This window comes from Urocampus carinirostris, chromosome 5 (genome assembly GCF_059441175.1).
Source record: "Urocampus carinirostris isolate Australia breed hairy pipefish chromosome 5, RoL_Ucar_1.0, whole genome shotgun sequence".
Lineage (NCBI taxonomy): Eukaryota > Metazoa > Chordata > Actinopteri > Syngnathiformes > Syngnathidae > Urocampus > Urocampus carinirostris.
Window position 1 is genome coordinate 522,114 of NC_142353.1, and position 127,887 is coordinate 650,000.

A 127,887-nucleotide genomic window follows, 5' to 3' on the forward strand; every position below is an offset into this window, starting at 1 on the left:
GTGCATCTATAGTTTCAGCCCTTTAGTATGTGTTGTATTAATACTGTCTTTCGCAATTTCTTCCTGTATGCATTGAATCTTCTTATTAAAGAAGGCCATTAAGTCATGGGCTGAATGATTGGAACTATCTGCGATAATCTGTTCCCTTGTGAGCGATGCTAAATGGTCGAAAAGGATTTTGGGATTGTTCTTTTGTGACGCAATCACCTTCGAAAGGTAGGCTGATTTTGCAGAGGCAAGGGCCGCTTTATACTTTAACAAGCTGTCTCACCAGGTTTGATGGAAAACCTCAAGCTTGGTAGCGCGCCATTTTCTTTCAGATTTCCTGCATTCTTATTTAAGGGATCTAGTTTCATCAGTAAACCAAGGGGTGCGTCTTTTAGGTCGTAAATTAAGCCGTATGGGCGCTACTGAATCCAGGACACTAGCCAGGGTAGCATTAAACTCATTCATGAGTGAGTCAATAGAGCCTTTGTATGAAGGAAAGGACGCAACTGCTCCTGAAAGAAGATCGGAGAGCTCAGAAATTGTGCCAGTCCTCCATGCTGCTCACCTCCTTTCCCACCCCCCTCTTCAACACACAGCCCACAGTCACCCCCCACTACTCCCCTGATCCTCCCAACCCTCTCACCCACACCCTCAAGCACCCAACCCCTCAGCTCCAACCTGTCTCTCACAGCAACCTAGTTAAAAAACTGGGTTCCTGTGAGAGTAAGCTCCGGTAAGCTCTAGACTCAGGATCAAGGCAAGGAAGGCAACAGGTCCAGACGGTATCAGCTCCAGACTCCTCAGGTCCTGGGCGGATCAGCTGTTTGGGATTGTTGAGCACATTTTCAACCTGAGCCTGTAGCCGAGGAGACAACTGTGAAATGACAATGAAATGAAATGATCTGCATTTATATAGCGCTTTTCAAGTCAATGACTTCCCAAAGCGCTTTACATTGTGCTTCACATTTCCCAATAGCGGCCGTGATCTGTGCAGCCATGTAAGGCGCTTACCTGCTTATTGGGGGTATTGGGGATTCAGTGTCTTACCCAAGGAAACTTCGGCATGTAACACGGACAAGCCGGGATTCGAACTGGGATCCCTTAATCCTAAAACGATCGCTCTACCTCCTGAGCTACTGCCGCCCCGTGGAAGACATCCTGCGTGGTACCTGTGCCCAAGACTCCGCACCCCAAAGATTTAACACCAACAGGCCAGTGGTGCTAAGATCCCATCTGATGAAGACCATGGAAGGGATGGTCCTTTTCCATCTCCGCCCCCTGGTGGGACCATTACTGGGTCCACCCCAATTGGCCTACCAGCCTGGGTTTTGGTGGATGATGCCATTATATTCCTCCAACACTGAGCTCTCTCTTACCTGGCGAAACCTGGGAGCACTGTGAAAGTCATGTTCTTCGACTTCTCCAGCAGTGCTTTCATTCAGCATTCATTCAAAGTGTTTATCGTCATATGCACAGTAAAGAACAATGACTCCCTGCACAACGAAATTCTTACTTTGCTGTCCACACAGTTACCAGTGTAATAAATCCAAGAAACTAATATACATGTATACACAAAAGAATATTTTGTATATCAAATAGATAAAAATACAAGATTAACTCAAGTTGAGTTAAAGCAGTAAGATAAAAATAAGATAAAACACAGTTGAAAGTGACTGTAGTGCAAGAATAGTCTAAGTACGGTCTCGTCTACAGAGTCTGGTAGTGTAATAAAGTGTCTGTAGTGTGCTGAACGTGTCTGTAGTGTAATGTTTGATCAGCCGTCACCGTTTAAGAGTCTGATAGCAGAGGGGTTAAAAGAGTTCTTTAGACGGGTTGTCCTGAATTTCACACTCCCGTACCTCAGCCCTGAGGGTAGGAGTATAAACAGTCCGTGTTGTGGGTGGGCGGAGCCTTAATAATGGGCGGGGCCCTAATAATGGTGGCAGCCCTTCTGTGGACTCTGCGGTAGTTTATGCTCTGCAGAAAAGGGCAGTAGAGTCCTGGTGATCCTCCAAGCGTTCTTAGCCACTCTCTGTCGGCGTTTGCCGTCCATTGCTGTGATACTGCCATACAAAACAGTGCAGCTGTAGAAGTTGCTGACGATTTTGCTTGACATTCCAAACGTCCTCAGTCTCCTCAGGAAGTACAGTCGCTGTTGAGTTTTCCTTAACCAGCTGTGTGGTATTGAAGGTCCATGTGAGGTCCTCAGTGATGTGCACGCCGAGGTACTTAAAGCTGCTCACCCACTCTACTTCAAGGTCCCGGATAAACAGTGGCTGATGAGGTCTCCTCTTCCTCATGTCCACTATTATCTCCTTTGTCTTGTCCGTATTGAGGGTGAGGTTGTTGTCCTCGCACCATGTCACCAGACTTCGTCCCCCGCGATGTCTTCGGCGAACTTCAGGATGATGTTTTCCTTGTCGCAGGCAGTCGTGCGTGAAGAGGGTGCAGAGGATTGGGCTGAGGACACATCCCTGTGGGGTTCCTATGTGCGTGGTCATGCTGGCTGATGTCCCATTTCAATTCTGACAGACTGAGGTCTGTCAATTAGAAAGTCTAGGAGCTAGTTGCAGAGGGTGAGGTGCAAACTGATTGTGGATAGTTTGTGGGTGAGTTTATGGGGGATGACCGTGTTGAAGGCGAAGCTGTAATGTACAAAAAGCATCCTGATGTAGAAGTCTTTGTTTTCCAGGTGGGATAGGGAATTATGAAGACCAGCTGTGATGGCATCTGAGGTGGCTCGGTTGGTCTTATAGGCATACTGTAGTTGTATGGGATGCTGCTCTGCATGCGGGGTAGAACTACTTTATCAAAGCACTTCAGAATGATTGGAGTGAGTGTTACTGGTCTGTATTCGTTCAGGGAGGTGGGTGGGGTCTTTTTAGGGAGGGGAACAATGGTTGGGAACGGTGCTTTGGCTGAGGGAAAGGTTGAAGATGGAGGTAAAAAAAAAATGCCAGCTCATTGGCACATAGTCTGAGACCACGACTATGGATGTTGTCTGGTCCTGCTGCTTTGTGGGGGTTGATTTTCTTCAGGACTCTGAGTACTTGACCTGAGGAAACTTGGTGGCGGTGATAAGGGTCCGGTGGTCCAGGTGTGTGTGTGTGTGTCTCTGTGTGTGGCCTTAAAGCGGGTGTAAAATGCATTAAGGTCGTCTTGCAGGCTGTTGCAGAGCTGATTGTGCTGGTGGTGGTCTTGTTGTCTGTGATGTGCTGCAAGCTTCTCCACATCCACTCCAGTTTCCTCGCACATTTCAAAAACATGAACCTGATGTCCAAATTGTCTATAGGTGTAGCGAGCGAGTGTGTTGTCTGTTTCTGTGTGCCCTGTGACTGGCTGGCAATCAGTTTAGGGTGTCCCCTGCCCAAAGATAGCTTGGATGAGTTTCTGCATCCACACGACCCTTCTGAGGATAAGCGGTGCAGATAATGGATGGGTAGACTGAGTCAATTAGAACTTACCCAATAATAAACTTGTCAGAGTTCATTTTTCAGCTTCCTCCACTTGCAAACCTTTGATTCATAATTTTCAATTCCCTCACGGCTGCTCAGTTCCCTGTGTATTTCTGCAAAGCAAAGAAATCAACACATGGCGGGCAACGAAAATAAGAAAGCATTTAATGTAGCGAAAATGAGGTTTTTTATTGAATTAATATTTGGTAGGACAACTTTGTTCAGCGTCCAATAGCGCAATAACTTTGAAATTGTTTGATACGTTACGGTGAGTACTTACGCTAAAAATAAATTGCGTGTGACATCACACGTTCTCTTCTGCGCAAACAGGATATTGTGGCGTTAAAACAGGATACGCCTAAAAGTCACATGAAATTGTAGACCAAACTCTCATTTTCGGACCACAAATTCTGCCTGCCGAACATTTGGACTTTAATCAACAAATATTTTCAGGATCATCTACACCTTGCCTTTCCCTGTACCTCGACAACTGCCACTAGTGATCAAGATATGGTTGCCTCGAGTTCTATCCAACCTGTGTACCGAACCTGGACCAAACAAACAACGCGTTGTTGCCTTACTGCTGACCTCTGCATTGTGCTTCCACGCCACCCCAAGCAGGTCATAGACAGAACAAACCTGCCCCTATGTAGTCCCTGAACTCATAGGTCAGGTGATCTATTGCGTTCTCTCAAGGTGACTTGACATCTAAACTGCTGCTAATCTGTACATCTGTTGGTTTTGTTTGACTTTTTGCACTACTGGCAGTTCTTTATAGCTAGCCACTCCTTGCACATCTGTTTCTCTGCACTATTGTACTTACAGTGTTATTGTTACAGTGTTATTGTTACTGTTTACCTGACTTGTTTACCTGACTGCCCATTTTGCACATCTGGTTAGCTGCTCCTCTTGCACTATTTGCACTACTGTAAAATACTATACATAGCCATAATTATTTAGTATATTATTAGTACTCAATACTCCAACTCAATACAACATTTTATTTATATCTGTACATTCAAGGAAACTGTGCGGGTCAGATGTATCGACATTTCGTTCTGTATACACGTGTACTAGAATGACAATAAAGTAGATCTGAAATCTGAATCTGAAAAATCTGAAAATCCCGGCGTCAAAAGGACTGCCAGGGTCATGCGTCAAAGGCCAAACCTGAAGGGAGACGTAGCTGAATAGGTTCAGGCCTGTGAGGTGTGCGCCAGGAATAAGAGCTCCCAAGGCAATGCCATGGTCACATATTTTTGTTGACTTTGTTTCGGTCTTTTTAACTGTGATGGACCAGTTCTCTAATATTGTTCACTACATTCGTCGAGCCAAACTCCCCTCAGCTAAGGTTACTGTGGAGACCCTTCTCAATTCGGTCTACCGCATTTATGGTTTCCCTGACGACATAGTATATGACCGGGGCCCACAGTTTATATTAAGGTTCTGGAGGCAGTTTTGTAAACTTAAAGGGACCACGGTAAGCTTGTCATATGGGTTTCACCCCAATCCAATGGTCAGACCTAACAACTCAACCAAGAGCTTGAGGATTTTAGCTGCAAAAACCTTGAATCATGGTCCTCACATCTAATGCGGGTAGAAATGGCGCACAACACTCTCCGCTTGGCCTCTTCAGGTATGTCACAATATTGCCAATTTTCTCTCTTTCTACAATATTCTGATCAGGTTCTTGTCCCTTCTGCTTATAGGCTGGTTCAGAGGTGCAGGATAATCTGGCAGCGAAGAAGGAGGTGTCTTCTGCGGAAGGCTTCCATTTACAAAAGGATAGCCGAAAGGAAAAAGTGTGGCTGTCCACACAAAACTTGCCGCTCAGAGTGGCATCCCAGAAGCTCACCCTCAGCTTTGTTGGCCCTTTCCCAGTTTCCATGTTGATCAGTCCTTCAGCACCCCGCCTATGTCTCCCTAAAAGATGCGCGTCCATCCCACGTTCATCCTTTCAGTGAGGTCAAGCCAGTTAGGACTAGTAATTTGTGCCCTCCGGTTAAACCCCCCGTACCTCCCAGTTCCTCGATGGCGACCCTGTTTACACTATTAAGAGGTTGCTTTCTGTTCGCCGTCAGGGTCGTGGGTTGCAGTATTTGGTGGATTGGGAGGGTTACGGCCCTGAGGAGCAGTCGTGGGTTCCATCTTGTTTTGTTTTGGGCCCTGACCTCATCCAAAGGTTCCATTTCATTAGTATTCATGCTTAAATTGTTTCTCTGTTTCAACTTGTTTTGAAATTTGATTTACCTTTTTAACCATTCATTGGTGATGAATATCTGCATTGCACCTGCTACGGCAGCACTGTCTTTTATGCCCCTGACTGACAATCTCTGAAAATCTTTTCTTTTGCATTCCTCAATGTAGATATACATTTATTATTATTATTGCACATCGTGGAAGCATAATACATTTTGACGGTAGAAATGTAATATTTTGTGTGCTGAATGCCTTCTCCCATCCTCCTAGCAAACTATTGCTAATGAAAACAAAGATATATTTCCCTGGGTCTACAAGCCACCCATGCACAGCATGGCAAGTGCAAACATGTATTTATGCTAACTAGGAAAAAAGCGTGATCCTCCTTGCAATCCTCAACGTAGGGTTGCCTTCCACTGAATCCGTTTATATGCAAACAAACCGGGGGGAAACAAGCATCTGAGGCCCGTGGAGACCTTCAGTCAGCCCCTATGGGAGGGGTTGGAAACCTATGGCTCACAAGCCATATATGGATCTTTTCATAAGTCCTTATGGTTCCATGCAATGTTTCTTCATGTTGTTGCAAATTTGCATAAGCAAAGCCTATCGTTGAGCAGGCCAAACCAACGCTGAGATAAATGGTGGTACAGTCCAGGGCAAATTTAAACTACAGTTTACAATCAAGGTGTCACCACCCAAAAAAACTCGATTTTGGCTCTACATCCCTAAGGAATCCTTTATATGGATGCCAAAAAGCCATGAAAACTTTTATCCAGAAAATATAGCAAAGCAACAAGAATCCTAGATCAATTTAATTGGGTAAGCGGTAGGGACGGTTGGAGCTATGCAAAGAGCGCAAGCAGTCCCTCCTGTCTTTCGCCCAAGGTGAATATGTCGGGATCCTTTGCTTGCACCTTAAAACTTAAAACAAACATCTCCTGGATGCAACTGTGACGCATCATCTGTGATGTATCCTGGGTTCATTGAATGTTTCAGGTCTCGCAACATCAGGCACTCTTGCCCAGGTGACTTGGCCGAGGTTGATCACGCCTCGAACTTGCATAGCAGTCAGCCAACGGATCTGCCCTTTTGAGCCATAACCACCTAGTGGCTTTTTCTGCAGCTTTGCGAGCAGATTGAATGGCTTTCTTTTTGGGCGCCCCTGTCACACCCAACCGCCCTAGGACTTTGTAGTAGGATTGCCCGGCAAAACCTCTCCAGCCGACCTCTATTGACTCAAGGAAAATCTTCCAGCACCTGCCCCTGGACTGCTCCACCAGCTCCGGGTACTTTGCGTGTTTCCTCTCATTGGCTTCCTCAATGCGCTCCTCTCAATGGACTGAGAGTTCCAGCATGATCAGGTGTTTTGAAGTCTGAAGGTGATGAGCATGTCTGGTCGATGTGATATTGTTGACGTCCTTGGTGGAATCTGAGTTGTTACCTAAGAGCGACGTGAAACTGCCAATCGGAGGTAATGTGGAGGAGTCCTGTTGTTGTCTGTGCACATGCCTGGGGTTTCTCTCCTCCCTTGATGAAAGGGACTGCCTTGCTTAGGGATTGATAGTATTTGCTAGTTGATTTCTAGTTGATGCTCTCAGAACCTGATTATGGTGCCAGCGATAGCGACCATCAGCCAGGGACTTTGGGCAGCTGCTGAGAAGGTGTTCCAAAGAGTATCCTCCAGAGCAAAAGTGCCTCGCAGATGTGAAGTTTTTAATGCTAAAGCTAACAAGCGCTATGCTAGATTCATGCAATTCACACTATTATTGTAGTTTAGAGCATTCCATTGCCTGCACCACAAATCATGATCTGTTCTCTTCTGTAGCATCTACGTCTGTGCTTCTAACCTCTGATTTCCCTTTTTAGGTTATGAGGAAGAAGAAATAACACTATTTTCTACTGTTGTTCATCCTGTTACTCCACCCGTCTACAAGATTCCTGTGGTGTGGAATCCGGGCCGCACCTGCAGCCATTCAAGGAACAAGATTCTGGACAGGCAGCAAAATCTTGTGGAGGTTACCACTAATGGTTCAGCTCGGTCCAAAGTGCTGAGGCTTGGTCTGTGAAAATTAGATCACGTCCCTCCAAAACTTTACTTGTCAATGATTGTATTAGTTATCACAATCTTAACCTAATTGGCCTTTGTGAGACCTGTTTGAAACCAAATTGGTTTGTACCGCTAATGAGGCTTCTCCCCCAAACTTTGTCCGTTCCCGTTTGGCACAGCCATGGAAGAAAGGTGGCGGTGTTGCTCTTATATTGAAAAGTATGCTGGAATTCACTCTTGGTACCCCTTCTGTTTTTAAAACGTTTGAAGCACTTGTTATGAGGTCATCTAGGTCAGTGTTTTTCAATATTTTTTGAGCCAGAGCACGTTTTTTAAATTGGAAAGATTTTGTGGCACACCACTAACCAAAAATGTTAGAAAATGACACTGAAAAGTATGTTTAAATACAATATTATTTATAACACCCCCAGTTTTTACAGCACAGACACTTGACAATGAAATAATATTTGCAGAAAATGATTCATAAATGTTTTGTAAAATGTTAAATTTTAAAAAGTGACATTGGATAATTTCTCACGGCACACCCGACGATCTCTCACGGCACACTAGGGAAATCAGAGGTTAGAAGCACAGACGTAGATGCTACAGAAGAGAACAGATCATGATTTGTGGTGCAGGCAATGGAATGCTCTAAACTACATGCCGTTTAAAATCACTGCTCTGTGTTACCACCAATTTATGGAGTAGTTGTGCATCACCTCCACAGTAACCGTAGCTTCATAGTCTACCAAAATTGTCTTTTTTCGGTATTTGAAAAAACATCTCCATGCCCGATTACAGATCAAATCTTAAAGGGCAGAGCATTCCACAGCGCCAGGGCGCGAATGGAGAACACTTTTGAAGCTGCGGATCTCTTCTTGGCTCTTGGGATCTGGAACAGACCCACATTTTCCCTGCAGGAACATAGGCAGATATAACATCTGAAAGATATGAGGGGGCAAGTTCATGCATACTATTTGTTTCATACCAACAGAACCTTCATATCACATCTGAAGCTGACAGCGTGCCTATGCAGGTTAGCAAAAATATAATACGATCAAAATTTCTTGTGTTAAGCACATTGTAAAGCGCTGTGGGAGGTCTTCATTGACTTGAAAAGCGCTATATAAATGCAGATCATTTACTATTTACCTATGCACCCAAGTTGGTCATGCTTTTGTCCCTCCACAAAGACAGCGGCCATGTCACTCGGGTCAGGGTGACACAACACACTCTTCTGTTCAACAGCAGGGCCCGACAGCTTTCAATGGTTTACCCCTGCCGCATCATACAGGTGCCCTGCCCATCCCTTAGAACACGTCCAAAACATCCCACTATCCTTTCACAACACCTCTCCACTCCATCCTATCACCAACAAGGGCTCTATCTTCCACTACATTTAGACATTTTTCATGAAGTGCACACCATCCATTCACGTCAATCACGGCCTTTCTCTTAATTTCCTTCCATTTACTTCTGCTCTGTAGATCCTCTTCAACATTCGCTCCTCATCCATCCTCTCCATGTGTCCAAACCAACCATGTACTCTCTCATCAACACGCTTGCTCAGTTCCGCTACGACTCCAGTTCTGTCTCTCACAATTGTGTCATTCTCTTTAAACAAATTAACCTGTCCATACATATAACATTGCAGTGCAACATTTGTCAACAGTCTATCTATCTATCTATCTATCTATCTATCTATCTATCTATCTATCTATCTATCTATCTATCTATCTATCTATCTATCTATCTATCTATCTATCTATCTATCTATCTATCTATCTATCTATCTATCTATCTATCTATCTATCTATCTATCTATCTATCTATCTTTGTTAACTGTAACAGACCTATATTATTATTATTATTATTATTATCATCATCATCATCATCATCATCATCATCATCATCATCATCATCATTATTATTATTATTATTACAACAAACAGTAAATCCTGCAACTCCTCATTTTACCAACCCTCCACCATTTATGAGGCAAAAAAAAGATGTTGTGTAAAGTACTGTAACTACAAGCCAAATTGAGTGACTGCAATGTTCACTGGATTTAACAAGTTTTTTAGAAAAAGCTTTCACTTTCTGAATGCATCACTGTTAGAAACGGCGCAGTTTTCCACCATGAATAAAGTGGACATGTTTCAATTGTATTATTTGACCAATCTGCTGCCCTTTGAGACTTCTTGTGATTAAGGGCTGTACAAATAAATATGACTTGACTTGGCCCAAAAGCTTGGGAAGATTGGTAAGTCAAGTCGCCTTAATCACAAAATGTCTCAAAGGACTGCACAGGTTACAATTACACCATCCCCTGATCTTAAACCAACATGTGGGCAAGGAATAACTCAAAACCCCAGCACGAGGAAAATGAAAAACTTTGAGAAGGGGCCTCACAAGACATCACCCCCTTCCAGGATGACCATGGTGCAATAGATTTAAAAAAAAAGGGCAATAAAGACGCTGCCCTACTTACGAACGCAAGAGCTTCCGGACGACCGATCGTAACTAGAATTTGTTCGTAAGTCTCTCCAGTGCTATATTTTGTATGGAATATATGTTTAAGGTTTATATAAGTATATTTAAGGTTTGTATAAGTAACCGACCAGCTCGGTGGCCTTGGGGGTAGGGCGCCCGCCCCAAGACTGGGAGGTTGCTGGTTCAAGCCTCGGCCAAGTCATACCTAAGACTTACAACATTGGTACTCATTGCCTCATTGGTGCTCAGCATTAGGCGTTGGAATTGGGGGATTTGGTCACCTAATGACTCCCAACACATGTATCAATCTCCGAGAAAGAGTCAGAAATATGGACATGTTCCTGACTCTAGCCACCTCCCACTAGGGGGATATGGCTCCGGTATATATATATAAATATACACATAAAGTAACCTGTATTGTTTTGAAACTGAAAAATAAATGTTTAATAAAATAATATGCTCCATAACATTACGAAGCAGGCAAAATGATGAAGCATAGTACAGGCGTTGACATTCTGTGTTCTGTGAAGCACTTTGAGACTCAATACTCCAACTCAATACTACATATTTATATCTGTACATTCAAGGAAACTGTGCGGGTCAGATGTTTCGACATTTCGTTCTGTATACATGTGTACAAGAATGACAATAAAGTATATATGAATCTAAATCTTAATCTGAAAAAAGGTAAATTAGCATGCCTGCCAGTCCCACTGGAAATGCTTGACACCCCAGGTGTAGCCACAACTGTCTCTGTGGTTTTCAGGAAGTTGAGCTCATCACCAGACTTTTCATACCTACAATTTACAACACAGTCCATGTCACCACATTTAAAACACATTCTCTCTCACACAGGCACAAACAATTGTTATACAAAAGGCAAAAGGGAACTAGATTATGGCAATGTAATCATGTCACACAAAAACAATGTTACTCCGAGTTAAGAGAACACAGGTGAGGCTAAAGCTAATCATAGTAATATATGTATGTATAGTATAGCTTCGCGAATAACAACTAAGATGAAAATATTATTACTCCGATTTTTTTTTTTAAATCACACATGGCTAACACAATGGCTAGCAGTTGGAAAACAATGCTAAAAACATGAGTTGAATAAAAGAAGTCACAATGTGGGATAATCTTTTCTACAAAACACAAACACAAATCCTCTTACCGGTCAAGTAAATAGCTGGCAAAGGCAGCGTCAATTTTCATCAGTAGTTTTCTCCTAATATCTCTCCATCTTGGAAACGCAGCTCCAAGATAAATACTTGAACTGTTGCGCTGTTTTTGATCGAGACGCTTTAGTTTGAGACCCGTGGGAATATGTGTGATCGTCCAATTGAGATTTGTTTTTGGACTTTCAGATTGAAATTCTAAATCTAAAACCAAGGGATTTTTCAAAGTCGCGTGAAATTGCGCAAAGTCTCAGAAGAATGGCGAGCTTTGCGTAAAATTCAAGACACCGTGCATTTTTTGTTGCTCTGGGCACCCGTAGCAGTGCGACATCCAGGACTCTCGTGTGAAGCACACAATAATGCTGATGAAACTAATCCTTCTATTAGCATTCTTGCATGTTAGACATTCTTGTCATGATTTGCCAATCATGTGCCCACTCGTTCAGCGCTAGCTGCTGCTCATTTTCCTGATTGGTTCCCCTCCTATCTAAGCACATCACTCTCATTCACTCCTTGTCAGTCCGTTAGCGAACCTCCGCACATGCAAGGCAAGCACTTTTTGACTCTGGCTCCCGTCTGTTCCGTCCGGTCCTGATTCCTGCTCATCCGTCCCTGGCTTCCCGGTCGTCTCCGGTTACCTGACTTGATTCCATCCTCAGACCACGCTCCAACCTCCCGTTCCGGCTGCCCAAATTGTTTCCGTCCTCAGACCGTGCTCCGATCTCCCGTCCAGGCTGCCCGACTTGTTTCTGTCCTCGGACCACGCTCCGATCTCCCACCATCAGCATTAGCAAATGGCTAAACTCACAGAACTCCTGTCGCGTCAGCTGCCGTCATCGGCACCGCCCCCCGGGGATTATCCCCTTGACGACCCGCTGCACTCCCCGTCCATCCTGCCATGAACTCGCCTGCCATGGGATTTGCCGAGACTCTAGTGGGCTCTCCAGAGAAATTCAGCGGCGATCCTGCTTAGATTCGGGCGTTCCTCATCAACTGCCGGCTGGTTTTAGACCTGCAACCCAGGAACTTCGCCAAGGTGTCGTTCACCATCAACCACCTGTCCAGAAGGGTGGAGTTTGAACAGGGGTCTTTAGCCTGCTCCTCTTTCAATCTAGTTGGCCAGGAGATTATCAAGGTTTTTGATACATCATCGACCGACGCATCGAGAACCCTCATGAGCATCCAGCGGGGACAGTGCACCATCGCCGATTACTCTATTGACTTTTGGACACTAGCCAGCTGTAGCCACTGGAAATCGGAGGCATTGGTTGTCGCCTACCTCCACAGCCTGGCCGATTACATTAACGACGAACTGGTGTCCCACTCTCCACCTGCCAATCTCAACGATGCTATCGCGCTGATGGCTCGCATTGATCGTTGGGTCCAAGCATCTGTCTGAGGGCCTTTGTCTATACTGCGGCGGGTCTCATCGTGTCCGGTAAAAGGAAGAGCTCCAGAACCGAGAGACTAGTACTCGAAGCTCACCTCCTAATTCCCGTTTCCACGCAGTCTGTCTGCCCTTTTTGACTCTGGCGCTGAGGCCAATACCCTGGATACGGCCTTCGCCCGGAGGATGGGGTTAAACCTCTTCCCCCTTCCAACCCTGGTTACTCCTCGAGCTCTGGATGGTCACCTGCACTGTGACACATGTAGAGGGGGGCCAATCGTGGATGCAGAACCGGAGCTAGCTAAGCGGCTAGCGGCGTTATAAGTCTTCGGTACTGTCCGTAATCCTGGTTTATGTGAACTCTCTACCAAATAAGACCGACGAACTGGCTGTGCTGATGAAAAACATCAAAGCGCACAGGGAGTGCAGTTTGCTGTGTTTTACTGAAACGTTGCTAACGTCTAGCATCCGGGAAGCTAACGTGGACCCACTCGGAGCAACACGGAGCTACCCGGAGCTATTAGACAGAGACACGAAAGCCTGCGGGAAGCGGAGAAGAGGTGGACTCGCTCTCTGTGAACACGAAGTGGTGCAACCCTGGACACAAAGATTTCCATCTGCGGCAGGGACGTCAAACTTTTGGACTAGCGTGTGACATCCACTCCGCTGTGGCTAACCACAACAAAGCACCCCGAGGACATCCTCTTAATCTGTTAAACAACAAAGGAGTCTTCTGGAAGTGTGAATTTCCCTACGGGGATGAATAAAGTATCTATCTATCTATCTCATGTTACGGGGCCAGTAGAGATGAGGCTGTCCGGAAATCATTACAAGAAGATCCAGTACCGTCTGCTTCCCTCTCCCAGCCAGCCTCTCGTTTTGGGCCATCCCTGGTTGGTTCATCCCGTCCGGTCCGGTTCCACGTCTACACTGCCCGATCTGTCCAATGTTCCCGCCTGCTACCACCAGCTTCAGGAGGTCTTCAGTAAGGCCAAGGCCACCTCTCTGCCACCCCGTTGACCCTATGACTGTGCCATTGACCTCCTCCCGGGCTCTACTCCTCCCCGAGGCCGCCTCTACTCCTTTTCAGCTCCTAAGAGACGGTCCATGGAGGAGTACATCTCCGACACACTGTCTACTGGCATCATCCGCCCTTCCTCCTTGCCGGCAGGGGCGGGTTTTTTCTTTATGGGGAAGAATGACGGGTCACTCCGCCCCTGCATCCATTACCGGGGGCGGAACAACATCACGGTGAAGAACTGCTACCCTCTCCCACTGCTTTCCTCTGTCTTCGAGCCTCTGCAGGGGGCCACGGTCTTCACCAAGCTGGATCTCCGCAACGCCTACCATCTGGTGCGAATCCGGGAAGGCGACGAGTGAAAGATGCCGTTTAATACCCCTAAAAGGCACTATGAGTCCTAATAACGCACCCACCATCTTCCAAGGACTAATTAATGATGTGCAGCGTGATATGTTGAACCGCTTTGTTTTTGTATACCTTGACGACATCCCGATCTTTTCTGCAGCACGTTGAACTCGTTCTTCGCCGTCTCCGGGAGAACTCACTCTTTGTTAAGGCCGAGAAGTGTGAATTTCATGCCAAGATCGTGTCCTTCCTGGGGTATATTGTGACTGAGGGTAGCATCCAGATGGACCCAGCCAAGGTGTCGGCAATCACCTCCTGGCCCGTTCCTGATTGTCGAAAGAAGCTCCAGCAGTTCCTCAGGTTAGCCAATTTTTACTGCCGGTTCATCCGGAACTACAGCTCAGTGGCGGCTCCTCGCACGGCCCTCACCAAGCCCAAGGAGACATTCCGGTGGTCTCCGGCAGCCAACGACGCCTTTGCCACCCTCAAGGCCCACTTTTTCTTGGCACCCAATCTCCAGGTACCTGACCCCGACCGCCAGCTCATCGTAGAGGTGGATGCCACGGATGTGGGTGTTGGAGTTGTTCTGTCCCAGAGGTCGACTGAGGACAACCGGATCTATCCCTGCGCCTTCTTCTTGGGCCGTCTCTATAACGTTGGGGGCCGGGAGATTTTGGCCGTAAAGCTCACCCTGGAGGAATGGCGACACTGGCTGGAGAGGGTGACAATACCATTCCTGGTTTGAACAGACCATAAGAATCTCCAATACATCCGCTCGGCTAAGCGCCTGAACCCCAGACAGTCACGCTGGTCCCTATTTTTTGCCTGGTTCGACTTTACCCTCTCCTACCGCCCAAGTTCCCGCAACATCAAGCCTGATGCTCTCTCCCGCCAAACTCAGAATGGGGGCAGTCTTCCCCAGGGCCCAGCATTCATCCTTCACGCTTCCCGTGTGGATGCTGCGCATACATGGGACACCGAGGAACAGGTAAGGAGGGCGCTTCAGGACAACCGGGACCCAGCACCTGCATCAACGGTCACCTATTTGTACCGGAGGGTCTCAGATTGGAGGTCCTTCAATGGGGGCATGGACTCCCACCTGGCCTGCCACCCAGGGGCTGCCCACACTCGCAGCCTCCTCTCTTGATGCTTCTGGTGGCCCTTCTTGACCATCCAGGCATGCCAAACCTGCTCCCGGAATAAATCTTCCAACCAGCCACCGGCCGGCCTTCTTCAGCCCCTGCCTGTTCCCATCTGCCCCTGGTCCCACATTTCCATGGACTTTGTGACTGGACTGCCCGCTTCTGATGGAATGACGACCATCCTCACTGTGGTGGATCGCTTCAGTAAGATGGTCCCGAAGCTGCCTTTCGCCAAGGAAACCGCGCAGGCCGTCCAGCTCCACATCTTCAGGCTCCATGGCATTCAGAGGGAGATAGTTTCTGACAGGGGTCCCCAGCTCCCCTCCAGGTTCTGGAAGGAGTTCTGTCGTCTTCCGGGGGCCTTGGTGAGTCCCTCCTCGGGGTTTCACCCCAAGTCAAACGGGCGCATCAACCAGGAGTTGGAAGCGGCCCTACGCTGTGGTCTCCCGGGCATCCCTTTCGTTGGCTCGACAGCTGGTGTGGGTGTAGTATGCCCACAACTTGCTGGTCAGTTCATCCACCAGAGGCCACCAGAGGCCACCTGTCCTTCGGCCTGGGCACGGGCTCTTGCCGCCCTGCTTCGGGCTGTCGCCACGTACTCCGTTGGAGCCAACCACCGGAGGACCCCCGCTCCGGTCTACCGGGTGGGCCAGAAGGTTTGGCTGTCCACCGAGGATCTCTCCGGGTGGAATCTCGAAAGCTGCCTCCCCGGTTCCTGGGACCATTCAACGTGGAGCGGGTTCTCAGTTCATCGAAAGAGATCAAAGATTTAACACTTTTAAAATATCTAAAGAATGGCCATAATAAAATACACTATTGCAAAACTTTTAGTGCTGTAAACTGGTCATCTCCAAATGGCCACTTTTGGAAACGCCTAGACTTACCATTAGAACAATGTATATACAGTAATACAATGTTTAGTTTTTCAGCTTGTGATCAAATTTGACAAGGTAAGGCTTCATGCTATTATCTCATTTGTTTTCCAGCTAGGATGCCCATGCTACACTCTGCAGAATTTGATAGTAAAAAAATTTAAAAAATCAGGCGAGAATAAGACCCTTCTATTTCTGTGTGTTCCAACTCAGATTACTCAATGTTAGTAGCACTTGTAGTGATTATTTTAGTTTGGGAACGCACATACCTGTCAACCTGTACATTTTTGCTGTACAAATTACGTTTATTATGCATTTTAAGACGTGTACGACGTACAAGAAAATCTGTACGGAAAAATGCAAATTTGTCAATTTTGCGTACACCGACTATGACGAAACGGCAAACCAATCAAGTCAAACGATTTCGCCGCGGTAGCCTCTCTCTGTATCGTTTTTTTTTTGTTGCAAACGAAGCAAGCGGTTTGATGCTACTGTGCGCATGCATCTGCCGCCTTGGATTTCATGTGGTAGTTATGTAGTGAAACTTGCTTTGATGCATTATATAACAAATCATTATTGTTGTATTAAGAAGTTAAGAAAAAAAGGAAGTATAAAAGGAGAAAATGAAAAAGACAGGTTTGTGGTTATCCCTTTAATCAGTATATTACCAACAATAATTTAATGCAGAAAATGAATGAATAATTTAAATAAGAAAATGTATTATTCTACCTAATTATATTTGCATGTATTTTTTCATTTAAAGTGAACGTCCAAGCTACGTAATTTTTGAACTTTTTTTTATACTAAACCTCAATTATGTCGAGCAACTCAGTATCTCACAACCAAATGTTAATTAACAATATATGTGATAAAACGAAACACATGTACAATATCATTTCTTAAACTACATAAATAAACACGTTTGAAAAAAAAAATGGTGTAATATTATTTTGTATTTTGTAAGGGAAAAATACAACATTTTGTAAGGGCATCGAGCCATGGAGGTTGACAGGTATGGGCAGCACTTCGGAGTGTTGCCTTTTAAGAGTCCCAAACCGTCCATATTCTCTAAAAGTTTCCAGAACAGCTATCAGTTAACTTTGGGAACGTCTTGGATTGGGATTTTAGGCGAATTTTTCAATCAAATTAAGGGATTACAAAAATACGTTTTTTTCTTTTATTCTTTTTTAAAAATGTTGCCTAGCCTGATTCTGTGAGGGGGACTTGCAGCGTACGTGTCCCTGGTTCAGTGACCTGCGTGTAGGACGCGTAAACCACAAACAAGGAAGAGAAACAAAGTTGAGCGTTCTTCCTTGTGCGTCGGTATTTTAAGGGTTAAGAATAGCAGCTTTGCAGGACGCATAAGTGTCGGTTTTCAGCCTTAACTCCTCCCAAAACACGCTCCGTCTGCGCTCTTCCACTTCAGCTAACTTGTAATCAGGGCACATTCACGGGCTGCGTTGTTAGAGGGAAAGAGAGAACGCATCCACGTCGACGTCTTATACTTTATTCACTTTCGTTCGTGTTAGGTTATTTTTTGTAAAACTCTATCTGACTTTTACCCCCCAAGAAAACAAACGCGCTGAAACTTTAGAACGCAGGCCAAACATTCTCTCGTGTTCCCCCCGTTTTTCTGGGTTGCAAATCCATTGTTTCCTCACAGATGGATCCTTAGTGCCTTGAGTAACTTTTTCCCTGGCTCGGTTTGCATTAATTTTGGTGCCTCCTGGGGACATCCCAAAGTAAGGAAGCGCGCTGAGCGACGCACCCGCTTTAAAGGAAATCACTTTTTGACAAGTTATCGCAAAAATCGTGGACTATCCTCTCCGTGGACGTCGGGACCGCGTCCAGAAGATGAAAATGGACAATATCTTTTAGTTGCATTTTCTCCACGGACAAGTTTTAGCGGTTGCATTTAAGGCTTTTTTTCCCTTCCTCCACTCGTCGATCAATTTTACTGGTGTGCATAATGCCTCAACTGAACGGAGGCGGCGGGGATGATTTGGGAGCCAATGATGAAATGATCGCTTTTAAAGACGAGGGGGAGCAGGAGGAAAAGATTTCCGAAAATGTGTCGGCAGAAAGAGATTTGGATGACGTGAAATCGTCACTCGTAAACGAGTCGGAAAACAACAGCAGCTCGTCAGACTCAGAGGTAAGAAACACAACTCATCATTTTAAGTTTTCCAGTATTGTTTTTGAGCTCTTTTCAAAATTTAATTACTGGCAAGTTTAACCCGTTTATTTGTGTGCATGTGCCCCTGCTAGCAGACAGAGAGGCGCCCCCAAACCAGAGTTAACTCTGAAAGTTATGAGAAAGCGAGAGACTACTTTACTGAAGGTAAGAAAATTTAAAAAAAAAAAAATCAATCATTTCGTTTGTAATGCTTAATTTGTACATTTGCAGCACTGAGAAGACAGCACGATGGGGGTCTTTTTAAGAGCCCCCACTATCCTGGCTACCCCTTTCTCATGTTCCCAGACCTGACTAATCCTTATTTATCCAACGGCTCTCTTTCTCCCAGCGCCAGAACAGTAAGTTTCCCTGTCCTTTTTGGATCTAATCTGTAACTCGATTTCCTGCAGCCTCTCACACACTGCACAAACTTGGGCCAGGCCTAAAAGTTTTCTTGTGCACTGACAGACCGCCATATTTATACAGAATAACCTCCCCAAAGAAACTCTTTTATCCTATTCTGAGTGTGAACTCTATTAACTGCTGCCCTGTAGAGATATATTTGATCATGCTAATGGGGGGGGGGGGGGGGGGGGGGTTAAGGGTTATTGTTCTGTCTTCCTTATTCATTATCCATTATCGGTCAGTTCATAATTCGCTGCAAAGCCTAGGAGCCGGCACTCTTACTCTCAGCCAAAAGGCCAAGCTAAGGTCCTAGCCTTAAAGCCTTGCTGCGATCCTTGCGAATGCACCGTTCCCGGAGGTACTGCAATACCGGGCCGATGCGTGGAGTGGACAGAGCAAGCTCTTATTCCATCTCCGGATTGCAAAAATCAATGATCAAAAACAAAAATTCAGAACCATGCCGACACTTTTGGAATCTTACGGTCCCGACCGACACATCACGGCGCATTTGGACTTTCAGGGCTTATTCAACATCAGTATAATATTTAATAATTTGTTGAAATTGTGTGTATTGCTGGTGTTTTTGATCCATGATGCCACCCATCAGTGCAATGGGTAGACATTGTGCAACCTATAAAAGGAGTTGGTAAAGTCACACCCGGTTGTCACAACTATGTAATAAGTTGTTTTGACATAAATAAGAGGAATCGCACTCCCATGTTAGTGGCAGTTGTCAGCGATAGATATTTTTTGTGTGGTTTTGAGGAGACAACTTGAGAGTGTTGAGGGAGGACCTTGTTTAGGATGTCATAGTGGGTGGTGTGTGGAGCTTTAATGCTAAAAATACTTTGCCTTTGTTTTTATAGTTTACAACTTTGGGTTATTTGGGATTATTTTCAATTAGACTTGACTAGTGTTCAATTTGTGGTAGGGCATGTTTTATTCTAAAAATTGAATGTTGTGAGCTGTGTTTCTCAGATTAATCAACCCCCCAACCCTTGTCACTCTTGTCTACCCAAAATAAGTACTTTCGTTTAAGCCCGCGGGGATCTGACCGAAAAGACCTCCCTCCCGTTTTTTTTTTTCGTCGTCTTGTCACCGATGGGGGCCCTCTCCCCTTCACCTCTCTGTACCTTCCATACAATTAGTAAGGCGTTAGTTGACCATTGTTATTCTGAGCAGTCCTGATGGCTTCATTGGGGGTCCCCATCGGGGCTCATTAACTAAATGGCCACTGGGCACTCAGTGGGCCATGCACGACAACTCGTATATTGTTTCTCACGGCCACCATCAATGATGCCTTTGCACGTTTTTTTTTTGCCTACATGTTTATCATCTTGCTGTTAAGTTTATCGATTTTTTTTGTCTGGTTGTTTTTACTGAATTAAATCTTTTTGCTTGTAGGAAAAAAAAGCTCGACCCTCCTCTCTCCCTCTCTCTCTCTCTCTCTCTCTCTCTCTCTCTCTCTCTCTCTCTCTCTCTCTAGAAAAAAAGAGGTCAATAGGGCAGAACTCGTTGACTGTGTTTTTCAACAGTAAAGAAAAAAAAAGCAAGCAGACAAAAGCTGGCATACTTGGGAGCCATCTTGGGGTATCCATATTGGGCAGTCTTTCAACGCAGAGTTGAAAATTGGGGTAAAGCGCAGTAAAATCATTTTCCAACGGCTCTGTTGTGCACAAGTTTATCTTATGGTCTTTACAGTAACATTCATCACACTAATGCTTAAAGTAAAGGCAGAATGTCTGGCGAGATAAGATTTGCCACTTGGGTACCCTGAAATGTGCTGTCATCCCTTGAGCCTTAAGAGACACAGTCCTCTGGCCTGGGCATGGTTTATTTTTTTATGCCTTGTTGCTTTGGGCCTGAGCAGTTTGTTTTACGTGCACTTTTTTGTGTATGTTTGTTGAGACATGAGACATGCTCACGTTGCAAAGAGATCATGTGATTAATGAGGTAACGTGATCTTCTCATTTTGTTTTCATGTCAAAAGCTGCCATTTAATTGGGTTAAAACGTAATCAAAATATTTTCTGGCTTAGTTTAGTCTAGCCCTTTTTGTTTTTCTATGGAAGTGCTTTTTAACTGGTCTGACTTCAGGACCCACCATTCCATCCTAATTACGAGCAGCGACTCAAATCGAGAAAAAAGTCCGCTTCTCAAATTTTTTTGAATGAAAGGTAAGTGCAATTTAAAGCAGAATATTTTCACCTTTTTAAAAAACAAAATCCAAAAATGACCAGAAAAAACAAAACTACTTCAAGTACCGTACAAACTTGCATATAGCCTACATCGCATATAAGCGACCCCCTAAAACTTCTTTATAGTCGCCACATACTAAAAGAAATTCATACCAAAATATAAAAAAATGGTGTATCTAAACAACAATAATTACTTACCGGAAAAAAAAGCTAGAAATTTTACATTTTTAAACCATTTACTGTATCTTTAAGTGGTGCTTCAATGGCAGACACCCGTACAATATTTCTGTATTTCGCAATTACTTCTGTCTTTGACTCAATCGTTGTTGTCACTGTTTTCCTTTTTCCTTCCCCACTAACATTTTTGGGACCCTTTATTATGGGCAGAGAAAAGAAGACAATTGGGACAGCGCTGACTGAACATGGCTACTAGCATTGTATTACATCCCTGCCAAGTACTACGGTTTTGCCGTAATGAGTACGGTTTTCTTTAACCCACTACGGTGATACGGTGCCATCACAGAAACTACGGTTTTCCCCTTAAAAAAAAAAAAAAAGGAAAAAAAATCGTAAAACCATCCCACCGCAAGATGGAGACAAAGTACCATTTCAAACAAAGGCTATATCAGCACTGCCAGTCGTCTGGCTGCATATCCGGGCAAGTCTATCGACCAAAGTGCTTGGCAGCCTGATGACTAGGAAAATGATGATGACATCCCCTGGATACAAGTGCCACAGTGTGACCCATTCGAAAGAACAGTTGAAAAAAATCAAAACAATGCGCAATGGAGATCAATTAATGATTAGGCTGTCGCTTGTACAACGTGGAGAACATTTGGATATAATTAATTTTGCTAAAGTGAATCAACCCACGCATGTTTATGGCTTTTCAGTCCCTTATTATCTGCTTTTCAGCGAATAAAAATCTTTTGGCCTCGCATGTTCAATTGACACTGGTGTGCCTTGCTTCACTTTGAGAAGTGACTGATTCAATGGAGCAGTGACACTTAGAAATGTGCCAGTGAAATTGTTTGTATGATTTAGCCTTTAGTTTGTTTGTTGCTTAAATATGTGCTGAAGTCAGTTAAGTGAAATGGGGAATTTCTAAGATGAACAGTAACAGAGACGGGCTACATGGGATCAGTTCAGATTTTCCTTTAGGGCAAAGCATAACTGATTTGAAACCCGTTCCGAGCTGACATTCCTGCTGTAATCCGGTGAGGGCTGAGCAGGAGGTTTCATGTTTGAAGAGATGTTCGAGCAGACATCTGCCCGCCCGTCTGTTTGGGCAGAGGCTAGTCCAAAAACCGAGTCTAAATCCAGCCTGTTATTTGTCCATCCTACTGATTTGTCGTCACCTCATTGTCCCAAGCCGCAAGGGAGTGCCCGGCAGATTTAATGGCTGGATGTCTAACAGCCCTATCAGCATTTTGAAACAATTCTGGCAAGTCTCAATCTTCATGGCCTTCCTCGCCATTCGAGAGCGAAATGCCTCTTGCGTGTGAAAAGTTGCAAGTGAGCAAGAGTGAGGTGAGCCTCTCGGATTCTTTTAACAAGACAAGGAAACCCATGATGCAGTATGATTACATGAAAGGAATAGTCAGAGTAAGATGAGGATATTGCTCATACAGTGGAACCTCGGTTCTCGGCCATAATCCGTTCCAGAACCCTGTTCGAAAAGCGATTTTTTCGAACACAGAAATCATTTTTCCCATTACAAATAATGTAAATCGTTTTAATCCGTTCCAACACCCTGAATGTTTACCTTTGTCTACCTTTAAGACACAAATAACATAAATGCAACCCAGGCTAATCGTACGTTCGCGTTAGCGTAATCTTCCGTACGAAAGATTACGCTAACATGAACGTGTAAAAATTAAAAAAAGGATAAAGAAAAGAATTACGAATAGGATATTTTACCTTTGTGGTGGTCAGCAGAAGGCACAGATGGACGGTGAGAGGGATGGAGGAGGAAGGAAAATTATTGGTTGGAAGGAGAGTCCCCTTCCATAAAAACTTCCATATAGACGAATCACTCTGAAATGTCCAAAAACATGATTTCTGATCTCAGTCCGACTATTCCTTGGATTTTGGGGAGATTGAGATATGATTGAAGAGCTTGTATAAGTCTGAACATGTCAGAGGTTACAATTGCATGCCTTTCCAACACACCAACCTCCTTCACTTTCTGTTGTTTGCTGCTTATATCAGACAAAGCAAAGTCAACAAGACATTGTCCCAAAGAATAAAAGGGCTTCTCCCTACATAAGCAAATGCTGTTTGTGTGGAGGTGTCTTTTCATCGGGTTGCCCACTCTATTCACCTTGGTAGGCGCACTCATGTGCCTCAAGTACATTTGTGTGTAATTTCTGCAATGGTTAGGGAAGGTGGTGACGGTGTGTTTAGGTGAAGCCCCGAGGAGACCGTGTAACAGAGACAACAGTGTCCGGTGCTCACATTCTATTCCTCCGCTGCGAGTAATCTGAATGCGAGAGTCCAAATATATATATTTCAGCCAAGCGCTGTATCAACAGAGAAACACTTATTGACCTGATTTATAGCAACTGAAAGATATTGTCTTCAAAGGCAAACACCTCCGTCAGCTAAGTGGGGCTTATTAATTAGAAACCAAAAGGCAGCAACCACAAACATTTCACTGTGGGTTTCAAGACTCACTGATAAAATATTCTAACCATCTGTCCATTTGTAAACATCTGGAAGAGTTTTCTGGGCCTGGACTGGTTGCCAGTCAATACAAAAGCACACACAGACAATCATTGAAGGTCATGGAAATAACTGTCTTGTCACAGTCTTTAATCATGTTTTTGGAGAGTTAAGAAAAACTCAAGTAAATCTGAATGGATCCAAGTGTAAACATGAATTAAAGGTGGGATGTGCAATTTTAAAACTTGAAGAAGGGGTGCGTGATTTTAAAAGTTAAGGTTGGTATCTTGACTTTAAACCACTAGATGGCGGCAGGTTAACACATAATTTACGTGCAAGTACATGGCATTTTTAGACATGTTTGAATTAGAGGTAAGATCGGGCCCAAAAAAAGCACCCGAGCCCGACGCAGCCCCGAGGGGTATTAAACCCGACCCGGACCGAGCCCGACTAATTAACTGGATTTGCTGGCCCGGCCCGAGGGGGCCCGAAATTACATATTTTATTTATAAAGAGGGGTGATTTATGATAACAAATTAAACTCTGCCTTTTGTTACAACATCTAGGCCTAAGTTAAATAAAACTGTATAAACATTTACATCTTTTATATTTCTGTGTCTGCACTGCAGATGTTACATTAAGCGACAATCTGTCATTGACGGTTTTTTTTTTTTTGAGGTAGCGAAAACATTTAAGGGCGTCCGTCATTTTGACGACTTGATCATTGGGCCATAATCCACAGCAGCAGTAGTAGTACGTCCTTAAGATTTTAGCGCGGCACTATCATTGAGGGGGTGTTGACGTGTTGTGCCCTTTTCCGACTCCTATGCAAATCCCCCCCCCCCCTGATCGTATTCTATATAAAACGCTTATTAAAACAATAAAGCGAGCTAATTATAATAATTGGGAGATCCTAGTCTATATAACGCGTTTATTTAAACAATAAAGCGTGATTTTATTCTGCAAATTGCGTTTTTTAACGCGGATGAAAATGTCACCAACGTCAATGTACACTTCCGACAAAAGCGATCGTATTCTATATAAAACGCTTATTAAAACTCTTACCAGAGTGCGTTTTCCTCGTCAGTTCTCCTCTCTTGAGTTTATCCTTAACTTCTTGTTGGTCCGACTCCATATCGGGGATACCAGGCCAAAATCACGCGAATTTGCGGAGGGGAAGATTATTAAGAGGACAGCATTCACGTCACGTCACGTGCACAGAGCATGCTCTGGCTCCGTTAAAAGCAATTACAGCTCCTTCTCCGTTTTATCCAAATTATTTATTTTATAACAAGTATTCCTTGGTCTAGTATCCATACATAGTTTAAGTATATATTTTTAATGAACATATATTTATAAATATTAATTAATAAAAAATAATAATAAAAAAAAAAAAAAGCAGGACCGAACCCGACCCGACCCGACCGTATGACTGACATTTCAGGCCCGACCCGGCCCGAAATTGCCTCGGGTTCGGGTTCGGGCTCGGGCCATGAATCTTAGCTCTAGTTTGAATTGACTCTTCTTTTTTTATATATCTTTTTAGGGGTTTGTTCCGCCCCAAACAGGCCTGATAAAGGTCTGGAAGGTGCAATGGAATATAAAAGGGGGGAAGGAGAGTAATTCCACGCGCATGCTAGAGATTTATTTGTATTCTTTTATAAAATAGATCAAAGTAATAAAATTACTGTTCAAAATACATTCCATGACGATCCAAACACCCCAAAAGAGGAAAAAAGACTAGTCTATCCGTGCGTTTTTAAGAGTCACATACTTGCATGCGCAACAAAAGGTGCATGAAAGAGGCTGCAATGATAAATTCAGCCAGAAGATGGCATCGACAAGTACAATATTTTTAATAATAATAATAATAATTTCCTTGTATTGTCATTCTGTGTAACAATGTACACAGAACGAAATGTCGATTGCACCTGACCCGTTGTAGCGAGCCGATGCAGCCGCAGCCAACAGAGGGCGCCGCCGAAGTTACGGAAAGAACTTCAACTTTAAAATTAGATTATTAATATTTTCTGGTTGTGATTTGTGTGTTCGTGTGTAGTATAGGTCAAAACTCAAATTACATTTAAACAAAGCAAATATGATTATCACGTTATTCCCAGTAATAATAGCAGTAGTAATTATATCGTCAATTTAAATCCTGTCAAATGCGTTAAATGCTCAGTTTACACCTGTCACACCAGCAGTTGTCATCTCAAGTGACACTTAAATAATGTGTTACCTTTGTTTCAGCACAACCTGTCTTTCTGGGTTTCATGAGAACATGTGTTGCTTTTCGAGTTTTTCCCTTCAATGCGGCACTTGTCTGTTGAAAATGGTGTCAGCCCTGTCCGGTATACTTTCCCTTGCGGATCTGCAAAAAGCGAGATTTATTGTCAATGACGTTTCTCCCCCCCCTGTAGCTGAGTTAACTCACTACCTAAAAAAATGTCCCGCCTGTCATTACACATTCTGTTTATCGTGCATTCTGGCTTCTCCAATGTGAGCCCCATCAGGAGCATCCTGGCAGCCTTTGAGGAGAGAATCACCAACATTTCTTCTCTGGAGCTGCACGCTTCTATGTAAAGTGACATCAATGAGTCTCTTTAATGTACCGGCACGGACATGCGTTTTTTTTTTTTTTTTTTTTTTTTAGCGATTGATGTTTCTTTTGTCTTCTTGTGTTTTGGGTACATAGTTTTTTGTTGTTGTTGGCCAAACGTGAACAAAATTTACTTGAGAGTGTGTTGCCAGCTCAATTTCATTTCCACCAGAGTTTTGACCATGTGTGACATGTATGGTACATATTTTTTCACAGAGACAAAATGTGTCTCAAATATCTTCCTGTGGCAAACTGGTGCACAATATTTTGTTGCAGAAGTACGATATCAGGGGTCTGGAACCGATGGCTTGCGAGCCATATATGGCTCTTCTTGAGGTCATATGACGGGTGGATTTTTTTTCAACATATTACTTCATGTAGAGCCAATGATTGCACTTGTTCAGCCGACAAAATGCTGATGCTTAAATGGTTTGGTCAAGAATATATAAGCACAAATTTTAAAAACAGTTTACTCTCAAGGTGTTACACCAACAGGCCCAGTTGAGGCCGTAAAAGGCTAAATAATCCTTTTCTATGGGAGTTCATTAAGCAATTGAAGTTCTAGCATAGTACCTCATGAAATTTGCAACAAAAATATTGTCACAGAAATCCTACAAAAGCACTACTGAAATACTAAAATAATACTATTATGGAAATATTTCAAAAATACTTCTACAGAAATACAACTAAAAATAGCACTACCATAATACTATAATGCAAAAATACTACTACGGACATATTACAACAGAAATACTAACTAAATACAGCTACAGTAATATTAAAAAAAGACTACAGAAATACTCCAAAAATACTTCTATATGCTATAAAAATACAACTGAAATACTAAAACAATAGTTCTATGGAAAAACTTACGTAATGGATATGACATCACAAAAATCAATTCCAGGGAGAAACATTGATTTTAAATATCGCCAAAATTAAAATCACGATCTATAGACGAATCGACCATTTTTTTGTCCCATCCCTAACAGACATGTATATCATACATGCATGAAGTCATGTTATTTCCTCTTGTTTTTTGATTATTTTTTTTAAAAATTGATCTGTGCTTATTCACTTATCATCCATGCTCCCGTTTTTGGTCACTGTATTCTGGTGTCCGAAGCTTTCTTCCTGATGCAAGGACTAATAGTTTTCTGCTTTTTTCCTTACATTTGGCATTTATTTATTTATTTTCAGTTAAAATGAACAAACATCACAGCACAAAATTAACAAATCAGCTGAAAAGAAAAAGGGGATGACAGTATAAAGGCAAAGGAACTATAAAAGACTTTTTATCGCAAAATAACTTAGGACGCTTCTTCAATCAATTATTTAATTATGAAGTTTAAGAATAAGAAAAACCTCCGTGTTCAATCAATTATTTAATCATGAAGTTTAAGAATAAGAAAAACCTCCGTGAACCCACCATTGAATTTGATTGGAACAATATCATCTTAAGTTGGGGTAAGCAAGTACAGATACCAGATATCAGTGCCGTTGCAGGGATTCATCTTTTTAGCAGCAGACCATCGGTCATTCCTAATCTCAATTTGCACAATGCAAAACAGTTTTAGTCAGATTAATTAATATTTGGAGTTCTGACGCTGCAGAAATTTCTCTTCATTATGTTTTGTTTTTCCGGTCAAGATTTGTATTTTCCCATTACTAAGGTAATACAAATAGTTATATAAATTTGTCTGGGGAAAAAAAAGGTGACTTCTTGTGAAGAATAAGATATTTTAAACTTTTTTAAAAAATAAAAAAACTAAATAGTGGGTGTGCAAAATTATTCAGCCCCATTGAGTTAATACTTTGTAGCGCCACCTTTTGCTGCGATTACAGCTGCAAGTCGCTTCGGGTATGTCTCTATCAGTTTTGTACATTGAGAAACTGATATTTTTGCCCATTCTTCCTTGCAAAACAGCTCGAGCTCAGTGAAGTTGGATGGAAAGCGTTTGTGAACAGCAGTTTTCAGTTCTTTCCACAGATTCTCAATTGAATTGAGGTCTGGACTTTGACTTGGCCATTCTAACACCTTGATGTGTTTTTTGGTGAATCATTCCATTGTAGCTTTTGCTTTATGTTTTGGATCATTGTCTTGATGGAAGACAAATCTCCGTGTCAGTCTCAGGTCTTTTGCGGACTCCATCAGGTTTTCTTCCAGAATTGTCCTGTATTTGGCTCCATCCATCTTCCCATCAATTTCAACCATCTTCCCTGTCCCTGTTGAAGAAAAGCAAGCCCAAACCACGATGCTGCCACCACCATGTTTGACTGTGGGGATGGTGTGTAGAGGGTAATGAGCTGTCCTGCTTTTACGCCAAACATAACGTCTTGCATTGTTGCCAGAAAGTTCAATTTTGGTTTCATCTGATCAGTGCACCCTCTTCCACATGTTTGGTGTGTCTCCCAGGATGCTTGTGGCAAACTTTAAAAGACACTTTTTATGGATATTTTAAAGAAATGGCTTCCTTCTTTCCACTCTTCCATAAAGGCCAGATTTGTGCAGTATACGACTGAATGTTGTTCTATGGACAGATTCTCCCACCTCAGCTGTAGACCTCTGCAGTTCATCTAGAGTGATCATGGGCGTCTTGGCTGCATCTCTGATCAGTTTTCTCCTTGTATGAGCTGAATGTTTAGGGGGACGGCCTGATCTTGGTATATTTGCAGTGGTCTGATACACCTTCCATTTCAATATTATTGCTTGCGCAGTGCTCCTTGGGATATTTAAAGGTTGGGTAATCTTTTTTATCCAAATGCAGCTTTAAACTTCTCCACAACTGTATCTCAGACCTGCCTGGTGTGTTCCTCGTTCTTCATGATGCTCTCTGCGCTTTAAACAGACCTCTGAGACTATCACAGTGCAGGTGCATTCATACAGAGACTTGATTACACACAGGTGGATTCCATTTATCATCGTTAGTCATTCAGATAAACATTCATCATTCAGAGATCTTCACTGAACTTCTGGACAGAGTTTGTTGCACTAAGATTAAAGGGGCTGAAATTACATTTTTATATATTTATAGAAGAAGAAGAAGAATTTACTTTTATTGTCATTTTTTGTAACAATGCACACAGAGCGAAATGTCGATACACCTGACCCGTACAGTTAAACTGTAGCGAGCCGATGCAGCCGCAGCCAAACAGGGCGCAGCCATTTTAGTCATTAGGTGACCAAACCCCCCAATTCCAACCCTTAATGCTGAGCGCCAAGCAGGGAGGCAATGTGTACCAATGTTGTAAGTCTTAGGTATGACTCGGCCGAGGCTTGAACCAACGACCTCCCAGTCTCAGAGCGGGCGCCCTACCATCTAGGCTACCGAGCTGGTAAATTTATAAATTTGTGTTTGAGGTCTGAAATGTAGTAAAAGGTTACAAAGTTCAAGGGGGCCAAATAGTTTTGCAAGCCACTGTATATGGCTCACGAGTCATACGTTACCAAGCCCTGCTCTAAACTGTTCACGCATCTCCAAAGTGAAAGTTTAGTTCACATGAAAATGCTCTCCGCCTGTAATTGTACCTTAAACGTTTCACTCCATGCTAATAAAATATGATTGTACAGCAGAAAAGTGAAATGCTCTAAACAAGGTTTCATCAGTCTGGTATTTTGAGCAGCTGTTTTCAGTTTGAGCTCAACACGCAACAGCAGAAAATGGAGGGATAGCAAGACAAAGGAGATTGTTGACAACACAGTGGTGGAGAGAGCAGAAACCGGGCCAGATATGGGTCCTCCTATTCCTTGCTTATTATTCTGTAGTGGGCCCACGTCCAGACCTTGAGGCACTCACTTATCGGGGGATTCTTGTCTCCCACAAAGCACCATGTCTTGCCATTCCCTCTTACAGGCCAATCGGAAAACAGCAGGAAGCTATCAAATCACAATCAGGTCACATCAGTCCTGTGAAGATTTCTATCAAGCTACAGTATGTGTTTGGTATCCGTGAGCTTGTAGCGGTCATACTAAATTAAGAAGTGAATGGATATCCGTCCAGGATGAGGGTAGTTGACAGCAAGCAGAGCAACTGTTATTCCCATAAATCACTTTTGCTCTTTCCCGCTGAGTTTGCTCCCCGAGTGGTGATGCAACATATAGGATCCATTGATAGAAACCTGTGAGTAACCGGACCGTTTTGGGGGGTACTCAATGCCTCTAGGAAAAGGTCAATCACCATATGATGGTGCCAGTACCCGGGCACTTGGATGTAGTAGATTACATGATTTTAAATTAAATTTGTTAAAAAAATGTTAGCGTTTAAATATTGCTAATAATATTGAAAACAAAATTATCCCATCTCTTTATATAATGTCATTAAAAAGTATACTACTAGTCTGTAAGCATAATATTAGAATAATTAAAGGCTCAACATTTTCAGTTGATTAGTATTAATCCACAATTTATGACATTTTTTGTTTTTTTTTATTGCCTTACACAAATGACAAACTTTATCACAATATTCTAATTTTCTTGAGATGCTCCTGTATACAGCCCAATAACATTCTTCTGAAAATCTGTAATATCAACCCTGAAGCTTCCAATACCATAGTATTACCCTAAAATACTTGGTTTTCTTTGATGATTTCAGAATAGATTACACATTTGTCACATGTCAAGTCAGGTCACATTTATTTGTATAGCCCTTAATCACAAAACGTATCAAAGGACTGCACAGGTCACGATTACACCATCCCCTGATCTGAAGCCGACATGCGACAAGGAAAAACTCAAAACATCAATATGAGGAAAACGAGATACCTTGAGAAGGGGCCACTCAAGTGGTAGTCCCTCTTCCAGGATGACCAGGCTGTAATAGATGTTGCATTGGGTAACAATACACAAAACATTAAACATCAGTTAAAAAAATGTATGTAAAATATGTGAGTATTATGTAAAATTGCCCAAAAAGTTCACGATAGCATGCCTACAAATGAATTTTTTTTTTTTTTTTAGATTTTAGGGAAAAAACATATTTTACTATATAATGGCAGTTTTTATGCGAATGATAACTTAATTCTTGTAATAGTGCCCCATGAAATCAGAACTTTGTAATCTGTAATTATATAACCTCTGTGTACCCCCTGGTTACCCCATTCCCCCCCATAAACCAATTTTAGTTGTTAAGGAGTTCCGGAAAGCATCTAATTTGATTAAGGCCAGGCAAAAGCACAAGTCATGCCACATTATCTTAAGAGCGACTTGTAGAATAAAGGAGCAATATGTCTGATGGAGTGCTAGTGTCACATTTTTTGCAACCACAGGTCAACACTTGCACTTGACCAGATCTGCTTAATTTAAAATGTTCAGGTAATGTTCTTGATTAATTTGAAGTAAAGACTGCGGTTAAGAAACATCGTGTCCCTTTGCCATTAGACTGCTGAAATTTCCCTATTATGATCAACATATTGGTTGCTTTGTTTGGCCACATGTGACATGTCAAAGTTGTTCTTACAAATAAAGTGCAGTGTCGGAGTAATTAGATGACACGCTTAATAAAGATGATAGCAGCCAATTACACACCAATCCCATACAAATGTTTTAAGCTTTTTGCATCAAGTATCGACCATATTTCATGACCTTAAAGCGCACATAAACGTCAGATTTTCATCAAATTGTGTAGCGCGACCTATATGGCGGTGCGCTCTGTGTGTGATGTAAAGCGAGAGGCGTAGCCGGGATACCATGAGGCTGCTGTTCACACTGCTGAGCTTAATTCTAAATTTTTGGGGTGAAAACTGATGTTTTTGTGAGATTGTTTACATTTCCAACTAAATGCAACTTGTGATTAAACGTAAAAGGACGATTGACGTCACACGAAATGTATTTTTAGAGGAAGTACTCATGGATGCTAACGCCATAGCATATCTAGCAGTTTGAAAGTATTGTTCTATTGGAGGTCAAATAGATTTCTATCAAATATTATTCAAATCGAAAACATTTTTGTTTGTGTTTTTTGACTTTGTAATCAATACTTAAATAAACCTTAACAAAACTCAGTTTTGCTAATACTGTATTTTTAGATATGCACAATTGTATGCTTGTCTGCGTTGTAAGGCGGTGTGCCGGAAATGCACCCCGTGCCCCCTGTATGAAATGTCCCCCCCTCGCGTAAACGTTACTAAAACTTCTTTGGATCTAACATGTGGAAAAATGCATTAAAACAGTAAAGCACAGATTATTTGCACCCTGTATGCGCGAAGGGGAAAATTTCATGCAGTGGGGATATCATTTTTCAGCACAACAGCTGCCCCAGCAGAGGGCTCCTGCACATCGTGTGGTGCACCATGTGTAGTCTTAATTACAGGTATACAACCAGCTCTTGAGTCTTTTAACACTGTGCACCCAATGCTTTTTGAAAATTCGGTACTTACGAGGTAAAATGTATCTAATCCAGTGGTCGCAAACACCTGGCCATAATTGTTTGTTACCGGGCCACACATAAAGATAAAAAAATAGCCCTTGCTTTTTCTGATCTATGGATTACTGCAAAGTTTATAACCTAATAAACAATTCATAGATTGTGTGACTTCACATTGGTGAAACGTTTGAGTAATAAATAGTTAGGTGAGAATAGCTGCAGACTATACTGGACTGTCTCAGAAAATTAGAATATTGTGATAAAGTTCTTTATTTTCTGTAATGCAATTAAAAAAACAAAAATGTCATACATTCTGGATTCATTACACATCAACTGAACTATTTCAAGCCTTTTATTTTTTGAATATTGCTGATTTTGGCTTACAGCTGAAAAAAACTCAAAAATCCTATCTCAAAATATTAGAATACTTCCTCAAACCAAGTAAAAAAAATAATTTTATAACAGCAAAACTAAATCAAACATTTGAAAATGTCCATTGATGCACTCAGTACTTGGTTGGGAATCCTTTTGCACGGATTACTGCATCAATCCGGCGTGGCATGGAAGCAATCAGCCTGTGGCATTGCTGAGGTGTTATTGATGCCCAGGATGCTTCGATAGCGGCCTTCAGCTCATTTGCATTTGTAGGTCTGGTGTCTTTCATCTTCTTCTTAACTATACCCCACAAATTCTCGATGGGGTTCAGGTCAGGGGAATTAGCAGGCCAATCAAGGACAGTGATGCCATGGTCAGTGCACCAGTTACTGGTGGTTTTGGCACTGTGGGCAGGTGCCAGATCATGCTGGAAAATGAAATACTCATCTCCATAGAGCTTTTCAGCAGATGGAAGCATGTAGTGCTCTAAAATCTCTTGTTACACAGTTGCATTTACTCTGGACTTGATGAAACACAGTGGACCAACACCAGCAGCTGACATGGCTCCCCAAACCATTGCTGACTGTGGGAACTTCACACTGGATTTCAAGCAACTTGGATTTTGCTCTTCTCCAGCCTTTCTCCAGACTCTGGCGCCTTGACTTCCAAATGAAATGCAAAACTTGCTTTCGTCTGAAAAGAGGACTTTGGACCACTCTGCAACTGTCCAGTGCTTCTTCTCCATAGCCCAAGTCAGACGCTTCTTCCGTTGTCTTGAGTTCAGAAGTGGCTTGACCATGGGAATACGGCTATTGTAGCCCATTTCCCGGACACGTCTGTGAACTGTGGCTTTTGATACCTGGACTCCAGCTTCAGCCCACTGTCTTTGAAGCTCCCTCAAATTCTGGAAGCGGCTCTTCTTCACAATTTTGTTAAGGCTGCGGTCATCTCTCTTGGTTGTGCAGCGTTTCCGGCCACATTTTTTCCTTCCAACAGACTTTTTGTGGATATGCTTTGAAACTGCACTCTGTGAACAGCCTGCTCTTTGAGAAATTTCTTTTTGTGTCTTACCCTCCTGATGGAGGGTATCAATGATGGTCCTCTGGACAGCAGTCAGATCAGCAGTGATTTAGTTTACTGAACCAAGCTGAGTGTTTTTAAGGCTCAGGAAACCCTCGCAAGGTGTTTCGAGTTAATTAGATGATTCAGGTGATTAGTTGAATAGCCTACTTGTATACTTTTTCATGATATTCTAATATTTTGAGATAGGATTTTTGAGTTTTCTTAAGCTGTAAGCCAAATTCAGCAATATTAAAATAATAAAAGGCTTGAAATAGTTCAGTTGATGTGTAATGAAACCAGAATGTATGACATTTTTGTTTTTTTAAATGTCATTACAGAAAATAAAGAACTTTATCACAATATTCTAATTTTCTGAGACAGTCCAGTATGTCCATTAATTCTACAACATTATTTTGGCTGTACTCATTCCCATAATGCTTCATTGCAAAAACGTACAATGTGGCACCATGAGTAAAAATAGCATGATGGTGAGATAAACTGGACGGCCAGTTTCACTGCCACCTTGAACTCTTGCTGTTTAGTGTTAATGTTTTTTTTTTGATTTTCGAGAAGGTTTGTTCAAACCTCACTTTGTGTTTGCTGTTAAAAACGTAATATTGGAATATAATATTGTGAATGTGCTTAATTGCTGTTGAGATTGTCATGATTGTTTTCTGTTTTTAGTGTCAATAAATTTGTTCAAACCAAAAAATCATGATGCTAGGTCCTTAGCTTGGCCTTTTGGCCGAGAGTGCTAGGACCTTAGCTTGGCCTTATGCTTCACGGTCAGAATTTTCTGGCCGTGGAAAACATACTGTACTTGTAGTGAGCACAGATTTTTGCAATCTGGAGATGGAATAAGAGCTTGCTCTGTCCACTCCACGCATTGGCCCGGTATTGCAGTACCTCTGGGAACGGTGCATTCGCAATGATCGCAGCAAGGCTTTAGGGCTAGGACCTTAGCTTGGCCTTTTGGCTGAGAGTAAGAGTCCCGGCTCCTTGGCTTTGTAGCGTATTATGAACTGACCGATAACGGATAATGGATAATGAATAACGAAGATAGAACAATAACCCTTAAAAACCCCAAAACCCCCAGATCAGAAGAACCCAAATGTATTGGTACCACGGAATAAGAGCTTGCTCTGTCCACTCCACGCATTGGCCCGGTATTGCAGTACCTCCGGGAAAGGTGCATCCGCAATGATCGCAGCAAGGCTTTAGGACTAGGACCTTAGCTTGGCCTTTTGGCTGAGAGTAAGTGTCCCGGCTCCTAGGCTTTGCAGTGTATTATGAACTGACCGATAACGGATAATGGATAATGAATAACGAAGATAGAAAAATAACCCTTAAAAACCCCAAACCCCAAAGCATGTTAATTTCATCTGTTAAGGAAGTAAAAGATGTAATAGTAAGGGAACTGTCCTCGTGGCTGCGCGCGAAGCAATATATTGGTGCTGATGTAGCCATGAGCTTTGATTTTAGCAATCCGGAGATGGAATAAGAGCTTGCTCTGTCCACTCCACGCATCGGCCCGGTATTGCAGTACCTCCGGGAACGGTGCATTCGCAATGATCGCAGCAACGATCATGGATAATGAATAACGAAGATAGAACAATAACCCTTAAAAAGCCCAAAACCCCCATGCTAATTTCATATTTGGCTGAAATCTACAACATGTAAGTCTAAAAGGGAAATTCATGTAGATTTTATAGATCTGAGGAGAAGATGTTTTGGTGTGTGGTGGGTAGTGTTGTGAGAATTTCCAGAATGAATTATGTGTATGAGGTGGTGGGTTTGGATTAAATTTAAAGAGTAGTTTGTGCAGGCAGGAGTACTTTATTTTTGTGTGTGTAACTGTATTCCATTATCAACACTATTTTTATTCACAGTACCACAGTTCAATGTTAGAGAATGGACAAAACAGATAGTTGTCCTGAAAGGTATTAACGTAAAAAAGCACAAGGGATACATCTCTTTGGTATATGTGAAAAATAAATAATAGAAAAATAAATCTGGCATAAAGCGACAACAAATAAATTCACTGAAAATTTTATGTTTGTACTGTGTTCATAGTTGTTCAATAAATAAATTGAATTATGGCCACATCTATTCACCTGTATGTTTTACTTTTGATGCTTAAATTGAGCTGAGAAAAGTCAAACACAATTTTATACAGAGTTTTAAAGAAAAAATAACATTGCAGGTTATACACAGATAAATACAGTTTCTCAGCCAAACACTTCTGACTCTTTAAGCCCTGAACCATTTTCATGTCTGCAATATTATTACTATTGTTATATTATTTACTATTGTTATCGTTCTAACGTTATTAGTGAGCCGGGCCGAGAGAATATCGTCAGACATTAAACTGTTCCATGGTACAGAAAATCTAATCAATCTCATATGATAAGAAATAGACAGAAAAGGCCTTTTGTTTGATTTATACATAAGTTGGACGGAGGTCCCTGAAGCGGGCTTTAGGGGCAGGTCTGATTCTCGTGTGAAATGGGGAGGCTCTATAGTGCTCGGGTGACTTAACTGGGGCTGTATGGGCGAGTTGGCAGGGGGAGAACTGGCAATGAATAGGTTCTTTGACTACCTCAGACTTGCTCTGAAAGGCAGGACAAAAACCCTAGAGCAACGGCTTAGAGCTTCACAGCTGAGTTCCAGAATGCTTGGGCTAGTCTTTCTCCCTCCTGATTAAAATAGTCAGTGGCGTTCAGCATACTGGAGACGCAAGTTCGTATTCACTCGAGGTGGGACGATATGCTTTGGTGATTCGATTGTGTCACGATTTAGATGCCGATTAGATTTTTATTACAATTCTTGATAATTGCATTTCAACAAGTATTGCGATTTGAAATAGTTAATGGTTGCAATTTAATTTTCTCTACTAAAAAAAAGCAACCTAAATCATGCACTTCTGGTACAATACACCATGAATGATGTCCAAGCAATGGACATCATTCTGTGTCAGTCGGAAGCTGACATTTATTTTAACTAATACAATTAGAACATAACTTGTATACTGTGCAACAGGTGTACAGCAACAAAATTTCATGAACTGGAATGTCGACGTAACACAAATGTGGGTGGTTCGCGCCCCGGCCGAGTCATTCCTAAGACTTAAAAAGTGGTCGGCGGCGCCCTCTGTTGGCTGCGGCTACATCGGCTCGCTACAACGGGTCAGGTGCAATCGACATTTCGTTCTGTGTACATTGTTACACAGAATGACAATACAAGGAAATTATTATTATTATTATTATTATATACAAAGTTAACATTGTAAGATGATAAAATAAACTACAGATTTTAAATGAACAAAAACACAAGTTTAAGATATCAGATTAAAATCAGGATCTTATCAGTGTTATTATTATTATTATTATAAGGATACTCTGTAATTGTAGGCATGTGTTTATTGTTCCTGATTAACTTGGAGCATTTAAACTCTTCTGCACAAGATGGATTCTATGCTATCAAGTAAACAAGATTGAAAAAAGGTGCCCACTTTTTTGGCTGGCTCGTTATGGAATTCTATGAAAAAAAAAGTACCACACATCTTTTCCTGTAGAACAAATGTTGGAAACCTTTTCGACCCAAAGACAACATAATGGCAAATTATTTAGATTTTTTTTTCTTTAGTTTTTTTTTTACAGTGAGCCGTACTATATATTTTAAGGAAAATTTCAGCAAAATCGCCAAACCCGCTCTCCTGTCAAAATCAAATTTTTCAACACATTTTATTTCACTCTCTGATGCTCGTTGATTTGATCAAATTTATGAAGTAAGAATTATGCTAGAGCCTGTGTCCTATATCAGCTATTATACCACTTTAAACTCGTCTACCTCCTGCAATTAGTTACACTGAGGCTAATGTTTACCTTCATTTTTTCATAAATAATGGTTATAACAAGGTGCAAGCACATTTCTTTTGTAAATATGTCACAAAATACTGCAAACGAACGTATTGACATATTTACCTGTGGCGGCAGACGGTGCTATGTGCATAGCTCCGCCCACACCTACCGCTCAAATTGCTCTGTGCTTGGCTAGCGTTTCTGTGTAATTACATGACAATGTACAACCAACACGGGGTCTGTTGGTGTGACATGTTGACTGTAAACTGTAGTGGGGAGTATTTTCTTTATATACTGGATCGGAAATTTTGTACTGTCACTGCTTCGCCAGTTAAGCACTCACTACAGGGGTGTCAAACTCATTTTAACTCGGGGGCCACACGATAGAACAAACATTCGGTCGGGGGCCGGCCTTGTAGATTAAAGAGAAATAAAAAGAGAGGGAAAGAAATAAGAGAAAGAGGGAGGGAAAAGGAGAGAGGGCGGGACAAAGAAAGAAAAAGAGAGGGAGGGAGCGTGAGAAAAGATAAAAAGTCGTGAGGAAAAGGGGGAAAAGAAAGGGAGAAGAAAAAAGAAATCCAAAGAGAAATATAAAGACAGAAGGAGAGAAAAGAGAAAAGAAAGTCCGAAGAGAGAAAGAGAAAAGAGAGAAAAGGAAAAAAGGAAGTTAGAGCAAAAGAGGTTAAAAGACACAGAGAGAAAGAGACAAAGAGCAACAAAGGAAGAGAAAAAGATAGACACAGAGAGTGAAAGAGACAGAGACAGAGTGAGATAAAAAAAGGTGGAAAAGAAAGAGAGAGAGAAATAAATACAAGTACAGTGTCTTTGTGAGAGGCATCTGGCTTTGGCAACATTAAGTTGACATATTTCAAGCTGCAGCTTGTTTTTCTCTTGCGCTTCTCTGAGTGTTGTCTCGCAGGCCGGAATCAATCCCTTAGCGGGCCTTATCTGTGTGACACCTGTGACTCACTAGCCTTGACAACAGTATCCGAACTAGGGCTACACGATTAACCGAAAACGATGTGACATAGTGTGATAGTGTAACTGCAAACCACCGAGTTTTTTTTAAAGGATTTATAGTTCCTGTTTGCTAATAAATTGAGTGTTTAGCTAACAAGAATGGTCACATTTCATAGTTTAACAGCGCTGGCCAATTAGAAGCAGGTTTTTAATAGCACAAACCAATAAAGGTGAGGCAAAGTTTGCAAGAGGTGTGTGCACGACTTTGATAGGCTGGTGTAAGCTGCTATCCGGTCAACAGCCCTTGCCCAAATGGCCACCAAAACTAACACCAAAGCTCTCAGCTTTAGTAGCTCATTACATTGAAAATAAATTCATTAAGTAAATCAGACTCCAAAGAAAGTCAAAAGCACCAACAGGTGCTCCCTGGATTTTTAGTGCTTCCGGGAATTGACTGAGGCGGCGTTGGAAGGGAAAGCTAACTTCTGGTCTTACTACTCTCATGCCACCACTGCCGAACGTGGATAGTTACAAAGGCCAGATCCATTACCAATAAAGCAGACAACTTGGAGATAATACCCGTGGAAAACCGCTACATTTGTGATTACAGTGGGACCTTGCTACTTCGCGGTTCGACGTTTGCGGGTTCAGAGCTTCGCGGGCCTAAAAAATAATGATAATAAAATAAATTAAAAATATATATATAAATTTTATATATATATATATATATATATATATATATATATATATATATTTATATATATATATATATATATTTTTTTTTTTTGGTAAGCATTTTTGAAGGGACGTCGCTACTTCGTGGTTCCACGTTCGCGGGTTCAGAGCTTCGCAGGTCTAAAAAAATAATAATAATAAAACAAAATAATAATAATAATTATTATTATTGTAATCATTACAAAGACCTTGTAGAAGTCGCTGAGACCCGACTCTACGTGTAGCTGGCCAGAATCGTAATCGTTTTCTTACACTGTAAGGAATAGCCCTCCAATTTTGTTGTTCCTTTGTACAATGACAATAAAGACCTGTTATTTAACTGCAGTTCTGTTTTTATTTGTACATCTATATTTGATATTTTGTTACAGTCGTATACTGTCTCTAAGTACGTCAGCTAAAATCATGTTTGCATGTCACTTTATTTATGTTCTCCCTGAGAAAAAAAGTAAAGGGCAGAAAATCTACTTTTCTTTTAGAATTGAAAATCGCATCAAAATAGCAATTTAGGTCTGAAAAATCGCATTTAGTTTTTTGTCCAAAATTGTGCAGCCCTAATCTGAACTTTATAGATAAGATTTGTATGAGCCATGTCTCCTCATGAAGGAGCCGTTTATGGCTCGAGCCATAGGTTCTCGACCATTGCTGTAAAGTCAATGGGGCTTTTAGAATCCTGAGCAGACACTCTCTCCACAGAGTGTCTGGTTTCAGATGTCACTCAGAGCTTTGTTTGCCCCCCAGGGTGAAGGGTTAGAGGCCAAGGTTCAGGGCCAGTTGGCTGAGTGGCCACAAAAGCCAAGGGTATTCTCGCTGCATCCGATCCTTTTTTCCACACCAGCCTTCTTCCCTAATGACGGGATAAGCTTGCAAAATTTACCTTTTCTTATGATAATTGAGAACATATTTTACTTATGTTACAACGTAATAAGGGTAGCATTTCACAATGAGGTCAGAAATCTGGTTTGGATTTTGGCCTGTAGAAAGTGAAAACCGAGACAGCATGTTGCACTCGGGAACTTTTTGCCACTGGGCTACAGTGCCAATTCAACAACAAGTTCGGTGATTTGGCAATCTAAGCATCAGCACTCAAAGGTAGTTTTTCTCGTATTTAGAATCACGCTACTTTTTAGTGTGAGCACCACTCCGCTGAATGTTCACACCAGGTATTAAAAAAGGGCTCACGTTTCTTTTTTTTAAAACACCTCTGAAAGTTTGGGAGCACATAACCTCACTCTCATCAGCCCCCACCCACGATCTCAATTTTTCTCTGCCCCGCCACCACCCAAACATGTCCTCCAGCTAGGTTTACAATGCTGTTTCACGCAGACCAAAATTGCAGCTGCATGGAGAACAATCTGGAGCACATTAGCACAGGCACTGTGATTCATAAATTGTTTCTCAGACCATAAATCCCTGCTGTAATTGTGCAAAAATACCCCTCTTTCCCCTCCAGTCTCAGTCTCTCATTCTCAGTGTCTTGCTCAGAAAAACTTATTTTTTGGGTTCACGCTAATTGTTTGCAGCCGTGGGCCGTCTGGGCCAAGATGTTGGTTCAATTGTGGCACCGGTTTCAGGGTCCAGAAAACACTTGCCTAAAAAGATCAACTTCCCTACCTGCGTTTTTTAAATAAACATTGAGTGTGGCGGTTTGGTTGTCAAAAAAGGGCCAAAATTTGATAGGTCTTCTGTTCAAGCTTGGCATTCATTGCAATTGGTGCAAATGCAAGAGGACTCCCCTGCACAACGTCTACAAGAAATCTTTTATTTATATTTATCTCATCTCATCTCATCAGCTGCACTGCTTATCCTCAGTAGGGTCGCGGGGGTGCTGGAGCCCATCCCAGCAATCATTGGGCAGTGGGCAGGGACCACCCTGAACTGGTTGCCAGCCAATCGCAGGGCACACAGGACAGACAGCTCACTCGCTCATTCACACCTAGGGACAATTTTGGACCGGCCAATCCACCTGAAATGCATGTTTTTGGAATGTGGGAAGAAACCGGAGTGCCCTGGAGGAAACCCACGCAAGCACGGGGAGAACATACAAACTGCGCACAGTAAGTCCGGTAGCTGGATTTGAACCCACACAGGAGGTTCCCGAGACCTTGGAACTGTGCCGCACACGCGCTAACCACGGCAGCACGGCGGCGCAGTGGTTAGGTTTATTATTTAGGATGCTTAAGTTAACTGCTATATATATATATATATATAAATATATATATATATATAAAATATATCATCATGCGGTTTTAATTTCAGTAGCTCATAGTTAAACTGAAAGACTGCAGCAGCTGTGTATATTGTGGAAAAAGTCAATTTCAACCATCTCTGTGTGCATTGAAGCTAATAACTAATCTGAGGACAATTTTATACTATCACCAGAGACACTAGTCATTGATGATTGTTGTTTTTTTATCCAGCCTGACTGAAATAAAATGATCTCCTAACTGCAGAGTATTTGTATTGAAAAACACTGAAACAAAAAAAAGTTCAGTATCATAGTTTATGTGAAAGGTGCGAGTCAGATCTAGTGTTTGTAGTGTTAAATACAGAAATTGAACCAGCTACATAGACTGACCTTTTAACACGGTGGGCCCTATGTTTGTGAAAATACGCTACTTAAATATGACCGAAGAGAGTTGGACATGATCTTGAAACGTCCTTGTGTCATAAAGCTACAAGAATGATATGCTTTGCCTTTTTTATTGGCCATAAATGCTCCAGAATTTTTGAAGTTTTAGGATGCGTACTTGATGTTGACGCTTCCATTTCTGTATGATTATGTTACCGCTTGAGACCGAGAGGCTATGATGAATGTGCAACTCAGCAGAGATTCTTATCTTGTAGAGAATCTTTACTCCGCTAGTAAAATACATCTGGCGACAATAGTAGACAACAGACTTCATTTCCATTTACAATTTTTTGTTGACAACATTCATTTGTCATTGCACCCCTACAAACAACCAAACAATTCTGCTCGCAGCTCCTCCGTGATGATTTTTTAAATTATTTTGTCCTCTCACCTGTTCCAAAGTATTGATAAAGCCCAATTTTCACAGGCAAGAGTGGCAGAGCATACTGTACTTTTGGCATGTGAATCTGCGTGTTTGAGCTCGACAGAGATGGTGTGCAGGTGGCAAGCAGGCAGACAGGAGATAGAGTGGGTTTAACAGTGGAGTGTTAGGGATGTCAGATAGTAAAATGTGAGATTAGGCAGGGCCCAGAAGTCTGCGGGCCTGAAGATTTGTGCTCGTGTTCGCAGAGCAAACACAGGAGGCATCTGCAGGCACCCGTGTGCATTTATGTGCATGTGTGTGCATGAGGTGATGGGGGTTGTCTCAAACTTGGGTCAGGGGGTGGGGATGACTTGGAGAAGCTGTGTGGTGTTAGGTGGTGGTGAGGAGTGATGAGTGGGGGGAATAAGGAATGGGGGTGGATCAGCAGAGTGAACACAATCAGCCCTCTGTTTTCATAAGACTTGTGGTATGTGCGAGCAGAAACAAATGTGTTTAATTTAGTCACTGTGACAGAAATAACATGATAAAACATTTGCTTTCCCTACACATATTTTGTATCCGCTAAGCGGTTCAAAATTATTCACTCTTTCATTTTTGTCAAGAAAAAAACCTTAAAGGACATCCCAAATTTTTAACCCCTTTATGTTCCTCAAAAAATCGTTTGATATCACAATCCAAGACCTACCAAAGTAAATTGAATGCTTTTCTTGAAACGTTTGGGAATAATGGACAGTTTTGGTCTCTTTTCAAAGATAAAGCTATGAAATTTTTCCCAAGCTGCAAGTGCTACTAACATTGTGTAATCTATGTTGGAACACACAGAATAGATGGTTTTTGTCACAGACCAGAACGGACACAGGAGTCAATTGCATGCGGTTCTCAGATTTTATTGAAAGAGAGTGAGATTTTAGGCTTGCTTGACTGCTTGATCCGAGGACTGACGGAGAGCGGAATCAAGCAAGGCAGGGATGGTACTTCCATGTCGGAAAAAGGCAGGCGGGAATGGCACGTCGTTTGACCAGGGCTGGAGATCAGAGGCGATGTCGAGTTCAAAATAGTGGTTGTAGGCAGGCGGCAGGCAGAACAGGAGTAGTCAGGTTCAGAAATGGGTCGAAAACGGGGATCAGGCAGAAAACAGGTTTAACAGGGATGGAGTCGGACGAAAACGCTCACTGAGTGAAAACACAACAGCTCGCAAATGATCTGACAAAGTTTGAACAGAAGACAGGGGCTTAAGAAGGGTGTGGCCAACCGATCAGCTTGTCCAGGCTGTTGGCGCCAATCAAGCTGCCACAGGTGTTCCAAATAAGGCAATCATGACAGAAGCAAGAGGCAAATTGGGGACCCCGGTCGGAAACGATGTCTTTAGGTGTCCCATGCAGCCAGAAGACGTGTAACTGGACCGCCTGTGCAGTTTCCTTGGCGGAAGGTAGCTTGGGGAGCGCCACAAAATGAACCATTTTGCTAAAGCGATCCACGATCGTCAGGACTGTCGTCATCCCGTCCGAGGCAGGCAGTCCAGTTACAAAGTCCAGTGAGATGTGGAACCAGGGGCGATTAGGAACCGGTAGGGGTTGAAGCAGACCAGCAGGAGGTCGATTCGACGCCTTGTTCCTGGCACAGGTCTGGCAAGCTCCGACGTACTCCCAAACGTCCTTAGCCAAGGAGGGCCACCAAAAACGTCGGGACAGGAAGTTGCTGGTGCGGGCTGCTCCCACAGGTGTTCCAAATAGGGCAATCATGGCAGATTTTTATTCACGCCAAAATTGTTTGCAATTAAATCTCTGCAGACGAGTGTAGCATAGGCATCTTAGCTGAAAAACAGATGAGACAGTTGCTTGAAGGCTTACCTAAGTAAGTAATGACTGTGCACAGTTGCGCATAATAATATTGCGTAAAAATGAATCACGAGTGGTGTTGCGCATGTTTATTTTTGGGTCTAATTTCAATACACAGCGTGTGTGTATATATATATATATATATATATATATATATATATATATATATATATAATGTATGTATATGTATATATATGCGTATTGTTATCTGAAAATAAAAATCATATAATTATATAACAATTACATAATAATAATATTCAGATTTCATTGGCTAACCAATGTGTCAATCTGGCTAAAATTATTCAAAGCTAAAGGAGGCGCTTTCTGTTCATCAATGCGAGCCCATAGGCTAATGCGGGCTATGGACGTAAAAAAAACCCTGCTATTAGTCAAGAGTGTTATCAGTCAAAAGGTCAGAGGCTAAAGGCCATATTGGGAAAACATTTTACTAGTCTTTTTATTAGTAAATGGATATTATGTGGCGAAACAAACTGATTACAAAAAGGAACGTCCTACAATGCAGGAATGATTTTTGGCAGATCTTTCGGCATTATCATGTGTTTTGGAGTAAATATTTTACACTGTTGGATTTTCTGGATTGTCCTGGATGTAACAATGACATTTTTCTCTACAAATGGTGTCTGTTCCAGAGTTTGCCTCACATGTTGGGTTAATGGGATTTGCCATTTTCCAAATGTGGTGTTCCTTCAGTGATTTCACAGTTCTGGAGGAAACAAGCCAGATGGGTCAACTTTGATTAAATTTCGCAAGACCCTGGCTCGTGGAATATCAAGCAACATTTGCAAGATTGTGAAGAGAAACACTACATGTACGGGTGCTTGAAATCCTTGAATATGCTTGAATTTTAATGTTGTGTTTTCAAGGTCACAAAAATGCTTCAAATTTTTTCCCTGCAAAACACATGGAATATAAATTCCAATGTTCCCTGATTTACAAAACAATTGTAAAATACAAAGTCATTTTAGATTTTTACACACCAAACTGATTTAATATCAAATAACAACATAAAATCACAGAAAATACAAAACAATAAAATATACATAAGTAATATTAACTCTTAACTTCTATAGATAAATGATAAAATGCCCCCCAAAAATTACTATTTACAACTCTATTTTAACCAATTTATAAAAATATAAATTAAAATCGTTAAAACACAAATTAAAATATCATCAGTCTCTAAGATTTAAAGATTTAATGCACTGTGCTTGGGTGGCGAAATAGCAAAAAAGTATGTGCTAGCAGCAAGATAGCGACAGTAGCTCAGTGATGCATGAATAATTGATCGCGAAAGCACTTTTGACACTTGAACAAAAAGGAGTCTGACTCTGTAAGATTCAAGTGATAATAGAGCCAATACTGTTTGATGAAATGCCTTCCAAATTTTACACGAGTAGATTTTGCTATCAAAGAGAGCCTGAGCATTATCCCAGACTGCGCCTGCAAACTTTAAAAAATGAAAAAGATCAGTTGTTAGAAGCATTATATTTCAAACTGTTCAGAATTGTTAAAAGTTAGGTGCTTAATTTGAAGTATCCTTAAGAAGTTGAATGTAGATTTGTTTTCTCTATTAACCCCTTATGAAGTGCTTTGAATGACTACTCATGTCACAAATAAAATCCACCCCACCTCCCACCCATGACACATATTACTTTGCTTATAGAGCGAAACAATCCACAGAGGATGCAATCTGCTCTGCCCTGCCCCCAGCACTCACCCACCTGACTCATATGTGAGAATGCTTATGACCTTTGACGGTTGACTTTGACTTAAACATTTTGATTTTGATAAACAAATACGTATCTTTACGATGTTACCAGTCACAAAATTACGTCATGCCACACATTATTGGAAAGCTTAAACTCTTTCCCATTTCAAATTGTACTCATAACTCACAATGCCACATAACTTCCATTTACAAATAAAGAATTGGTTACAGCATTCCCAATATGGCCGTTAGCCTTTGTCCTTTTGATTAACACCACTCTCGGCCAATGGAAGTCTATTTTTCATGATCAACAGCCCGAATGAGCAAATAAAGGCTTGTTTTATAAAATAGGGATCACCTCCTTTAGCTCTGAACATCTTCAGCCAGTAGTGACGGATTTAAATGAATATTGTCACATAAGTTACCCAATTAAATATAAAAATAACAGTACGCATATATACGCTGTGTATTCAAATTAGACCCAAAATAAATGTGCGCAACGCCACTTGTGATTAATTTCTACGTAATATAATTTCGCGCAGGTGTGCACAATCATTGATTTACTTCTGGAAAGAAAAGTCAAACATTTACAACTCTTTCACAATGTCTAAAATAATGGCCAATGTTAGATACTCAGTTGCAGAGTTTTTATAGCTTTAAACTTGTTGTCTCTAAATGGCCACTTTTGGAAACGCCGAAACCTACTATTAGAAAAATGTGTAAAATACAATGTTTTTCAGATTCTGTTCAAATTTATCAAGAACTTTCAGCAACTATATGCGAATAAGTCAGGGTTGTTAATTGGGTGCCACCTGGTAGAAAAAAAATCTCAAGGGGGCCGGACTAGTTGATTAAAGAAAGAAAGAGCAAAAAGGAAGAAATGTGAGAAAGAGAGAGAAAGAAAATAAGAGACAAAGAATTTCCCTTCGGGGATGAATAAAGTATCTATCTATCTATCTATCTAAGAAATACAGACAGTCTGTATTTCTGAGAATCTGAGATAATAGAGAAAGTGAGATAAAGATTACCAGTGACAGACACATCAGAGATAGTTCGAGAGAAGACAAAAAGAGAGCCCAAGAGAGAAAGACATACTGAAAAATAAACAGAGAAAGAAAAAGAAACAAGAGAGAGAGTGAAAGAGAGGAAAAAGAAAGAGAAAATGAAAGAGTGGAAAAGTGAAAGAGAGAAAAAAAATAGAAAGAGAGAGAAGGAAAGAGAGAGAAAGTAATTTCACTCCAGTAGCTTTGTGGGAGGTGCAAGTTAGCACTCTAAAATTGTGGATATAGGAAGCAATAACTCAGCATTGTGTCATGCAAAAAGGAAGGTAAAGATAAAAGCCTTGTAGAAGTTGCTTGACTTGCAAAAATGCCGACATTACAGGGTAAGAATTTTAAAAAGGCTTTATTAGGGTTGAGTTTATCTTGGCTTCATGTTAAGTTCATGCCGTTTCATGAGCGTAGGTGCAGTTATTTCACTCCCTCAACTTTTCAAATGATCGGTGCTTGCGACCTAGTTTGACGGCGTAAACATTACACGGGAGTCAGTCACACTTTTTTCACGATGACACAATGTTCACTTTTCTAAAACACTCATGTCAGACTAATGGCCCAAAGGCCACATTTGGCCCGCCACATAATTTGATGTGTCTTGCAAGACAATGCTGAGAGAAGCTCAAGATAAACAACAACCTGCAGTTTTGAATCTGTCCACAGGATGTCGCCAACATCAGGCGCCACTCCCAAGCAGCTCTATATCGTTCTTTCTTTTCTTCTCTAGTCCGTTCGTTGGTTCTTTCTCTCTTTTTTACCTCCCTTTTTTCTCTCTTTCTCCTTTTTTATTTCTTTTTTATCCTCTTTCTTTGTTCCTCTTTCTCTTTATTTCTTTCTTTCTCTTTTTCTCTCTGGCTCTGTCTTTCTTTCCCTTTCTGACTCTGTCTTTGTTCCCTCTTTTTCTTCTTCTGGCCCTCTATTTTTTCTATCTCTTTTATTCTCTTTCTTCTTCCCTCTCTCTTTCTCTTATTCTATTTCTCTATTGATGTCTGTGTCTAGCTCTTTTTTTCTTTCTCTTTTTTCTTTTTTCTTTATGTCTGTCTGTCTTGAAATTAAATGAAATATTTCTCACTCTCTCTCTTTCTATTTTTCTTTCTCTCTCTCACTATCTTTCTCTTTCTCTCTATATTTCTATCTTTCTTTCTCTTTCTATATCTCTCTCTCTCTTCAATCTACAGTAAAAATGTTTTTTTTCTACCATGAGGCCCCTGAGGTAAAATGAGTTTGACACCTCTGCTCTAAAATATCTTTAGAAAATGTGCAAAGTTATCTGACTGAGGAAAAGGTGTCAATATCTGAATTTTTGGGGATTTTTTTTTTTTTAATGAATACTTTTTGGCTGTGATATCTGGACCTCCCTGGCGCTGCCTCTGCGCTTCACTCTTCTCTCGCCGTCCTGGAACTAGTAGTTCTTTGTGTACAAAAGTGTGTTAAGAGGCCAATGAGCCTGGCCTTAATAGGCCATGTTACCATGGAAACCGCTGAACTTTGGATGTCTGACCTTTGAACCCTCTTTAACATCTGCGACTAGGAGTGCAGGATGAAAAAGCGGGCCACAATAGAAGCCTGGCAAACTGAGGGAGTGTCCCTGACATAGTCACTTAACTTCATTCCTCACTAGGCTAGGGCACTTCAAATGTGCTAGCCATTAGCAGGGTGTTATTAGCAAAACAACTGTGGGCTCTATGGGGTTTCCACATTTTCCTGACTACAGTATTTTCACGACCATAGAACGCTCTGTGGTAAAGGCGCAGTCTCTGTAGCAGGTTCTATTTCTCTATTTTAAGACTACACAGGGTGCACCACACAATAATTTACAAAAACAGACAAGCATACAAGTGTGCATATTTAAAAATACAAGGTATGAAAAATGGAGTTTTGTTGTAGTTTATTTAAGTCAGGGGTCTCAAACTCAACTAACGTGGGGGCCGCTGGAGCAAGGGTCTGGTTGCGGTTGGGCCAAATCAGGTTTTCCACAAAAGGTTCAGATAAAAACATTACCCAGTTTTTAAATAGCATTTTTCTTAAATTCACTAAACAAAAGATCTAAAGATATTAATCAGTAATAAATTATTCAAAATAATTAGCAAAAATCTTACACGAACAATCATTAGGATGTGCATTTTTTAAAATACCTATAAGTTTAGATTTAGACGTCATGTCCACCCAACACAGAGCGCCATCACTAATCTGTCCCTGCTGAACACACAATGATGTTAATGACAACAAAGACCGAATCAATTAATTTCAAAATCCGCAATGGATTAAGCCAGTGATAACCGAAGCACTAATTAGAGGGGTCTCTGTAGTGTGATAATGAGAAACTTTTCATATATCATCTCTACCACTGGTGCTCCATGGGTCAGCCTCACCGCCGCAACCCGGATTCGTTTCCCGCATACAAGTTAAGCAATTTTGGTAAGCAAAATTTATCGACTGATCAATATTTACATTGTTAAATACCATAGGCCAGGCATGTTCAAAGTCCGGCCCAGGGCCAGTTATGGCGCATGATGACATTTTGACTGGCCCGCAGCCCCTGTCATAAAATTAATAATATATGGCCCATCAGTAATAGATAGACAGATAGATAGATAGATAGATAGATACTTTGTTCATCCCCGAAGGGAAATTCACATTTCCAGCAGCATCCCTGAGCTGAGAACAATCGAAAATAACACGGGAGCTGCTGGAGTGGCTGCCATTCGTGACGGCGCCGGAAGAAAAGATTCAATTTGAATCATGTACAAACAAACAAACAATTGAATCATGTACAAACAAACAAACAAACAAAATATTCATGTTTCAATAAGTGGAGTGTTAATAAAATGGGGGGAAAATAATTTCTGATACTGATATAACCAGGTAAAACTAATTTTAAGTTACCTGTCCAAATGAATGTTGTGCCATCTCACCTTTCCCACTCTCTCTCCTCTCACCTTTCCCACTCTCTCTCCTGCAGTTGACTTGCTGCTGCTCGCTCCTGAAACTAATACTTACCTCTTTGCTGTGAAAAAGTATTAATGTTGACCGCTGTATAAAATAAGTTTGCACACAAAAAAATGTCACCATTTCACGAGATGATGGCAATAGCCATTTGGCCACCTTGCCTTTGGCTTTTTGTGAGAATTCAAACCAACCCAATTTCCGACATAGCGACACTAAATTAAAAAAGGAAAGTTGACAGTGAGGCCTGCTGCTTCCAGAACATGTGGAAATGTACGAGACCCTCGCCTTATGTATGAAAATATATGACAAAAGACTTTTAGGGTGGTGCGCCTTACAGTGCAGAAAATGCAGTAATATTAGAACCACAGACGCTTGTGTTGTTAGGGAAAATAACTATAGTAGTCAGTGGTGGTTAAGAGTGTAACTTGCAAATTAAAGTGCCAGAGACATGATGAAGGCTTACTTTCTACTCCGCCTTCTAAATATTTGTTGTTACTTTTTTTGTACCCTCTTTGTATATGGCTTTAATAAGTGGCGTCCTGCTTCGCTAATCAACTTACTTCACAGTAAGGGGATAAGAATGTCTGGTGGCCATTCAAAATTCTGCTTTGGCCTAATAGAACAAGGGCCAGGCCAACTGAGCTACTTGTCGTTTACCCATCAATTACACGGTAATTAGCACAGTGACTGCAGAGGTTTGCTTAAGAATTGTCAATGTATTTGCTTCTAATGTTGCCAAACAATGACTTAAATGCAAACTTGGAGACACGGCAAGGACTACTTATCATGGTTCCTTTGTTCCAAAAGCCTTAATTGTGTTTCATGCGCAGATCAGGTTGAGGTGTCAATAGCCCTGCATAAACAGGTGACATTGGAGCAAAACCAGGGAGGGACTGTTGTGTGGAGGCTTGATAGGGCTATTGTCTGGAACTGCTGTTCATATGGGCAGAGGATGGTAATTAACACCTCAGTCAAAAGAGCAAGCTGTGTGGCCCATTTGTTTGCTATTGGGGGCTAAAAGAGAACAATGAGGAGTGGTTCTCCACACAGTAGGTGATTGACATTATCTGGTGGAGCGATCCGTGGCGGCATTCCTGCTGCTATGTTTTTCACAGCAAGTTAGGCGAAGCCATTTCACAAGCGAGAGGCCTGGTCTGAGCACACATCCTCTCTCTTATTTGTTCTTTGACTCATTTTGATTGGATTTGAGATATACGTGACAAAAAGAAGACCATTCCAACTGTGGTTTTGTGTCCAGGGTTTATACAGGTGCTTAAAATCTTTGAATTTTAATATTGTGTTTTCAAGGTTAGGAAAATAATTGAATTTTGGGTAAAGTTCTTGAAAATGCTTTAAATTCATTGCTGTGTTTCCTGGCAGTCTGACCCGATAGACCACGCTCTTATATGAAGAAAAATAAAAAAGTATGTATAAATGAGGCCGATTGTGCCTCCAGTTCTCATTATCAAATTCTCATTTGCATTACTACCCCTGCTGTTGCATCCAAGAAGACAGGTTTATTAGACTAGTCATGGAAAATCGGTCTCTTTTTCAAGAAACTGCTCTTTTGGCCTGGCTCACTGAGAAGAATCGCACGTACATTGTTGAAGCAGAATGGAACAGCCCATTGATTGTAGAAAGAAACAGCCCAAAATAGCGCAAACTATTTGCAAACAGCAAGGTAGCGACTTTATTTCAGTCATCAAAGCCTAGTCAAGTCATATTTATTTGGATAGCCATTAATACTAGGAGTCTCACAACAAAAACGTTGTTTTAATCAGCGATAAATTTCTTCCTTTGAAGGTACTAGAAAATTTCTAAAATTGGCCTTGAAAGTGCTTGAAAAGTGCTTGAATTCTGCCATAAAAAGCTGTGTGTCAATTTGTGTAAAAATTTCAAACATTTCCTGGTTTTCCCGGTGTGTAACCGTGATTATTGCGCTTGTGCTAAAACAGGTGTAAAGTTGCTTGCGCAGATTTTCTTATTATTCTTATTATTTTTATCTGTCCCCTTGGCAGAGCGTGTGACTAAGTTTGACAACAAATGTCATGACAAATGTCATAGGTGACCACTGTTGTTATAGGAAAGGGAGTAAGGGAGTATACACTTCATCCAAATATATGGTGCATTTATTACAACTAAAGGAATAGTGTGATTATCGAAGATGATGTGCTGAATAAATGATAAAAGTAATATAAATAGAAAATTCACGCGATCATGACTACATATTCAGTGGCACACTGTAAATTATTACAGTGTGCCACTGAATATGTTAAATTATTAACAATATCAAACTGAGTGCCCTTTGCGCTGATTAATAACAAAAAGTAGCCTCTTGGCTTGAAAAAGATCTGAGATCCCTGATATAAATTAGTGCTGCAATATCGAATCGACAAAATAGATTAAGATCGATGACCAAAAGAGTTGTATCTAATTAGATCATCGATTCATTGTATCACGTGACTTACGAGCCACCAAGAAATTAAATCAATGCAAATTCGTGCACACCACTTCGTTGTGACACTGGGAATTGTAGTACCGCTTTGGTCCGGCAGAGGTTGCCAAGACATTTTTTATCAAAAAGCTTTGTTAATTTTTTTATATACAGTACTACATTTAGAACATTGCATCATTTACAAACAAAATTGTCATGGAAGTTTCAACTTTGAAGTGTTTGAGTGTTTCATCATGAAACAGACAGAAATACAGAGAAAACAGTATAAAATAAAATAAAATTAAAAATAAATAATAATGACATGTTTAACTCTCCCCAAGGGGGCAAATTCTTGAGCATATATCATTTTCATATTGGCAATGTTTATCATATTCCACAATTTAACCCCCCAAAACAAAATTGTTGACAACATTTTAAAAAGTGGGTTTGTTGACATTTTTGATTATTTATTTTTTATGGATAAAAAAATCTACAGAAATTGAAATGTAATGCTTTTCCTTTTTTGTTTTGTATGAAAAGTCCAAATTTAATATGATCTTTGGATAAGGTGGTGGGAAAAGAGTATCTTACATATTTGCAGGTGTATAGCATACATTTTTAATTTTTTTTATAGCACATTTATAAACATTTATAGCATACATCATTTTGACTTGACTTGACATGTTTATTTGTATAGTCCTTAATCACAAAGAGTCTCAAAGGGCTGCACAGATCAAAGACTATTGTAAACGACAGACTTTTATGACACCATCCCCTATTCTAAAAACTACATGACGGCAAATAATACACACATTATCCACATAGAATATAGGTTATTCATATGCTATAGAGTAGTCAAGTCAAGTCATTTTTATTTGTATAGCCCTTAATCACAATAAGTCTCTAAGGGCTTCACAGATTAGTACACTATGTTACACAGACTATTTTTCAGCCGACAAGAAGAGTAGGCTATTATTCATATGCAATGGAGTAGAAGTGAGTTTTAAGTTTAGATTTAAACATTTCCACTGAGGTTACAGATCGGATCTCAGGGGGAAGAGCATTCCACAGCACCGGTGCCCGAATGGAGAACGCTCTCGAACCAGCAGAACACTTCTTTGCTCTCGGGATCACTAGAAGACCGGCACTCTCAGATCGTAGGCTTCGGACCGGGACATAGGGGCAGATCAGATCTGAAAGATAAGAGGGAGCAAGTCCATGTATGATTTTGTACAATACTAAGAGAACCTTGAAGTCACATCTTTGGCTAACTGGGAGCCAGTGCAAGTTAGCCAAAATCGGTGTTATGTGATCGTACTTTTTTGTCCTAGTTAAAAGCCTCGCTGCGGCATTTTGTACTAGCTGAAGAGACTTGATTCTGGACTTCGGGAGACCGGAGAGTAGTGCATTACAGTAATCGAGACGGGAGGTAACAAATGCATGAATTATAGTTTCCGCATCAGACTGAGACAGTATTGAACGGATTTTGGCAATGTTACGAAGATGGAAGAAAGCGGTTCTAGTAATTTTCTTTACATGCATCTCAAAGGTTAGATCAGGGTCAAATATGACACCTAAATTTTTAACTGAGTCACTCTGTGTGATGTGACATTTGTCAATGTTCACAGCAGTTTTTGAGAATAAGTCACGGCATTTAGATGGACCAATGACTAACATTTCGGTCTTTTCAGAGTTAAGACGCAAGAAATTGAGTGACATCCACTCTTTTATCTCAGTGAGGCAGGCCTCCAAATTTCCACAGTTTAGTGTGGAAGATTCCTCCAACGGAAGATAGAGTTGAGTGTCGCCTGCGTAGCAGTGGAAGCTGATATTGTACTTGCGAATAATGTCACGTAAATGTTGAAAAGAAGGGGGCCAAGCACTGAACCCTGCGGAACACCGCAGGTAACATTAAAGGGCTCAGATGTCATTTCACCATATTTAACACAGTGCGTCCTATCTGAGAGGTAGGATCTGAACCACGAGAGGACGGTTCCTGAGAGACCAATCCATTTTTCCAACCGTTCTAGTAGGATATTGTGGTACACTGTGTCAAAAGCAGCACTAAGATCCAGCAGCAGCAAAAGTGATGAAGCGCCAGAATCCATTGACATTAGGAGATCATTTGTTACCTTGATCAGAACTGTCTCAGTAGAGTGGTTAGCCCTGAATCCTGATTGCATGGATTCAAAAAGGTTATTCTCTGATATGAAAGCTTTCAGCTGCTGTGCCACTACTTTTTCGAGTACTTTAGAGAGGAAAGGTAGGTTTGACACAGGTCTGTAATTACTTAATATTTCTGGATCAAGGTTGGGTCGTTTCAGTGTGGGTTTAATAACGGCGGACTTAAAAGCTGCTGGAACTACACCTGAGGAGAGTGATATGTTTATAATATTTAGAACTGAAGGTCCAAGGACGCCAAAAAGACTTTTAATAAGTGAACCTGGAAGCGGGTCGAACTGGCAAGTTGTCGGTTTGGCCGCATTTACCACCTGTTTGAGATCATCAAGTGACAGTTCACTAAAACCGGCCATTTTCCCAAGGCAGCCACCCTGTCGTGCATCTGTAAATTTCAGTCTTTTAATATGTGTGGTATTAATAATTTCTTTAGCAATTTCTTCCTGTATGCATTGAATCTTCTTAGTAAAGAAGACCATTAAGTCCTGAGCAGAGTGTGTCGAACTATCTGCGATAGTCTGTTGCCTTGTAAGCGATGCTACAGTGTCAAAAAGGGCTTTGGGGTTGTTCTTTTGAGACGCAATCACCTTCGAAAGGTAGGCCGATTTTGCAGAGCCAAGGGCCGCTTTATACTTTAACAAGCTGTCACACCAGGTTTGATGGAAAACCTCAAGCTTGGTAGCGCGCCATTTTCTTTCCAATTTCCTGCATTCTTGTTTAAGGGTTCTAGTTTCATCAGTAAACCAAGGCGTGCGTCTTTTAGGACGTGATTTTAGTTTTATGGGCGCTATTGAATCCAGCACACTAGTCAGGGTGGTATTGAACTCATTCATGAGTGAGTCAATCGAGCCACTGTATGTAGGAAAGGACGCAACTGCTCCAGGAAGGAGTTCAAAGAGCTCAGAAACTGTGCCAGTGCTTATATTGCGTCCGCTAAATACTTCAGCTTTTTTAACACTACACTTAGCTAGCACCTCAAATGTAACTAAATAATGATCCGAGATAACGGTAGTACACGGTAACACCATAATGTTTGAGGTTAAAACTCCTCGAGTCAGAATCAAGTCTAGCGTGTTCCCATTTTTATGGGTTGGCAAATCAACCAGTTGATTAAAGCCAAATGCATCAATTAGAGACCTAAACGCAATAGTAAGTGAATTGAGTGGGGAGTTCATATGAATGTTAAAGTCTCCCATAATTATAATTTTGTCTGCATAGGTTACTAGTTCAGACAAAAGTTCAGCAAATTTGTCTAAGAAAGTTGTGTATGGCCCAGGTGCACGATAGATAGTTGTTACATAAATTGACAATAGAGAGGACCGCATCACAAGAGCCTCAAACGCCTTGTAATTATTAGAGGTACGTGGATTAAATTTGAGCGATTTTTCAGAAATTAGCGCAACACCACCACCCCTTTTCAACGTGCGTGCTATATGGCTACTCTCGTAGTCTGGGGGAGAAGCATAATTTAGCGCTAAATACTCATCCGGGCGTAACCAAGTTTCACACAGACCCATTCAGTTAAGTTTATAATCACGAATAATGTTATCAACAAGTAAAGCTTTTGGAGCAAGCGATCTAATATTTAACAGACCAAATTTTAGCTTTGCTGAATCATTTGACTTAGCTGAACTCTTTGTAGTCTTTGTCGAAATCTTCAAAAGCTGCCGCTCTTGTGGCTTTTCGTGTGGGTTGTCCGGCGAGGGATGAATGGTGGAATTAGTTACATCCTCGCGTCCTTCCTCGCGTCCATCTTGCTGCTTAGACTTCGCACGCTTCACACATCTACCTGCACGGCAACCACGCTTCTGTTTTCTGTCCTTACGGCGCCGTTGCCGTCGTTTATTAAGCGGAATAGCCGTCCACAAGGATGCCGGGTCTCTTTGAAGTTCGCTCGGTATATCATAGGCGGTATAAAAAGTGCCTGAAAAGTCGAAATTTAGACGCCCACCCAACCGAATAAGTTCGTCCCTACTGTAAGTATTTTTGGCCACACATGTGTCCAAAAGTGAAAGCAAAAAAGACAAGAGAACGGCAATAAATAGAAGATTAGCTGGAGAACGAGCCGCAAGCATGTATCCATGCGCCGCCATGTTGTTCCAGTAGAATTGTGTTTTAAGCTTAAATATTTCCACTGAGGTTGCAGATCGAATCTCAGGGGGAAGAGCATCCCATAGCACCGGGGCCCCGAATGGAGAAAGCTCTCGAACCTGCGGATCTCCTCTTGGCTCTTGGGATCACTAGTAGACCAGCATTTTCAGAGCGAAGGCCCAGAACATAGGGGGAAATTAAATCTGAAAGATATGAAGGAGTAAGTCCATGCATGATTTTGTATACTACCAGCAGAACCTTAAAATCACATCATAAGCTAACAGGCAGCCAATGCAGGTTAGCTAAAATTGGGTTAATGTGATCAAACTTTTTTGTCTTAGTTAAAAGTCTCGTTGCAGCATTTTGTACCAGCTCAAGGGTGTTGATTTTGGACTTCAGGAGACCGGAGAGTAGTGCATTACAGTAATCGAGACGGGAAGTATCAAACGCGTGAATTATATGACTGAGATAGCATAGGACGAATTTTAGCAATGTTGCGAAGATGGAAGAAAGCTGTTTTTGTAAAATTCTTCACGTGTGTTTGAAGGGAGAGATCGGGTTCAAATATGACACCTAAATTTTTGACTGAGTCACTCTGGGGGATATTACATTTGTCAATGTTCAGGGCAGTTTTTGAGAACAAGTCACGGCATTTAGATGGACAAATAAGTAACATTTCGGTCTTTTCAGACTTAAGGCGCAAGAAGTTGAGTGACATCCATTATTTTATCTCAGTGAGGCAGGCCTCCAAATTTCCACAGTTTAGTGTGGCAGATTCCTCCATCGGAAGACATAGTTGAGGTCATCTGCGTAGCAATGGAAACTGATATTATGCTTGCGAATGATTCAAAAAGATTGTTCTCAGATATAAAATCATTCAGCTGCTGTACCACAACTTTTTCTAGTACTTTAGAAAGAAACGGTAGGTTTGACACTGGTCTATAATTACATAAGCTTTCTGGATCAAGGTTGGGTCGTTTCATTGTAGGTTTAATAACAGCGGACTTAAAAGCCGCCGGAACTGCACCTGAGGAGAGCGATATGTATATCATATTTAGAACTGAAGGTCCAAGGACCCCAAAAAGACCTTTAATAAGCGAACCCGGAAGCGGGTCAAACAGGCAAGTAGTCGGTTTGGCCGTATTCACCACCTGTTTAAGATTATCGAGTGACAGACCACTAAATCGGGCAAAATTCCCTAGACAGCCACCATGTCGAGCCCTTTGATATGTGATGTATTGACACTGTCTTTAGAAATTTCTTTCCGAATGCGTTGAATCTTCTTATTAAAAACACCATAAAGTCATGGGCTGAATGGGTAGAACTATCTGGGATAATCTGTTGCCTCGTTAGCGATGCTACAGTGTCGAAAAGGATTTTGGGGTTATTCTTTTGTGCCGCAATCACCTTCGAAAAATAGGCATATTTTTCAGAGGCAAAGGCTGCTTTCTACTTTAAGAAGTTGTCACACCAGGTTTGACGGAAAACCTCAAGCTTGGTAGCGCGCCATTTTCTTTCAAATTTCCTGCATTCTCGTTTAAGCGATCTAGTTTCATCAGTAAACCAAGGCGTGCATCTTTTAGGTCGTGATTTAAGCCGTGGGGGCGCTACAGAATCCAGGGCACTAGCCAGGGTAGCATTAAACTCATTCATGAGTGAGTCAATCGAGCCTTTATAAAGGAAACGACGCAACTATCCTAAAAGAAGATCAGAGAGCTCAGAAACTATTCCAGTGCTTATATTGCGTCCGCTAAATCCTTCAGTTTTTTTAATACAACATTTAGCCAGCACCTCAAATGTAACTAAATAATGATCAGAAATAACGGTAGTAGGCGGTAACACCGTCCCGTTTGACGTTGAAACTCCTCGAGTTAGAACCAAGTCTAGCGTGTTTCCATCTTTATGAGTCGGCCTATCAATCAGTTGATTAAAACCAAATGTATCAATTCGAGACCGAAACAGTAAGTGAACTGAGTGGAGACTTCATATGAATGTTAAAGTCCCCCATGATTATTATTTTGTCTGCATAGGTTACTAGGTCAGACAAAAGTTCAGAGAATTCATCTAAGAAAACTGAGTATGGTCCTGGTGCGCGATAAATAGTTAATACATAAATTGACATCAAAGAGGACAGCATATACCAGCTCAGTAGCCTAGATGGTAGTGTGCCCGCTTTGAGACTGGGAGGTCGCTGGTTCGCGCCTCGACCGAGACATACCTAATTGGTATAATGGCGGCGCCCTCTGGCTGCGGCTGCATCGACTTGCTACAACGGGTCAGGTGTATCGACATTTCGTTCTGCGTACATTGTTACAAAGAATGACAATACAAAGGAAATTATTATTATTATTATTATTATTATAACAAGAGCCTCAAACGCCTTATAATTATTAGAGGTACAGGGAGTAAGTTTGAATATTTTTTCAGAAATTAGCGCAAAACCGCCACCCTTCTTGAAAGAGCGTGCTAAACACTTGTTTTAGTTTATTTTGTTTTGTGTACTATTCTCTACCTGTCCAAAACTTCAATATTTAAATAAATAGGAGAGAAATAAGGAATCCGATTCATTGATTCATTGAAAAAATAATCAGCCGATTCATTAATTATTAATTTAATCGTTAGTTGCAGCCCTTATCTAATTATCATTGTAGTCCAAGCTTTTCATGCAGCAGGTCAATGCTCAAAGGATTTCAACATAAAAAACTCAGCAAAATTATTGCACTCTTCTTAGTGAAAAATATTAACACTATTTTGTGCTTGCATGTGTCTTGCTAGATGCTTCAACCATCCAAATAATAATAATAATTTTGTTTGTTAAAATAAATTGCCCTTTTCCTGTACTACCGAAACCAGCATTGTTTTCTATGTTGAAAAAGAGCCAATTGTTTTAAGCCGAAAACTAAAAGCGTGAACCAAATGTGCCTTACACCACCTTACACCCTTTTTTCCCACCGTATTATTAAGGAAAGGCAAGTACTGATAAGGTATTGGTAATCACGATGGTAGACAATAGTTTGCATTCAAGGGCAGTTCAACAATCAAGAATCTGACATTCAAGCAATTCTAATTGGGCATTAAATATGTATAATATCAAATTAAAGACAGGGTTCATACTGGTGCTTAAAATAATTGAAAATGCTTGAATTTTAATGTTGTGTTTTCAAGTTTCGAAAAGTATTTGAATTGTGGGTGAAGTACTTGTAAATGCCTGAAATTGTTGCCATGTTTCTTTGCAGTCTGATTTCATAGAGCAGGGCTCTCTAACCCTTTTCAGCTAGATAGCTTGCTAAATAGCTAAAACTGTAGGAAGATAGCTAGCCACAAAGCTAAAAAGCTAGCAAGCTAAAGAAAGGCACATTTTTTTGCTCATTACTTTTGTAAAACCCATAAATTGGAATTTAGTTTGTTCTATTTCTTGTAAATAAATGCACATGCAAGATTTAAAAAAAAAAAATCACATATGTAAATCACATATATCAGGGGTGGCGAACAAGTTTGATACAAAGAGCTGAAATTTCTCACTGTGAGAGTCAAAGAGCCACACCACGCACTGACCTGCCATGACATACAGACACACACAAACACACACGATTAAAAACATATTATTTCCCATAACACACTCTCCTTACAATACAACAAGTGTTGTTCTTGTGTTGATTTCAAGGAAAGTGTCCACCCTCAATACACACACAAAAGAAAAAAACTAAACATGAAACAAGGCAAAGAGCCACAGTATATAGAAAATAAGATGAGGCAAAGAGCCGCATTCTTATTGGCCAAGAGCCACTTGCGGCTCTAGAGCCACTTGTTCGCCACCCCTGGCATCAGTGTTCCCTCTAAACTGCGCGCGTGCGCAATTGCGCACTGCTCGCACATTCTCAGTGCACAAGAAAATCTAGCCAGCGCACAAAAATGAGGGCTCAAATTACTAATTAAGAAGTGACTTAAGTCAAAGTTACAGTGCATGAAGGTAAAAATACACGGGTTCCCCTGACGTTTCCTAAATGCGGTATTTTGAAGTCAATGTCAAACGAAGTTGAAAAGTAAAGTCCGTAGAGTTTGTCGAGAACCGGCTTCTTCGGCTCGGCTTACTAAAAGGCTCTTCAGGTTGTTTTTGCTTCTTTAATCCCAACATGACCAAATATTATGTAAAATTATGCACAAAATGACTTAAAAATGGGGGAATAGAACAAAAAAGAAAAAAATACCAAAATGAAAAAGTAGTGAAATGCTGAGAAAAAAAGAAAAAAGAAGGAAAAATTTAGAAAAAAGCCAGAAAAAAAGAAAAGAAAGAAATGAAGGAAAAAGGTAAATAGAGAGATTTTTTTTTAAAGGAATTTAAAAAAAGGATTAAAAAAACACGGAAAAAAAAGAAAACGTTTGTGTTGCATTCAAATAATTTCCAAATATATCAAGTGAATCTTGTTGCCAACATTGTACTTCCACTAAAAAATGTAATTAAGTACAGTTCTGTATCTTACAACCGACTAAATAAGCCCCGAAAAATGTTAATATTATGCGACAAAATATGTCAGGAAATAAAAAGAAATGGATATCTTGTGAAAGAATTGTAAGAACAAACGACGTTTGTAGGCCGTACAACCTTTGCAATAGTACATGAATCAATTCATTCAAAAGAGAAAAATAATTTTGCATTGCCGGAAACTCAGCAAAATGTAACTTGATGTCAAGTTTTGGACATGTTTGATAATGATTTAGTTGCCACACTTGGGATTATGGTTGCTCACTGTTGTTTCAAGCGTTGCTCACCGACTTTGCGTGAACACTCAGACCCGTGGAAAATTAGAGGGAACATTGCCTGGCATATATATTTGTGCATCTGCAAAATACATGTTCTGCATTTATAAAGCGCTTTTCAAGTCACTGAAGATGTCCCTGAGCGCTTTACAATGTGCTTCACACGAAACCATTAATACACACATGCATACACCAATAGCAGCAATAGTCAAGTCAAGTCACATTTATCTATATAGCCCTTAATCACAAAAATGTCTAACGGACTGCACAGGATTACAATTACACAATTGCACAATTACCTGATCTTAAACCAGCATGCGGGCAAGGAACAACTCAAAAACCTCAGTGTGGAGAAAAAAGAGAAACCTTGAGAAAGGACCTCACATGTGGTAATCCCCCTTCCAGGATTGACCAGGGTGAATCACAATTAGCATTACTGTACACAGAATAGTAAACACTAGGTAAGATGTTGAAAATGTCCAAAAAGTGCATGACAGCAACGACGCCTCCAGCCTGGAAACTAGTCCAGAAAGTCTATGATGGCCACCTACTTGCTTATTGAGGGCTCAGGGGTCAGTGTCTTGCCCAAGGATACACAAACGGGTAATTGAACCTGTGACATTCTGGTCCCAAGATGAGCGCTCTACCTCCGGAGCTACTGTTGCCCATGGTAGAGCCTGGATTTCTCCTTTTGATGCCACTGGAGAAATTGGAAAAGAGGCTTTAAAAGGCCTGAAAAAGTGCTTAAATTTGGCCATGAAAAGCTGTTTGGAAAAAAAGAAAATGTTATTAACTCATGGTATCGGCATGTGGAATCTTTGATTTGGGTATCAGTATTGTCCCCTACCAATCATGCATTTGGTTGGTTTAGTGTCATCTATAGTCCAGAAAAGACAGTTTATAATTTTTCACAAAATTACACAAATTCTCTGAATCTTCTCACATCACTCATTTGTTCATTCTGTGGGGGTTTGTATCGACCAGACAGCAGCTAATTTGACAGTGAGGTACAAGGAGGGGGGGATTTTTAAGGGTTATTGTTCTATCTTCGTTATTCATTATCCATTATCCGTTATCGGTCAGTTCATAATACGCTACAAAGCCTAGGAGCCGGGACACTTACTCTCAGCCAAAAGGCCAAGCTAAGGTCCTAGCCCTAAAGCCTTGCTGCGAGGAAAGCTTCAACAGTTGCCCTGTTGGGTGAGCTTGAAATTGAAATAAATGTAGGTGCTTTCAAAAAAGAGGCTTCAGGGAACACTTCTCATTCCTGGCTGAAAGCTGTCAAAAATATGTGGATTCGTTATGAAACTAATGGTGGGCATGGCAGTGGCAGAGAGTTTCAATAGTGAGCTAGCAGTCTGTAAACTGTCTCCTGACAGTTGTACAGACTTCAGCACATTAGTTGGAATCCACAATTCAGCCTCACGCAGAATAGTGAAAATGAAGAGGGCTGATGTCAAGAAATTTCCTTCTTCCTTTTTTTTCCAAAGAGAAAATGGGTCCCTCTTCCCCCTGGCTCTGTACTTTGTTGGACCCCAGCTCTCGGGAAATAATACACTCCGACCTGCTTTACAAACTCATTTCTGAAACTGTTTTTTCCACTCTTGTCCCTTTTCCCCCTCTCCTATAATGTCTTTTCCATTTTTAACCCGCAGCCGTCCAAGCTTCCTTCCTCCTTATGAACCAGAGTGATGAATGGCGTTTTAAAAGCTAAATGTGCATGACTCCTGAAGCCAGCTTGTTTTTCAGTTGTCCTGCACCGATTCTTGAAAATTGGACAATGTTTGCAGAGAGGAGGAAATTGAATTTACTAATGGTATTTGTATGTCAAATCAGTAATGAAAACTACTACGATTTGTGTATCGGTCTGAAATAATATAATGTACAATATAACATACACTCATTTTAGAGGTCTCAGGTCTACCTACAATAGGTGGTGTCTATGGGCACCAGATAGCCCCCTAAAAGAATATCTGAACTGCCAGCAGTTAGAATTCTAACTGGCACGCTATTTAAGTGGTTGACCGGGCCTATTTTAACTTTTACTAATTACAATCTGGTAATAACATAATGCCAGCATAGTAACAATAAGGTAAGTTGTCACTTTAGAAATGCATATCAAACTGCTAATCAGTTACATAAAGTAACTCTTGACCTCAAAAAGGTTGGTGACCCCTGGTATATATATGGTATATGCGCACAAATACATATAACAACACATTTGTCTGTGAATTTAAAGCATTAGTTCGGGGTTCCTACACCTTAAGTCACACGTTTTAAAAAAAGGCCTTTTAAAGATTTTTTTAATGCCTTTTGAAATCAAATTTACGACCTAGCCAGCAAAAAAAAAACACAATTGAAAAAAACACACAAATATTTCTTGCACACAATACATCGTGCCTTCGTACACATTACCTGGCACAGCTTTGAGCCATGGCGAAAAATGTTCGTCAATAGCCCCTTCTCATTAAATTTACATTTTCCCATAGTCGAAAGTAAATGTCTGTCCGAAATTGCTTTGTGTATGTAGGTAGACGTGAGACATGCATCTGCTCTGTAAGTCCCAACTGAAACCACATCTCCGTTTTGACAGTTACGTTATTTTGGTGACGTGCTTTTGCCTCAAAAGTTAATCAGTGAATTATAAGAAAAGAAAAATAAGATAAATGTTACTGAATATTTTCAGTTAAAACAAATAAAAGTCAATGTGTTCACATGTTTAAGACTTTGGAAAATGAGATTTAAGACATTTTGATGCCAATTAAGGCCTTATTTTTAGAATAATGAATTCAACGCCTCCTACGACTTTTCAAGGATTTGCGGGAACTTTGTAGTTGGTTTTGCAAGGAACAAATAGAAAATAAATACATTAATAAAAAACATTTCATGGACAAATATGAGCACCATTGGTGAAAAAATGTCAAAAGTTACACAAAATAAAAGGCGCAATGCATGACAAACTGCTTTATGCGACATTTAAACTGATTCATAAACCAGATGGCCAAGCTGTGCTTTTCGAAATCTGTTGTCATGCTAACTCAATTGCTCGAGGACAAAATTTTTTTAGCTTGTTGCATTGTACATCATAAGTGGGGAGGGGAAAAATCCAGACACACAGCTCTGTTGTCTGTGGCCACTGCCAAAGGCAAATAATGACACAACCTTGTGATAAGTGTGAAAAGAATGTATAGAAATTAGTGATACAAAAGGTGGGACAAAAGGCTAAATCGATTGAGACAGAGTTTGCGTCAACTCTGTAGCGCAACCTTTAGCTGCACATTCGTTGGGGGCTTCATCCTGCTATCTTCTCACTAGGGCTGCAATCGGCATCCACAGCTGGCTCCTTGATTTTCCTCAAAAAACAGCTATTTCACAGCCGTCCCCAATTCTGTTGTTGACACCAGTTACTTGTATTTAACCCCTTAAAGTTCTGCCGGCCCGCATGCGGGCTGTCAGACTGTTGATAATACATACATCGTCACTGAAATACATATCATTGGAAAGCTTAAACTCTTGGGATTCAAGATATGATGACGTTTTGAAATATACTCATCACAGAAACATTACGATCAGTGTGAAACAAGATACACAAAAAATATAAAGCGGGTGTAACTCACCCAGTGCTGTAAAATTCTACCCATGACACGATTCTTCGCAAACATGGATTTGTTACACCTAGGACAGTCCAGTAATCCAACCGTGTAAAATGTTTACTCTAAAACGCACGATAATGCCCATAATGAAAAAAAATTGCCAAAAAGAATTCCTTGTTGTTGTCAATAATCATGACAGTTGTACTAGTCAAGTCAAGTCAAATTTATTTATATAGCCCTTAATCACAAAAATGTCTCAAAGGACTGCACAGGATTACAGTTACAAAATTACACAATTACCTGATCTTAAACCAGCATGCGGGCAAGGAAAAACTCAAAAACTTCAGTGTGAGGAGAAAAGAGAAACCTTGAGAAAGGACCTCACATGTGGTAATCCCCCTTCCAGGATTGACCAGGGTGAATTACAATTAGCATTACTGTACACATAATAGTAAACATTAGGTAAGATGTTGAAAATGTCCGGAAAGTGCATGACATCAACGACGCCCCCAGCCTGCAAACCAGTCCAGAAAGTCTATGACGGCCATGACGCTCCCTCCCGTCTCTGCCAGCTGGTAAATGCAGGGGTTGACATGCTGCAGGTCAGACTCCGGTCCGCTGACCCATCCCAAATCATCCTTCTCCTTCGTATCAGCCAGGCAGGCGTCGGAAAAAGACAGAACAAAACAGAATATGAGGTGGGCATCAATCATATGCTTTGGAATAGAAGTGTGTCTTAAGCCTCGATTTAAAAACTTCCGTTGAGGTTGCAGATCTTATCTCCAGAGGCAGGGCGTTCAATAACACCGGGGCCCGGATGGAGAACGCTCTCGAGCCCGCAGACTTCTTGGCTCTCGGAGTCACAAGTAGACCGGCATTTTCCGAGCGCAGACTCCGTGCAGGAACATAGGGGGAAATCAAATCGGAGAGATAAAAGGGTGCAAGCCCATGCAAACATTTATATGTTAATAAGAGAACCTTAAAGTCACATCTTAAGTGGACTGGGAGCCAGTGCAAGTTGGCCAATACAGGAGTAATATGCTCAAACTTTTTGGTCTTAGTCAAAAGTCTAGCTGCCGCATTCTGAACCAGCTGCAAACTTTTAATGCTAGACATCGGGAGACCAGAAAGCAATAAATTACAGTAATCAAGCCGAGAAGTAATAAACGCATGAATTAAAATCTCTGCATCTGATTGGGACAGCATCGAACGAATCTTCGCAATATTACGGAGGTGGTAGAAAGCTATTCTAGTAATATTTTTCACGTGTAACTGAAACGACAGATTAGGATCAAATATAACACCTAGATTTTTGACCGAGTCACTATGGGTGATATTACATTTGTCTAGGTTCAGGGTAGTGTTTGAAAACAACTGACGACAGTGAGCTGGACCAATAATCAACATTTCAGTTTTTTCTGGGTTAAGGCGTAAAAAATTATTTGACATCCATCTTTGAATCTCAGTAAGGCAAGCCTCCAGATTTCTAAAACTTAAATGTCCAGTTTTTTCCAGTGGCACATACAGTTGAGTGTCATCTGCATAGCAATGGAAACTAATATTATACTTGCGGATAATGTCACCAAGCGGGATCATATAAATACTAAAAAGAAGGGGGCCAAGTACAAAGCCTTGAGGAACACCACAAGGGACATTAGATTGTTTAGAGGTCAGATTGCCATAGTTAACACATTGCATCCTGTCTGACAGGTAGGACCTAAACCACGAGAGTACAGTTCCTGAGATACCAATGCGTTCTAGACGAACCAATAATATGTTGTGGTCGACCGTATCAAAAGCAGCGCTGAGATCCAGCAGCAGTAACATTGATGAGGCACCAGAATCTATTGTTAAAAGGAGATCATTGGTTACTTTAGCCAGGGCTGTCTCAGTAGCGTGATTTGCCCTAAATGCTGACTGGACAGTTTCAAAAAGGTTATTTTCTGACATGAAGTCATTTAGCTGCTGTGCAACGACCTTTTCAAGTAATTTCGCAAAAAATGGCAGATTTGACACTGGCCTGTAATTACCTAGGCTTTCTGGGTCAAGGTTAGGTCGCTTAAGCGTGGGTTTGATGACGGCAGACTTGAAGGCTACAGGAACAATACCCGAGGATAGCGATATATTAATAATATTTAAAACTGATGGTCCTAAGATCCCAAACAGATCCTTCACCAGTGAAGCTGGAAACGGATCAAGCAGGCACGTAGTTTGTTTGGCCCTACTGACCATCTGTGTTAGATTATCAAAGGACAAATCATTGAAACTGGAGAATGTTTCTGAACAACCGCCGACACAGTCCATACCTAACACCTCCACATCTTTGATATAGGAGGAGGAAACAGAGCGTTCTTTTAAAATTTCATTCCTGATTAGTTGAATCTTTTTATTGAAAAATTCCATAATGTCATTGGCAGAATAAGTGCAACCATTTGGGTTAAGTTGTTGTCTGGTAAGTTTCGCCACTGTGTCAAACAAAAATTTCGGATTATTCTTATGTTCAACAATAATCTTAGAGAAATACGAAGCTTTAGCTGTGGCAAGAGCTACTTTATATTTCAGCAAACTGTCACACCAGGCCAGTCGAAAAACCTCCAGCTTAGTAGTGCGCCATATTCGTTCAATTTTTCTGCAACTTTGTTTGAGTAACCTAGTTTCTTCAGTAAACCAAGGTGTATTCTTCTTGGGTCGGAATTTATACTTTAGGGGCGCCACAGAATCAAGAACATTAACCAAAGCAGTATTAAAAATGCAAAAATTTTTACAAGGGAAGTAGGTCCATAACTCCCGTTTAAAAATAATTTGACTCGCCAGATGATTTCAATATGGCCATTAACCTCTGACATTTTGATAGACACCACTCTTGGCCAATTGCAAGCTTTTTTTCCATGTTTCTTAGCCTCTGACAACCTATGAGGGCCTGTATTAAAAAAAAAAAAATATTTCGGCTTTAAAAATCTTTAGTGACCAATTCAAATGTGGATTGACTCATTGGTTAAATGTAATTTTATACAATTTTATGGGCTGTATTGGAATCCGAACATAACCCGAAAGTGTGCACAATAATGGATTGATTTCAGGAAAGAGAAGTTATACCGTTTCCCACCTAAAATGCCCATACCACATCTGCAGGCATTTGATTAAGAAAGAAAAAAAATAGGCGAAAATTAAAACCTTCTATTTCTGTGTGTTCCAACTCAGATTACTCAGTGTTAGAAGCACTTCCAGTGATTATTTCCGTTTGGGAAAAAAAACTCAGAGTCTTACCTTTTAAAGGAGATCACCCCCGTATTCTCCAAACAGTTTAAGAACTGCATTCCATTTACTTTGGGTATGTGTTGGATAGGGATTCTAGGTGAATTTTACAGGAATGTTAAGGGGTTAAGCTAAAAGTGTGTGAAAAAAAGCAACGGCACATTAATGCGGCAAAACCTTTATTGATGTATGCTCATCTTGCTGTTTGTCCTGTTTTGTTATTTCATTGTTCTCTTGTGCATTGTCTCCACAGTATCTGCAAATGAAATGGCCTCTTTTGGACGTCCCTGTCTCAACAGGACTCAAAGATTCCCGTTCTCCTACTCCTGCCCACTTAGTGAGTGCACATAAACACCATAACTCAGCAGTTTAAAAAAATGCTTTATGAAATAAATTGGACGTAAGACAGAGTTGGGAAAATGTTTTGAGGGCTGGCTTTATTGAGTTGAAAAAAAAATTGCCGAGGGGGCCGGGTCATGTAAAAAAAAAAACTTTTTTTTAAAAATCTGCTGAGTCTTGAATGAATACCATTGCATTACTAAAGATAATGTATGTCTATCCAATTTTCCTCATATAGTTGCTGCTATTGCAAAAGATAAATGTGCAATTTTTTTTTTTTTTTTATACTTTATTCATTCTGAGCATTCCATTCATGCAAAAAAATATATATGACAAAAATGGAGATGAATCGTTTTAGAAAAGCAGCATTAATATGCATTTGTGAATAAATAAACATGCAGATACGACATACGCTGCCCTACTTACGAATAAGATAGGGTCCGGATGACCATTCGTAAATTGAATTTGTTCGGATGTTGCTTCAATGCTATATTTTGTATGTTTAAGGTATATATAAGTATGTTTAAGGTTTGTATAAGTAACCTGTATATTTTTGTACTAAATAAACATTTCATAAAATAATATGCTCTGTAAAGATAAATAAAGTGAAGTTTAACTTGTGGAAGATGGGCTTCAAAAGTTAGGCTACTTCCTCTTCTGTGGTAGAAAGTGGGCAAAAAAAAGCGATCCAACCTTTTTCTCAAAAGAAACGGCTCGGCTTACACTCTACACCAACCATATTGAATGGATGCACGAGATGTTAAACAATAAAAACGTCAAAGTTCTTAGTGCGCTAGAGATACAGTACACACGAACTAGGAAGTAGAAGCTGGATTTCTTCTCCGGGGTAGATGCTGGTTGAGGTCTCACAGCGCCACGCGCCGGAAAGAAATACTACAGTACACAATACAAAATCTAACTTACAGCAATGTCTGGATATTTTTCGACATCCCGAAATTTTTTTGTAGCTACCGTTTTTCGTAAGTCGCATGGTCGTACCTTGGGGCGCTCTGTACATGTTATATATATATATTTTTATAAATAGACCATTTTACCTGGTATTGAAACGTATCGAATAATAACCCGTGCAGGCCTCACAGGCTGTAGTTTTTCCATTCCTGGTCTACGATCATGTTTTTTCGAGTGAAGCGTTTTTGTTGCTGTGTGCACTAAAACATTGGGATATACTGGACTGTCTCAGAAAATTAGAATATTGTGATAAAGTTCTTTATTTTCTGTAATGCAATTAAAAAAACAAAAATGTCATACATTCTGGATTCATTACACATCAACTGAACTATTTCAAGCCTTTTATTATTTGAATATTGCTGATTTTGGCTTACAGCTGAAAAAAACTCAAAAATCCTATCTCAAAATATTAGAATACTTCCCCAGACCAAGTAAAAAAATACGTTTATAACAGCAAAACTAAATCAAACATTTGAAAATGTCCATTGATGCACTCAGTACTTGGTTGGGAATCCTTTTGCACGGATTACTGCATCAATCCGGCGTGGCATGGAGGCAATCAGCCTGTGGCATTGCTGAGGTGTTATTGATGCCCAGGATGCTTCGATAGCGGCCTTTAGCTCATTTGCATTTGTAGGTCTGGTGTCTTTCATCTTCTTCTTAACTATACCCCACAAATTCTCGATGGGGTTCAGGTCAGGGGAATTAGCAGGCCAATCAAGGACAGTGATGCCATGGTCAGTGCACCAGTTACTGGTGGTTTTGGCACTGTGGGCAGGTGCCAGATCATGCTGGAAAATGAAATCCTCATCTCCATAGAGCTTTTCAGCAGATGGAAGCATGTAGTGCTCTAAAATCTCTTGGTACACAGTTGCATTTACTCTGGACTTGATGAAACACAGTGGACCAACACCAGCAGCTGACATGGCTCCCCAAACCATTGCTGACTGTGGGAACTTCACACTGGATTTCAAGCAACTTGGATTTTGCTCCTCTCCAGCCTTTCTCCAGACTCTGGCGCCTTGACTTCCAAATGAAATGCAAAACTTGCTTTCGTCTGAAAAGAGGACTTTGGACCAGTCTGCAACTGTCCAGTGCTTCTTCTCCATAGCCCAAGTCAGACGCTTCTTCCGTTGTCTTGAGTTCAGAAGTGGCTTGACCATGGGAATACGGCTATTGTAGCCCATTTCCCCGACACGTCTGTGAACTGTGGCTTTTGATACCTGGACTCCAGCTTCAGCCCACTGTCTTTGAAGCTCCCCCAAATTCTGGAAGCGGCTCTTCTTCACAATTTTGTTAAGGCTGCGGTCATCTCTCTTGGTTGTGCAGCGTTTCCGGCCACATTTTTCCCTTCCAACAGACTTTTTGTGGATATGCTTTGAAACTGCACTCTGTGAACAGCCTGCTCTTTGAGAAATTTCTTTTTGTGTCTTACCCTCCTGATGGAGGGTATCAATGATGGTCCTCTGGACAGCAGACAGATCAGCAGTCTTCCCCATACTTGTGATTTAGTTTACTGAACCAAGCTGAGTGTTTTTAAGGCTCAGGAAACCCTCGCAAGGTGTTTCGAGTTAATTAGATGATTCAGGTGATTAGTTGAACAGCCTACTTGTATACTTTTTCATGATATTCTAATATTTTGAGATAGGATTTTTGAGTTTTCTTAAGCTGTAAGCCAAATTCAGCAATATTCAAATAATAAAAGGCTTGAAATAGTTCAGTTGATGTGTAATGAATCCAGAATGTATGACATTTTTGTTTTTTTATTTGCATTACAGAAAATAAAGAACTTTATCACAATATTCTAATTTTCTGAGACAGTCCAGTAAGTGTTGCATGTCCTTGTGAGGGTTAAAATCAACATTTGGAGTAAGTGTTTTAAAAAAGCATTTTGTGCGTTCTCCAACAATTACAGCTTCCTGAACGTTTGGTTGTAAAGTCAAGTCAAATTTATTTGTACAGCCCTTGATCACAAGAAGTCTCAAAGGGCTGTGCTGACTACGGACTATTATTACACTATCCTCTAAAACCTATATGAGGGCAAGGAAAAGCTCTAAACCTCAGCATGAGCAAAATGAAGAAACCTTGAGAAAGGACTGAACATGTGGTAATCCTACTTTCAGGATGACCAGGCTGCTATGGATATTGCAAGGATATCAACAAGCTAAAGACAGACATCATCAACATGAAATATAGATCATTCATAAGTTAAAAATGTAAGTGATTTTAAGGCGAGATTTAAAAAGTTTCACTGAGGTTCTCCTTCCATTTACTTCTGCTCTGTAGATCCTCTTCAAAATTTGCTCCTCATCCATTCTCTCCACGTGTCCAAACCAACCGAGTACTCTCTCATCCACACGCTTGCTCAATTCTGCTACTACTCCAGTTCTGTCTCTCACAATTTCCTTTCTCAATCTATCCAATCTTGTCACTGCTAACATGCTCCTCAAACACTTCATCTCAAAAACATTTAATTTCCTTCTCATATCTGCGTTCAGGCTCCAAGTCTCTGCACCATACAACATAATCACACGCTCATACAGTCCTTTCTTTACATCCATACCCATACTCATGTTACTCATAACTCACCTAAAAGCACCCAAAACCTTGCTTCATTGATTCACTCTGTGCAATACCTCGCACTCCATTCCACCAACTGCAGCCACATTACAACCCAAGTACCTAAAGCTTTCAACTTTTTCCAGCACCTGTCCATGCAACCTTTTTTCTAATGCCATGCCCACTCTATCACGTGAACACTTCATCACCTTACTCTTCCCAACATTCACACATAACTTAGGCCTATCACACACTCTTCCAAACTCCATTACCAACCTTTTCAATGTTTCCTCAGAACCAGCCACAAGCGCTGTGTCATCTGCAAACAACATCTGACTTACCTGCCACACCGTTCCATTGTTATCCATCACACCTCTGCCAAATACTCTTGCATTTACCTCTCTCACAACACCATCCATGTACACTAAACAGCCATGGTGACATCACACACCCCTGTCTCACACCAGTCAACACAGCGAACCACTCACTTTTCTCACTCTCTACTCTTACACATTCTCTGCTGTTCACATTAAAACTCTTAAATGCTTCCAATAACTTTCCACCCACTCTATACATTACCGTCACCTGCCACAACACCTCCCTATAAACTCTGTCATACACCTTTTCCAAGTCCATGAAAGCCAAATAAACATCCTTACCTTTTGCAAAATTGAATTGCTACATTCATACTTATCACCTTTTCCCCTATACAATGGCACCACACATGCACTACACCAATCAACAGGAACCACACCACTTAAAAAGCATACATTCAACAAGCGTACTAACCAGTCAATCATAGCCGTGCCACCTTTTTTCGAGCATTCAGCAGTACAACCATCCAACCCAGGCGCCCTCCCCTCTTTCACTGCCTCTTGCACCTCCCATGTTTCCACAGGCTTTACATTTAAATCACCCAACACAGACTTTCTCTCCATACCACCGATGGCCTCAACTCTCACTTCTCTCCCATCCTCCACATTTGGCAACTCCTCAAAATACTCTGCCCATCTCGTCCTGGCTGCACAACCGCTAACCAGCAATCTTCCGTGCTTATCTTTCACTTTCTCTTCCTTTCCAGACTCACTTTTTCTTACTCTTTTCACTTCTTTCCAGAACACTTTTCTCCTTTCCTCGAAGTTCACTCCTATCTTTCGACACCATCATTTGCTTTCAAGTCAACTCAACTCAAGTCAAGTCATGTTTATTAGTATAGCCTTTAATCACAAAGAATCTCAAAGGGCTGCACAGACCACAGATTATAGCAAACCACAGACTATTATTACACCATCCCTTGAACTAAAACCCACATGAGGGCAAGTAAAAACTCAAAAACCTCAACATGAGGAAAAAAAGAAAACTTGAGAAGGGACAGCACATGAGGTAGTCCCCCTTCCAGGATGACCAGGCTGCTTCCACTACCGCTTTTACCAATCTTTTCTTCACTTTATACCTTTCATACGCATCACCATTCTTATCTTGCAGCCACTCCTCAAAGGCACGTCTCTTCTCTGTCACAGCCTCTGAGACCTCATCCTTCCACCATTCACTTCCATTCTTAATACCTTGACCAACTTTTTTCATTCCACACACTTCTTTCTCACTCCTCAACACTGCCTCTTTAAACCACTTCCATTCCATTTCCACACTCTCCACTTTTCTTCTCGTAATCCGCTCATACTCTTCCCTAAGTGCTACCTAAATACCCACAATACCGACAGAACATTAAAAATCACTGCTGTCCAGACCTTACTGCTGTGCACCACGGGGTTACCATTCGCTTGTAATTAGCGTTAATGCTTCTTCATCCTCCCTGCAAGGTTTGTGATTCCCTTCACGGCGCATGGGGCCTTTCTCAGTGTCATTAACAGCAGCAACAGTGTAGTTAGTTTTGCCATAGTTTACATACTGAAACCAATCAAATTATCAAATTAATCATGTTTATAGGAAGAATTTATTTACAGTGAAGAAAATAATTGCTTCAATCAAGTCCCCAATAAAGAGTTATAGTCTTTGTCATTGAAATATTCTAGTTCACATCGAAACAGCTGCAACACCCGGGCAAACTGCTGAGTTCTATGTCTGTCAAAATGACAATAACTTTCATAAACCTTTCAAGCATGCCATTCTTTGCCCGTCTTGAGCTGTCCCACATAGGTATAAACCTGGAGACCAGGTGTCGGGAACCTATGGCTCACAAGCTATATATGTCTCTTATATGTCTCATAAGTAGATATGGTTCGAAAATAAAACAGAAGTTGTACAGTTTTTTAAGATATTGCATCATTCAAAGTTGATTGTCTTACATGCAAAACCGAGACACTATAATGGCGATTATCGAATATGGTGTTTTAAATGGTTTAAATTTTTAAATGTGTGCATCATGGCAGCGCAGTGGTTAGCGCATGTGCTGCACAGTTCTGAGGTGATGAGATCGAACTTTCCTGTTTGGAGTTTGCATGTTCTCCCCGTGCTAGGACACAATTTTAACTACAGTTTACAGTGAAGGTGTCACACCAACAGACCCTGTTTTGGTTGTAAATCGTTAAAGAATCCTTTATATGAAAGCTCATTAATCAATCTATGATCATTGTTGAGAGGCAGAACAAACTACCATTACAAACGTTTTACCCAGAAGCTCTAGCAAAGCCACCTTGAGCAATTTGAATGGGTGAGTAGTAGAAATAATCCATGGTGAGACGCTCTCACACACACAGAAAAAAAAAAACATTTTTGCTTTCTTGCCTCTTTGGGTCCGAAAAGGTTCCTCACCCATGCTGCAGACCTTGCAGTGCCTAGGAGTCAGCAGACCTGTTATATGGCTGTAACATGTGGCCCTGAAAACATTCACATTTTTTTCAATCAGTTTAACTTTGCGTGACATTCTTGGCATCTAACGATGTCCTCACCTGTTTGATCACATAGATAGCGAGGTCTCCCCAGGCAACACAAGAGAAAGAGTCACACAAGCAAAGAAGGCGTGACTAAGCCGCTCGACCTTGGATACCCTTTCTAGACATGCTTGCTGAGTTTGTGGTCAATTTGCTGCCTCCCACAATCGCGGCGATGCACATGACAAAGACATCATCCAGCACATTCAATCAGAAGCTGCTGTGGATGAGCTGGTTTCTGTTTGCTTGTGTAACCAACAACAAATATTTTATCATAAATATATTCTGACCTGCTCGTGATCCTGATGCATTTTCCTTAACACTTGAGCGGCTTTACAACTTCTTTATGAACCGCTCACTTAAGGTTCATAAGATATTATGAACTGCAGGAGGCGATATCCGTTATTGCCTGTATAGGCAAATGCATTCTGTGGCCAAGATTGGTGTCAGTCAAAATGTCAGAAACTAACCATATTGTCGTCATCGTCAATCATTTTATGAGTTTATTATTCCAGAGGCTGGACTCTTGTTCAACAAGTACATGTCTGTACGATGTCACCGGTCACTGAAATATGCAATGCCTTATAACCTTGGGGAAGCTTGAACCCTTGGGATTCAAGATATGATATACCATTTAAAAATGTACTCATCACAGAAACTTCACAATCAGTCTGAAACAAGATACCCAAAAACTGTAAACCCGGCAAAACCTACTGTTTTTGTCCCCTGGCTGTCATCAAATGAGTTGAATGTCTGCAAAAAAGGCTTCATTAAATCAAGGACATTCCAGAGAATTAGAAATAGAGTATTTACTCAAAAACGCGCAATAATGCAGTCAGATAAAAGAAATCTACCTGGAAGCATTTCTGCTTTGTTGGACATGGCTTGTTGCGTGCCATCTGTTTTGCTCCAAAACTCCCTTTTTAAAATAAATAGACTGATAAAATTATTCCCAGTATGGTAGTTAGCCTCTGACTTGTTGATTGAGGCTTTTTTTCATGGTCCAAAGCCCACGTTTGCCTATACAGACGCTGCCCTACTTACAAACGAGATACGTTCTGGACGATTGTTCGTAAGGTGAATTTGTCCGTTATTATATTTTTGTATGGAATGTATGTTTAAGGTTTATATAAGTATGTTTAAGGCTTATATAAGTAATCATTATAGTTTCGTACTTAAAAATAAACATTTAATGAAATAATATGCTCTATAAAGATAAATAAAGTTAAGTTTAACTTACTTTTGGAAGATGAGCTTCAAGAGTTAGGCGACTTCCTCCTCCGCCGTTAAAAGTGTCCGAAAAAAAACGATCCAACCATTTTCTCAACCACATCAAGCTTTCTTATTCCACTTTCATTTAAAAAGAAACGGCTCGCCTCTGCTTTATTCTTTACACCAACCATATCAAGTGGATGCATGAGATAATAAACAATAAAAAAGTTATTAGCGTGCTGGAGCTACAGTACAGTATGTTTACACACGAACTAGGAAGAGGAAGCCCCATTTCTACTTTAGGTGGATGCTGGGTGAGCTTTCTCAGCGGCACACACTGGTAGCGGCGGAAAGAAGCACTACAGTACTGTCCTGTATTCAGAAAAAGGTGCACACAATACAAATTTTAACTTTTCGAAATCCAGAAAAAAATGTTCGTATGTACCATTATTCATAACTCGAATGTCATAAGTCTGGGAGCGTCTGTGCGGGCCTGTTTGATGAAACGGATGTGGCTCCTGAAGCTCTGAATAGCTTCATCCGGTAGTAACTGATTTGAATGATGATTAACAAATTGTTTTGCCAATAAAATTCCCAACATAATTTCCCAGGGGTGAATTCAAATCAGAGCCCAAAATGAACATGCGTAAATGTACCCTGTGATCTATTTTTACATGCAATCATCACAATTGAATATCTGCAGATGAGTGAGGCAAGGTCATTTTAGCTGGAAAACAGGTGAGACAATATGTAGGAAAGGGCAAAGCCGACTTTACTTCCTCAGAAGGCTGGCCTCCTTCAACATCTGCAAAAAGCTCCTGAAAATATTCTATGAGACAGTAGTGGCAAGCGCCCTCTTCTATGCGGCAGCGTGTTGGGGAGGCAGCGTCAAGAAGAAGGATGCCTCTCGTCTCAATAAACTGGCTAGGAAAGCGAGCTCTGTTGTGGGCAAAGAGCTGGACAGCCTAACAACAGCAGCTGAGAGACAGGCACTGAAAAAGCTGAGGTCAATCATGGACAATCCATCGCATCCGCTTCACAGCATTATCTCCGGACAGAAGAGCAGTTTCAGTGACAGACTGCTGTCACTGTCTTGTACTACGGACAGACTGAAGAGATCTTTTCTTCCTCATGCCATGAGGCTCTTTAACTCCACCCGGCAGAGTAAAGGCCCACATTAAACCACACCACCTACATTGGATCTTACTGCATCATGTGTTCTGTGTAGCACTATTTAGTTAATCTATATAACATGCTAAAGTGGGCATTTGCACGTCACACTGGGTATTTGTATATTGTTTTCTTTTGGCTTTATTATTGTATTGTTCTCAGCTCAGGGATGCTGCTGGAAATGTGAATTTCCCTTAGGGGATGAATAAAGTATCTATCTATCTATCTATCTATCTATCTAAAAACCTTACTTTGTTCAGCTTTGTCAAAAGCTGAAAAACTAAACATTGTATTTTACACATTTTCCTAATGGTAGGTCCAGGCGTTTGCAAAACTGGCAATTTGGAGACGACCATGTCACAGCCTGAAGACTTTGCATTTGTGTTTTTTACTATGGCCAATTTTTAGACATTGTGAAAGAGTTGTAAAGGTTTTACTTCTCTTCCTAGAAATAAATCCATGATTGTGCACACTCACTCGAAAAAATGGATCCCAGGTTGCATTTGCTCACGTTTATTTTCGACTCTGATTGTAAAATTACATTGGAAATTTCGTTGGCTAACCAATGTGTCAATCCACATATGAATCGGTCACTGTTGGCTTAAGATTTTTAAAGCCAATTTGGTCATGACATTTTTTTTTTCAATTGCCACAGGCTAAGCACCGTAAAAAAGTTTGCAAAAGGCAGAGAAGGTTGTCAATCAAAAGGTCAGAGGCTAACTTTCTATACCATGTCAAAAATCTCTGAAGATTCTGTTTATCTTTAAAGGGGAGTTATGGAGCCAAACAGGGATCACAGCGAAGATCATCAAACGATGCAGGAATACTTTCAGGCGGATTTTTTTTAATCTGTCGCTATTATAGTGTGTTTTGGAGTAAATATTTTACACGGTTGGCTTCACTGGTCTTTTGTGAATGTAACCACGGCATATTTTTAGGGAATCGTGTCATGAGTAGAATTTCACACTACTTTTGGCTAGTTATTGTGTATATTGTTTCAAACTGATAATGATGTTTCTGTGAAAAGTGGATTTTTAAATTGTCATCATATCTTGAATACCAAGAGTCAAAGCTTTCCAATAATATGTGGATGACATTTCAGTGACTGCTAACATCCTGAAGATACGACTTTGTTTATCAACAGTCTGATGGCCCCTTGCTGCAAAAATAATCTCTTTATCCAATGACACTGTTGCTAGATGTGTACGTGCTCAGATGAACTACAGTTTTCTCACTTTTTTGGGGGTTCGGGTTTGCGTTTGGACTGTACTTGAAAAAGACCTCATTACTTTCACAATTTTAATGCTACACTAACAAAAATAACAATAAAAAACCACATGAGGACCAGCATAATGTCACTCTACAAAACCCCAACCCCCATTTCTCTTACCAAATGTGTTCTGCCCCAAACAGCTTTACTAAAATTAAGATGAAAGCAGGGAGGTGTGGCGAAAAAACAAGCATATGGGCTCTTTGAAGTTGGACTTTGTTAAGGCATACTTCATGGAGAAAATCTTAAACTTTCCACTTCTTAAGGACACTTAAAACGATGTGTGATTTCTTGTTCATGAAATTAGAAACAAGAGATGGGGTCAGACTCCTTTTCTTTTACATTCATCTTCTCCTACTATCTCCTACTAACATGTAATAATGACTATTATCGAATATGGTGTTTTAAATGGTTTAAATTTTTAAATGTGTGCAGCACAGCAGCGCAGTGGTTAGCGCATGTGCTGCCCAGCTCTGAGGTCATGAGATCGAACCTACTTGTTTGGAGTTTGCATGTTCTCCCCGTGCTTGCGTGGGTTTCCTCCGGATTCATCCCACTTTCCAAAAACATGCTTGTCAGGTTAATTGGCCATTCCAAACTGTCCCTAGGTGCGAATGAGCGAGTGCGTTGTCTGTCTCTGTGTGCTCTGCGACTGGCTGGCAACCGGTTCAGGGTGTCCCCTGCCCACTGCCCGAAGATAGCTGGGATGTGCTCTAGCACCCCCGCATCGCCACTGAGGATAAGCGGTGCAGATAAAGAATAGATGGATGGGTGTTTTAAATGCAATCTTCACTAATGCAGGTGACAAGATGAGGACTTTACTGACAGCTCAAATGTGGGATAAAGTAGGTAGGATTTGGTAATTTCACAGTGAGGAGTCAGAGGAGGAATTGATAGCTTTTGTGTGATGTCATGCGCATCCCCGAATGTAAACAGTTGGCCATAGTGGATGTGTCCACCAGACGCTGTTATATGTTGACACAGCTCTACGCTATATACAGTGGGACCTCGCTACTTCGCGGTTCCACGTTCGCGGGTTCAGAGCTTCGTAATCTTATTCTAATAATAATAAAATTTAATTTAATTTTTTAAGCATTTTTGAAGGGGCGTCGCTACTTCGTGGATTTTCACTTTTGCGGGTGGTTTTGGTCCCCATTAACCGGGTCTAAAAATAATAATAATAAAATAATTTAAAATATTTATATATATATATATATATATATATATATATATATATATATATATTACAGCACGGCGGCGCAGTGGTTAGCGCTTTTGCGGCACAGTTCATGTCATGGGAACCTGTCGTGGGTTCAAATCCAGCTCCAGACTTTCTGTGCGGAGTTTGTATGTTCTCCCCGTGCTTGCGTGGGTTTCCTCCGGGCACTCCGGTTTCCTCCCACATTCCAAAAAACATGCATTTCAGGTGAATTGGCCGGTCCTAATTGTCCCTAGGTGTGAATGAGCGAATGAGTTGTCTGTCCCCGTGTGCCCTGCGATTGGCTGGCAACCAGTTCAGGGTGTCCCCTGCCCACTGCCCGAAGATGGCTGGGATGGGCTCCAGCCCCCCCGCGACCCTAATGAGGATAAGCGGTACGGCTAATGAGATGAGATATATATATTATTTATTTATTTTTAAGCATTTTTGAAGGGGCGTCGCTACTTCGCAGATTTTCACTTTTCGCGGGTGGTTTTGGTCCCCATTAACCGGGTCTAAAAAATAATAATAATAATTAGAAAAAAAAAAATAATATATATATATATATATATATATATATATATATATATATGTTTAATTATTATCATTATTATTATTTTTAGGCATTTTTGAAGTGGCGTTACTACTTCGCAGATTTTCACTTTTTGGGGGTGGTTTTGGTCCCCATTAACCGGGTCTAAAAAATAATACTAATAAAATTTAAAAAAAAAAATATATATATATATATATATATATATATATATATATATATAATTATTATTAATATTATTGAAGCATTTTTGAAGGGGCGTCGCTACTTCGCGGATTTTCACTTTTCGCGGGAGGTTTTGGTCCCCATTAACGGCGATAACCGAGAGATTACTGTATGTTGGATGTTCAAATAAAAGTGGAAAGTGTAAGGTGTTGTTTCAAGTACCATTACTCATTGTTAAAGTACCATTACTTGCTATGTTTGCCATATGTCTGAGATCAATCACAAAAGCAACTAAGTTAACTTACACACACACACACAGCCATACAATATGGCAGCCACTTCTAATCTTGCTAAAATAGCACTTATATATTGTCCATGTCTTACTGTATCTAGTGATCACAGGAATACCTGACATACGCAGTAAATGTTCTAATCTTTGATAGCCTTTGTATGGAGGACTGAAAGTATCCTTGTGCCTCACTTTGGGCCAGGAACCTTTCCCCCCTCTAGTGTAAAGCTCTTCGGTGGGGGTGGGGGCAAGGCTGATTATGCGCTCATTATTCTAGGAGGAGAGTGGGCCTCCCCAGGCCTGCAGTTTTCTCATGGCCACCGACTCTGCACTAATGAGAGCGAGGGAACAGGTGGGCATCCGCATGGGTCCAAGGATTACTGCCAAGGGTGAAAGGGGATGCAGTGCGAGAGAGAAAGAGAGAAAGAGGGAGAAACCCTCGTAGGGAAATTCACATTTCCAGCAGTATCCTCATATTAAAAAATTAAATAAGTGATATAGTATACAATAATACCCAGCATAACATGCAGAATAAAACACATTTAAATATTGTTCCAAAAGACAGACACTGTAATAAAAATAAAACAAAATATGCAAATGTGAGGTTCGGATTTAATGTGGGCTTTTACTCCCTCGGGTGGAGTTTGAGAGCCTCATGGCATGAGGGAGAAATCATCTCCTCAGTCTGTCTGTGGAACAAGACAGCGGCAACAGTATGTCACTGAAGCTGCTTTTCTGTCTGGAGAGTAGTGGATGTCGCGTATTTTCCATGATTGACAGCAGCTTGTTCAGTGCCCGTATCTCAGCCACAGTTGTCAGGCTGTCCAGCTCTGTGCCCACAACAGAGCTCGCTGTATAACAGGGGTCGGGAACCTATGGCTCTTTCTATGAGTACCTATGGCTCAGAGACCAATTTGATTGCATGCAAAATTTCTCCATCTTGTTCAAAACCGGGAATGACTATGCTATTCAGGTACACGTAAAGCCAAACCAAAGCTGAATGCGAAGGTAACACTTCGCAGTATATATAGGGCACGTTTTTCACTACAATTTACAGTCAAGGTGTCACACAAAAAAAGGGGGAAAAAAACTCGTTTTGGCTGTACAACGCTAAAGAATCCTTTATTTAAAAGTTCACTATATAATCTGTGTTCAGTGTTCAGATACTTTATGATGAATCCACAGAACTGTAAATACGCCAAAACACCGGAAGAGAACTTAGTCATTTGATTGGGTGAGTGGGAGGGATGGGTGGAGCTATGCAAAAAGTACAAGCATTCCCTCCCATCTCTCGCCAAAGGTAAGCACATAAGGCTCCCTATTCTCAGAATGTTGTGACGTTTTTACAAAATAAATGCTTGCATCTGGTTTTGAAACCAATATGTATGAAAAAAAGGGTCAAAAGGAGTTTAACAGATCTTGAGTAATTGCAAGAAAGAGACAAGTTTAAAGTGGTCTGTTTGTTGAATTTGGGACAGGGGCTCTGGCATTATTCTCTTTTCATAATTTTTATCAAATCATCAAAAATAAATGTGCTGAAGACTAAGCTTTTGTCTGGGGCGCGGGTTTAGCAATTTAGTAAATTTGTCTCATAATATATGGTGTGGCTCTTTCCCAAAATAAAATTAATATTTTTTGCTTTTATGGCTCTTTGAGTCAAAAAGGTTCCCGACCCCTGCTGTATAATCTTTTCTGTACAACATATTAGTTTAATTTATGACATCATATTCCTGGCCTGGCACAATAATCATCAAAAACTTTGTATCTAAATGTAGTGTGAGTATGGCGTAAAACCCAATGACTTTTCAGGTGTGTTTCCAAGTAGTCTAGTGGGTGGGATTCAGCCCTCTCCTTGACGTGATCCAGGTTAGATTCTGATTGCATTCAACTTTCTGTGATCAGGGTTATATTTCTACTGATCAATCAATACTCAAAAATGGTCCTTATATACTGCATTCAGTGCAACCCTAATGAATTTTATAGTTTCAATTATATGCGCCTCATAGTCCTTATACATGTAAAATATCACCCAAAAAATTTTTTGGGGGGTGCCCATTATAATAAAGTGCACCTTTTAATGCGGAAAATATAATACATTTAAACCGTTGTCTCTTGGAAATGTTGTGCGGTTGATTATATTTTCCATATGGATATCTCGGCATTTAAGTGTTATCAGTTATTAGTCTAAATGGAAGAGATATATGTTCCATGGTCTAATGATTAAACAGTATGTATGGTCTCAATTCAGAAACTTTTCCATTATGAGTTACACTTACAATGTGCTATCAAGATAAACTTATGTTGACTATTTTTGCATGTTGACTATTTTTGCACCAAATGCATATTGCACAAACCCTTACGATTCCAAATGTGTGTAGCATCCTACATGCCATCATTTCCTTGTGTAAATATTGTGTAAATTATAACTATAACCTTATCCTCCTTGTTTTATAACCTTATCTTCTCTGTTCTTTATCTTCTTCGTTTCTTTACCTTATGTGTGAAGCTGGAGTGTCATGCCCAATTTTGTTGTCACAATGTGTTAACCCATTTTGTAACAATGACAATAAAGGTATATTTTATTCTATTCTATTCTATTCTATTCTATTCTATTCTATAGTCTAACTTTGAAAATGAGCTAATAATTATTACTGTGACTAGAGTTCCATCTGTAATCATATTACTAGGCTTATTACATCCTTGTTGTGCAATGAATAATCCTGTCCTAAAATTATAGCAATTGGTAGATAAAGTGTCAGTAAAGGACCAGTCCTGCCAATGTGTAGATGAGGTCCTCGGGGCCTTTATGCAAATAAAAGACTCCTCTGGCCTTAGGTGTTCAATTATTTAAAAGACAGGTATGTTTAACATTCGATAAGTATTGCATTAGGAAGACTGTTATGTAAGGGAGGGTAGCTGTTTTCAGAGACTTAACAGACAACAACAAAGCCTCGCTTCTTAAACGTATGGGCTGGACGGTTGATACAGTTTGGAAAGGTGTCATTTTTTTACTAATAATCATATTTTTTCTTATCAGTACACTGAACTCCTAATGATCACGATATTGGTGTGTGAGGGTGTGCGTGTGAATGGGTAGTTTAAAGTAGGACTGCAACAATTAATTGATTAAATGGATTAAAATCGATTATTAAAAGCGCTGGCAACTAATTAGATCATCGGTTTGTTGTATCCCGGGATTTATGAGCCACTACGTGCGTTAAATCAGAATAGAATAGAATAGAATATACCTTTATTGTCATTGTTACAAATGGGCTAACATATTGTGACAACGAAATTGGGCATGACACTCCAGTTTTACACATAGTGAGGGTATGAGCAAGAAGATAAAGGAACAGAGAAGATAATGTTATAAAACAAGGGGAATAAGGCTATAGTTATAATTTACATGGTATTTACACAACAATGTCAGCATGTGGGATGTTACATACAGGGTTGTCGTGATAACGTTGTATCGTAACGGTTGTGCAATATTGCATTTGGTGCAAAGTCATCATGGTGCAAAAATAGTCCGCATATACATTGGTGCAAGCATAGACATCATAGTGCAAAAAAAGGAAATGGTCAGACATTGTGCAATTTGAGCATTAAACGTAGTGCAGTCGACATGTGCAAGAACAAGACTTGAGTAACATTATATTCGTATGAGGTAGTGTTGGCACGAGTTTTCAGTTTTTGTGCGGTGTCTGTTGAGCAGTGAACAAACATAGTGCAGACAGCATGTACGTGAGTACCATTTTACATACGTGTGAGGTATTTTTTTTTTTTTTTTTTTTTTTTTTTGCAACAGTTTTCAGTTGTTTGTGCGGTGTCTGTTTAGGGTGGTAATGGCTGTGGGGAAGAAACTGTCTCTGAGTCTGTTCGTTTTTGCTTTGTGTGACCTGTAGCGCTTGCCGGAAGGCAGCAGGTCGAAGAGATGGTGGCCGGGGTGAGAAAAGTCCTTGACGATGTTTTCTGCTCTGCTGAGGTAGCGAGAGCAGGCAATGTCCTCCAGACTGGGCAGAGAGCAGCCGACGATTCTCTGGGCTGTTTTTATGATCCTCTGGAGCTTTTTCCTGTCTGCTGCTGTGCACCCCGCATACCACACCGTGATGCAGTATGTTAGGATGCTCTCCACTGTGGCTTTGTAGAAAGACACCTGCAGCTGCTGTTTTAGGTTATTTTTCCTGAGCAATCTCAGGAAGTGCAGTCGCTGCTGGGCCTTCCCTACCACCGCTCTGGTGTTTGCAGACCAGGAGAGGTCGTCGGAGATGTGCACGCCCAGAAATTTGAACGAGTGGACTCTCTCTACGCAGTCTCCTTTTATGATGAGTGGTGCTGGATTCCTGCCATTCCTTCTGAAATCCAGAATCAGTTCTTTTGTTTTTGTTGTGTTCAATATGAGGTGGTTTTCCGAGCACCACGTTGAAAGTGACTCAACCTCATCCCTGTATGCCGCCTCGTCCCCTTCAGAGATGAGGCCGATCAAGGTGGTATCGTCAGCAAACTTAATAATAGTGTTTGTGGGGTGGGTCGGTGAGCAGTCGGAGCTGTAGAGGGTGAAAAGCAGGGGGCTCAGTGCACAACCTTGGGGGGAGCCAGTGTTCAGTGTTAGGGTGGGAGAGACGTGGGTACCGAGTTTCACCGACTGTGGGCGGTTGGAGAGGAAGTCCATTATCCAGTGGCAGATGGAGGGAGAGAGTCCTAGGTGTGCAAGTTTCTCCACCAGGATCTCCGGGATAATGGTGTTGAAATCAATGCCAATAAGAGTGCACACAATTCAGCTTTGAGGCGCAGAGCCTTAATGTCACTTCAGTCCGGTAGGGGGCGCCACAACCGTTTTATAAAAACTTTATCTTACATTGTTAAATCCTTTTTTAAACATTGCATCGTTACAAAAAAATTGGGTGGGAAGTTTTAACTTTGTAGTGTTGAACTGCTTCCTAATGAAACAAAATAAAAAAAATTTAATTTTTTTTTTGCTACGAAAAAAATTAAATGCATTGCTATTTCTTTTTTGTTTTTTTGTTTTGTATAATCACTCCAAATAAAGTATGATCTTTAGATAAGGTGGTAGGAAAACATATTAGCAGGCATTTTGGTTTATTGTCAGGTTAACGAGCAAACACTTTGTTATTGTTTTGTATTATAAAATGTTCTGTTGTTGTTTTATGCACTGTTTTTCTATCCGTCCAAAACCTCATCCATCCATCCAATATCTGCTTTGCCTAGCTTTAGTAGGGTCGCGGGGTGCTGGAGCTCATCCAAGCTATCTTCGGGAACACCCTGAACTGGTAACTGGCCACAGAGACAAGACATCTCCCTCACTCATTCACACAGAGGAATAATTTGGACCGTCCAATTAACCTGAAATGCATGTTTTTGGAATGTGGGAGGAACCATAGTGCCAGGAGAAAACGCACACAAGCACAGGGAGAACATGCAAACTTTTACATAGGAAGGCTGGTGGCTGGATTTGAACCCATGACCTCTGAACTGTGCCGCAGACATGGTAACCACTCAACTGCCTTGCCACCTTCCAAAACTTCAATATTAGAATAAGGAGAAGGAATTCAAAAATGTCTTTAGTTGATGGCCTGGTGTGAAGCATATTGCAAAGCGCTTTAGGAGGTCTTTATTTACTTGAAAACCATTCTATTATCAGTGTTTGGTAAACTGAAATGAGCTGGCTCATATACTTTACATGCATTATTTTCTAAACACATTGATTTACAGGTATCAGCACAGTTCTGGCAGTCATTGAGGTCATTGCGGCACCCAGTGTCATTTTTATGAAAGGCGTCCTCTCTTTGTCACTTCCGCTGTCATACTTTATTAGTGGCAGCTGTGACTCTTCCGTGCGGTAAAATTGACGAGCAGTTGACCTCCAATTTCTTATCAGATAGAAACTAAAATAGTGACATTATGTCTTTTAATTCCATAGTAAGAAACTGAACAAACGCTGTTTTGACCTTTTACCCTTTACCCTAACCGAATGCACTAAACCATAAAAACATTCAATTTTTTTAAGGTTTTTTTTCCTGTTTTTTTTTTTTGCGACTGCTGCTAAATGCAACTGTGAAAACATATACTAATGCATGCAACTGAAAATGCATATACCTTGTAATTATGTTTTTTTTGTCTGTTAAATCAGGGGGTCTCATGCTTGCGGCCCGGGGTCATTTGAGCCCGTCTGAGTAAAAGGCCCCCACCTCAAACTAAAAGTTTAATGTCAGTGCGGCCGATTCAAGTTTAATACGGATTCTAGCGCTAGATAATTAGTAAGGCAGGCCTTGAAATTGGGAACAATGAGAGAGAGAGAGAGAGAGGAGATGGAGAGAGATTGAGAGAAAGGTGGAGAGGAAAAAGAATGTAAGTAGAGAGAGAGAGAGAGAGAGAGAGAGAGAGAGAGAGAGAGAGAGAGAGAGAGAGAGAGAGAGAGAGAGAGAGAGAGAGAGAGAGAGAGAGAGAGAGAGAGAGAGAGAGAGAGAGAGAGAGAGAGAGAGAGAGAGGAGAGAGAGAGAGAGAGAGAGAGAGAGAGAGAGAGAGAGAGAGAGAGAGAGAGAGAGAGAGAGAGAGAGAGAGAGAGAGAGAGAGAGAGAGAGAGAGAGAGACTTCAGACTGGTTCGATTACAATTTACTTGTTACTGGTTAATTTATTTGCTTATTTATCCTTAATACATTTTTATTTTTATTTTTAAATCTTATTTTGTGTAGAAAAATAGATATTTGAGAATACAGAATTTAATTCGTTCCGGGTGTAGATTTGTAACCTAAAAAATTTGTAAATAGAGGCGCGTTCACAATGTTGTTAGGTTAACCCCAACACTTGTAACAAAAACCCGTATACAAAAAGGACACAGAGACGTGAATTTGACTTACTTGCAAGGAGAGATGACCATAGGCTGTCTATCACAGTCTACTGGACATTCTGAAAAAGTATATTTTGTCCTTGCCTTTTTATTGTATTAGGAGCGCCCTAATTTACATGTTTCTTCTGCTATCCGTCCAAAACCTCATGTGAGAGGACGCTGGCGTGTATGTCGCCGCTTCTCACTCCAAAACTTTTTCGAAGCTCAGATACTTTTTCTGATCTTTCTTTTGCCCTTCTGTTTTGGACTGTGGGTACTTTGGTTGATGTAACCTGAACCAATGTTTCGCCTAATCAATCAAACCCTCATAACTTAGCCCACGGGCTAACGCCGGTAGCTTAAACATACCAGCTGTCACTGCAACGGCCTCTCTCCCTCGTCATGGCGTGCCAAAACCTCGCCGCTTTTGGATTATTTCTGATACTCCTGACGTTCTGCCATCATCCAGCGACAGGATTGCTCCACTATTCTGTCGCGGATCTTCTCCGGATCCGGTGGATTGCACTGGGGCCTCCGCCACCGGAGCTGCTCCACCATCCTGACATCGCTCGCCTGCCTCGACGCCGCTACATTCACCGCGGACCGCGCAGACACGTCGAGTATTAAAACCCTGGCTCAATCACCTCGACCTGGTCCACATCTCGACGCCCTCCCATAAACTGCGGCCGTAGGGCTAACTGCCATACATTAGCCCGCCTAGCTAGGTCGGCTAACAGCACTGCCGCCGTCAAACAAGACACCTCCGCCGTCAACTTTGGATTACTGAACGTCCGCTCACTCAGGAACAAGGGCCACCTCATCCAAGACGTCCTCGCCGAACGAAAACTCGACTTCCTCATTTTAACAGAAACCTGGCAACAAACAAACGACTTCGCTGCTCTGAATGACTCCACTCCTCCCGGCTTTGTTTACATCTGCCGTCCCCGTGGCAACGGCCGTGGAGGAGGTCTCGCGGTAATTCACCGCGAGAAGTGGAAAGTCTTGCCTGTCTCGTTCACTGCATCGACTTCCTTTGAATGCCTGGTGTTTAAGCTCCCCGGACCCACGCCAACCATTATTGCTACAATTTATCGCCCCCCAAAGCCACATAGTGATTTTATCAATGAATTCTCCAGCTTAATTACACATTTATCCACTCTCTCGCCAAATTTAATTTTATTGGGAGATTTCAATATTCACATGGACCACCCCAACCTGCCACTCACCAGAGACTTCACATTCTGCCTGGAGAGCCTCGGGATACACAGCCTTATTGACTTCCCCACCCACATTAAAGGCCACACATTGGACTTGGTCTGCTGCTCTGGCCTCTCTACTTCCAAGCCCACTGCCGACGTTTTTCCTGAATCTGATCATGTCCTCCTCACTTTTAACACCGTACTCTGTCTCTCTACTGTCAAAACCTCCCATCTCATTTCTTTTCGTAATACCAAAAATATCAACATTGACACCCTCTGCTCCATTATTGACCGTTCCCCACCCCCAGAAGCTCTCTCAAGCCCGGATGACCTCACCACTCACTACAATGCCTGCCTCACCAATATTCTAAATTCTCTTGCCCCCCTGAAAACCAGGACTGCCTCATTCTCCACATCTGCCCCCTGGTTTACACCCGCTCTTCGGTCAATGAAATCAAAGAACCGCCAACTCGAGCGACTGTATAAGAAAACCGGCCTCACCATCCATAAGGACATGTACATTACCCATACTGCTAAATACAAGGACCAAATTGCACAAACCAAATCCAGCTACTACTCCGGCCTCATCCTTTCCAACGAAGGAAATTCAAGAACTCTCTTCTCTGTCATGAACAAAATCCTCCAGCCACCAAATTCTCTCCCCCTCCACCTGTACTCCACAGCAACCTGCAACTCCATAATGGAGTACTTCAATCACAAAATCCTTAAGATTCATCACCAACTCCATCAAAACCTGTCTGCTCCCTCCCCATCTGAATTTCCTTCTCCTTGTCACTTCTTCTCCAGTTTTGCTCCACCCACGACTGCTGAATTATCCAACCTCATACTCAAATCCAAGCCCACCACTTGCCAGCTCGATCCCCTCCCTTCATCCCTTGTTAAATCCTGCCTCCCTTCCCTGCTTCCTCTCATATCTGCCATTATCCACTCCTCACTCTCTTCTGGTATTGTCCCATCACTTTTCAAAACCGCTGCTGTTACCCCTACGCTGAAAAAACATGGTGCTGACCCCAACAACTTTGACAACCTCCGCCCCATCTCCAACCTTCCATTTATTTCAAAAATCCTTGAAAAAACTGTTGCTGCTCAACTCCACTCGCACCTGTCCCTCCACTCTCTCTATGAGCCCTTTCAGTCTGGTTTCCGCCCCCGCCACAGCACAGAGACTGCCCTAATCCGTATTGTAAATGATCTCCTCATAGCATCTGACTCCGGTTTAGTCTCCATCCTCATCCTCCTAGATTTGAGTGCCGCCTTCGACACAATCTCTCACCCTATCCTCCTCAATAGACTCTCCTCCATTGGTCTCACCCATACTCCCCTCAGTTGGTTCCATTCCTACCTCACTGGCCGCACTCAGTTTGTCCAGCTGAAATCCTTCACCTCAAAGCCCTCCCTAGTCACCACAGGTGTTCCCCAGGGATCTGTCTTAGGTCCTCTTCTCTTCATCGTCTACCTCTTGCCTCTTGGTCATATCCTCCGCAAATTTAATATCCACTTTTACTGCTTTGCTGATGACACCCAACTCTACCTCTCCTGCAAACCAAACTCCATACTCCCACCTCCCTCCCTCACCTCTTGCCTTTCCAAACTCAAAACATGGTTCACAACAAACTTTCTTAAATTAAATGCCAATAAAACAGAATTCCTCCTTCTTGGCACCAAATCCACTTTATCCAAAGTAAACAATTTCTCTCTCAACATCGACAGCTCCTTAGTGTCCTCCTCCCCCCAGGTCAAGAGTCTGGGTGTCATCCTGGATAGCATGCTTACCTTCCACTCACATATCAACACCATCACCCGCACTGCGTATTTCCACCTCCGCAATATTACCAGACTCCGCCCTTCCCTCACCCCCCGCACCACTGCTATTCTCGTCCACAGTCTTGTCACATCCCGCCTTGACTACTGCAATGCTCTCCTCTTCGGCATTCCTCAAAAGTCCCTCCATAAAATTCAGCTGGTTCAAAACGCCTCTGCTCGCATCATCACAAAAACATCTTCCCAGCAGCACATCACCCCCGTTCTCCAACAGCTACACTGGCTTCCTATTCAGCATCGCATCAGCTACAAACTGATCCTATATACATATATGGCCATTCACATCCTGGCTCCTCCTTACCTGTCCGACCTTCTCCAGGTGCACGTCCCCACTCGCTCCCTCAGATCCTCGTCCTCCCTCTGACTGTCAGTGCCCCCTGCCCATCTGAGCACCATGGGAGCCAGAGCCTTCAGTTGCGTTGCTCCCAAGCTTTGGAACAGTCTACCTCCGGACCTCCAAAACTGCACACCTCTCTCCACTTTTAAGTCCCGTCTAAAAACACACCTGTTCAGGACTGCCTACAACACATAGCTTCTCCATTTCCTATGTTTTTATGATTTTATGTCTTGTTTTTATTTATTATTTCGCTTACAACTTTTTAAATTGTATTTTTTCCATTGTCTGTACAGTGTACTTGGGTGGCCTGAAAGGCGCTTTTAAATAAAATGCATTATTATTGTTATTATTATCATTAAAGGGAGGGAGAATGACAAAAAAACAGTTTTATATCTGTTTTCACAACAACATCTTATCGTATCAACACCTGTTTAGACTTACAACATCATGTTATCGTATCAACAATATTACTACTATTGAACTAGGCGAGAATGACACACTAAGCAAGAATAGAACACAGTATGCAACAGTGGAATAAATTATTTACAGTTTAAATCCATCAAATGTAAATTTGCTAATCCGTTCCAATAAATGCAAAAGTATGATTTTTTTAAATATAAATCATAAAAAACATCAGAACATGAAACAAATTACAAAAAAATTACAATACCTTACAAAAAAACTTAATGAGAAGCACACAATGTAAAAGATCAAAGAATAAAGGCAGTATAAAAAATATTCTTACTTTTTAACTGGCCTCTTTGTTTACTGGTTACTGTAATTTATTTTCCCTTAATCCACAGAAGTAACCGCCTCTCCATCTTATGGTTTATAGACGATCTTTTCTTCGAGATGACCGAGAGGCCTTTGAAAGGAGCCTTACATTTTAGCGCTTCCTTCTGGTTAATAATCATGGCGATCGTAGATGTATTACAGCCATACATTTTGGCGACATCACAAATACACATCCCCTTTTTATACCATTCAATTATTTCCTGCTTGGTTGCAATGCCCAGAAGAACTTTTACATGTCTTTTCTCCTTGCTGCTAACTTTTCCAAATATCAGTCTTTAGGTCCATCGTTTATATTTCGTGTTCGCTAGCATATAGTACAGTACTGTTTACAGAGCGAGAATGGGACCGGAAGTGGACACAAAAAGGAAGTGGGCACAAAGAATAAGAGCACAAGAGCATGCCGGCGCTCAAACATACGAATCCGGTTGCCAACTACAGTACTGCGGAGCGCCAAAAAGCAGCACGCACGGTACTGGTCTGTTTATTCGTATCCGGGGGAAAAAAATGTACCGTCAGGTAATTTTTTTACGCTGAGTTGGTCGTAACCTGAAAAATTCGGATGTAGATATGTTTGTAAGTAGAGGTATGACTGTAGTAAAATATTTGGTGCTATGTGGCCCCACTTTGCCTGGAACCTAAGTATGGCGGCCCCCGAGTCAATTGAGTTAGAGACCCTTGCGCTAAATATTATTGCACTTCATTTCATTTCACTATTGTTACGAAGCACTATTCTCATTCACTAATATTGCTCTATTATTACAACTTGAGCCAGTCTCCAAGCACTATGTTGTGATTTTTTTTCTGCCTTTCATCCCAGAAGTCATTTTATCTCTATATTACATGTTTACCCTGATGTGCCATGCCCAATCTCGTTGCATACCATGTTTCACAACGTTGATATCAATGACAATAAAGACAATTCAATTTAGTTCAAATTCAAAATTGTATTTCATGAATAGAATTAAATGATCCATCTAACTAATTAAAAAGTAGATCTTGGCAGAAATATTCTGCATGACTGCCAATTGCTGAAAAGAGATCTCATGCTCATACCTGTATGCTATAAGTAAGTCACCAAGCGTTAAGCAATTTCAATTAATGATAATATATATCTAGAGTATGGGTCCCTAATGTGATGCCCACGGGTAGCAGGGTTGTAAATAGCTCACCAGTGCTGGGTCATTGTGATTTTCTAGTAAAAAAAACGTTTTTTCATTGGTTAAGTCTATCCAACCCTATTTTTATTATTAACCTGGTAACAACATAGTTATAGTGTGATAGGTTAATATTTTAAAAATTTAAATACATTACATTTTTTTGTCAAGAAAACATATTCAAGTATTGATAATTAATTTTAAGCAATTAAGAAAATAGAATGGGAATCTATTCCTGTAAGTTTTATTTTGTCATTTTAATTATTTTTCAGGAAATACAACAAACTAAACTCCAATGGGTCTTATAAAGTTAATGAGCAAAAAATGTGCAGTTTTTTTTAGCTAGCTATTTGCTAACTTTTTAGCTTGTAGTTAGTTATCTCCGTACACTTTAGTTATTTTATTATAATAGAGCTAGCTATTTAATTTTTTGCATGCTATCCAGCTATCATTTTGTTTTTTTTTGTGTGTTTTCAAGCTAAATTTTTCCCTCCTTTTTGCTTCACTGTCTCGCTTTGTTTTTAGTTTTCTATGTGGCTGTTTAGATGGCCTTTCTCTTGTTTTGCTAGCTATCTCGTTCTTTTAGTGTATTTAACATATGTACCTTTTTAGTTAATTATCAAGCTACCTTTTCAGCTATTTAGCAAACCATCAAACTAAGTTGTTATTTTAAAAAATGCATATAAAACTGGGTGTCCTTTAAAAATGTATTTTACTTTTTTTCAGGTCAATTTAAGGATTGTAAACGACGGGCGTCAATGATTAAAATAAATTATCGACAAAGTAAAGATACATAAAATTTACAATGTATGTATTTAATCTCCTTCAAAGTATGATTTGTCATTAGATACACCTAAGAGTTGACTCCCTCATCGTGCTTTTTTGTGTTTGTGTATATAAACCTTTAGGATGACTAGGATCACTACCTGTTAGTGAATAGTGTGTTAATGAGATTAACTCAAATACCTTTTCATTTGTCATTTATGTAGCTGGTGATCTAATGGTTACAATACTGTGACCCGGGTTCGATTCCTGATGCATCCAATGTTTTGCAATCGGGGTCAGCGATATTTTCGACTGATAAATCATTGTGGAATATTTGATCACTAGATGGCACTGTATTGTCTAATCTGGACAAAAAACAGTGGCAAATGAGCGCAGCGTAGCAGCAAGATGCCAAAAAACATGGCAGCGAATACTAGGAATGCCTTCCCCCATGTGAAAGAAATACAAATTTCTCAAGCTATGAAGATTTATAAAAATAACATTGCGATAATGGTTCATGCTTTTTTGCCCATTATTAAATCAACGTGTTTTTTTTTTTTTTTTTTACTAAATGAAGGTTTTTATGCCACTAGAAGGCACTAAATATTGCACACTGTCCTTTCAAATAATGCATGAAAAGATTTACCATTGTGGTTGTTTATTACTTGATCAATTGCCAGCCATTGTTGATTAAATTATGTTTACCTTTTTGGACAAATGTTCTCCTTAAAAAGGAGCCTGTGCCGGATTTGTTTATTTACGTTTCTTAGGAAAATGAATAAATGTAAAAGCTGTATTCTGATCTTTAATTTGAAGACAACTAAACAAACCTGAGATTCCCTTTAAAAGAATTCTTGTCGTCTTTTTGGAATTATTCAAGTCTTTTAAAGGTGAAAGTTAGAAGTTATGTATTTCCTTTGGGCATTAGACAAACGCATTAAGACTTAAGTTTGTGTCACACAGATGGTTTGCTAATTTTGCATGCCCTCTCAATTTAATGACCATTGCGGGTTTTCTCACCACTAGTTGGCGACTGCATTATATCCAGACAGCATTATATACAGACAGAAGAGCAGCTTCAGCGACAGACTGCTGTCACTGTCTTGTACAACGGACAGACTGAAGAGATCTTTTCCTCCTCACGCCATGAGTGTCTTTAACTCCCCCCGGCGGAGTAAAGGCCCACATTAAACCACACCCCCTACATTGCATATTACCATACTTTTATTGCAGTGTGTATTTTATGTAACAGTATTTAAATACTCTATACAACACGCTACAGTGGGTATTAGCACGTCACATTGGGTATTTGTATATTGAATTCCTTTTGCTTTATTATTGTATTGTTCTCAGCGAAGGGATGCTGCTGGAAATGTGAATTTGAATAAAGTATCTATATATCTAGCTATCTACCGTATTTTCCGCACTATAGGGCGCACCCCCAAAAAATAGTTTTTGGTCCTATATCTTCCATAGATAAGGCGCACCGGATTATAAGGCGCTACAATGGGAACGTCAACAAAACAGTCAGATGATTCAGTCAAACTGATTACCCCCTTAACATTCCCAAAGCTTGCAAAGAAGCAAATACGTGTGCCAATCAGAAGCCCTGGATGACTGCTGAGATACGCAAACAACTGAAAGTACGGAACCTTGTCTTTAAATCTGGTGACAAGGAGGCACTGAGATCAGCGAGGGCTAACCTGAACCGTGCTATCAGACTAGCAAAGCGAACGTACAGTCAAAAAATCCAGGAACGTTTCCTCAATAAAACCAACACCAGGGATATGTGGAAAGGCATTCAGGCCATTACCAAATACAAGCCAACCACCGCCCCAGTGCAGGACACTAGCATGGACTTTCTGAATGACCTCAACAAATTCTTTGGAAGGTTCGAGGCACAAAACGGCACCACTGCAGCGAAAGCGGTTCCAAATCAGGACGAAAGAGCACTCCACCTGGACTCATCTGACGTGAGGAAGACCCTGAGAAGGGTCAACACAAGGAAGGCTCCAGGCCCGGACAACATTCCGGGGCGGGTACTTAGGGAGTGCGCCGATCAGCTGGCTTGTGTACTAACAGACATTTTCAACACCTCGCTAGACCAAGCCATAGTACCATCATGCTTCAAATTTGCCAACATCATCCCAGTGCCAAAGAAACCCCAGATCTTATCATTCAACGATTACCGGCCCGTTGCACTGACTCCTATCATAATGAAGTGCTTTGAGAGACTGGTTAAAGAGCACATCACCTCCAGTCTCCCCTCCTCATTCGACCCCTTTCAGTTTGCCTACAGGACAAACCGCTCCACCAGGGATGCCATCTCCTCTGCGCTTCACCTGAGCCTGACACATCTAGAGGAGAAGAACACCCATGTGCGGATGCTGTTCCTGGACTTCAGTTCAGCATTCAACACCATCATCCCACAACATCTGGTAGACAAAATGAGACTCCTGGGTTTCAACACCCCCCTGCGGAACTGGCTGCTGGACTTCCTCTGTGACAGACCCCAATCAGTGCGGATAGGTCAGAACAGTTCAGATGTCATCTACCTCAGCACGGGCTCCCCCCAAGGCTGCGTCCTAAGCCCCTTGCTGTTCACCTTGATGACACACGACTGCGTCCCTAGGTCCGCCACAAACCACATCGTGAAGTATGCTGACGACACAACAGTGGTGGGCCTACAGAGAGGAGGTGGAGCAGTTGGTGGGCTGGTGCAGGGACAACAGCCTGGTCCTGAATGTTGACAAAACTAAAGAGATCATTGTCGACTTTAGGAAAAACCAGCCCAACCATGCCCCACTTTGCATCAACAACAAGGCTGTGGTGGTTGTCAGCAGTATCAGGTTCCTAGGGGTGCACATTACAAACAAACTCACCTGGTCCGTGAACACTGCATCACTGGTTAAGAGGGCACAGCAGCGCCTGTACTTCCTGCGGAGGATGAGGAGAGCCCACCTGCCCCCACCCTCCCTCATCACATTCTACAGGGGCACCATAGAGAGTATCCTGACCAGCTGTATCTCTGTGTGGTGTGGAGGCTGCAGCGCTACCGACTGGGGTAGTGTGAGGAGGGTAACGAGGACAGCAGAGAAAATAATCGGGACTACACTTCCCTCCATTCAGGACATTGGCCAGAAGCGCTGCCTATCCCATGCTAAGAACATTACCGGGGACCCCTCTCACCCCCATCATGGACTGTTCACTCTGCTAGCCTCTGGGAAGAGGTACTGCAGTGTGCGGTGCAGGACCACCAGGCTCCGCAATAGTCTAGTCCCCCTGGCCATTAGACTGTTAAATGGTCAATCTAACATATACAAAAGTAGTTAACTTAAATCTAAACGGCTGCTAATCTGACTTTTTGCACTACTGGCAGTTTTTTTATAGCTTGCCACTCCTTGCACATTGCTCTCTGCACTATTGTAATTACAGCGTTATTGTTACAGTGTTAATGTTACTGTGTACCTGACTTGTTAACCTGACTGCCCATTTTGCACATCTGGTTAGCTACTCTTCTTGCACTATCGGCACTATGGTAAAATACTATACGTAGCCAAAATACAATTCAACTTTATTTATATCTGTACATTCAAGGAAACTGTGGGGGTCAGATGCATCGACATTTCGTTCTGTATACACGTGTACTAGAATGACAATAAAGTAGATCTGAATCTGAATCTGAATAACTTTAGCCAATAGCGATCGATTCAAATGATGATTGACACGTTGGTTAGCCGATGAAACGCCGGTATATAAATCCCAGCATACACCGCGGACTACTCCACATTCGGGGGGAAAATTGAGTCGGCGGCTGTTGCGTAAGTTGCGAGACCTTGCGATTTAATATTGAGCCATATCTATCTCTCTCTCTCTCTCTATCTCTCTATCTATCTATCTATCTATCTATCTATCTATCTATCTATCTATCTATCTATCATATGGTTCCGCTCTTTATTATACTAACTCCCGGAATATTGCTGCCCATGACCTTTACAAAGGCAATGAGCAGACGTAAAACACACGTTGTCTTTGACGAATGGCAGATTGGTGTGCTTGATTTTAAAGACATAAGTAACATTCCGTCTCCCGCTCACGTCTGCTTCCTGTTGGAGTTGACAAACATAGCTAGGATTGCTCAGCATGCCAGGCATTCTTTTCAGTCACTCTTTCCTGGAGTTTTGAAAGCCCTCTGAGCCTCCCACCCAGAATCGCAAAGCATACACACAAAGCTGCAGGGTTATTCAGTTTGTTCTAAGCTCTCTTCCCCATCGGCTGTTTGCCCAGTAATTCAATTCAGATGTTGAGGATCCAAAAACATGTTTGCTTGGATTGAAATCCACCCCTGCACCCACTTTGACTAAGGGTGATGCTTTTCTTAGCCCCATTCGAAGTTGGACAGCCAGCTGAGGTATTGCCCTCTTGGTCTTTTAAGCTATCTTCAGAAATTCTTCGTGTGATACAGATACTTATTTTTGGTATTTTTTTCCCTGTTAAAAATAACTGTTGCAACGTGGAATCAATAGCAGACCAGTTCTTGCCGTTTTTAGCCCCGCTCTTGCATGTATGCATTACTGCCAATTTCTTTGCAGAAAGTACACATACTGTATGCTGCATATGTATAGAGTATGTTAACGATCTGTTGTTTATACCCTGTGGTTACCGGTTGCTTGTTTTGTTTCCCACCACATCAGCGTGTCAAACTCATTGCAGCTCATGGGTACATAGTAGAAAAGAAACTCTCACAGGTGGCGGGACTACAAGTCTAAAGGGGAAGAATCCATTATCCACAGGACTACAAAGTTGTTGTTTTTCCAAGCATGTGTTTTTTATGATGTTTCACTCTCAATTGGTCATGAATATACCAGTGTTATGTTTGTATGATACAGTAAGTAAAACCGACAAAAGTATGGAACATTTTGTCATAAAATTATTTTTCATTTTCTCAGACTTTATCGATCTCTCCTTCAGCGCAGGGCTTTAAAGTCGCCTCCCGCGTCCGTAAGCCAGAAGTGAGTTATTGGTCTTAGATTTGACTGGATGTGTTCTTAAAAAGTCTTTAAATTGAATGGAAAAATCCTGGGAGAACCTTGCTTTAATTCATGTCGACTTTTTTTGGTTTGTTTATTTCAATTTAGATTTTTTTAATTGACTTTGTCTTAAATTTGATCTCAAAAAGGCATTAAAAATCTTAAAAAGTCTTAAATTTTACTTTAGGAACCCTGTATTGACTACATAGATGTTTACTTTTAAAACACAGCTCATGTTACATGTGGTTTGCTCCATGCAATCCATGTATTGGTGCTTTCAGAAACTGCCATAAGATAAAACAAGATTGTCTACACACAAATAACATCATTCGATCTATTTACAGGGCAGTACGGCGGGCCAGTGGTTAGTGTGTGTGCGGCACAGTTCCGAAATCATGAGATCAAACCTCCTGTGTGGAGTTTGCCTGTTCTCCCCGTGCATGCGTGGGTTTTCTCCGGCCAATCCAGTTTCCTCCCACATTCCAAAAACATGCATTTCAGGTTAATTGGCCAGTCCAAATTGTCCCTAGGTGTGAATGAGCGAGTGAATTGTCTGTCCCTGTGTGCCCTGCGACTGGCCGGCAACCAGTTTAGGGTGTCCCCTGCCCACTGCCCGAAGATAGCTGGGATGGGCTCCAGCGACCCGCGACCCTACTGAGGATAAGCGGTACAGATAATGGATGGATGGATCTATTTGCATTGAACCGTTTTTGTTTAAGCCATGATTAAGTCGTCATGTATCCACATTTCAACTTTAACCCAATTGAACCTTTGGGAATTTAAATTGTCCCTATTAAAACTGACTTGCACATCTCTGTCGTCAACCTATATAAAACAGGTCATAAAAGCTTGGTGGTCCTACCAGGCAGAACTCAAAGGCATTTAGGAATTGAGAGTTGTGCCTTCAAACTCCAAGATATGTTTGTAGCTCTATATTGGCGTATTTCAGGCAATCAATTATTTATAGGCATGATTTCATATTCTCGCTGAACTGCTTCCCAAAATGTGTTGTCATGTAGGTCTAGAGCTCTCTGTCTCAAACAGCCTTCAGAATATAGGGAAAAACAGTATATTATACACAAGTGAAACAACAAAACACAACTCATATATATATATATATATATATATATATATATATATATATATATATATATATATATATATATACATGACTTGTGGGACCTGGGAATCCAATCAAGCAAGCCCACAATCATTCTGGCTTGAAGCCTAATGAAAGGAGAAATGTTTTTCGTAAGTGTACATTGCCCTTAAATGCTTCGGGTCTGGGGAAGCGCAAAAACATTGAGTAAAGCGTTCTTTATATAGCCATGTTTAACGCCAGCAAATATTTTTCTCTCTCCATCTGGTTTCACCAGAATCAAAGTATGTTAGACCTAGCAGATACAAATTTGTTTAAGATTTAAAAAGCGTAAATGGCTGGGGCAGGGCCCTCTTTAAAAATGGCAGGAAAAAAATTGCATGGATGAGATTGAAACAATTCTGTGCAGCGTGGAGCAAGAGCGTGTACGAATGGTTCAATGAAAACCTTGTTCCCTTCCAGACCATGTTGGAGAGATGAGAGGTCGGGACGGGGATGGGGAGGGATATTAAAGAAAGGTTAGTCTGGATGAACAAGACTCTTTTCTCCACCCTACATCCCCTCCCTTTCCCTTGACCCTCCCATGTGACAAGTTGAGCCAACAAGTGCTCTATTCAGGAGGCATCCAGAAGGAAATTACTGGTGGGCTGAGCGTTGGCTAATGGAAGTCGACGTGGGTTGTTATTAACTTCATCCTCGTTGGAGTGCTGACTGTTGTTCGGATCTTTTTACCACGGTGTTTGTGATGTAAAAGAAAACAATCAACTGCACAAGCAAAAGCTGGTTTTACTGTTCTCTACAAAGAATTTTGAGTGTTTTTGCAAGATTAGGGTTATACATAGAACAACACAGTGGTGTAGTCCACCCATTTGGGTTTATTTCCTACATCTCCATCAAGTTACTGCTGTCCCACTGAATGGGAGATAATGTATCCATAAATTTACCAGGATTAAGTTTACTTAGACATGTATGACAATTGACACGGCATGAAGCAACATGATAAAATTAGCTGAGGATCCCTTTTATCATACGTACTCATGAAAAGTGCCAAATATGGCTCGAGAGCCATAGGTTCTCAATCCCTGCTTTATCCCGATTGTTTGCAGGTTAATAGTGTGACATTTGGACGTAGTGGTGGTGTTTTTTTGCAATTTATTTACAGTTATTTTCTCAGCTAGATTACTTAAATGGTCTTGGCATGTGTCAGTAAGGATTTTAAGTGTTCTTTGGTTCTGATCCAGATCGCATCAGAGGAATGGTCAGTCACATGCTGAGCATAAGAAAAGCAGTTGTTAAATTAAGATTAAGCAACAGACAAATATTTTATTATAGCCGATGATCATCTCCAAGATAAACATTCTTTTTTTTGTCCCAACAGTCAAATAAAGTTCCTGTGGTGCAGCACGCTCACCATGTCCACCCCCTGACACCCCTCATCACATACAGTAATGAGCACTTCTCTCCTGGCACGCCACCATCTCACCTCTCTCCTGAAATACTTGACCCAAAGACAGGTAAGGAAACTTTGATTAAATGACATTCAATAACACAGTTGTTTTTATCAACAAAACATGTTGGATGTTTCTCATACATCACATTGTAATTAATATCGTCGATGTGGAAATCCTCTGGCTTTTATCCATCTCAAGACCATTCACTTGGTGTCAAATTGAAAATTTATACATTTTTAAAGGTTGAACTAATGACCAAAAACAGGTCACCTGATTTCTCAAGATGAGGTCTAAATAGTTTGAACCTAAACCCTGAGCAATCAGAATGTCACATTTGCCACACTTAAGTCCCAAAATTGGCTGCCCTCCCTGAGAGAAAAATAAAAGGACATTTGGCCACTGATAGGCGCTCTAAGGAATTTGGAACTGTGTTGCATTCTGCTGCCATCTCCTGGTTTAAAGTCAAGAGTAGTCTTAGTCAGCCCATTCATGTTGCACTGTATATGCATTTGTTGGTTAAACTCTTCTTTTTTCATCTATCTTGGGATTTGGGTTGGCGTTTGCACTTCATTTGAAGATGGCCTCATTCTGTTACTAATTTCATGCTACACTTATAAATACAGATAAAAAATAACCTGCGCGGCATGACATAACTCTCCAGCACTCTCCTCAGCCCCCATTCCCGAACCGTATGTATTCCTCCCCGAACAGCTCTTACAAAAAGTAAGACAAAAGCAGATAGGCGCGGTACGAAGTAAAGCAAAAGGGCTAGGTGACCTCAGTTGGGCATTGTTAACACATACTTAATCCAGAAAATATTTAACGTTCAACTTTTACAGGACACCTCAGACCACGCAGCCTACCTTAACTTCAGACTTCACAAACACAACATTATTATAAGTGCCATGATACTAATCAATAGAACAAATCTAACTTTCAATGGCTGGTTTAGTCTGAGATACATTTTCTCAATTTCAATGCCAAGCATAGTGGATTACAGCTTCAACTACATTAGTGGAGTATGCTTTGCATCTTAAAAGCCTGTTTTTCTTGTGGTTTTGGTTGTCTGTGGCATCTTTAGGTATTCCACGGACACCTCATCCATCAGAGCTTTCTCCATACTACCCCTTGTCACCTGGTGCAGTTGGTTCTATTGCCCATCCGTTAGGCTGGCTCATGCCACAGTAAGTTCTTACCATCCAGAAAACAGGGTTTGTTTTATGGGATATTTATGTTTTTTTCCTAAATGTAAAAGAATACATGCTTTAGACTTCAAATAAATAACATTAGTGCTAGGTTATAAATTACTCAGAAGAAAATAAGAACTGAATTACTCCAAGATTCTGGAATCATTTGCCATGGTGTGTTTCCAAAAGTAGAGGATTTAGTTGATGAGTAGGAGATTAGTACTGCTAGGGTTGCTCTTAGTTGTGTGTGAGTGGGACAACCCTTACATTTGCTTCACGTTCTCCTTTCTCAGGCAGGGCCAGCACATGTACTCAATCCCTCCAGGGGGATTCCGTCACCCTTATCCAGCCCTCGCAATGAATGCATCCATGTCCAGGTGAGTAGATCGAGTTCAGCAACACATTTTTATTTCCAAAATGTTTCATAAAGTTAAGGTTTTTTTAAAGATCCATTTGATGGTTTTTAACTATATTCTTGAAAACTTAATTACATTAAGCTTGATCTGATTAAATAAAAGCTATTATGGTGGGATTTTTTAATTCTGCTGCGTTTAATGACATCTACACTATTGAAATGACAAAATAAAAATGTGCACAGCTTTTATTTACATAAACGAGGACACTAAAGGAATATATTTCTACTGTCTCTCCACCCGCTCTTGACCGCCACAAGAAACATGTTATCTTCAATGAAAACACCAGAAGATATCCCTTTAAATATAATCAAAATACAAGTAAATCACAGGCTTCCAGCGGATACTTGTAATGTCTTAAAAGGCATTGAGATCATTATTCTAAAAATAAGGTCTTAATTGGCATTAAAATGTCTTAAATCAATTTTTCAAAAGTCTTAAAAATGTGAATACAAAGATTTAGTCATATTTATCAATTGTCCACATCCAAGGAGTACAAAGTTATTTTTGTCTTTTCAAGCATTTTTATGATGCGGCACTCAAAATTGGTCATGTATATAGCAGTTATGTTTTTCCCAAAAGTTTTACACTGCACCAAAAGTCATTTTTCATGCATCATGATAAAAATGGTTTATGAACGTAGCAGAATAGTTTGTTTGCAGTTCGTAGTCATCTGCCAGTTTTGACTGAGGATCCATGAAATGCAGTAAACATACTTTTCAATTATTTTTCTCCATGTCTACAACTTGGAGAGTGTTATGTTTTTTTAGATGGAAACTCTTCAACTATACCAAAATGTTAGTTAAAAAAAAAACAAAAAAAACATTTGTTTATAATTGCCTCTAATTCACGTGGTGTTCTTTAGTTGTGCTTGTTTCAATTGTGTTTTTTTTTTGTATACTTGGTCTTAAATTTGATTACAAAGGGTATTTACAAAGTATTTAAAAAGTCTTGAATTTAACTTCCCTTACGCTACATGAACCCTGAAATCAACTCATCATTTGTCAGGGTTAAGGGTTTGGTCTTATTTAGATTTAGTTTTAGAAATTACGTGGTAAGAAAGTGGATGTATGTGTAGGAACCAACCACATCATCAGTGACCTTTTGTGGGATGTGGCTATCCTATGAGTCCCCAACCTTTTTTATATTTTAATCCCACCTTTTACTTTGTAACCTTGATATGTTCTTTGTATTTATTTCTGATCACAAAGTAATTCTTAAAGAAGGAAAACTTAACATTTTAGGAGTCTTGAGTTAATTCATTGTAAACATTAAATTGGCTGATAAATGCATCCTTGGATGGATTCAACTAATGAGTTTCCATAGTAGAGGTTTCCATTTAAAAATTATGCTTTCTTACAACTATTCAATAATGTATGACACCTAAATAATGGTGTGACAAAATACAGAATTATATTGTCAGGAACGAAAGGAAAGTAACACCCTTCAAGGACTGGCGCAGCTTTTTAAACAGATTTGATAAATTAGTTCAATATGCTGAAACTCCTCGTCATGCCAAGGATTGTGCCTTTTCTGAGCAAACGGAAATTTGGGAAGATGCAATCAGATTAAATCCATAGCCTTTCTGAAGCAACACACACAATTAACTCTGATCCTTACTCAAAATGGAATGTTACGGTGCTATTTAAAAAACTACATTTTTAAATGCAGCCTCATAAAAAATACACTCACAACTTAGAAAAACAGAACTATTCCAAGTTGTTTTGTGTGTGGTTACCGCATGACTATTGGAAATGTCATATAGTACATCTTGGGACAGTTAGATTACGTTTGCATCTACCTAAATGGTGAAATGAGTACACAAATCATAGGTTGTGAAATAATGGATTTTACCGGATCTCTTTTTAAGAACTGGAAAAACCTCCACATTAAACTAAAGTGTGCATTTTAAAACAAAATTTCTGACTATGCATTTATCCATAGAGAGAAACATGGCTCTATTGTATAGGTTTTGTCATACATGTAACTTTACTAAAATACTTAAAATCGAGGAATTGTCTAATATGACAGGAGCTTGTGATAGTTGGGTTACGGCGCTTAATATTTCCCCACAGAGCTTCATTGTATAAAGCGTTGGGAAAAACTGAAAGATACTTTTTCAAAAAAGGTGTTCTTTGTGGATGGTTGTGAGAAAATTCTTACTGCTCTGGAACTTGGCAAGGAAAATGGTTTCAGGTGACACAGCCTTGCTGTCACCATGGTAGCAACACACTTCTCCGTCAACTGCTGAATGAAGGGGTCTTTTGAAAATGCCTTTATATGAACAAAAACATGTGGCTTATGTAACATGTACAGTATTTTCACGACTATGGGCCGAGCCGCGTTAAAATGCACAGTCTCCGTCGCTGACTTTATTTCTGTATTAACAATACACAGAGCGCATCGCACGATACGAGACTAGCATACAGGTGTGCATATTTAAAAATACAACGTAAGCTAAAATGAGTTTTGTTTTGGTTTATTTAAACATTGATTACAAAGTAAAACACATTGATAAAACTTTTTAAAAATGGAGCTCGTGCAAAACAGTTTGGCACTCACATTTTAACCGGTAATCATAGCATAACTGTTAAAATCCTCTTCGTCTATTTCTGACCAGAACAGCTTTGCTAATACTCCATTAAAATGTTTCAGGGTGACTTTCTGCAAGCTCGGGAAAAAAAACCCCGGCAGAAACGTTAGCTCAAGCGGCGACAATCCAATCTTTTCATTATAATCAACTGTAATTTTCTGCGCCACTGTAGTCCTGGTCTGGGTGAAAAAATGACACTGTTTTATGAAAAGAAAGCACAAAGACAATAATACCTTTCAAATTGCTGGTATGCCACGGCATTACCATCTATGAGTGCTTCTGCAAACAATACGTTGCATGTGTTGTCATGCGTCCTCTTCTGCCTATGAGAAACTTGTGGCGTTCACTCTGGAGAAGGCATAAAAGCCACAGGAGATCACATAGATGCCACATTTAGTTGCAAATGTGAATTATCTTACAAAACAGATTTCAGCCAAAAAATGTTTGTACCTGTGACCTCCCAGTTTCTGGGGCAGACACCCAACCCAAAGGCCACGTCAGCCTCAGTCCACAGCTTTACATGACTCACTGGGCACACCACACGATAGGGTGCGCCACACAATTTGAAGAAAACTTGAGACTTATGTGCACCTTTTGGACGTAAAAACTAGTAATTGATTTTGTAGTTATAGCTATAAATGTAGTCTAGATGCAGATGCTAAGAAATAATCCTTGAAAGGTTGACAATGGGCATGATTAATGAATCTGCTTATGTGGATTTCATATTTTTATGTTTTGTCCCTAGCTTTGTGTCCAGTCGTTTCTCTCCTCATATGGTGACGCCTCCCCCACACAGTCTCCACCAGACCAGCATCCCACATCCTGCCATTGTGTCGCCGGCCATCAAGCAAGAGCCCAACAGTGACATCACGAACCCATCCATGCATGCGTAAGATTATAAGCGTGGTGATTCAAAATCCAACAGCAACTTTGACGTAAAACCCACTCAATTGATAGTGTATCTTCCAATGTGTGCAAAATGCAGGAAGTCTCCTATTCCACCCAAGAAAGAAGAGGACAAGAAGCCCCATATCAAAAAGCCTCTGAATGCTTTCATGTTGTATATGAAGGAGATGAGAGCCAAAGTAGTGGCAGAGTGCACTCTGAAGGAAAGTGCTGCCATCAACCAGATCCTTGGAAGACGGGTAAGTGTAGCGGTAGAGTGTGCATTTTATCTTTTGTCCACTAGGTGGTGACCAAACCTTTGATATATGTTTTGCCTTTAACCCCCTCCCCTACAGTGGCATTCCTTGTCAAGAGAGGAGCAAGCCAAATACTATGAGCTGGCTAGGAAAGAGAGGCAACTCCACTCCCAGCTCTACCCGGGATGGTCAGCACGGGATAATTATGTAAGTAGGGAAATTCTATTTGTCACTGTCTTAAATGAAACCAGATTTCTATAGATTAAAACCTTTTTATGAATGTGTGCAGGGAAAACGAAAAAAAAGGAAACGGGACACTAAACCAGACTCTAAACCAGAAGGTAACTGATCCTTGGCTTATATTGTGTTTCCCATTGATTAAAGGTTCACAATCTACTAAATTGTCCAAACTGTAAGCCCCCCCAAAATAAGCTTTTGTCATATGTTTTTCCTACATAAAGTGCACCAGACTGACTAAGGCGCTTAAATTTGAGAGTACACAAAAAGCTTCCGTGTGTACATGTACATATTTGCAATGTATGTGCCGCTGACCAAAGACGCACAATATTGTATGCAATAGGAATCAAACCCAAGTAGTTACAGTTGGAGTTCTGACCTATTACCACTAGTCTACGATGCCACGACAAAATTTTTACTGTGCCACAACACTGATTTGCATAGTTCATTCTGATAAGTTAAACCGTCTCTCCACTTTTTGACCTGGATGTCAAAAACATTTTGCTTTAATATGTATGCGTATGAAGATCTGCACCTCCGAGACCATGGTACTCTGCCGGAAAAAGGTGGCATGCTCCTTCCGGGTTGTGGATGAGATCCTGCCCCAAGAGGAGGAGTATCTCGAGGTCTTGCTCACGAGTGAGGGTAGTATAGAACAGACAGACGGATCAGTGCAGCGTCTGCCGTCATGCGGACCCTGTACTGGTCCGTCGTGGTGACGAGGGAGCTAAAAGCATAGCCGGAAATTACAGTATGAATTTCCAATCTTATTCGCCGTATTCGGCAGTATGTAAGGCAGTGATTTTCAACCACTGTGACCTTGAGAAATTATCCAATGTCACTTTTTAAAATTTAAAATTTTATAAATCATCTATGAGTCCATCCATCCATTGTATTCCGCTTGGGTCGCAGTGGCAGCAGCCTTAAAGGGGAAGCCCAGACGTCCCTATTCCCACTTCCTCCAGCTCATCCGACGGGATCACGAGGCGTTCCCAGGCCAGCCCAGAGACACAGTCTCTCCAGCGTGTCCTGGGTTGCCCCCGGGGCTTCCTGCTGGTGGGACCTGCCCGGAACACCTCCCAATGGAGGCGTCCAGGCCACCTCAACTGGCTCCTCTCAATGCGGAGGAGCAGTGGCTCTACACAGAGTCCCTCCTGGAAGACTGACCTTCTCACCTTATCTCTCAGGGAGAACCCAGACAACCTGCGGAGGAAACTAATTTCAGCCACTTGTATCCGGAATCGTGTTCTTTCGGTCATAACCCACAGTTCAAGACCATAGGTGAGGGTAGGAACGTCAATCGACCGGTAGATCGAGAGCTTTGCCTTTCGGCTCAGCTCCCTCTTCACCACGACTGACCGGTACAGGGTCCGAATGACCGCAGACGCTGCACCGACCCGTCTGTCAGTCTCCCGTCCCATCCTGCCCTCACTCGTGAACAAGACCTCAATATACTTGAACTCCTCCACTTGGGGCAAGATCTCATCCCCTACCCAGAGGGAGCATGCCAACCTTTTCCGGCTGAGTACCGTGGTCTCTGACTTAGAGGTGCTGATCCTCATCCCAGCCGCTTCACATTCTGCTGCGAATCGCTCCAGTGAAGCCAACAGCACCACGTCATCTACAAAAAAAGCAGTGACGCAATGCTGAGGCCCCCAAACCGGATTCCATCCCCACCAAGCTGCGCCTAGAAATTCTGTCCATAATAGTTATGAACAGAATCGGTGACAAAGGGCAGCCCTGGCAGAGTCCAACCCACACCGGGAACGAATCCGACTTACTGCCGGCAATGCGGACCAGACTCTGGCACCAGGCATACAGCAAGGATAAGACGGTGCGATACCCCATACTCCCGGAGCACCCCCCACAGGGCCTCCCGAGGAACACGGTTGAATACCTTCTCCAAGTCCACAAAAGACATGTAGACCTGGATAGGCAAACTCCCATGCACCCTCAAGGACCCTGCAGAGGGTATAGAGCTGGTCCAGAGTTCCACGGCCGGGGCAAAAACCACACTGTTCCTCCTCAATCCTAGAATTGACCTCCTAGGCGGACCCTCCGCTCCAGTACCCCTGAATGGACCTTACTAGGGAGGCTGAGAAGTGTGGTTCCCTGTAGTTGGAACACACTCTCCGATCCCCCTTTTAAAGAGAGGAACCGCCACGCCAGTCTGCCAGCATTTCTGAATCATTTTCTGCAAACATTATGTCATTGTCAAGTGTCTGTGTTGTAAAAAATGGGGGTATTGTAAATTATATTGTAATTAACTGTCCAGTCTCATTTTATAACATTTTTGGTTAGTAGCGTGCCGCAAACATTTTCCAATGTAAAAAACAAGACCTGGCTCAAGAAAGGTTGAAAAACACTGATGTAAAGCATCATATCATGCACTTTAAAAATTCTGACCAAATTGGGGTGTACAGGTGCGCCTAATAGTCCGGAAGATACGGTGCCTAATATTTTTATATTCATCATTTACCCCCTTCTAACACTACTTTCTTGTACCTGTACTTTGACAAGCAGCCTCTGAGGTACGTTGCCGATAGTGGCAGGTATGTTGATTGTAGAGCCCCTCCACATTTCAGTCCTCAGTATATCTTTTGCCTATCATTCATGCGTAACCATTAAATCTTTTATTTTGCCAGTTGAACAATTTATTCCATCTTCACTGATTTAGTAATCAGTTGCTGACTGGTCCTACTGGCTGCATTAAGGGACCTGTACACGTTTTTAGGCTAGCATAAGATCCATTATTCAAAGATTCTAACTCTCCTTTGTTTGTCAGACTTCTCAATAAGAAGCAAGAAACAGTGCCTTCAGTACCTGCCCTCAGAGAAGATGTGCGACAGCCCAGCGTCTTCCCACGGTAGCATGCTGGACTCACCGGCCACACCCTCCGCAGCTCTGGCCTCTCCAGCCGCACCGGCAGCCACTCATTCTGAGCAGGCACAGCCGTTATCGCTCACTACCAAATCGGAAGGGCGTATGCACCACCATTTCTCCGCACTGGGAAAAGGAACGTCTTCCTCATCTGCATCTTCATCCGTTTCCCAGCCCGTCAGTTCTATGCCAATCGGTACTTCAGGTAGCCAATCGACCACACCAATCCTGAGCCGTCCAATCCCGTTCACATCTCTGCACCCTTCTATGCTTTCCCCGCCCTCGCCATTCCATCAGGCAGCCCTTCACTCCCACCATGCCCTGTTTCAGACACAGCCCTTGTCATTGGTTACTAAACCGACCGATTGAATCTGCTAAATCATTTTTCTACCATTTATGAAGCTGTATATTGCTTTTGTTTAAGATAGTTAGGAGAGTATTTTTTTCCTAAATTAAGAAAAGGAAAAAATGTTATTGGTCAATATTTGACCGTTTCCTTTTCTAAATCTCTCAATGAAACAAAATGTATTTTTTTCGTTAAGTTCACTGCAGAACCCATTTTCTTTTGATGCATTTATCCAACGAACCTTTTGTATAAAAGAACCAATGTACATACCATTTCTATATAAAAAAACAAAAATCGAACAAAAAAAAAATTCTTGGTAGCCAAAACCTGATTAATTGTTAGTATTGTATTTGTTTTGTCCTTGAGCTTGCCAATATGTTTGCAGCGTTGTTTTCAATTCCCAACTGTGACTTTTCTCTGACATGTTAAATAAACATTTGAAATGGTTTCTTACAGAAAATGTTTCCTGTTTTTTAAAGGAGCCGTACAGAATGTAGATTCTGTTACTTTGTGCTGCCGTCTCTTGTCTTAAAGTTATAATTTAAGCCAGGGGTCGGGAGCCTATGGCTCACAAGCTAGATATGGCTCTTTTCATGAGTACATATGGCTCGCAAACAAAATTACACTCTTGCAAATCTTATTTATAGTTTTTCAAATCTGATGATAGCGTAGGGGAGATTGGTGCGTGGATAACTGACGTTGCGCTAGTTGCAAATTTGGTTCAATCCAGTATATACTGTAAAGGGCACAGTCCAGACTGCAGTTTACAGTCACGGTGTCACACCAACAGACCCCGTTTTGGATATACGTCACTAAGGAATCCTTCAGACATGTAGACTGGATAGGCAAACTCCCATGCACCCTCAAGGACCCTGCAGAGGGTATAGAGCTGGTTCAGAGTTCCGCGGCCGGGGCGAAAACCACACTGTTCCTCCTGAATCCGAGAATCGAGCTCCTAGGCGGACCCTCCGCTACAGTACCCCTGAATAGACCTTACCAGGGAGGCTGAGAAGTGTGGTTCCCCTGTAGTTGGAACACACTCTCCGATCCCCCTTCTCAAAGAGGGGAACCGCCACGCCAGTCTGCCAGCATTTCTGAATCATTTTCTGCAAATATTATGTCATTGTCAAATGTCTGTGTTGTAAAAAATGGAGGTATTGTAAATTATATTGTAATTAACTGTTCAATCTCATTTGATAACATTTTTGGTTAGTGGCGTGCCGCAAAAAGTTTCCAATGTAAAAAACATGCCCTTGCTCAAGAAGGGTTGAAAAACACTGATGTAAAGCATCATATCATGGGTAATAAAGCACACTTCCGGTTCCGGGTAATCGAGTGGCGGGAGTTTTTGTGTTGCTCACGTCGTCGCGACTACAAGATTGATTCAGATTCCAGCTATATCAGAATTCTCGACCGAGATGTTTTATCTTGAACAGCTGAAAAGTTTCTCTAATGATACTAAAATGAGGCAATCTGAGATTACAAAGAAAAACATGGTTAGGACCTGTAATCTCGCCAGCAAGATGAGTCGGCATCGAGTAATTGTCTCTGGCCCCTTGCCTGCGAGAGGCAATGATGAGAGGTTTAGCAGACTAGTCTCGCTAAACCGGTGGCTGGCAAGTTTCTGTAGTCAGCAGGGATTTAGGTATGTGGATAACTGGCCTGCTTTCTGGGGCCGACCTGACCTGCTGAGGAGAGACGGCCTTCACCCTAACTGGGAAGGTGCTCTCGCTCTTTCTAAAAATGTAGAGTACTGTTTATGCCTTCCATGACAGGGTACACTAGTGCAGGCCAGGTCACAGGTGATTAGTGAACCTGTAACAACGGGTGTGGAGTCTGTATCGCTAGAGCTAACTAGCGCTATGCTAGATTCATGCAATTCACATAGTTTTTGTAGTTTAGAGCGTCCCATTGCCTGCACCACACACCCTGATCTGTTCTCTTCTATAGCATCTTCTTCTGTGCTTCTTACCTCTGATTCTCCCTTGTTAGGTGAGGAGGGAGAAGAAATAACATTATTTTCTACCACTAGTCAGCCTGCTACCCACCTGTCAACAATATTCCTTTGTTATGGAATTCGGGCCGCATCTGCCGTCATGCAAGGCACAGGACCCGGCAGTATAATTCTGTGGTTCAAAACTCGGGAAAGGGTTCAGCTCAGTCCACAGTGCTGAAGCTTGGCCTTCTGAATATTAGATCACTAGCCTCCAAAGCTTTACTTGTCAATGACCTTATTAATTAACCCAATCTTAACTACTTCCGGCGCCGTCGCGAAAGGCACCCACTCCAGCAAGCTCCCATGATATTTTCGCTACTTTTGCGATTTGTTTTGTTTTTGCTTATATCTTCAGTGTTTGCCTTGCCAGTGTTTGCCTTGAATCAACTCCTCTGCCTGAATAATTCTCGAGCCGGTGCGGTTCCTCTTTTGCCTGACGAGGTGAGGCGGCCCTATCGGGGGTGCAGAGCCGGTGCTAAGGTAAAGGCTAAGCGGCTAGCGGCGATATAAGCCCTCGGTACGTCCATAATCATGGGGAATATCAACTCCCTACCAAATAAGATCGACGAACTGGCTGTGCTTGTGAAAGACATCAACCTCATTCTGCTTAAACCTCATTACAAACCAAAAGTGAGGAGGCTACCAACAACCACACGCTCTTTCAGGAAATGGTCTACTGAGGCAGAGCAGGCTCTGAGAGACTGCTTTGGACGTACGGACTGGGATGTCCTGCTAGGGTCCAGCAGTGGGGACATTGAAGAGGTGGCAAACTGCACCACTGACTACATTAACTTCTGTATGGACAATGTTGTTCCTATAAAAACTGTACGCTGCTATGCCAACAACAAGCCCTGAGTCACGAGCGACATCAAGTGCCTTCTGAATCAAAAAAAGAGGGCCTTTAAAGATGGTGATCAGCAGGAGCTAAAACGAGTACAGAGTGCGCTCAGAGTCCAGCTCCGGGAAGGGAAGGAGCAGTACAGGAGGAAGTTGGAGAAAAAGCTGCAGAACAACAGCATGAAGGAAGTGTGGGAAGAGATGAAAACCATTACTGGCTGCAGCACCAAGCAGGGTGTGGCTGTGGACGTGGATGTGGGGAGGGTCAACCAGTTGAACAACTTTTTCAACAGGTTTGACCACCCCAACTCATCCGCACCCCAGACTACTGCAGCTGTCCCTCCCCCTCTAGACACTAGCACGGAGGACATCCCCCCACTCAAAATAACTGCAGCCCAGGTGTGTCGAGAGCTGAGGAGGCTGCGAACCAGCAAGGCAGCTGGTCCAGATGGAGTATCCCCCCGACTGCTTAAGGCCTGTGCGTTGGAGCTGGGAGACCCTCTATAGCGCATCTTCAACCTGAGACTTGAACAGGGGGGGTCCCTCAGCTGTGGAAAACATCCTGCATCATCTCAGTCCCAAAGAAATCAAGACCTGAGGAACTCAACGACTTCAGGCCGGTCGCCCTGACATCACATGTAATGAAAACCATGGAGCGGTTGCTGCTGCACCACCTGAGGCTACAGGTCAGTCATGCCATCGACCCTCTGCAATTTGCTTACCAAGAGAAGGTGGGAGTGGATTACATTTCTGGACTTCTCCAGTGCCTTCAATACCATACAGCTTCTGCTACTGAGTAGAAAACTGACAGAGATGGGAGTTAGCTCACACCTTGTAGAATGGATTACGGACTACCTGACAGGCAGACCCCAGTATGTGAAACAGGGGGGCTGTACATCGGACACTGTGGTTAGCAGCACAGGATCTCCACAGGGGACCGTGCTCTTTCCGTTCCTATTCACTCTGTATACATCAGACTTTCAGTACAACTCTGAGTCCTGCCACGTGCAAGATTGCTGATGAAACTGCGATCGTGGGATGTATCAGAAGTGGGCAGGAGGAGGAGTACAGGAAATTGATTCAGGACTTTGTCCAATGGAGCGACGCAAACCAGCTGCACCTGAACACCACCAAGACCAGGGAGATGGTGGTGGAAGTCAGGAGAACTAAAACTCACCCGGTTCCTGTAACCATCAAAGGAGAAGGTGTAGAATTTGTCCAGACCTACAAATACCTGGGTGTGCAGCTGGACAACAAACTGGACTGAACTGCCAACACAAAAGCTCTATGTAGGAAAGGTCAAAGCCGACTTTACTTCCTCAGAAGGCTGGCCTCCTTCAACATCTGCAAAAAGCTCCTGAAAATATTCTACGAGACAGATGTGGCAAGCGCCCTCTTCTATGCGGCAGCGTGTTGGGGAGGCAGCGCCATGAAGAATGATGCCTCTCGTCTCAATAAACTGGCGAGGAAAGCGAGCTCTGTTGTGGGCAGAGAGCTCGACAGCCTGACAACAGTAGCCGAGAGACGGGCACTAAAAAAGGTGCGGTCAATCATGGACAATTCATCACATCCAATACACAGCATTAAATCCAGACAGAAGAGCAGCTTCACCATGGACAGACTGAAGAGATCTTTTCTTCCTCATGCCATGAGGCTCTTTAACTCCACCCGGCGGAGTAAAGGCCTACATTAAACCACACCCCCTACATTGCATATTACCGTACTTTTATTGCAGTGTGTATTTTATGGAGCACTATTTAAATACTGAATACAACACGCTGCAGTGGGTATTAGCACGTCACATTGGGTATTTGTAAATTGTATTCCTTTTGCTTTATTATTGTATTGTTCTCAGCGAAGGGATGCTGCTGGAAATGTGAATTTCCCTGCGGGGATGAATAAAGTATTTATCTATCTAACATTATTGGCCTTTGTGAGACCTGGTTAAAACCAAATGAGTTTGTAGTGTTAAATGAGGCATCTCCCCCTTACTTTGTGAGTTTGCAATTGGCACGACCATGCAAAAAAGGTGAAGGCGTTGCTCTTATATCGGAAGGTAAATTGAAATTTACTCCTGGTACCCCTACTGTTTTTAAAACGTTTGAAGCACTTGTTATGAGGTCCTTAAGGGGCCGGTCACACAGACATTTGCGGCTGAATCACGGCCAGAAATTTCTGCCTGTGAGGCGGACGCTATTGGACGCTTTGAGATCGCCATACAGACGAGATACAGCGGTGCTTAACACGCAGTCAGAAATTCGCGCGCGGGTGGCAGCGCAAAAAAGTTTTGCGCTGCTCAATTCTCCAGAGCGCGGGTACACAGCCTTACACGAGCGTATCGAGGCTGAACCACGGCCAGAAATTTCTGGCCGTGAAGCAGACACTGTTGGGCGCTGTTGGACGTTTTGAGACCGCCATATAGACGAGATACAGCAGTGCTTTACTCGCGGTCGGAAATTCACACGCGGTTGGCCGCGCGAAAAAGTTTTGAGCTGCTCAAAAGTTTGAGCACGTGTTAAACCGCGTGCCGCACACGTGGTCAACACGAGGTAATGACACGGAAATGACGCAGAACGACGTGCTCTGGCCGCGGCCAGGGCGTGGTTACACATGGGTAGGACGGGAAATTTCAGCGGGTAATCGTGGGTGGAGCATGGTAATAGCATGTTCTGCGCCTGTATCGCGGTGTTATTACGTGAAATTGGCGTGTTACGCGTGTGACAGTCAAACGCCTTTCTCCGCGTATATACAGCGCGATTTGCCGAGCACACGTCAGTTGTGCTCGAGACGTCAAGGGGGTGAACATGGATCCCCGTCAGCGTAGTGACCTCGTCTTAATCCATTTTTATTTCTTGACATTTCTTTTCAAGATAATAAAATAAAAATGATGCCATAGCTTGAAATCTTGATCTTCACGGGACTGTGTCTTGAGTGGTTATGATTTCTACAGCCCGGTGTTATCCGAGAAATGCATCCCTGCCGAGATTTGCATCCCCTCGCTACTACAACCACTTTTACCTCGTTTTATCTCACTTTTAGGGAATGTAATGGCGAACATATAACCAAAACCACTTCGTCTTGCATTTGTTGGGAATGTTATACAACTTAAACCATTCCGTCTTTGTTTTTGTTGTGAAAGTAATCGAACGGTAAATCCTCCCCCCTCGCGTGAACGCGCATTCTGCTGCGCTTCCAACAAAAGCGATCGTATTCTATATAAAACGCTTATTAAAACAATAAAGCGAGCTAATTATAACAATTGGGAGATCCTAGTCTATATAACGCGTTTATTTAAACAATAAAGTGCGATCGTATTCTACAAAATGCGTTTGTTAACGCGGATGAAAAAGTCAAAAGCGATCGCAGCAGAATGCGCGTTCACGCAAGGTGGTGGGGGGTGGGGGTGTTGCGTAGGAGTCGGATTTGGGCACAACACCGGCTCGGGAGCTTTTATACCCGTGGTCCACACGAGAAAATGGAAGCGGAACAGTCGCCGGCGTCTGTTTTGCGGGCATACCACCGATGAACAGCGGGTTGGCCAATTTTGCGCATTTTCCATCGCGGGCAACCACGGGCAAAAAAAACCCGCAAAATTTTAGCCGTGATACAGCCGCAAACGGCTGTGTGACCGGCCCCTAATGTCAACACTAATTTATGTAGTTCTTGTGTATCGCCCACCTGGACCATACTCAAATTTTTTGGATGAATTTTCGGAACTGTTAACAGACTTAGTAACTTATGTGGACAATGTTGTAATTATTGGTGATTTTAATGTTCACATAAACTCCCCATCAAATTCACTTGCAATTGCTTTTAAGTCACTGATTGATACATTTTGTTTCAATCTAATAGTTAATGTGCCCACTCATAAAGATGGGAACACTCAAGATCTTGTTCTGACCCGAGGCGTCGTTTACTGAGATAAGGAAAATTTAGGCTTTACTAGTCGCAATATCCGCCCTACAACGGCATTAGCTTTAAAAAAAACTATTACCTACGGTAACTGAAGCCTTCCCTTCGTACACTGGGTCTGTTGACTCATTACAAACAACTTTAATACTGCTTTGGTTAATGTTTTTGATTCTGTGGCGCCCCTAAGGGGCCGGTCACACAGACATTTGCGGCTGAATCACGGCTAAAATTTTGCGTTTTTTTTTTGCCCGTGGTTGCCAGCGATGGAAAATGCGCAAAATTGGCCAACCAGCTGTTCATCGGTGGTATGCCGGCGACTGTTCCGCTTCCTCATCGCGTCATTTCTGCGTCATTTTCTCGTGTGGACCACGGGTATAAAAGCTCCCGAGCCGGTGTTGTGCCCAAATCCGACTCCAACGCAACACATGCACCAACAAAAATAAAAATGGATTAAGACGAGGTCACTACGCTGACGGGGATCCATGTTCACCCCCTTGACGTCTCGAGCACAACTGACGTGTGCTCGGAAAATCGCGCTGTATATACGCGGAGAAAGGCGTTTGACTGTCACACGCGTAACACGCCAATTTCACGTAATAACACCGCGATACAGGCGCAGAACATGCTATTACCATGCTCCACCCACGATTACCCGCTGAAATTTCCCGTCCTACCCATGTGTAACCACGCCCTGGCCGCGGCCAGAGCACGTCGTTCCGCGTCATTTCCGCGTCATTACCTCGTGTTGACCACGTGTGCGGCACGCGGTTTAACACGTGCTCAAACTTTTGAGCAGCTCAAAAGTTTTGCGCGCGGCCAACCACGTGTGAATTTCCGACCGCGAGTAAAGCACTGCTGTATCTCGTCTATATGGCGGTCTCAAAACGTCCAACAGCGCCCAACAGCATCTGCTTCACGGCCAGATAATTCTGGCCGTGGTTCAACTTTGATACGCTCGTGAAAGTCTGTGTACCCGCGCTCTGAAGAATTGAGCAGCGCAAAACTTTTTCGCGCTGCCACCCGCGCGCGAATTTCCGACCTCGTGTTAAGCACTGCTGTATCTCGTCTGAATGGCGATCTCAATGCGTCCAATAGCGTCCGCCTCAAAGGCAGAAATTTCTGGCCGTGATTCAGCCGCAAATGTCTGTGTGACCGGCCCTAAGGCATAAATTTTGACCTAAAAAGTATACACCTTGGTTTACTGAAGAAACCAGGTCACTCAAACAAGGTTGCAGGAAACTTGATCGAAAATGGCGCACAACAAAGCTGGAGGTCTTCCGACTGGCCTGGTGTGACAGCTTGCTGAAATATAAAGTAGCTCTTGCCTCAGCTAAAGCATCGTTTTGCTCTAAGATTATTATTAAACATAAGAATATTCAAAAATTTTTGTTTGACACAATGGCGAAACTTACCAGACAACAACATAACCCAAATAGTTCTACTTATTCTGCTAAAGACTTTTTGGAATTTTTTAATAAAAAGTTTCAACTAATCAGGAATGAAATTTTAAATGAACGCTCTGTAACCTCCTCCTACCTCAAAGATATGGAGGTTTAGGTAAGGACCGTGTCGGCGGTTGTTCAGAAACATTTTCCAGTTTCAATGATTTGTCCCTTGATAGTCTAACACAGATGGTCAGTAGGGCCAAACAAACTACTTGCCTACTTGATCCGTTTCCAGCTTCACTGGTGAAGGATCTGTTCGGGATCTTAGGACCATCAGTTTTAAATATGATTAATATATCGCTATCCTCGGGTATTGTTACGGTAGCCTTTAAGTCTGCCGTCATTAAACCCACGCTTAAGCGACCTAACCCTGACCCAGAAAGCCTAGGTAATTATAGTCCAGTGTCAAATCTGCCATTTTTTGCAAAATTACTTGAAAAGGTCGTTGCACAGCAGCTAAATGACTTCATGTCAGAAAATAACCTCTTTGAAACTGTCCAGTCAGCATTTAAGGCAAATCACTCTACTGAGACAGCCAATGTAAAGTAACCAATGATCTCCTTTTAGCAATAGATTCCGGTGCTTCATCAATGTTACTGCTGCTGGATCTCAGTGCTGCTTTTGATACTGTCGACCACAACATATTACTTGTTCATCTGGAATGCATCGTTATCTCAGGAACGGTACTCTTGTGGTTTAGGTCCTACCTGTCAGACAGGATGCAATGTGTTAATCATGGCAATCTGACCTCTAAACATTCTAATGTCCCCTGTGGTGTTCCACAGGGCTCTGTACTTGGCCCTCTTCTTTTTAGTATCTATATGATTCCGTTTGGTGACATTATCCCCACGTATGATATTAGTTTCCATTGCTATGCAGATGACACTCAACTGTATGTGCCACTGGAGACAATTGTACAGTTATCTTGTAGAAATCTGGAGGCTTGCCAGCTCACTGTCGTGAGTTGTTTTCAAACACTGCCCTGAACCTAGACAAATGTTATATCACCCATGGTGACTCGGTCAAAAATCTAGGTGTTATATTTGATCCTAATCTGTCGTTTCAGTCACACGTGAAAAATATTATTAGAATAGCTTTCTACCACCTCTGTAATATTGTGAAGATTCGTTCAATGCTGTCCCAATCAGATGCAGAGGTTTTAATTCATGCATTTATTACTTCTCGGCTTGATACTGTAATGTATTGCTTTCTGGTCTCCCGATGTCTAGCATCAAAAGTTTGCAGCTGGTTCAGAATGCGGCAGCTAGACTTTTGTCTGAGACAAAAAAGTTTGAGCATATTACTTGTATTGGCCAACTTGCACTGGCCACTTAAGATGTGACTTTAAGGTTCTCTTATTAACATACAACTGTTTGCATGGACTTGCACCCTCTTTTCTCTAATTTGATTTCTCGCTATGTTCCTGCACGGAGTCTGCGCTCGGAAAATGCCGGTCTACTTGTGACTCCAAGAGCCAAGAAGTCTGCAGGCTTGAGAGCGTTCTCCATCCGGGCCCCGGTGCTATGGAATACCCTGCCTCCGGAGATAAGATCTGCAACCTCAATGGAAGTTTTTAAATCAAGACTTAAGACACACTTCTATTCCAAAGCTTATGATTGATGCCCACCTCATATTCTGTATTGTCCTGTCTTTTTCCGACTGCCTGCCTGGTGGTGATATGAAGGAGAAGGACGATTTGAGATAAGTCAGCGGACCAGCGTTTGACCTGAAGCATGTCAACGCATGCATGGACCGGCTGGAAGAGATGGGAAGCTGCGTCGTGGCCGTCATAGACTTTCTGGACTAGTTTACAGGCTGGGGGAGTCGTTGCTGTCATGCACTTTCCGGACGAATTTTCAACATGTTACCTAGTGTTTACTATGTTTGTGTACTGTAATGCTAAATGTAATTCACCCCGGTCATCCTAAAAGGGGGGATTACCACTTGTGAGGTCCCTTCTCAAGGTTTCTCTTTTTCCTCACACTTAAGGTTGTGAGTTGTTCCTTGCCCGCATCTTGGTTTGATATCAGGTAATTGTGTAATTGTAATCCTGTGCAGTCCTTTGAGACATTTTTGTGATTAAGGGCTATATAAATAAATGTGATTTGACTTGACTTCATACGCTTGCTCATTAATCATTGTATCTTCACTGTTGAGACACTTTACTATTAAAACTTACAGAACAAACTTTTGACACAAAAAAACTTCAGCCAAGCACACAGAACAATTTAATGGAGTGACGGTAAGGGTGGGCGGAGTTATGCACACAGCGTCGTCTGCATCCAAAGTAAATACGTTGGTACCCTCATGTGCAGTATATCGTGACATTTTTACAAAATACCTCTGCGTGTGCCTTGTTTTTAATTTGATAAAGAACAATTAAGCAAACCTTGTTGAATACTGAGAACCCAAACCAGACTGACAAATATTTAAGCTTGAAGTAAACACCAATAAATAATAGTGAACATCTGTTCCTTCTTTATATATATAGTGTCCCATTTCAATTGTAAAAGGGAGGTCAACACTGTCCCAGCACTTGAAATTTGATCATGATCCCTGTTCCTTATTGCACTTTTACTGCATCTTTATCTGCCATTGGCGAGCAGCTTGGGCTTTAATTAATTCAGAGGTAATGGGTTGTAGCCCTTGGGACCTCATTAGGCACCACAATTAGTGAGAAACCCACTTGGTAGGTTGTAGTTATTGGCGCCATTGGAGATGAAGAGGTATGATGGGGCAATTATCTGCAGCAGGGACTAACCTGGGCAAACACCTATGTTCCCAAACATCTTCCTTGGATACATGAGTAGCATCTTCTGGCATACATAATGGCTGGACAATAGGTCTGATAATTTCACAATAAAAAGCATTCAGGAATTATTGTTGGTGATAAAGACATTGTAGCGTAAATAGACAACAAGTCACAATGGAAACTAATGTTGAAATAAACTACAAAAAAATTTATTGTATAAGCCTTAATCACAAAATGTCTCAAAAGACTGCACAGGTTAGAATTACACTGATCCGAAATCGATATGTGCGCAAGAAAAAACTCAAAACCTCAACTTAAGGAAAATCAGAAACCTTGAGAAGGGGCCACACAAGTGGTAATCCCCCTCCCTGGTTGATCAGATTACAATGGATGTGTCATTAGGCAAAAATACACAAGATATTTTTCAATTTATCAATTAAAAAAACACTTTGTAAAACTGTCCGAAAAATCCATGACAATAATAACGCAGCTTCCCATATCAGCTAGCTGGTCGATGCAGATGTTGACATGTGGTGGTTGGAGTCAATCACAAGATATAAAATAGAAGTGTGTCTTAAGTCTAGATTTAAGAACTTCTACTGAGTTTGCAGATCTTATCTCCAGAGGCAGAGCATTCCACAGCACCGAGGCCTGCATGGAGAAGGCTCTTTAGCCTGCTGATCTCCTCCTGGCTCTTGGAGTCACAAGTAAACCAGTATTTTCCAAGCAGAGGCAGGAACATAGGGGGAAGTCAAATCAGAGGGATAAGAGGGGGCAAGTTCATGCAAACATTTGTATTTTCGTAAGAGAAATTTAAAGTCACATTTTAACAGAATGGGAGCCAAAACAAGTTAACTAACATTGAAGTGATAGGGTCAAACTTTCTTGTCTTAGTCAAAGGTCTAGCTACCGCCAAACTTTTCATGCTAGACATAGGGAGACCAGAAAACTATACATTAGAGTAATAGAGTGCAGAAGTAATAAATGCATGGATTATAATCTCAGCATTTGGTCGCGACAGGGATTAGGGAACATATTTAACCTAACAATATTAAAACAAAATTGCACTATTGAAATATGTCTGCTGCCCAATTAGGCCCCGAACATTGTAATGACGCCCGCGCCACTAACCATCTCGCCGCTGTAATCTTTGAGCATCATGACAGCCCTACACTTGGCCACTTTGAACCTTCAACTACCGAAGACAGGGGAAACTGTAGCTGACCTGACCTGATGTAAAGCCCTAATGATGTGAAGCTGGTATCCCAAGCCACTAGCGGAGATGTTTATTTGCCCTCCTCTCAATTCCTTCGACTGCCGTCATAGAGGTTTCATAGATCGTTAGCAGCCACAGCAGTCTTGGTAGGAATCGTACCACTTTCTGAGGCATTTTATTGGGTTATCTTTGATTGATGGTATGTTTTCGCCTTGGATTCGAAGTTGAAACCTGCTTGCGACCTTCCCACTCCTGATCACCATGCTTCTTGATTTTCTATACTTGTATTTCATCCCCAGGTTGCTACCTCGTCAAGTGCCTTCAGGATCCATCTTGCTTGCACATGGGTTACTGCTGTAATAGTGAGGCCGTCCATAAAGCATCCAAATGGAGGTTGACATATGCCAGACCTCGTCATCGGCTCTCTGGTCTCCTTCACCGCGGCAGTGATGAGTAGATTCATGCCCATAACAAACAGGATGGGGGAGATGGTGCAACCCGTGATGATCCCCTTCTCCAAGTCTTGCCACTGGGTGGTAAACTGGGTAGTTTGGAACCGAAACTTGAATCCACTGAAGTAGGAGGTGATTATTCCCCTTATGTGCGGTGGGATATGGTAATGCTCCATAGCAGTGTTGATTATATCATGGGGAATTGACCCATATGCATTGGCAAAGTCTAGCCAGACGACTTTTAAGTCTCCTTTGCTTTCATTGGCCTCGCGGATCAACTGGCTGATGATGCTTGTGTGCTCCAGACATCCAGAGTACCCTGGGATGCAACCCTTCTGGATTGATGTGTCGATATATTCTTTCTTGACCATGTACGCTGGCAGCCTCTGTGCCAGGACTGAGAAAAATATCTTACATTCAACACTTAGTAGAGAAATTGTTTGGAATTGGCTTATGTCAGATGAGTCTTTTTCCATGGGCACAAAGCACCCATCCGCTCTCTTCCAGGATGTTGGAATTATCCTCTTTTATCCAAATTCTCCGCAGTAGTTTCCACAGCCTGCATAGAAGCATTGGACATCTCTTGTACACTTTGTAAGGTATACCGCTGGGTCCTGGGGCAGATGATGACCGGGCTTTTTTCACAACATCCTGGAATTCTCTCCATGATGGCTCCTTAGTGTTGAGCTTCTCTTCCGGGGTTTTGCTGCTTCTAATCCTTGGGTGGATGTCCAAGGCTTGGCCTTGAAAGGTGTCACTGTGACTTTCTTTAAGGAAACCTTTTACCGTTTTTTTAGGGCTGGTCAGTCTACCAGATCTTGCTTCTCCCAACAAGGTATGGGTGAACTTGTACGGGTTCTTGGTGAACTAAGCACGTTTGACCTCCTTTTCCTTTCTCAGTCTCCGAGACCTCTCTGCCCTTCTTTGTCTGCACAATTGCCCTCGAAGTCCAGTGGTGAAGACTTTTTTGCCCTCCTTCTCTCTGGGACTGGCATGTTTGTACTGCAAGTTGAGAGCCTTGATTTCCCTTCTCAACTTCTTGATCTCTTTTTCCCTTCTGTTGGACTGTTTTGCAGGTGCTATATTGCTGCCTTTCTTCTCCTCTATACCAAAACGCTCCTTGGCCATGGAGTAAGCACAAGCAGCCATGCTGTTGATTTTCCTTTCTGCTGATCCTGCCAAAGTGGCCTCTAGTACGCTATCGAGGTCCTGGTCAAGTTGGTTCCACGCAAGGTTGTTATTTGCTGGAGGCCACTTCACTCTCTCTTTTGGGGGTTGGGCGCCTACGGTAGGGGAGGGGGGACCCTATGGCCGTAGGGTGCCGCAGATGTATTGTTGTTGTGTTGATTTCAAGGAAAGTGTCCACCCTCTATACACACTAAAAAAACTAAACATGAAACAAGGCAAAGAGCCACAGTATATAGAAAATATGATGAGGTAAAGAGCTGCATTCTTATTGGCCAAGAACCGCTCAGAATCGGAGCTGATACCCCTGAACCCCTCCAAACAACAGACTCACTGCAGGACCAGCCAGACCCTAAAGAACGGCTTTAGAGCGCATCTGACTGAAGGTCATCCATTCAGCACGGCGCTGTAAAACACTCTATTGCACTACAGAGCTAAACCACATGCCACAACAGGTAGATCACCATCCCTTCCTGATGTTGGGACGGGAACTCCAATTTCCTGTCAATCGACTGTAGCCCCCAAAAAGAGATCCTCCAGGCCTTCCAGCAGCAGGACCCTATGCCGGCAAACCAGTGGCAGAGACGCAATGCCAGATGAAGCATTGTTATGACAGGGCGCTTAGGGTGAGAGGACACACACCTAAAGTGTTGGATTTGGATCCGTATCTACCTGCCTCATCTGTCTCACAGGTTGCTATCTTTCTGGTCCCCTCCCCAACAGATTTTAGTACTGTTGGGCCCAGCTACGTTCCACCTGGCGTGTCAACCTGCCATCAACAAAAGAACTGGTCGCTGCAGCTGATCCACGCCACACTTTTCTGGAACAGGGATGGGTTGAGTGACTTCGGAAAATACAAACAACATTGAGTACAGAGCTTGATTCCAAGTATATTTTTTTTAATATAGCAATGCTGATGTCCCCCCCAAACCACCACGACAAATTTGCATTTATGAAAGGAACCACTGCATGTTCTAGAGCAGGGGTTGACCACCCTTTTCAGCCTGAGAGCTACCTTTTGCTAAATATTAGTGGAAAGAGCACCCAATTTGCCATGCATTTCTAAAATGGTAACTAAGCTAGATGGTTTGCTAAATAGCTAAAAATGTAGATCAATAGTTAAGAGGTAAAAAACTAAAAGGAAGCTATGTAGCTAGCTGAAAAAGTTAACACCCATCTAAATAGCCAGATAGAAAGCTAAAAAAAATGAGCTTCTCTAGCGACAAAGAAGGCTAATATATAGCTTGGTAACTAACAGAAAAGGTCAAATGTTTGCTCGATACAGTAGCATGCAAAACATGTAAAAAGCTAACTAGATTACTAAATAGCCAAATAGAAAAGAAAATAGCTAGCTACAAAGCTAAAAAGGTAGTCATCGGCACATTTTTTCTCATTCACTTTATAAACCTCAGAAATTGGAAGTTTATTGTATTTCCTGTAAAAATAAATCAATAATAAGACGTATAAGTATAGTTTAGTATAGTTTGATACAGAACTAGATTCTCATTCTATTCTCTTAAATAATTGCTTAAAAATAGTTATTCATACTTGAAACGATTTTTCGTTCATGAAACTGAAAAGTATTTATTTTAATTTCTAAAAATGACTTTTCATGTGCCCTGCGACTGGCTGTCAACCAGTTCAGGGTGTCCCCTGCCCACTGCCCGCAGATAGCTGGTATGGGCTCCAGCACCCCCACGACCCTAGTGAGGATAAGCAGTGCAGATAATGGATGGATGGATGGAGTCGCACAGCATTTTCTTTCTGTGCTTGAAGTGCTGACACAACCACATAAATTGCCCAGAATATCCATGCAAAAGATAATCTCTTCACACAACTCCTGCTCCGCTTTGTCGGCTGCCAAGAGACCATCCACAAATGGAACTAGGTGTGACTGGTCAAATATTATCTCTGTGAAAATTTGCACAACCAAGCTTTTGGATTTTAGGTGGGGTTCCGTTGGCCATTTCAATCATGACTTTGCTGTTTAAATTATTCCAGTACAGTGGAACCTTGTTTCTCGACCATAATCCGTTCCAGAACCCTGTTCGAGAACCGATTTGTTCAATCACCGAAATCGATTTTCCCATTAAAAATAATGTAAATCGTTTTAATCCGTTCCAACACCCTGAATGTTTACCATGAATGTTTAACGTAAACATGAAGCTAACCCAGGCTAATCGTACGTTCGCGTTAGCGTCATCTTCCGTACGAAAGATGACGCTAACATGAACGTGTAAAAATAGAAAAATCAGGTCGTTTACAAGTCATTTAGCACCACAAGTGGCTAGCGCTTCATTGGAAAGGGGGCTCCGTTCAAACACCCTAAATTTTGGGCTCAGTTCCAACACCCTGAATGTTTACTTCGAATCATAAAGCTAACCCAGGCTAATCGTACGTTCGCGTTATCGTAATCTTCAATACGAAAGATTACACTAACACGAACGTGTAAAAAAAAAAAAAAAGATAAAGAAAAGAATTATGAGTAGGATTTCTTACCTTTGTGGTGGTCAGCATAAGGCGCATGCTGTATTCCCTAGCAAGATCAGAAACTCGCACACCTCTTTCATATTTAGCTGTTATGTCTTTCTTAAAGGCAATAGTTGTACGAACAACTTTTCTTTTTTCACCTGTCCTGCTTGCACCGACCTTCTTCAGAGGCATAGTTAGGGGCTAAAACACTCCGTTCACCGATATTAAAAGCGAAAGCAAAAAGAGGCAAGTCCGCACGTGATATCAGTTGGTCACGAGGGGTGGGGGTGATCCACACGATCTACACCCGTACGCTGCTCAGCATTGCACTCTAGCGTACGCACTCAGGCATTACCAGCGTTCGAACTCCGAATTTTTGACCGAACAGCGAAGCAAGAATTTCTCGAATTTTTTGGTCGAACTCCGATTTGTTCGAACTGAGAGGCGTTTAAAAAACCGAGGTTCCACTGTATAATCAAATGAGTAAAACATTGCTTTCAAATTTACTGTACTGCCGTGTATTTTAGTAAGTTGTGTAAATATGAACCAGCACTGGTGAGCTGTTTTCAGAAAAGGTCCGCGGGCATCTCAACTCTGCTTTGGGGGCATCCTGGTGCCATGTTGGAGACCCCTGTTCTACAGCACTAGCAAACTATTTTGTGGGCATACAAAATAAATTTCCAATTGGAGAAAAGATTAGCTTTGTGTGTTGCAGTTGGTGAAGACAAAAAAGGCACATGACACCATTTTCTTTCTTGACGGACGAACGGACGGGCAGAAAGACACAGAGACGCAATTCAAATTTCATCAAGATCTTTTTTATTTTTGTAATGACAAAAGGTCCAGGTTTCTACCTGGCTGTGATTTTACATGAAAGCATGATGTTTTTCATGGATTCTTTAAACTTCTAGCAAGTTTTATTTCTTTATTTTTCCCCTTTACTGCGGTAGAAAATCCAATCAAGATTAGCTCTTTCCTACATAGGATGCACATTAATTCGTTTTCTCACAGCTTATCCTGACGAGGGTCATAGTGGTGCCGACTTTGGGGGGCACCCTGAACTTGTTGCCAGCCAATTGAAGGACACACAAAGATGGACAACCATTCACGTACAAGCTAATTCTTAGGTACACTTTAGAGCAGGGCTTCCAACCTCCCGGCCCAGGGGCCAATTGCGACTCATAGGATGATAGTTTGAGGCCCCTGTCTTGGTAAAGAATTCTGAAAGGACAGTGTGTAGTATTAGATACCTCCTAGTGTATTCTAAATGTTCAATT

At 41.6% G+C, this 127,887-nt stretch overlaps 1 protein-coding gene and 3 pseudogenes across 1 annotated transcript; 3 read left to right on the forward strand and 1 right to left on the reverse strand.

The window, feature by feature from the left end:
* The first annotated feature begins 17,449 nt into the window (after positions 1-17,449).
* On the forward strand, positions 17,450-110,789 carry LOC148364933 (transcription factor 7-like 1-A). The gene is made up of 12 exons (XM_088335304.1): positions 17,450-18,282; positions 18,396-18,468; positions 18,535-18,662; positions 68,667-68,750; positions 101,473-101,608; positions 102,627-102,729; positions 103,026-103,109; positions 106,484-106,627; positions 106,724-106,883; positions 106,980-107,087; positions 107,170-107,221; positions 109,903-110,789. The coding sequence occupies exons 1-12, from the start codon at positions 18,097-18,099 to the stop codon at positions 110,364-110,366; spliced, it is 1,722 nt and encodes a 573-aa protein (XP_088191430.1). The 5' UTR covers positions 17,450-18,096; the 3' UTR covers positions 110,367-110,789.
* LOC148364934 (U2 spliceosomal RNA) lies at positions 19,045-19,168 on the reverse strand (annotated as a pseudogene).
* Positions 34,692-34,895, forward strand: LOC148364935 (U2 spliceosomal RNA; annotated as a pseudogene).
* On the forward strand, positions 35,439-35,528 carry LOC148364936 (U2 spliceosomal RNA; annotated as a pseudogene).
* Positions 110,790-127,887: the final 17,098 nt, after the last annotated feature.

What these genes read in the sequence shown, in the direction of transcription:
- LOC148364933 (XM_088335304.1), top strand. Translation starts at nt 18,097, where the DNA reads ATGCCTCAACTGAACGGAGGCGGCGGGGATGATTTGGGAGCCAATGAT. An exon ending in GCAGCTCGTCAGACTCAGAG is followed by an intron (nt 18,283 to 18,395) that starts GTAAGAAACACA and finishes TGCCCCTGCTAG; the next exon opens with CAGACAGAGAGGCGCCCCCA. An exon ending in ACGAACCCATCCATGCATGC is followed by an intron (nt 106,628 to 106,723) that starts GTAAGATTATAA and finishes TGCAAAATGCAG; the next exon opens with GAAGTCTCCTATTCCACCCA.